Here is a 104,944-nt window from a genome sequence, read left to right as displayed (position 1 = left end):
TTTTTATGTATTTACATTTGGGAAAACAGAAATGTGCGCTGAATTGATAGCGCGTTAATAAAATTTCGTGCCATTTAAAATAATTTTAATTTTGACAGCCAAATATACATATACATACATACACACACACATACATACATACACCAGTGAATTAAACGTGCAATGACAGGAAATGGGTTGTTCGGCTGAAATCGGCGCGCAGTGAAAATAAAAAAATAACATTTCACCAAATCAATGGATTAAAACTAAAGTAACGAGTCTGTTTTGAAAATGTAAGAAGTAAAAAGTACAGATATTTGTGTAAAAATGTAATGAGTAAAAGTAAAAAGTTAATAAAATAAATAGTGGAGTAAAGTACTGATACCAGAAAAATCTACTTAAGTACAGTAACGAAGTATTTGTACTCCGTTACTTCCCACCTCTGGTTAAAGTGCTACTAAATGCTCTGTTATCTGTTAAGATTTCAAACAATGCATCGCATTGAATGTGCAACAAATTGTAGACGGTTTGCATGTGACAGAATGATTACATACAAATAAGAACTGTATTTGATTTTGAAAAAAAAAATGCATTTGAAATGCACATAGCAAACAATGCGAGCTGGACAGTTTGTGTGTATTTATTTTACAGTTTAAGATACTTTTAAGCAAAAGGTATATATAATTTTATTTCCCACTTATTTGAAACATGGTTATTCAATTATGCATAAATTAACAATCAAAAACAAATACATTCTTTCATTTGCATCACATCTACACAGTAATAACAGCATTTAAGACCCACATATTATATATATAAGTCCTGAAGGGGTAAAACAAATAATTTTGATAACGAAGTATAGATATTAAGTTATGGCATGATGTCCATCACTTCAGAAAGTGTCCTTTACCACAGCACTCTTTTTCATTGTGTGTTTAAGCTGACCTCTGCACTGGTAGGGTAGTGTTGGACTACATCCTCCACTTCAATCACTTCCACCACAAGGTCACGGATTTCCTTGATGCAATCTAAAGGTCTGGCTGCTTCGTTTCTGAGATCTGCAGAGTCGTCAGTTACATTCACACTAGCATCCAAGATAGCTTCACACTTCACTATGAAGATGTCCTCAGGGTTAGAGCTGGCTGTTGAGGTTTCCAGTGTTGGCTCATCATCCTCGTTGCTGTCTTGCTCCTTCGATGTGCTCCAAGATAAACAATCATAAAAGTCCTGTGTCATGTTGCTGACTCTGAGCTCATAAATTGGAGCTCCGATAGAAGTAAGATCATCTACCAATAATTTGGTATCTCCAGTGTCGTTGTTGGTTTGCTCATCTAAAATAAGGGGTTGTACATCTAAACAGCTTGGCAGAACCTGAGAGGTTTCGGCTTTACTCTCTGCTGAGATAAAATTGAGACTTGACAGAGTTTCATTTTGTAGGACTTGTCCCATAGGCCTTGTCTCTCTCTCGGGTGGACAAGCTTGGCATGGTGTCTCATTGGCTACAGTTTTTATTGGGTTTGGTACAAGTTCAAACAATGTATGAGATGCAGGCTTAAGTGCAGGTTCTGTATTTGAGATAGATGGGTTAAGTAAGGTCTCTGGGTTTATATCGAGTAACAAAGGAGGCCCTGAGTATGTTTTCTTCCCCAAACTCTGAGTGGTCTCATGTGCAGGAAATCTGGCTCGTATCTCAGTTGCTGCATTAAAAGGAAAATCTGACCCTTCATTATCCTCCAGTTTGCGCTCTTTAGTAGCTTCCAGAACCTCCTCCTGATGGGCCATGATTACCTTCTGCTCAATCATCTTCTCAGCCATAATTGTATTTTCACCAATAGGTACCTTAGTAAGCTCTGGTTGTACATGATCTTCTAACTGCTGGGCTACAATTACCTCTTGCTCCACCTTCTTCTCAGCCAGGACTGGGATTTTATTAGTAGTTACCATAATAATCACTGATTGTGCATTCATCTCAACCGCTTCCTCCTGGATCTTGATGACCTCCTGCTCCATTCTCTTCTCAGCCAGGACTGTTTTTTCATCAAAAGGTATCTTAATCAGCTCTGTTTGTGCATGTGCTGGAACCTCTTCCTGATGGGCCATGATTACCTTCTGCTCAATAATCTTCTTAGGACGTACCTCAGTGAGCTCTGGTTGTGCATGTTCTTGAACCTCTATTATTTGGGCCTTAATTCCTTTTAGCTCAACCTTCTTCTGAATCAGCACTAGGTCTTCATTAGTGCACTGGGTTTCCTTCAGCAATGGGGAGGGTGGTAGAACATTGCCCACTTTTGTGGATGTGCTGGTGTAGTCTGGGCTGCCAGGGGGAGTGAAGTACATGCTGGAAACACTGAAACGATACCTGGACTCCATGAATAAGTTGTACTTCTGCATACTTGCTGCTTCCTTCACCACTGTAAAGGAATAACGGTTAATCATTTAGTCAGAGTTTAGGATTATGATTCCTAATTTGAATAGAACATCAGCCATCATTTGCTTGCCTTTGCTAACGTCCTTCTCTAGCATTTGCTCCAGTATGTCCTCGTAGACATTCTCCACGTTGATGAAATCGACATAATCAGCAAATATGTACTGTTCAAAGTTCGGTAGTTCCTACAGAGAATAGGAAATATTTTAACTCTGCTACATCACACATCCAACCACACTGGAAGTGAGATACAGCATTAAAAACATACATCATTATTAAATGTTTCACATAAAACTGTAAATTTTAGCTCTACCTTTTTGAATGTAGGAGCCAGAAAAGCTTTGAGCCTAGGTAAAGTGATGCTGAGCAGAGCTTCTTGGAAAATCCTCTTTCTCTGTGTACTGCTGTCATAGTCATATTGCTGGTGGATACACAATATATATATATATATATATATATATATATATATATATATATATATATATATATATATATAGTTATACACAATGATTCGCTGATTTCATTTTCTTTTTTCAGTTGCATTGAAACGTTTCTCAGAAACGACTTGTTCAACCTCAACATCATGTCGTCACTTGTGTACATCATAAAAGCAAATTTTGGTTGCTTTGAACAATTTGCGAATGGTACATTCATTTAATTGATTGTGTACAATTGCCTACAACTATTTCAGTTGTTTATGTCATGCTGATAAAAATGTATTATTCTGATTAACCAATTATTATACAGATCAACCAATGATCAACCAATTCTCTAAAATATTGTAAGTCAAATGTAATGAACCTTTAATTGGCGAGAGTATAAAGACCGAATGATTTCAGTGCATTTTCAATCATTGTGATCCAAACCGTAGTTTACATCTGGAAACACTGACATTTTGACGATCTTGTTTGTTATCACTGACCAAATGACTTGTTATCCTGATGGCAATGAGATGTTAATTGACACAAACACATTTGTAGGTACTTTTGCAGCTAATCTATTGTGTGCTTCTGTTTGTACTAACTGTTTTGAGATGTGCACTTACTAGTTTGCAAATATTAAGAATGATAAATACAACAAAATAAAATGATACGATCGGCATAAAAACCAGCATGGTATTTTCTAAATATAATAATAAACGTGAAGCCACTGTGTTGTATTTTGTTTATTTTGCTAGTTTAGGGGTTTGAATTTAGCGCTAATGTATTATGTTTTAGCGGCCGGAGCCCCTTTAAGAAGGTAGTGGATGGAGGTAAGATGGAGGCATCATGACACACATCAAAAGTCATAGACGAATGTGGTGGAGAGAATCCGGTAATTTTCCAAAATAAAACATCGTTCAGAATCAGCTAATAAATAAAACGGAAATATTGTAAGTTATGTATTCTTTCTGTGCGGCCCGATACCAATTGACCCACGGACCGGTGCCGGTCCGCAGCCCGGGGGTCGGGGACCACTGCTGTATGCCACATGAAATACAGAGCATTGATCTTGGATATTGGTGTATGTGAGTGAGAGTGTACATGTCCGTGTGCTCACCTTTAACACCCTATTTTTGGCTTTTACCATGAGATCTAATAGGTTGTTGTTGTCTTGGGGAGACTTGTTCAGAAGTAGTCCAAAGGTGTATTCCACATTGTCTACCAGCTGAATTCACAAACATGAATGTTTTTTTTTTAAAGAGTTGGGGCATTTGTCATTTCAGCAAAAGTTGTAAACATCAGTTTTAAAAAAGGCTACAGGTAGTTACTGTATGTCTAAAAATTGGGGTCAAAAATGCTGTATGTACTGTACACATTTCTATATATATATATTTTTATGGTTTTAGATTTTTATATATACAGTATATTTTTTGAATTGACATACAAACAAATGTAAGGGTGTATTGTACTTATACCTGTTGTATATCAATCTGTGTGCTGTGCTCCAGGCCTCTGCAGTTAGAATAGCTGAACTCTTGTATATTATCCTTCAGTCCACTAACTTTCTCATAACAGCTCTGTAAGTCTGGTTTACTCATCGCTACCCAATTCTACGACAAGAATGTTCATTAAATAAGATTCTATTTAGCATAGGCTTATTGAAATATACAATTAATGGGCAAGCATATGGATTTGATCATTTTAGGTAAGTAAACATAAAAACAAAACAAAAAACTTCCACTCCCAATAAAATATGACATACTTGAATTAAAAAAAATTGTATAAATGGGGTATCACCTCACCTGTTGGAGATCTTCTCTGGTCATGCCCTCTTGATAAACCTGGCACAGGTGCTCCATCATGCTCTCGCTGACCTGCCGTGCTTCCCCAAAGCCCAGGCTGATGGGCCCCATTATCTCCTCCAGCACAGCACTGAGGCGAGGCTCTATGTGTTGTTTGCAGTACTGGGTAGCCAGCTCAGCTACCATGTCTGTTAGAGTGGGAGTCCAGAGGATTTATTTCTTGCTGATCTTGTTCGGTTATTAAGACAGATGTATGCTGAGATTTCACTAGTGATATTGGACGGCATTATCATTCGGTTCACTTGCGGCTGTTATGTGCGATTAGAGACAACAATAATAAGGTTCAGCAACGCATAATATACACAAACTTGAAAACAATAACAGTTACATTTGCCATTTCTGAGGCACACCACAATTAAGACGACCTTTATTCGATTTTGATGCGGATCATCCTAGTCTTTCTGATGGCAACATGCTGGTGCTGTCATTGGTGGCTGCTGAATGTGGAACAGGATGCTATCTGCAATTATCTGAGTAGATATGTAACACTGTATATAAAGTCCTTCTGTGAAATATATATATTTGAGGTGGTATCAAACATTTTCGAGACTAGTTTTGTAACATGCCAACAGATAGCAGCTCAAGGCTGCACACACAGTCACAGGGAGCACCAACCTTTGTAAGTCAGTGTGTCAAAAAAAGATCGTCATTTTCACACCCACCCTACTCGCCAGATTTGGGTCCTGTGGACTTCGCCCTCTTCCTGAAGATGAATATCCAGCTCAAAGGTCGCCGGTTTGACACTGCTGCTTAGATCCAGCGCTAATCATAGAAGGCGTTTGACACGCTTCGAAAAGAAGACTTTCAGAAGTGGCAGGAGCGCTTGCTGTGCAAGGTGACTATTTTGATTTTGATAGTGTGTAAACTTATGTAAATAAAGTACTTTCTTCCAAAACAGTGCTAGTCTCCAAACTTTTTAATACCACCTCGCATAAATCGAAAAATTGATGACTTCTGTGAAGATTTTATTTTAGATGCTATTGACTAAATGGGATTCTGACAGACATTAATAAATGCATTTTTAGTATGTACGTTTCATATCCCATAATAATAAAAACCATAGGTTATGACTATTAGAAACCATTAGAAACTATTAGAAATGAATTTATTAGAGGGACAGCGCATGTAGGACGTTTTGGAGACAAGGTGAGGGAGGCGAGATTGAGATGGACATGTGCAGAGGAGGGACATGAGGTACATGGGTAGGAGAATGCTGAGGATGGAACCACCAGGAAGAAGGAAAAGAGGAAGGCCAAGGAGGAGGTTTATGGATGTGGTGAGGGAAGACATGCAGGTAGTTGGTTTAAAAGAAGCAGATGTAGAGGACAGGGTGGATGGAGACGGATGATCCGCTGTGGCGACCCCTAATGGGAGAAGCCGAAGAAGAAGATAGGTCTCAAACAATACAGCGTACAAATTAGATACACTGACACCTTGCTACCATAAATGGCGTAATAAATTACAGTTGTTCAATATGTACTATATTATGAGTATATTGTGTGATCATACTGAGAGTATTGATTGGACACTTGCAATTACAGTTTTGCAAAAATGCATAATGCTGCAATAATGCATATTAACATTGTGGGATCCCCAGATAGAATGTTTACAATTAAAGTTCATAATTCATAAGCAGTGTACATTAAAAAGGGGGGTGTTACCTCTGAGCTTACTCTCCAGAAAGGCTCGGGAGCTCATGATCTGATCCATATTTGAGCACATAAGTGCTTTCTGCTGCATGGTTGCCTCCCTGCACTCGTTGTTCAGAGCAGCCATGCCCTCCATGAAAGTCTCCTGCACCACATTATATACTGCCTCAACTGTCTGTGGGTCAGAAACGAGGTGATGATTCACAAGCATGTAATGCATCTGTGGTATGTTAATGCTACACCCTAACCGTGCTTCTTCGGAATTCCCCAATTAGAATCAAGTCGTGTCAGGTTTTAATGCCATTCCAGCAACTTGTACAGTCAGACACAATGTAGTACATTGATGCAGAGGTTGCCAATTGTATTAGAATCACCATGCGATTCTTATCACATTCATCAGGTGAACCTTTTGTAGGTATACAACTGTTGACTGTGTGACTCTGTGCTGTCTATCACAGAATAGGACTGCCAAAGGAAAACTGCTGACCAGATAAAATATTTGGTGAGTCTTGGCAAGTAATCTGTAGCAAACACTCTGCTGACTACTATCTTTGTGGCCTGACTACAGGAGGTCACTTTACAATGCAGCAATAACATTCAGCTTGTTCTGTTTTAATCCCAGTAACATTAATGTGAATAAATCTTTTGCACCAATATCACACTACTACAATACTACTGTGAGTTATTACTGTGCTGACACTGTAATATTTACAATTTAATAGCATAGTCATCTTCAGCTTATACTGATGATTTCGTTGCTTCTATACCCTATTGAATCATCAACATCATGTGCAAAAAGAGTTAAGGAATTTACACAAGACTACGGGACAAAAACAATGTACAAAATTGTTGCAGTTGCAGAAATCAATTGATTGAACCATGCCACTAAAAATGTTGGTCCCCCCCTCCCCAGTTTGCAGCTTGTGCAGATGGTTACTAGCACAAGATCGACAAATTTTAAGTCTGAAATATCACTTAGTGAGAAGGAAATGTCTTTAAATACATTTGAATATTACAGTTAGGCTTGTTTGAGGTGATGAAAACAATATTGGCACTCACAGCAAACCACATTCTCTTCTTCTCCATCTTTTTGGCCTTCAGGCAAGAAAGCAAGTCTTTCTCTTGAGATGGCAATAAATCCGCCATGGTTAGATTAGTCAGCACCTAGCAGTACAGAGGAGTAGGTTTAGGGATTCGGAGTAATACAAGACACAGCATCCGAATACAAAATGACTGGAATGTTGTTTATAATACTAATTTATACATAACCTTGCTGTTCTTTTATATGAATCCTTGTAGATATATTTTCAAAGACATAAGTTCTTTGGTATAAGCTGTATATAAACTATAACCTATATCCTAGTCTCTAAACAGTCAGATTCAACATTGTTTTCACATTATTCATTATTGTAGAGATGATTTTGTTTGTGTTTAAGATGTTGGTTTCTGTAAGGCAGCTAAAACACAACATGTTTTTATTTCTCTTGCAAACTGACTTAAATTCTATAAAGAAAATGCATAAATTAAAAAAGCTTAGTTCAAATATTATTGATTATGATTGTACTTATTTAAACTGGTCTGGGAATGTACATTTGTCGTGTGTGCACGTATAATAGGCCAAAATTATAACATGGATTAAAAATGTGTTTCCTAAATCATACTATATACCTCTAATAGCTCGTACCTGCACATCGTTGCCTATCATCATATCCCATGATTCATAGTAGCCCTTATCCTGCCTGTAAAGCTGAACAGCTTTGATGAAGGCCTGCACTTCGAATGTCTCCTTTTTTAAGAAGTCTGTAAGGAGGCGAGTGAGATGAGTGAGAAAAAAGGGCACAATTTGGGCACATTTAGGAAAAAATTTAAAATAAATAAAATATTTGCATATTACAAATGCATTTTTAATTATAATATAATTATAATATTTATTATATTGTATTGTATTCAGGCCCCTGACCAATGAACTCATATTACTGAATTACAAAGGACACATTGAAATTTTTTTCTGTTCTATATTTTATTTTAAAACACTGGAACTCAAAGTTTATTACTGTTAAGGTGACGTTTTTGTTGGGAAAAATATTATGTGAAAAGAAATTGCCTTAATGTTGATACAAATACTTTTCCATTGGCATCTATTTGTGCATCATTATAAAGTTTTAACATTTTCTGGATAAAAATTTAAAACCCCATTGGTGGAAAATTCAGTGGTCAGGTGGTGAATCTGAACAATATTTCAGTTTTCACAAAATTATACGTTCCCAATAAGAATAACAATGTCACCTAGTAATAACTAATTTTGAGTTCCAGTGTTCAAAATAAAACATTGAACTGAATTAAATGTCAAAGCACCATTTCTAATTCAGTAATATGGGATCATTGGTCAGATGTCTGAATACTTTTAAAAGACATTGCATAATTAATTGAAATGAAAACAAATTAAATTAAAGATTTCCTTAAATAATTGTACAAGTATATAGCTACTGAAATGACTTTATATTAGTCATACATTTTAGAAAGTAGACTTTCTAAGGTAAGATGTTTTGTGATGTGATTCTTCCTATATGGTTAATACTTCCATATTGCAGCTATGATGTTACCTTGATTCTGGTGGCGAATGCAGTCAGATAAAACAGACATAAACTTGACATGTTTGGCCTCCTGGAAGAAGCAGAAGTAGTGGTCTCTTTGGTATGGCAGTCGGAGGTACACGGGAAACTGGCCTGGCATTCCCACCACTGGAGGAGCAAAGTCTTCTTTCACATCTTTAATACAAACCACAGTACTCAGAACAGAATCAGAATTAGTCTGGCTTTTATAGTATTGTAACATATAGTTTTTAATTATCTTTCTGTATGTGAAATATCCAGTATTTCTTTTAGTACATGTTCCTAAATTAAAGCATTAAAACTTCACCTTACAGTCAAGTTACATGCTCTGCATATACTGTGTGTGTGTGTGTATATATATATATATATATATATATATATATATATATATATATATATATATATATATATATATATATATATATATATATATATATATATATATATATATATATATATATATATATATATATATATATATATATATATATATATATATATATCAAAGTAGCCACCTTTGCTTTGATTACTGCTTTGCACACTCTTGGCATTCTCTTTGAAGAACCTACAATATGACATATTTTCAGTTCACTTTTTGTTATGTATATAATTCCACGTGTTAATTCATAGTTTTGATGCCTTCAGTGTGACTCTACAATTTTCATAGTCATGAAAATAAAGAAAACTCTTTGAATGAGAAGGTGTGTCCAAACTTTTGGTCTGTACTGTATATATAATATATAGAAACTTTTGGTCTGTACTGTATATATATATATATATATATATATATATATATATATATATATATATATATATATATATATATATATATATATATATTTGGCATAAAGAGCATGGTTTGAGGTAGCATCAATGATAAAAACCATAACCTGCACCGTCAATGGGCCCAATGTTTAGTCTTGATCACGAGAAAACAAAAATAAAAATATATATAATGCATGGTCGCTTAGAGTTCCGTACAAAAAAAAAATATTAATAAAACAAATATATAATTAAATAATAATAAAAATTTTTGATTTAATATAACTTTTTTTTTTTTTTTTTTTTCTACATTTTTGAGACTCAGATCCTGATTTTGCTCCACATACAACCTGAAGACATTACAATGGCAAAGCAACTCATCAGCCTCAATCTGAAACACATTAAATACACACAAATAGAACACTAATAATATATATAAAATGTAATTCTATGAGCCATGAATAACAGCGGATGTGTTATTAAAGGTGATATACGTATTTGTATAAGGCAATATTTGTTATAAATACTGCTGTCATATGATCATTAATTACTGGAAAGTTCTTGCATCATTCCTGACTCTATAGTGGTTTTGCTATGTCGCTGACTTGATACGAGTCTCTGACTTAATATGATTAGGGAACTGGGTATTGTCATTTGTTTACATACTTTTTTCCAGGTATCCAGGTGATCTGAGATGCTGCACGGTGGACTTCGGACCCATATTCAAGTGTGCATATTTGCACTGTCCTAATAGCTAAATAATCAAATATGGATAATAAAATACAACCCTGGTCTTACTTACTGTCAGTGTCAGTGAAGCATCTGTCTATCACTTCCATGTATTTCTCATCTGTGGTCAAAATAGTGCCTCCGGTAGTCAGCACCTTTAATAGTGGTGGAGTGCCTTTCGTAAAAGTCTGCACAAAAGAGATTAGTATATTAATGTGATCTAAAGTAACAAGGAATCTTTCATCCCTTGATTTTTAATTTTTAGAGGGGAAGAACTTGCCTCATAGCTCTCATGGTACTCCAGAGAGTAATTGGCTGAAACCACCACAAACCTCTCCTTCCATTTCCTGTTATCGCAAAAGTAGAGCACAGACTCCTGGTAAAGCACCTCTGTTTCGGGCGGTGGATCCTGGAGAAGAAATTGGGGGGAATTAATATTTGGAAAATTTTCTTCCATTTACACCCATTAAGCCTCAATGATGCATAAGCCAATGCTGTTTTACATTTCTAAAACGTTACCCGCTGTTTAAGGAGTTGAGTATGCTCCTGTTTGCGTTGAACCAACTCATCATGAACGTGGGAGAGAAAGGCCAGAGAGTATTGCTTCTTGTAGATAGGTGAAAAATTCCTCAGCTCCGTCTGCGCCCACTCTGAAAAACATACAAAACACACTACTAAACAGCTATTTAAAGCTTAAAAATAAATCTGCATTTCTGGAGGCACATCAAGAGACCATGCACGGACACTCACGTAGTTGCCCATCTTTATACTTGCAGATGATGCAAGTGGGTACATGTGAAAGTATAAATCAGCACTTGCTCACATTGTTCACACCATTGTTCATTTATTTATAGAGTCTGTTCCATACCCCCCCTGTCCTCTACATCTGCCTCTTTCACACCAACTACCTGCATGTCTTCCCTCACCACATTAATTAACCTCCTTAGTCTTTCTCTTTTCCTCCTTCCTGGTGGCTCCATCCTCAGCATTCTCCTACCGATATATATATATATATATATATATATATATATATATATATATATATATATATATATATATATATATATATATATATATATATATATATATATATATATATATATCAAAGTAGCCACCTTTGCTTTGATTACTGCTTTGCACACTCTTGGCATTCTCTTTGAAGAACCTACAATATGACATATTTTCAGTTCACTTTTTGTTATGTATATAATTCCACGTGTTAATTCATAGTTTTGATGCCTTCAGTGTGACTCTACAATTTTCATAGTCATGAAAATAAAGAAAACTCTTTGAATGAGAAGGTGTGTCCAAACTTTTGGTCTGTACTGTATATATAATATATAGAATCTTTTGGTCTGTACTGTATATATATATATATATATATATATATATATATATATATATATATATATATATATATATATATATATATATATATATATATTTGGCATAAAGAGCATGGTTTGGAGGTAGCATCAATGATAAAAACCATAACCTGCACCGTCAATGGGCCCAATGTTTAGTCTTGATCACGAGAAAACAAAAAATAAAAAATATATATAATGCATGGTCGCTTAGGAGTTCCGTACAAAAAAAAAAAATATTAATAAAAACAAATATATAATTAAATAATAATAAAAATTTTTGATTTAATATAACATTTTTTTTTTTTTTTTTTCTACATTTTTGAGACTCAGATCCTGATTTTGCTCCACATACAACCTGAAGACATTACAATGGCAAAGCAACTCATCAGCCTCAATCTGAAACACATTAAATACACACAAATAGAACACTAATAATATATATAAAATGTAATTCTATGAGCCATGAATAACAGCGGATGTGTTATTAAAGGTGATATACGTATTTGTATAAGGCAATATTTGTTATAAATACTGCTGTCATATGATCATTAATTACTGGAAAGTTCTTGCATCATTCCTGACTCTATAGTGGTTTTGCTATGTCGCTGACTTGATACGAGTCTCTGACTTAATATGATTAGGAACTGGGTATTGTCATTTGTTCACATACTTTTTTCCAGGTATCCAGGTGATCTGAGATGCTGCACGGTGGACTTCGGACCCATATTCAAGTGTGCATATTTGCACTGTCCTAATAGCTAAATAATCAAATATGGATAATAAAATACAACCCTGGTCTTACTTACTGTCAGTGTCAGTGAAGCATCTGTCTATCACTTCCATGTATTTCTCATCTGTGGTCAAAATAGTGCCTCCGTAGTCAGCACCTTTAATAGTGGTGGAGTGCCTTTCGTAAAAGTCTGCACAAAGAGATTAGTATATTAATGTGATCTAAAGTAACAAGGAATCTTTCATCCCTTGATTTTTAATTTTTAGAGGGGAAGAACTTGCCTCATAGCTCTCATGGTACTCCAGAGAGTAATTGGCTGAAACCACCACAAACCTCTCCTTCCATTTCCTGTTATCGCAAAAGTAGAGCACAGACTCCTGGTAAAGCACCTCTGTTTCGGCGGTGGATCCTGGAGAAGAAATTGGGGAATTAATATTTGGAAAATTTTCTTCCATTTACACCCATTAAGCCTCAATGATGCATAAGCCAATGCTGTTTTACATTTCTAAAACTTTACCCGCTGTTTAAGGAGTTGAGTATGCTCCTGTTTGCGTTGAACCAACTCATCATGAACGTGGAGAGAAAGGCCAGAGAGTATTGCTTCTTATAGATAGGTGAAAAATTCCTCAGCTCCGTCTGCGCCCACTCTGAAAAACATACAAAACACACTACTAAACAGCTATTTAAAGCTTAAAAATAAATCTGCATTTCTGGAGGCACATCAAGAGACCATGCACGGACACTCACGTAGTTGCCCATCTTTATACTTGCAGATGATGCAAGTGGGTACATGTGAAAGTATAAATCAGCACTTGCTCACACATTGTTCACACCATTGTTCATTTATTTATAGAGTCTGTTCCATACCCCCCCTGTCCTCTACATCTGCCTCTTTCACACCAACTACCTGCATGTCTTCCCTCACCACATTAATTAACCTCCTTAGTCTTTCTCTTTTCCTCCTTCCTGGTGGCTCCATCCTCAGCATTCTCCTACCGATATACCCCATGTCCCTGGTCTGCTCATGTCCAAACCATCTCAATCTTGCCTCCCTCACCTTGTCTCTAAAATGTCCTTCTAATAAACTCATTTCTAATCCTGTCCATCCTCATCACTTCCAACGAAAACCTTAACATCTTCATCTCTGCTACCTCCAGCTCCTCCTTCTGTCTTTTACTCAATGCCACTGTCTCTAAACCATACAACATTGCATGTCTCACCACAGTCCTATAAACTTTCCCTTTCACTCTTGCAGATACCCTTCTATCACAAATCACTCCTGCCACTCTTCTCCACCCACTCCACCCTGCCGGCACTCTTTTCTTCACTTCTCTAACACACTCTCTATTACTTTGCATTGTTGACCCCAGGTACCTGAACTCTTCCACCTTCTCCACGCAACTGCAGCACTCCACTGCCCTCCCTCTCATTCACACACATGTACTCTGTCTTACTCCTACTGACTTTCATTCCCCTTCACTCCAGTGTGTACCTCCACCTTTCCAGGCTCTTCTCAACCTGCTCCCTACTCTCACCACAAATCACAATATCATCCGCAAACATCATAGTCCAGGGAGACTCCTGTCTGACCTCGTTCGTCAACCTGTCCATCACAACTGCAAACAGGAAAGGGCTCGGAGCCGATCCTTGATGCAGTCCAACCTTAACCTTGAACCAGTCTGTCGTTCCTACTGCACACTTCACTGCTGTCACACTGTCCTCATACCTGTCCTGCACCACCCTCACATACTTCTCTGACACACCTGACTTCCTCATACAATACAACAACTCCTTTCATGGCACCCTGTCGTACGTTTTCTATAAATCCACAAACACACAATGCAACTTCTTCTGACCTTATCTATACTTCTCCATCAACATTCTCAAAGCAAATAAGGCATCTGTGGTGCTCTTCCTCGGCATGAAACCATACTGTTGCTCACAGATCGTCACCTTTTCTCTCAGCCTGAATTGCACTACTCTTTCCCATAACTTCATTGTGTGACTGATCAACTTAATTCCCCTGTAGTTACACATCTCCCTTATTGTTAATGATTGGTACCAGCACTCCATTCCTCAGGCATCCTCTCACCTTCAGAAGTGTTGTTAAACAATCTGGTTAAAAACTCCACTGCCATCTCTCCTAAACATCTCCATGCTTCTACCGGTATGTCATCTGGTCCTACCGACTTTCCACTCTTCATCCTCTTAATCGCTGCTCTCACTTCCTCTTTACTAATCCTATCCTCTTCCTGCTTCACCATCTCCACACCATCCAACCTCTCATTTTCCTCGTTCATCAGCTGCTCAAAATACTCCCTCCATCTTCTCAACACACTCTCCTCACTAGTCAACACATTTCCATCTCCATCCTTTATTGCTTTAACTTGCAGCACATCCTTCCCAGCTCAGTTCCTTCTAGCTGTCTCCCTTATCATTTCTGCAGTCATTGTCCAATCATCCAGCATCTCCTCACCACCACCGAGCCCTTGTCTGACCTCTTCCCTGAACCTCACACTGCAGTCTTCCTCCTTTAGTTTCCACCATCTTATTCTTCTTTCAGTCCTCACTCTTCTCCTCTTCTTCATTGCCTCCAAAACCATCCTACAGACCACCATCCGATGCTGTCGAGCTACACTGTCCCCCGCCAACACCTTACAGTCTCCAATCTCCTTCAGGTTGCATCTCCTACATAGAACATAGTCCACCTGTGTGCATCTTCCTCCACTCTTATATATCACCCTATAATCCTGCTTCTTCTTGAAATACGTATTTACCACTGCCATTTCCATCCTTTTAGCAAAATCGACCGCCATCTGCCCTTCCACATTCCTCACCTTAAAGCCATACCTACCCTTCACCTTCTCATCACCTCTGTTCCCTTCACCGACATGCCCATTAAAGTCTGCCCCAATGACCAATCATTCATTCCTAGGTACACCTACAATTTCTCCTTCTCCTCCATCTCACAGCCGACTTGTGGAGCATAGGCACTGATGATATTTATCACCACCCCTTCAACTTCCAGCTTCATGTTCATCACCCTATCAGAAACTCGATTTACCGCCACTACACTCTTACTGTACTCTTCCTTTAGAATTACCCCTACACCATTTCTCTTTCAGTAAACCTCAGTGTATATATTAAGTACATAATAAATAGAGACTAATGGTTGGGACATTGTTTAGATTGTAAATATACACAGAAGGCAAAACTTCTCATAAGCAAATCTCATAAACCCATATTCTATTCACAGTAAAACAAAAAAATATCAAATGTTTAAACAAAAATATATACAAATTTATGTCAAATAAATGGCATTTTAAATTTGATGGCTGCAACAGGTTTTTTTTTTTGACAGGGCCATGTCTTCTGTACGTATACATCTGGAATTGAGGAAACCAGTTGCTATATTTTTGTAAAAAAGTAATTTTGTCCCATATGTGTCTGATACAGGATTCTGGCTGCTCAAAAGTCCCGGGTGTTCTTTGTTGTATTTTTCATTTTACGATGTGCCGAATGTTTTTAAAAGGTGTGAAGTCTAGAGTGATGGCAGGTCAGTTCAGCACCTGGAATCTTCTACTATGAAGTCATGCTATTGTAATAGATGCAGTATGCATTGTCTTACTTAAATATGCAAGACCTTCCCTGAAAAAATACGTTTTCTAAATGGAAACATTTGTTGCACTAAAACCTGAATATACCGTTCAGCACTGATGCATCCTTTCCAAATGTGCAAGCTCTAATGCACTCCCATACCTTCAAAGATGCAGCTTTTTGGTGGGATGTGGTAGCTTAATGGGTAAGGCATTGCATTTTGGATTTGAATGTCATAAATTCACATCCAGCCACTCTTTCAGAGGTGTTTTGGTTGTGTTGAGTTTGGTTGTGTTGAGTTTTTGTTCAAGATGTCTGGCATTCTTGAGCAATGAAACCAGATGCAGATAGAAAATCTACATTAGGCATTCACGCCCAACTTGCAGGGCCAGTTCTGTGTTCACATACCTTACACGCATGGTTCACCTGTGTTTTAGAACCTCTACACACACCCACACAGAATTGCTCTTATACACAATATGATACACATATGATTGCTGTGTAATTGTTTTATATCCCATTCCACATTATTCCCAATATCCTGTTATAATAACCTCCACCCTTCTGGGAAGATGTTCCACTAGATTTTGTAGAGATTTGTGCTCATTCAGCCACATGGGTGTTAGTAAAGACAGGTACTGAGGTGAGGAGGTCTGGGGTGCAGTCAGCGTTCACATTCATCACAAAGGTGTTCACTAGGGTTTTTAGCTGTATAGCAGGAGATCTTCCCATCCCATGTAAAGCAAATCTTCATGAAGCTGGCATTGTTATGCTGGAATAGGTTTGGGTTCAAGTTCAAGTAAAGGAAAAAGTTCCTGCTACTGCATCCAAAGATATTTGTGTTCATCCAACTCTGTGGTAACAATTTGGGAAAGAACAAAAGTCAGGTGTCCCAATAATTTTGTCCCTATAGTGTATGTCAAGTAAGACTGGATAAAAAGCTCTCCATGTTTTTAACAATAAAATATCATGTGTATGTTCCTTTAAAGGGAACATTCTGATCATCCTCATGATTAAATGTTTTTCTTCTCATAGAAGTGCTCTCTCATTGTGGATCAAACAATGAGAGAGCACAAAACAAAGGTTTACTGAATTGTTTGGAAAAGGAAAATGTTGTGGCCCAATGTGTTAATATTCTCAACATGCCTGACTAAGAGAAAATCATCTTAAAGTAAAGATGTAACTTCCTGTAGAATGAAGAGATCTGTGTGAAGGTACCAAACCCCACTAAGACACTCTTAAGCATCATGGCGCTTATGTACCTATTTATATACTTAGTTTACAGTCATATAAATAAGATTATGTTTACAAGTGGAGGCTTAACATGACTTTTATTCATCTGTGGAATTATTTATTACAGTCTGTTTTCTCAGTATTCTGGTAAAAACATCTACCTCTTTCTGCAGGCATTTTTATAATTTTAATAACTCATCTAGAACACAATGGGCCCGTTTCGAAAAAAGGACTTCACTGCTGACTTGACCTTGAACGAAACAATGTGCAAATGTTGGCAAATGAAGCCTTACCTTTAATAAAGGTGTATTTATTGTCATCCAGAAGACTGGACGATGTTCCCATAATGGCGTATTAAGATATTCTTTCGCAAGGTTTTCTCAGGTTTGCTTCTCTTTAGCAAGCTTCATAACAGGCTCCTGTCACAATCTACTACAGCTGCACAGGTGAGCTTATCTGTAGTCCCATTTCTCAGCCTAGGTTACAGAGTGTTCGCATTCTGCCGCAGCCATGTGCCTGGGGGTGGAGTTACACCTAGTAGGCATCAACCCTGAGCTAGATTAAATATGGCATTTGGCTGCACAGACTGGAATCTCTGGTCCTCAAAAGTGCCACTGCATTACTTATATAATTAATAGAGCAATGATTTTCCACATTTCCATGATGCAAAACACTATACCCCAGTGTAGCTAGCTCTATGAAGATAAGGTTGGAGTGGAAGATCTACTGACTGCCAGAACCCCTCTAAACACCTTTAGGATAAACTGGAACACCAGACCCATCAGTATCTGATCACACTAATGCTTATGTAGCAGAATTATCACAAATTCCCACAGACACACACAAAATCTAGGAAGCAAGGAGAACATCTGATATGGGATATTAAACAAGCACGTATGTGAAGTCAGGTACTGATGTAGGTGAGATTAGAAGGCCTGACCTGTCAGTGTTTACATTCATCCCAAACTATTTGAGATTTGGAGCTCAATAGCAGGAGATCTTCCACTCCAACCCATGTAAAGCATGTCTTCATGGAGCTGGCTTTGTGCACAGGGGCATTGTCATGCAGGAATAGGTTTGGGTTTTCTAGTTCAATGGAAAAGATGTAATGCTACTACATTTTAAGACGTCCTATGCAACTGTGTGCCTCTAACATTGTGGTAACAGTTTGGAAAAGAACCAAATATGGCTGGAAAAGTCCCAGACAGGGGCCAGGGGAGCTCTTCGGGTGGCTGCTTAAAGGCTACACAAAAGATCTAAACTTAACTTAACTAACAAAGATATAAATCTTAATTTAACATACTTTATGCTGAGCACGAGTACATACTGAACATTGTCTGAGTATAAACAATGTAGAAAATCACCAAATCTAAAGTTATTCTAATGAACAATTAAATGCATCATAAACACTTTCAATGCAACTGAATAGAGCTAATGAAAATGTGACATTCAAATAATTCTTTTCCTCCTAAGATTGTTAGTCACTGTGACCCATTTGATTATATTATTGTTATATTGTTACTGTATTATTAATGTTTAACCTAGAATTGTTAATAAAATTAAATAAAAAACCCACCAATCTCTGTAAGTTTGTCCTGCCTTCATTATTAAAGTATGAAATTGTGGTTGAGTGTGGATTTTACTGATACCGATAGCTAGGTTGGATCGTACTTGTTAGCGTTTTTAAAATAGACCCTGGGTAAAAAAAAAATAACAACAAAAACCCAAATATAACACTCCATTTAAAATAGTACTGTATTCAAAAATTAAAAAAAATTAAAAAAATCTCTACTGCATCATGAAAATGTGCTATACTAAATAAATATAAATATATGAATTATATTATTAAATATTGATAAAAAAATTAAACACGCATTCAAAATTAAACAAAAAGTAACACTAAGTAAATCAAAACACTTACATCCAAAATAAATAATAAAGACAAGTCAAATAATCAGTACGTGGCGTGAGGGATTCACCTCTAGAGGCCGCCCTCGTACTGTATAACATAACCCGGAAAAACTAGGTATAGATTTTTGCCTATAGCTGATAGTTCCAGCAATGAAGCGCCAGTGCCGATTACTCTGCAAAATACAATGAATTGGTCGACCTCTAGTACAAAAGTAAAACTGCAAGTGATTCTGGCTTTTGTAGAATATAGTAGACCTGCTGTTCAGTTTTATTCTCACTGTCTAACCAAATCAATGTGTCCTGACCAGACTGGCCTCCTGAAACCTGGCAAATTGTAAAATTTAAATTAAAAAAGAAAGGGGAGGTTCAGGTTGTCCAAATATGTTCTGAATTTGCTGTAGGTGTGTTTTATAATAATAATCTCAATGATATAATTAACATTTTGAATACCTAGGTGGAAGATAGATGAACCCAGATGAACCCAGAATGCAAAGAGGGAAAAATACAAACATGAACGTTACAAATCAGTTCATTTGATGTTATAGCACCATTTTAATAAAAAAACAAAACAAAAACAAAACAACAACTATAATACAAAACTATATTGTGTTTGTGCAACTTGCACAAAGCATTACCTGCATCTGTGAAATGATTTGATTTGATAGAATTTGACACAGTTAATCTAGTTTGGCCACATTTCTCCTGAAAGAAAGTTTTTTTTTTTTTTAATCGCAGTCCTACGACAAACAGTTCTGAGTTTTGTTTCGTTTTGCGTAAGAGGAACGTACACCACGAGATACCATCTCTTCGAGTTAAAGTTTTCACCAAAGCCTGTCATTAGGAGGATCTTAGTTAGTGTCATCTAAGATGTTTTATTCAGCTATTAGGCTTACTGGAACCAAGGCACAAGAAATGCTGTGCATCTTAATATATTTTTTTATTATATAAATATTTATTATATAAATACTATAATAAAATATTATAATATTTAATAATATGTTTACCTATGACCAGAAAAAATACTAAAATCACTAAATCTGTATAAACCCACTCAGGTCTAAACACAATAAATAAATAACACTAAAACATTAAAACATTAAAATAGACAGAGTAATAGATTTGATCTACTAAACGTTCTTGGCTTTCAGAAGCCTGAGCAATTGCCAGGTGTAATTGGATCCGGCTCTCTGACAGACTTTGCCTTCATCCAGTGTTTTCCAGCCTCATGTTTTATTCCCAGGATCAAGAAATAATCAGAGAACATCTCTGAAAGATGAAAACGGTCAAGCCTGAACTGTCTGCATAAATGTGAATACAACGTGGCTTGACACTCATGTTTGCGGTACCTTCTGGCTCTCTCTTCCAGTTATACTGTCGTGTAGTCTAGCTGGAGTCAATGTACACTGTCCTTAACCATTGTCAATAAGAATACCTTATCATCTGTATATCCCTCCTCTCTCTGACCAACAACACATGCTCCTGAGGTACCAGTGATCCTGTCCTGTTCTTCTTTCCGGACCTACCTGATCCAATCTGATGCACTAAAATAAGTTCTCTCCATTTGATTACAACTGAGGTTCCACAGAGGAACCATATGGATGCTGCATAGGCTTGGGCTGCAATTGCATGAACAGTTGTGCATTCAGGTGTCCATCAGTGAACAGTTGATACCTTCAACAATGATAAATCGGCAATGAATCAACATTTGGGTGTTAAGTCATCTCAAGGTTTCTTCTTCATACCATCTAATGGAGGTGTTTCTTGCTATTGTCGCCACTAACTTAAACCTAAAGGGACTAATTATGAATTTAAAATGAATATTTGTAATTTACTCATCTCTGTAAAGCTGCTTTGGGACCAAAGTACTTTGTTAAAATTGCTATACGACTAAAACTGGATTGAAAAGTGAATTATTATTCATTGGAAACAGAGCAGACAAAAAGCCAATTCTTGATCATATTGGTTGGATTTAATATTGCACCACAGAAATAATAGGCATCTTGTATAAAACAGCAGTTTAAGACAATCCACGAGTAAAGCACATCAATCGAGTGTAAATTGACAATATATACATAAAAAATGAAAGCCATACAAAGTCTACGTACAAAAAGTTACATAAAAAAAACAAAAAACAATCCATAACATTAAAAACATAAAAAAATTTTTACAATTCAATAAATAAATTTAAGACCAATTCAAGCAAGTGTTAAATATTCTCCCAAGGTCCTACCTTGGAAAGTGTCTGAAATGCCTGAGTGTTTCAGTGTGTGTGAATGCCACAAGTGTAAATGTGTGAGCTCCATGATGAGCTCTCCGTGTGCAACTAAACTATGCTGTACATTCATGCGAAGAAATCCAGTAATAATACCTTTTCTATAGCTGCGAAATAACCAAACTGTGTGTTTAATACGTCATGCAAAAATAAAAATAAAAAAATGTTAAGAAAACTCTAGAAATCTGGGTACATGTAGTGCCTTTGAGTTGCTCAATACACAAGAGTATATCACTTATAACAAACACACTAAACCTGTACTATATACTGACAGCTGCGTGAAATCGTTCATGAAAGCGTAGCGAGTCCGAATCGTATTAGAGACTAATGGAAGAGTGGCTTTAAAATGGATAGAATAAATGGCATTAGTAGTGCTGAGTCAGCTTCAAAGACTGTATGAATAAAAGGACTAATTTAGGTTACTGTGTTCGTACTGCTCTAGCGTGATGTGGAGTAGCTGTAGTAGTGCTGCTCGTCGGGCCGGAAGCCATACGCCGTAGCAGGTCGCATTGGTCCCCCTGGACCTGGACCATATCTCTCTGCAACAGCACTGGAGAAAAAAAATTTGTATGAAGAGTGGAATTAGCTGATGGCACCATCAAATACTTATTTACTGACAAAGTATAGGAGTTACTACTATTGTTGAATAGTACGAGACGTCAAAATGGGAATTTTACAGGATTTTAAATGAATGCTAGCATGGTGGTGTTGCACATAGAAAGTGGCAAGTGTGTCTTATTACTGATAGGTGGCGCATGTCAAATCAATTTCTCTTCTCCTTCAGGCCTTAAAAAAAGTCTATTAATGTGTATTAGTGTATTAATGTATTAATGTGTGCAGAGCGCTGCAGATATGTTTTGCCAGTCCAACTTGTCTGTAACAGTTTCCCTTTGACCAACCAAACAGGAGACGGAAAAATGCTGACGCTATTCTGGGCCAGCTAGCTGCCCTGTGAGGCGAATTTAAAATGTGATTGGTTAAAGGAACAGAGCTAATTTTTAAGGAGACGATGGTAATTGGGCCTGCAGGACAGACTTTGCAGGCCCTGGGCAGATTGGATTGACATGTCAGCATATAGAGGCTGAAATCTGAAAAATTTAATCTCCATTTATACGTCCTGGAAGCAATGCAGCCAAGAGAAACGCTACGAAATAAAGAGAATAAACTGTTGGGAATAAATGTATACAATTTCATGGAACAAATATTAGAATTTAGGTTGTAAATGTATGTCAGCAAAGAAGGCTTTGCTGGTCCTGACAGCCCACCACTGGTAGATTGAATTAAACATTGCTTGGACCGATACAAATAGAATCCTTGCGTGTCGTTGAAGTGCTCGACCACTAGATGCCACTAAAGTACAGGTTTAAAAAGAATCCAAACGGCATGAACGGTAATGCCAAGAAAACTTCCGAAAAGAAAAACGTGCGCATAAATCAGACTGTGAAAACCTCCAACCTCCAAAACACTCTGTACTATTCCTGGGCCTTGACACTGAAACACTTTGATTTGATTTACATTAGAGAACACGTTAAACAAAAGAAAGCAAATATTATAAAGCATTTAAGGCAGATCCATAATACCGGCGTGTACTGTGACCTCTTGTCCGAGTGATTAATAACAATATTATAATAATAAATGAAGATCTAGAAAGGCAAAATGATCGACCAAGTACCCGAAAGCTTCAACGTTCACCTCTGCGTCCTCGCTCTTCACCCCCACTTCCTCGTAGCTCGGCACTTCTCTTAAAAAATATGAGCTGTTTGCTTTGCCCCTACCAGCTCCCATAATGCTGTGTTGTTCTTAGCACAAATCACTTCCGTGAGAGCACATACACGCATCAGGCGCTTTTCTTTGTAGTGACCACCTCCCGTTATTCTTCTCCCCCCTCTGTGAGAATCATAGGTATCTTGGGAAGAGTTTGATTAAGAGGCAGGTGGTGAGAATTCCAGAGAAGTGTATAGGTAAATAAACTTCACATCATTTTTGGAATCCGCCACCTTCTTTCTTCAGTCTCCTTTCCAGCTGTCTCAGGTTTCACAAGGATGTCTGGACATAGTACCTTTTCATTATGATTTACGGCGTCCGACTACTGTAAAACTCGCCTCGGCATATATGTGCAGTAAACTACTCGGGCGAGAGGATTTACTGTTGCTTTAGATCTTACGGCTGAGTACAGGAAAAAAAAGACAAAAAAACCCGGCACAAAAATCATGCCAATGTATGACCCAAACCATCATCCTGCACCGTCTCGCTCTGAGAGGACCCGGATACAAAAGGGGAACCCGTCTAATCAAGGTATGTCCTCCTGATTACAGTTCATCGTTGTTGAGGGCGATTAAATGCAACTTGTGGTCCTGAGTGCATTCTAGCAGACTGTTGACATTAAGAACAGTCCAAATCCAATATACAGTGTGGGGAAGCAGGTATTTCATTGGCTAAGGCAGTCATGAGCTTCGGGAGAAGTCAAGTGAGGAGACACAACCCGAAAGACATTACTCTAGATAGTCATGACGGATCGTGCCTCTAAAGACGTACCCACGAGCATCACGGGTCAATCATCGACGGGCCTTGTGTAATTCCAAACCAAGTGAAAAATGTGTCGAGTGCAAATTATGCCTTTGGGAAGATTCTCTCCACATTATGCGTTTCATCACTCGGCTCCTTCCCCCACGGACAGACAACAGGGGTGGAATCCGGAGCCGGACGGAAGCACACAAAAGGCTCCAGTGTTTGCAGGCAGGCCTGAGACGAAGCCCTCTTAACACGAGCCTGTTCCCTGTTCCTATCTGCTTCGCCGCTTTGATCTTGGGCCTGTCGCTACTCGGGGGTTTACTGCTCCTCTAAATCAGCACGCTATCCGCGTCGTTTCAAAATCGCTCTTGATTGGGTGACTGTAAAGTCTCTCTCCCGTGCTGCGCGGGTCTGGCCTTTTTTGTTTACAGCCCTCGCAAGAATTCGAAGGTAGCGTCATGGCCAGCCCAGGTGCAACTCGGATTACATATTGTCTAGATGACATTAAAAACCAGGCCTCTTTGCATTCTGCCGCCGGTTCGTGGGCCCGGTGTGAAACTTCTCTCGCTAGCTAGAAGTGCTTACGAATTTCCTTTTGCCTCGGGACTACCCGCTTGGGTCCTTTTCAGCCCCGTTCATCAGCTGCAACGTAGCGAGTGAAGAACCGCACTGCGATACGTGTGAACGAATAATAGCGAGCCGATTAAAGCCATTCCCGGTCTGGCGGTGCGCTCCCTGCAGGCTGGGTTTCATTATTGTGTTAACCTAGATCTCTCGGACCGCTCCGACCAAATGAAAACCAAACTCTCTGGCTGCCTAATTCCCAGTGCTCTTTCAGTGTGTTTTACAGCTATCGCTTACAAAGCGTGGTGTGGTGTGTGTGTGTGGGGGAACAAAAAAAAACAACACACTTAAGTCACTCTCCTCCTTTTTTTCTATCTGTGTGAGTCTCTTTCTCTCTCTTGCTCTCTCTCTCTCATACACATGCCCTGCCTGTCTTTAAACTCCTCCTGATTCAGTCAAGAGCTTGTTCTCTACACCTCAGCCAACAACAACAGATAAATAGCGAGCGCCTCGACGTGTCTCAGGAGCGTCAGCTAATCAAAATAACAGGCTTCTTCGTTATCCATCAAGTCGTTTGGATCGCAGTTTCTCAGGAATTGAAAGATCTTATTAGAGTGCCATCATACATACGGGGGCGTACAGTAAGTCCATAAATCAAATCGTCAGCGTGTGTTTTTTAAAGCGGGTCATGACGGCAGGAGTCGGCACGTGGGGGCTGATCTGTAAAGTGTTGGAACAGCGAACGGTTGTGTTTTTAATTTTGCCTCAACACTACAGCTATTGCTGTTGCAGGGAGTGGGGGGGCATTCAGGGAAGAAAAGGGAGAGGGGGGACGGGTGTGTGACCTGACACAGCGCTTTTGGGACGTGCTTCTAAAAACAACAGGGTGCGCTGAGGTTGGTATGAGCTTAGAAGTGAGTAATGTGCCTCAATTCAGTAATGAATGGTTTGGTGTTGAGGACGAGGTTCCCTTTTCAGTCTGGTTCCTCTTAATGTTTCTTCCTCAAGCCATCTCCGGGATTTTCTTCTCGCCACAGTCACCACTGGGTCACCCGTTAGGACAAACTTATTAATTCTTTTATCTCTGTGAAGCTTGTTTGAGACAACGTCCATTGTAAATGAATCGAACAAGTGATCGTGAAAGTATCGCTTAAAATATTAGTGTGTACCTGCCAGGGAAACCCTGTGATGCGACATAGTCTCCATTTTGAAAGTCTGTAAAGAAGTCCGGACTGATGGCGGCATTTGCAGAGATTAATCCATCTACAGAAAAAATAGGAGGCAGAACACTGTTTTCAATCATAAATCGGACCATAATTACACATTAGCGCAAGTAGATTTTAACGACACTAATTTGATTGAATTCACTAATGAAACAGTCCTTTCTTTACTCAGATATATAAAAAAAAGAATAAACTTCACCGAATTTTTTTTATATATTTAAAAATTTGCATTTGTTTTTCTGACGCACCAAGTCTCGAATTAAGCACCAAAATCCACCATGATGCACGCATCCGGCAATTAAATCTGTCCGTGTGGAAACACAGCTAAAATTTCGTCTGGTGTCCTGATGATTTGTGTAATTTGTCTTCATGCCCTATGCTGAGTCTGGTTTCAACAATAATAAAGCATCTATATATTTGTCCATGCCGATGTGGGCAATTAAGACTAAAATGTGCGATTAATTTGCAATTAACCGCGAATTAACTCATGGCAATCGTGCCGAACCGAACAATCATAACATTATAACATGAGCGGTGAAGTGAATTATGCTGATTATCTCTTCATAATGGCACCTGTTAGTGGGTGGATATATTTAATAGGCGGCAAGTGAACATTTTCTACTCAAAGTTGACGTGTTAAAAGCAGGAAAAATGGGCGAGCGTAAGGATTTAAGCGAGTTTGAAAAGGCCATAATGTTATGCCTGATCGGTGAATTACACCCATTTTGTTATGGTGCTAATAGGATTTGGGGAAGGCGGCATTATGACCTGCGCCATAGAAGAGGTCCGGCCGCTCCAGGATGTCCGCTCCTTGCAAAAAGGTCTCTCCCTCATCGCCGTACAAGAAAGGCTCCACTTCGTCCATCTGCCGATTCTCGACCATCTCCAGCCACTGAGAGTTGTGCCAGCGAAACTTTTCGTTTTGGATCTTCCTCCCCCATTCTTCATCGTACTCCTGTGCAGGAAACGAGAAAACAACCATCCTGCTTTAAATGTGGATCATAATACACAAGCTTAGGGCTATTAATGCTACTTTTAGTGTCCACATCTGCGTCGGCATGCTCAGTGCCAAACGTTTAACATGGCAGATGTTTGTGTAGGTTCTCAAAACATGGCCAAGATCCACCGAGCTCCATGCACCAAGCTCAGACGATTAATCATCCCAGCCCGAACGCCGAGGTTGGGCTCATGTGAACGGCCACCTGAGGCTCGGGGCTAAAAAAGACATATTATCACGAAACAGGCCAAACTAACATTTTTGGTCACGGTGCAAATAAATCAAGCGGGACACAGCAGGTCTGAGTTATGACAGGGAAAAGGTTTTATGGCTTGGATCATTAATTTTATTGCAGCGCGGCTCATGAGATTTCTGTCGTCCCGATAACGGTGGATATGAACCAGGATTCGGTGTGTTTTAGGACTATTTTTGTCAAACAAATTGCAATCTTGGGGTCGTAGTATGGGACTTGAAGATAAGGTCTTGCAAAAACTTTCAAACTGCCAAGCAAACCCTAGAAAACTGAACAAGAGCAGGGGCGAGTGTGTGTGGTATTGAGCAGACCTGAGTTCTGTCCTCTGTACCTATCTGAGTCTAACCAGACACCTCTGGCCTCTTTGATGTGGCTCCCAGCTTTAATAGCTCGGCCTGATCAGTTGTATAGAACACTTCCCCTGGCCTCAGAAAGAAACCTGGTATAATGGAGACCTAATTACATTAATCTGAGGCCTGGCTATAATCACTCGGCGGAGTAATGTCCACGGCAAATCCACGAGCCGACGCTGCCACAACGTAAAACTAACACGGTTGGGGATCAGGACAGGTCCGAGTTGGATAGGAACGGAAATCGAGTGATGCTAAGTCAATAAACACGTACGGCTATAATATCCAGCGTGTTGTCGCACACTTTGCAGATTTCGGCGTTCTTGTCGTGCATCAGGTCGATGAGGTAAGCAGGAGCTTCTGGGAAACGGAGTTAAGGTAAAGGAGGTAACTAAGTCTCTTGGTAGTGTGGTTTGGAAAAGAGGAAGAAAGGATACGGGTTTCCTTTATAATGACGTCCCGAGTGGCCTGGTGGAACACCATCTGGTAGAAGACGTATACGATTTGGCAAACAAATTCGTCATCCTCCTGTTGGGCTGCAAAAAAAAAAAAAAAAAAAAGAGAGATTACATTTACAGCATTTGGCAGAGACCATTAGTATCTCATTAATACAACTGAGCAGTTAAATGTTAAGGGCCTTGCTCAAGGGGCCCACTACTGGCAGCTTAGCGTTGATAGGAGTTTAACTCATGACCTTCTAAACATCTCAAAATGGATGAGTAAAATTCTAGTTAAAAAGGATCAAACAAGTTCTGAATCATGACTACAACCAACCGTTGAGTAGCTCTATAAGCGCAGGGATGATGCCCGACTTGGCTAACATGGCGGCGCAAGAGTCGTCCATCGAGACCGTGCCGATCATGATCACCACCTCCAGCATGAGGTCGTCTTCTGCCGAACCTGGAGGTCACAAAAAATGGAGAAAGCGCTTGTGTGAACTTTAATCATTTTTACATTGAAGGATCATTTCTTAAGTTCGTATCCCTGCTTGGGACCGCCTTCCCGTCTTACCGGGTTTGAGGTGGTCTTTAAGGAAGGGTACTAGGTTGTATTCTTTCAGCACCAGCTCCCAGTCCAGGTCAGGGATAGTGAGGTTCGCCAGTGTACCCAAACACTCGATCACAAATTCCTCGTCCTCGTTCTGACCGATCTGAGCGGCAAGGTCTCCTACATAATCCTGAACGAAAGAAAAAAACACTCATGTACTGTAAACAATAAAACAATGAACATCCATGTCCGTGTTGACGCTCACGATGAATAAGCTCTTGGAAGGTCCGTCGTGCTGGGAGATGTTCCGAATCATTTTCATCGTCAGCGGATCCTTCAGCTTGAACGCCCTCTTCATCAGCATCTTCAATCCGTTACCTAGAGACATTCGGAAAACAATGTGTATATACAGCTATTGGGACTAGCTATATATTGAGAAATATGCACTTTATGTCAAATGTACATGTCCTAACCTTCACAAATTAGCTGTGCATTTCTCTTATTGGCTGCCAGATTAATGCAGAATGAGATGAGTTCCGGGTCGACGCCCTCTTCCCCGCACTCAAACAGCATCTTCATGACCTGTCAGTTATATCCATATAATATCGTATCAATATTCAAGAGTTATATCGAAGCGCCTGAGATATACCTTAAAGCTCTGGCAGGACAAATTGAACGCACTCTTCGTTGACTATCTGGGCCCGAGCTCAAACTGAGCAGACATCCAGAGAGCGGCGCTAATTAGCCCCGGCCTAGACGGGCAGGAGCTTAGGATTTCCCCCCAAACAGTTCCCGATTTTAGAAGCGTATCCCGCGTGTCAGTCCTTATTAGTGCCGATGGAAAGTACATGCCCAGAACTGAACAGGAGCCCAGGGTGTGCGATGTGAAGTGAGTTTGTGTATGCGTGACGTTAACATTAAGCAGGACGGCAGGCAGTCCTGACCAAGGCTAGTCAGCTCTGAGGAGGCCATGCTGTGCAATCACCCAGCTCCGGAGGATCACATAGCAGCAGCCCCGGAGCCGTAATCACACAGCGGCTAGACTTACTGGCACCTGCCCTGCTCTTGCTTCCTCGCCACCCCAAAGTGCCTTTGTACATCCTAAAGGCAAAGCATGCATAATTTGACTACAAATCCCATGCTCCCATATCCGGACCTCGACGTCTCGCCGCGTAGCGTTTCCCTGAATGAGCTGAAATAAAACCCAGTTGTCCGCCATTCCGTAATATTCGCACATGTGGTCTCACATTTTTCTCTTTGATTTTATACTCTTACCTGAGGAATGCAGTCCGTGTAGGCGAACATGGACTTGAAGCGGTCGTCCACGCTAAGATGGTAGAGTATGCGCATGGCCAAATGCTTTTGCGCTTCATCTCCTGAAACAAGCAAAATGGATGGCATTTATTTATTTACTATGGTATTCCATTTAAAACTAGAGCCTACTGATTCATTTCAGAACCACATACTACATACATTTTAGTCGAGGAATAAAAAAGGAAGGAAGAGAAGTGAAATACAAGAGTAGAAGAAAGGAAACTAGGAACTTGCTCCTGCAAGTGTTTCTTGTACACACTTGAATCGATATACATAAAAAAAAGGGAACAGATTTGCATATTTCTAGTGGTCACACACACACACACACACACACACACACACACACACACACACACACACACACACACACACACACAGAGACAAAGTGCAGAAGGTCAGAAGTGAGGTCTCCGGCTTAATCAGAGAAAGTGAGTGTGCGCGAGAGACAGAAAGAAAGGGTGGGGGGGGTCTGGGGTGGAAAGAGGGGACCAGTCGGAGCCGGTCGCAGACCCTTCAGGCTAGGTTATCTCAGCCAATTGAAGCCAGATGTTCTTTCCGAAACCCAAAAAGAAAAGGACTCCTCCATTTAATTGGCAAAAAAAGAAGGAAGCATAAATTTTACTGCCATTAATAACTTCAAGCCATGCTGCTCCGCTACGCCAGTGAGGCCGATTGGCCTGAACATGTGCTTCTCATTAGCGAAGAGACACGCACATACACACGCACAGTAGTGCTCCGCTCGGCAGGTAGGGAGAACACAACGGCGGATCCTTTACGAGGGCTGTGGAGATCGGCCCCTATAAAAATGTTCAAAACCCTACTGGAGCCCTAGAAAAAGGAGAGGGCTGCAGGGGGGGAAAAAGCATTGTTAGAAACTAATTACGCCGTTCAGGGGCAGTTAGTGGGAGAGCCAGCAGGCTGCGCTTCAATTACAAACCACCCAGGCCTCCAAGACAGTACAGAGGGGAGGCTCGCAGGCGTCAGCCTTTTGTCCCTTCGACTTGGCCTTTTCGACAGTAAACCAGCTGCAGAGAACACGACTTTAAAGAGGGCACTCTTTCACAAGGTGGTGTGACAAAAAAAAAAAATGATGCTGTCTGGTGGAGGGACAAAGAAAAGCTGTGACCTTACATCAGTTACATCAGCAGGTCCGAAGGAGCAAAACAGAGCGGCGTATTTACTCAGGAATGAAGATCACAACGGCGATCGACAGCCCGCTCCATAACAGCAGCCGGTGCCTTCGTTTATTTCCTATAGAGGCCCTGGTCCACTTTAACACAAAGCGAAATGACGCCTTTTCGCCATGTTCTTTTTCAGTTTTCTATTCGAACACAGTTTGCTATACCAGCCCAACCTTTCTGTTTCATTCGTTTGTCCAACACAAGCTCGGCCATTACACAAGGTGGTATCAGTAAGTTTACAAGAAAGTACTTTATTTATCTACACACTATAAACACACTATCGCCTTCAAAATAGTCCCCTTTGCGCAGCAATACAGCGCTCCCACTTCTGGAACGTGTCCTGGGAGTCTTCTTTTGATCTCGGCACTGGTGTCAAAATGCGCACTTTGAGCCGGATAGGAATTTTTTGGGCAAAGGGGGAATCTGGCGAGTAGGGCGGGGGCGGAAGTCAGATCATGTGGATTGTTCTCTGACGCTTTTCATGATCTCTCGTCGTCTTCAAGTGATCTTCTCCTGCTCTCGAAGGGCCTCTTAAATACGCCTCGAACGCCTCGTTGCAGAGTCGCCGTATGTCAAATGTCCAACTGCCCAGTTTTAGCAGAATTTCACATTTAGTCCATTAGTCTCTAAACCTTTTAATGCCACCTTGTAAAAACCCAGACTCATTTGCTGGGAGGAACCTGGATGCAGGAGTTCAGTTGACATAAATGCAAAAGTGTCCAGAAACAAGTGGGCACAAAATCTTAGTCTGTGGTATTTCAACCTGATGTGTTCCTTCTTGATTGTGATCCCGTTTTCCCTTGAATCAGCTGAATGCTTCTGAAAGGTGCTGCATTGATAAACACCGCGGAGTAGAAAATATGTTCGGATCCTCGGATCACTGTTACCTCCTCCATGCGGCTCGGAGATAACCCAAGAGAGGCGGTGATGAGAGGAGGCCGAACGCTGCTTTTTATCTTATCGCCAGGGTTGTGACCTCTGCTGTGGGCTGCTGGGATTTGTGGCCTTCTCGCTCGACCAGATAAGAGATAAGAGATGAGAAGTTCATTCTATTAATCAGCCTGAGTGCCAGATGTGAGTTCAGGACGGCGCGTGTGCATTCCCCTGTACATGGCCTGGTTGGATGAATAGCCCTTTACTACGGTAAGTGCCTCTGAGTGCGAGCGATCACGTGTTCTCACGGATCTCCATAGGTAGCCAACGCTGGAACCCCCTATCCTGGAAGAACAATATTTACTCTAGGAGCGAGCTTGTTATTACAAAAAAAAAAAATTATATTACTTATGTGGGAACCATGACACCCCCCCAGGACCGTTAAAAAGACACATCAGTGGTGCCAAAGGCAACCACGCCTGGGCGCATGGATCACGCACCAATCACACGCTATATTCCTTCTCAGGAAGTGGTCAAATTAATAGCCGGACACAGACCCTAGTCGGTCAGCTTAAACACTCAACTCACGGAGGTGTTCAATGTATGCTAATGTAGTACTTTTGCTAGCTATTCTGCTCGCTATTACATTATTCAGTTCGGGGCTAAAATAGCAGGGTTGAGAAAACAATACGAGGTCATTAGAGATTTATAATGTCCTGTGCTGTAGTACTTGCAGCTGTTTCTCACGCAGTACATTCAGAGCCCCTTCCTTGACCTGACTCATAAAAATTGTACTGTAATACAAGGACTAATCAACCACAGTGTGATGGAATTGGGGGGGAGGAGGGGCGTCAAAAGTTACACGGCATTGAAACGTTTCATAGCCCCTCACCTGGAGTTGGGAGGAACGCATAGAAGCATTAATTACACAACTCATTCATGTACACGTTATTCTGTTGTCTGGGCGTGTTGATTGTAGATAAATCTGGAATGCGATGCTCAACAAGAACGTATGGGCGTGATGATCGGGTGTCCACATACATTTGGCCATATACTGTTGCTATTTTCACGCAATTCAAATTCTAACTGATTGCATGTAAAGAATTAAAACGTTTAATCATACAGTATATGACCAAAAGTTTTGGGACACCTGCCTTTTCCAGTCCAGCACAAATCTAGCTCCATAAACATATACGTGGAAGTTCTTGAGTGGGCCTCCTACACGGCGATCAACCCTACTGAACACCTTTGGGTTGAATGTAAACGCTGAATCTAAACGAGGTATTCACAAACGTTAATGATATGGACACTATATGGACAATCAATTAAGGGTATGAATATTCATGTCATGCTGATGATTCGTTTGACACACGGCGACGCTGGAGGGATTCGTTCCTGGTGTTTCGAGCGGAAGAGCATCGCCGGGAGACGTTCAGTGGACTCAACCCACGGAAATGGCAAAACCATTCGCCAACTTGTTTGCGATGATCGTCGAAGACAAATTATCTCACTTCCGCACCCATCCTGCCCGGCAGATCCGGCTCGAAGTTCGTCTTTTTGACACAGGAGGAGATACGGCTGCTTGACACGCTTCGAAAAAGAGACTCCCAGGACGCGTTCCAGAAGTAGATAAATAAAGTACTTTTTTTGTAAACAGAGCGCGTCTCAAAAACTTTTTTGATAGCACCTCGAATGTAGCTGTTAGCCACAGTGATCTATCAGCATATAATGCAATAAAAGCCGAATACATATCATGTGTCCATGTTAGAGGCATACCTAGCAGGGCGGTGAGTTTGGGCAGCAAGCCCACCTGCACCATCTTGCTGCGGAGGCCAGTGTCAAAGGAGAGGTTGAGGAGGAGACGCAGAGTGACGTTCAGCAGATCCTCGTGATCGCAAGGGACCAGCTTCGCCAATTTCTCCACCGTGTCCGTTTCAGCCTGGAATACGCACAAAAGCCAGAAAGGCAGAGGATGCAAAGTAAGTGGGTGGTGAGAATAAAAGAGAAAGAAATAGTGAAAGAGAGAGAGAATAGAAGCTAAAAATCTAAAATTCCACCTCTTTACTGCTCTGTGGAATCAGCAGCAGGCCGCCTATTTCACACTTCTACGCGTGTGCGCTAAGGTCTCGTGGTGTCGCCTTGTTAACGTGTCTGCGGGCTACTGCAGCCTCCGCCGCAGCCGCACAGGCTTGTGGAAACGTGAGAGCTATTACAGCCCTCTCGAACACTCTTCCAAACCAGCTTTCAATGCTAATGACCGTTACGCCAATGATTTATCGCTGCCAGGGTGCACGCGGAAACCATTAACAACAAAAAGAAATTGGGTCGAATTGCTAAAGCTTACATGCAAAGTCCATCAATGGGACAATGCGAGAATATTTATTCTACAGAAGAAGACTATTCTTTCAGGCAAACAGGAAATGAGATTTTCTTTTTTTTTTTTTTTTTCGTGATTTAAAAAAAAATTGGGGCGAAATGTTAAAAAACAGATTTGGGTTCAAACTTTTGATGTTCTTACAGAATAAAAGAGCATGAATCGATTCCATTGTCTATTTATTAAATCCATAACTGATCTTTATGAGAACAATTCGGTTTGAAAACTTATATAACGAACAAAAGAAAAAAAAAAGGATACAGCTCATATGGGACGGGATGATTTAAAACCACGAAACAAAAGTGTTTGTGTCTCACCATATCGTTCTTGTTCTCCAGAAAGATGCTGAGTTTCTTGAGAAAGGACACAACCAGAACAAGGAGCTCCTCGCTTTCTCGGTCCAGGGTTTTCACTAGCAGGTGCACTATATTTTTGTTCCTCATCTTCAGCTCTATGCGCCTGTCCTCAGACAGGTTCAGGAGTAGATACAGCGCCACTTTTGGAGAAAATTTTTAAATGTATATTATATGCATAAAATACGCTTGTCTTTTTTATTAAACACATCTGTACATTCAGTCCATATTGGTGTGATCGATTACCTCTTAGCAGCTGTTCCTGTTTGACCAGCAGACCGTGGTACTTCTTCAGTGCTTTCTCATACTCTTTCTTCAGGTTCTGGTTCTCGGGGTCTTCCTCCTGTTCAAGCAGTCAAGGATCTCAACATTTCAGACATAATTTCATTTGGTTTATTGAAAATTTGGAGGAGGTTCAGGGCAAAAACATAGTTTATATATCCCAGGTATACAGAGGCCATTTTTTGAACAACATGTAAACATACTGTATATACTGCCCTGCTGATAGTGATGTATACAGGGCTTTTACATGTACAGGTACTAATGTATTAGTAAAATCACTTTCAGATGATATTCACTATCAGATCTAAAATATCCAAAAAAATGAATAAAATACAGCCACAATTTTAGAAATAGTTGGGACGCTGTGGTGTAAACTGTTAATAAAAACAGAATGCGATGAAGTGCAAATCTCATAAATTCATGTTCTATTCAAAATAAAACATTAAATGTTTAAACTGAGACTATACACCACTTTAACAAAAAAGGTCATTTTGAATTTGATGACTGCCACAGGGTCACGTTTCCCACTGTGTAGCATCACATCTTCTGTCTGTAATACATCTGAGAACTGAGGAGACCGGTTGTTTTGGGAGAGGACTGTTGCCCTGTGTGTGTATGATACAGGATTCTAATTGCTCAACAGTTCCTGGTGTCCTTTGTTGTGTTTTTTGTTTTATGATGCACCAAATGGTCTAGACTGCAGTCATGCTATTATAATAGATGCATTATGCAGTTATGCGATCTCTTGATTGTAGATTTAATTTTCAATGTAAAAAGCTTTCTGGCACTACAGAGGGGGTGACGCTGCTGATTGACAAAAAAAATAAAAAGTCAGAATTGGCAAAAATAAAGTTGACATTGTGAGAAGTAATGTCAGCATTGGAAAAAATAAGGTCAGAACTGTGGTAAAGTCGGAATTGCGAGAATAAAGTCGCAATTAGGCAAACCTTTTTTTAGGGGGTGGAAATGGGCTTCCATAGATATATTTTCTATGTTCTATTGTGAAAAAAAAATAAAGATTAATGAGATTTGCAAATCATTGTGTTCTGTTTTTATTTACATTGTACAACAATCCCAATTTGCTACACTGCATGTTGCAAAACTAACCTTTACAATGTAAAACACTGCAAAATCTTACAAATCTTACACACTGGCCCCATTTATTCATGAATACTGACTCCTATACGCTTTATATGCCTGCTGACTTATACTTAGTAGGTATAGTTTTATACCTACAACATATTTTTTGTATAGTTAATCTGTTATGTGCAAACAAACATTCTTTATTCTTCTGTGGCATATTGCGAGTTCTTTGGGAACTTATGACACCAAATATCCCTTCAGGGATTAATAAAGTACTATCCATGAACCATCACCTTTGATTTTAAGAATGTACGTCACATCGGTTCAAAATGAAACATTAAAGCACCTCTGACCGACTTAACCACTTGACCCCCTGTATGACTCCCGAACAGTTAAGGATATCAGCTCTCTTCTTCTTCTGCAGCTCCTCCTGCCACAGGTCGTACCTCTTCAACTCGTGCTCCATGATGTTCATGCACAGGGCACCGATCTTGTAGTGAGTGATCAGAGCATGGAACTGGATAAAACTGGGAAAAAGGAACATTCGCTTTGGTTTGACTCCGAGTACTGGACGGTGTTCGGACATGCCAAAATAAAGTTGCAGCTAGCACCCAAAACGGTCCCCGGTCAATTATGTATGTGAACCAGATCCATTTTTGCAGCGCAGTTGAGAAACAACGAAGTGCTCTGGAGCCAAGAACAACTCCGGGGTTTGCGCACTCATCTATTCAATCCTTAGAAAATCCCCAATCATCTAATTGCTTTTGACAGTAGGCAATATTATTATTATTATTATGCAGCAATTTAGCACTGTTATTAAAAAATAATGAAAACAAGCCCCTGTAATGATGGATCATGATAATGGCTCGAACATTCAGACTAAAAAGTGCTAGCGGAGATTTTTATATCCCGCTTGATACCTGGAGAAACAAAAGAAGACGTAGATGATGGTGGTTGCCAAGTCTACACTCTGCTTCCAGTCCTCCCTCAGAACTCGGGCCAGGGCTCCCAGAGCTGTCTCTGTAGAGCAACACACACACACACACACACACACACACACACACACACACACACACACACACACACACACACACACGTGATCCAAAACTCAGTGCATAATTAAACCGCTCATTACACTTTCGAGTACTATATCATTTGTATGAATAACAAAAAGAAACGGAATCACAGATATCGAAAGACATAGGATTAGTTATAACTAGGGCAGAACGATTAATTGTATTTGCGATAACGCAATATGAAAGAAAATAGATTTTTCAACACGATTACACTCGGTTACGTCTGAGTAAAGCAGTTGGCAGGCAACACTGCACCTTGATCTGTTGTACAATGACCTCAGGCTTGAACCTGATACTGCGGAAACTATAGTGTCAAAGAGGAATGGAACGTTGTGTAGGACTGTTTTGACTTAAAAGAAAAAAAAGAACCAGCGCAGCGTCGGGTAATGGCAAAAACCTGCCTTCTACAACTAACCCGATTCAGCACTTAAAACACCACAAAGACATAAAGGAAAGTTGCACTGCTTAAACCCCAAACTGAACCATGACCGACACGTTTGAAAGCACGTCATGTGAATGTACTTTAAATATGGAAATTACATAAGCAGTAACACAAAAGGTCCCCGCTCAGTACTGCGACCAAGCCTGGGTTTTGATTAATACACTGGATACGTGGTATTGTTATACCACGTATCCAGTGTATTAATCAAAACCCAGGCTTGGTCGCCGTACTGAGCGGGGACCTTTTGTGTATCTGCGTGACATCATTTCAATCACGCAGATATTTTAGACCGGTCGCCATACTGGAGCTACACAGGAAATTCTAACGGAGAGTTGTGCTGAAAACAGCAGGGTTTTTCGCAGCTATTTGTTCTCCTTTATTTTTCTGCACTTTGTGTGTTACTTTACTGACTGGAGATCAGTAAGATAATATATTACATCATCGTTTTATTTATTTGAAGTGTTAAAGAGTGCAATCCACATGTTTACATATCATTTTCATTACAGTGACTTTGAATGATCTAAATGTGGTAAACACATCGATTTGTTGTATTTCTGCAATTTAGATTATATTGTCATAATAATTATTACATGCTTACAAGACTCACAGTTTAAACAAATTATTCAATATATTGCTGTGACTAGTTAATAAAAACCTCTTTAATATCAATTTATGGACATACTACACAATGATTCATTGTTTGTCTTTGTTGAATAACATAGAAAATTAATTATGTAAAGGTACGAAGCTGGAGCGGACATGCATGACAAATTCAAAGTGCAAGAAATGTGGGTTTGATGTTTCAAAGTAATCTAAAATTAAATCTAATGGACTGCTAATTGTAACAATACAATATGGCGATGTAGCTAAATTCTGAAAAACGGAAAAAAAATTATTTCCGACCAGAACTGAGCTCCCGTGCCAATAATCTGACAACCGTGAGCATCTACACCTTATGATAACATCAAGGTAGTTCATGTGGAATTTAGACAACGTGAAAAGAGCTTCTTTCTAACCCAGCCTTAGATACGTGCCTGCAAAGATAGGGAAGCAGCATGGTAACAAAAGGTCCACGCAACAAAAGGTCCAACAAAAAGCTACCTAAAAAACTCCATCTCCATTCAACCAATTTGGAATTCTGAGGATATCAGAAGGTTGTGAGTTTAAATACCAGCACCAACAAGTTTGGGCATCTGCCAAATCAGAAATAAAGTAAGAATTGTGGGAAATAAAGTCGTAATTGGCAAGAAACTAAGTCGAAATTGGTGAGAAACGAAGTCGGAATTGCGAGAAACGAAGTCGGATTTGTGGGAAAACAATGTAACTGGTGCTGATCTGACTGCGTGTGTTACCGTTTCTGCACTTTTTATCACGGACAGCAAGTTAGAACAAAGAGCAAAACATAAAACTGGGCAAATCTGACACAGAGACGCTTACAGGACGTATGTTTGGCATACGACGTTGCTGCAACGAGTCGTCAAGGTGTTTTGAGAGGCACGCGCACTTCAAGAGTGGAAAAAGACCTTCAACGATGATCATCGGAGAACGATACACATGATCTCACCTGATTTGGCTCGTGCGGACTTTGCCCACTTCCCGAAGATGAGATCCGGCACGAATCTGGCGCGAAACCGCCGATGGTGTTTGACACGCTTAGAAAAGAACACTTCCAGGACACGTTCTATAAGTAGCAGGAACACTGGGAGCTCTGTATTGCTGTGCAAGGGGACTATTTTGAAGGTGATGTAAACGTAGATAAATAAAGTACTTTCTTGTAAACAGAGCGAGTTTTGAAACTTTTGATACCACCTCACATGCAGATGAATGCTGGGCAGTAGAAATGGAATTGGTTTTTCACTTCTAGGGAATTGCAGACTGGAAAACTTTGTGCAGATGTATATGAAATCTGGAGGCTGCAGAAGTGATCAGGAGGGTTTTCTAAGAAGGACACACTAATATGTGTCAATGCTGAACATGCATATGGAACATAAATACGCTGAGCTGAGCTGAGCTGAATTGGAGATTCCCTAAACACAAGGGAAACGATGGATGAGGGGTTAAAGCAACAGAAAGAAAGAGTGGGTGTGAGTTACAGAGAAGAGAAGAAGGGTCAGAGGACCCAGGAGCTACGGGACGGGAGAGAAGGAGAGGTCAGGTCTCACGTGGCATGAGAAATGAGACTTCCTCTGCGGGCGGACATATGTGTCATGCTGCCCCCCCCGGGCCCCTCTCGTTTCCGTTTGACCCCGGTGCGACTTGTTAGTGCTCCGACGCCATCTCCAGACACTGTGATGCTAACGAATGCTGACAGGTTTGTGCAGGATCTAATGCGTACTGACAGAAGAGATGGACACTGGACGTCGGCTGACCGGGAAACACAGCTGGGAAACATTCGGTGAAAAGGGATAGTCTGTGTACACGTATGTGAAAGTGCGACGTCTCGTAAATGCCGCGTCGCTTCCTGATTGGTGAATTATGGTTTCAGTAGAGCACCCTATAAAAATGCGCCGGAAAGGTTTTAAAACAAGGGACACTTACAAGAGAAAACAAGAGCCGTGTTTCATTTAACACACATTTCTAATAATTAAATTGTTTGTTGGATAATAACATAATCACAGCTCCATATATAACTCTTTGCAAGACTCATCATTCAATTCTTAACCTCAATACAACTATTTACATTATTGGGTTTTAATATAATGGTTTATTCCTGAGCGCTCAATACGTTTTTTGTAACCGCCAACATTTCAACTAGAGGTCGACCGATAGTGGATTTTACAGATACCGATAGATCAGTTGGATCGTACTCGCCAATAATCGATTAATCATCCGATAGTTTTTTTTAAATGGATGAAAAAAAAACCTATAAAAAACAAATGTAAACAACACCATGTAAAATATTTATGAACTTTTTTTACAAAAATAAAACATGAAAAAAACAGTACTAAAAAAAATAATAATACAAACATGCTAATTAACATATATAATATAGCCCTCTCCTTGCAGCACGCAGTCTCACGTGTAAAAACAAAAAGCATGTGGTGTCAGTGTGGTCTCTAGATCTAAAAAGGCTAATTGATGGAGAATTGTTCGCTTGTAAATTCCACCAAAAAAAAAAAAAAAAAAACAGGAAACCACCTGCTAATGCTTTGCGTATTAGTATTGTGTATAGTGCATTTCATACAGCATGAAAAGTGCTGTAATTTCCTGCTCAAAATGTCCTGTATTTAATGCTTAGCCCTGAGAATGTAACCCTAATGTAACTATTTCCAGAAAAATATAACTGACAATTGCACCATTTCATGTGTCTGCAATCTGATGTCACGGCGTACCGTTCTGAAGCAGCTCCTCCAGGTTGTCGGGATTACGGGCCAGCTGCAGAATAAGCGTGGCTCCTCTGATCTTCTCTGGAACGTCCTCGTACAGCAGCTCCACGTAATAGTCGATGCTGTTAATATTGGCCTCCTCGTCCAGCTGCGAGATCACAAGAGAGCGCAGGTCAGAAAATCCACTAGAAATACTAGAACTAGAAATTCACTGTCAGAGGTTAGAAATGAGAAACTGTGATGCTCTTGAGAGTTCAGAGGTTTTGGTCATTCGTTTAATATGTCCATTTAGTGAACTTCATGAGCAAAATAAAGCTTTCATACTCAATTAAAGTCATATACAATTACGATGTTATTTTTAATCTATTTTCTATTCGAAGTGTGCCAGAAAAACCCCTGCACAATGTGACACTATGCCACCACCCCTATGCTTCACAGTCGGGATGTTGTTCTGGTCAAAAGCCTGTCTTTTTCCGTTTCATTACAGTCAGACAGTTATATTTTCGTTTCATCTGACAGAGAATGCTCCTCCGAAAGACTGGCGATGACATGTAAACTTCAGCCTGGGATTTTATTTTTCATTCAGCCATGGTGAAGGAGAACTTTCTACACAGATGCTTTTACCAGGTCCATTGTTCTTCTTTGGGAGTTCATTTAAAACAAAAGTCCCCAACCACCAGGCTGCAGATGGGTACCAGACTATGGCCTTATTTAGTACGTACGAGGCCTATGTATTTAGATTTTATCGACTTTCGTGGTCTGCAGGGTATTTTAATTTTAAAAACGACCCCTTCTGCCTATGCCAACGTCCTGCTCTTGTTTCAATCAGAGTTTACAGTATGAATCAATAATATTAACTGTGCGGAAAAATGACTGGTCTGTGGGGCAAAAAAAAGATTAAGAAACCCTTAATTGAAACATGCAGATCCTCATTTGTTCATAACTAGAATTGAATTTATGTCTGTGTGGTTTTAAGAATTTATAGTTACTTATAGATAATTTTTTTTAACAAAGTCCACCCAGGGAAGTGGCTCTGGGTTACTAATCAGAAGGTCGGAGGTTCAAGCCTTAGTATCGCTAAGCTTCCGCTAATGGGCCTTGAGCACTTCCCTTAACCCTCTGTGCATAATGGCTAATTCTGCACTCTGACCCCCTATTATCGTTAGGATATGCCAAGAAAGATTTTCACTGTGCTGTAATGTTTATGTATAATGTATATAATGTACATTCTTCTGAAAAATCACAAATTCTTTGTCTGAGCTAAGGTCAGTTTTAGCTGGGGTATTAAAGGCAAAAAAAAGGCTAAATAAAGGTCCTTTTATAGCCACAGGTGATTCTGACAATATCTGAGCAATTCTGAATGAATGGCGAATGAGAGGCTTCTAAGATCATACAATTACTGAAATCTTCCAGACGGTTTAAAGTGTTGATGCACTGCGATTCTGATATATTACATTAAAAGCTGAAATACATTTGTCTCAAATTAAAAGGAAATGCCCTTCTGGACAAACTGTACAAAAAAATAATGAAAGCAAATATAGAAAACTCCATACGCATTTAAACATAACTGCTATACCTCCATGCCTTCGAACGGAGCAGGATCTCTTGGCTTTATCTGCTTCTTCTCGGTTTTTCCTAGAGATTAGAAACCACAAACATTCAGTTTATTGTAATCAAACCAAACGCCAACGCTCACATTAGCTAGTCTTCTGGATATAACGGGAATATACTCTAACCGCACGCGTTCCTTCCTACCTGTAGGTGACTTGCGGTTTTGAAGGTAGAAGAGCAGACGCTCCACTTCTGGGAGCTTGGATGGTGAAATGAGCCTGCATTCCTCCACCACCTTTCGTGCTAACAACCCAATATCCGTGCTGGCATTAAGGCTTTTTAGACGAACACTGAGAAGAGGAACGTTTGCGTTTATTTAATACGGTGGAGCAAAAAAGACAGACTGCAGGAATGGAGTCGTGTCAAATCAACCAAAGCACTTTTCCAACACTGGTGTCCCAGATTTTGTCCCCATTTGTAAAACAATTTGCCCTCAAACAACTTTTACGTAATAAAGAGGGAGCAGAAGATGAAAAAGGAATATGAAGGTTTTATGGAGAAAATGTACCGTAATTTCCGGACTATAAAGCGCACCCAAATATAAGCCACACCCTCTGAATTTTACAAAGATTTTTATTTTGAACATAAATAAGCCGCACCTGTCTACACTGAAACTAATGAACTTTACACAGGCTTTAACGAAAGACAGGGTCTGTTACACGGCTTGTATCTAAACAGTAGCCTACCAAGAAAGTCAGGGTTCAGTTTTTTATTTTGAAGCTTGTGAAACCGGGAAAAACCCCGGAAAAATCCACATATTAGCGGCTTCGTTGTTTAAGCCGCAGGGTTCAAAGCGTTGCAAAAAGTAGCGGCTTATAGTCCGGAAAATACGGTACATGCCTTTATGGCCCCCTGATAACTTCATCTCTGTCGGTGTTGCCATGTAGAATTGAAATTATTACAGACATGCCAAGTTTGAGAACATATTCAGACTCTACATCAAAAAGTTTAAAACTCTACCAAATGTCATGTTCATAACATTAATATTTTCTGGGTTATCAAAAAAAGAAAAGAAAATTACAGCGCATCCGGAAAGTATTCACAGCGTTTCACTTTTTCCTCATTTTGTTATGTTACAGTCTTATTCCAAAATGGATTCAATTCATTATTGTGCTCAAAATTCTACAAACAAAACCCCATAATGACAACATGAAGGTGGTGTGTTTTATCAATTGCAAATTGCTAAAAGAAATAATAATAAAAAGATCACATGTACATAAATATTCACAGTCTTTGCTCAATACTTTGTTGAAGCACCTTTGTCACCAATTACAGCTAAAGTCTTTTTGTGTTTGATGCTACAAGTATGACACCTATTTTTGGGCAGTTCCTCCCATTCCTCTTTGCAGAATCTCTCAAGCTCCATCAGGTTGGATAGGGATGTCTGTGCACAGCCCTTTTCAGATCTCCCCAGAGATGTTCAATCGGGTTCAAGTCTGGGCTTTGACTGGGTCACTCGAGGACATTCACAGAGTCGTCCCGTAGCCACTCCTTTGTTGTCTTGGCTGTGTGCTTAGGGTCGTTGTACTGTTGGAAGATGAACCGTCACCCCAGTCTGAGGTCCAGAGCGCTCTGGAGCAGGTTTTCATCAAGGAGGTCTCTGTACATTGCTGCATTGATCTTTCTATTGATCATGACTAGTCCCCCAGTTCCTGCTGCTGAAAGACATCCCCACAGCATGATGCTGCCATCACCATGCTTTACTGAAGAGATGGTATTGGCCAGGTGATATGCGATGCCTGGTTTCCTCCAGACATGACGCTTGGCATTGAAAAATGTTTCTTCTAATGGTCTGAGAGTCCTTCAGGTGCCTTCTGGCAAACTCCACACAGAGTCGTGCCTTTTACTGAGGAGTGGCTTCCTTCTGACCACTCGACCATACAGACCTGATTGGTGGAGTGCTGCAGAGATGGTTGTTCTTCTGGAAGGTTCTCCTCTCTCCACAAAGAAACGCTGGGGCCCTTTCAGAGTGACCATTGGGTTCTTGATCACCTACCTGACTAAGGCTAATCTTTCCCGATCACTCAGTTTGGCTGGGCAGCTTCGCTGTAGGAAGAGTCCTGGTGTTTCGAAACTTCTTCCATTTACAGATGATGAAGGCCACTGTGCTGATTGGGACCTTCAATGCAACAGAAATTCTTCTGTACCCTTCCCCAGATCTGTGCCTCGATACAATCCTGCCTCGGAGGTCTACATACAATTGCTTGACTTCTTGCTTTGTGCTCTGACAATTATGGGACCTTGTACAGACACGTGTGTGAATTTCCAAATCATGTCCAATCAACTGAATTTACTACAGGTGGACTCTATTCGAGTTGTCGAAACATGATCAGTGGAATCAGGATGCATCCGAGTTCAATTTTGAGTGTCATGGCAAAGGCTGTAAATATTTATGTACATGTGATTTTTTTATTTGTAATACCACCAAGATGGCGGCGCGTGCACAATGCGAGGCCCAGCGTCTCTCCAGATTTTGCGATTTAGCAGCAATTTCTCCATCAACAGCAAGTTTATTCACGCAGAACAGGCTTGCACACATCTCATACAGCCGAGAAGCATTACTAGACATCGGCAATACTCACAGACACGGACTTTCAACGGACTTTGAACTCCCTCGGGAAATTGTCCGAACACCGCGGACCGCTGATCCAGCTCGGCCGACAGCGAGACCACAGCGCCGGCGGCTAGACCGTAAACAAAGGAGGGGGAAGCGAGGCGGCATCAGGGCTAAGCTAAGGCTAAACCCGCATCAACCATCGATTCCAAGCGTCTTCCTTGCCAATGTACGGTCTCTTGCTAATAAAATGGATGAGCTGCTGCTCCGGATATCATCACACAAACGGATTAAGGAATGTAATGTCATGATTTTCACGGAAACATGGCTCAACAACAACATTCCCAGCAGCGCCATTGAGCTCGGGGGTCGCAGTGTTTTTCGGGCGGACAGGACGGCAGAGGACTCTGGTAAACGCAGAGGTGGAGGTCTGTGCATTTATGTTAACAACTCATGGTGCACGGACTCTACTGTTACTGAAAGTCATTGCTCTGTTCATTTAGAGTATTTGATGATTAAGTGCAGACCCTTTTATTTACCGAGAGAATTCTCAGCCATTGTTGTGACTGCTGTGTACATTCCACGGATGCTAATGCTAAGCTAGCTATGGAGGAACTGCATGCAGCTATCAGCAAACAGCAGTCTGCACATCCTGAAGGAGCTATCATTGTCACTGGAGATTTCAACCACTCCAACCTGAAATCTGTTTTACCAAAATTTCACCGCAATGTCTCCTGCTCTACTAGAGGACAAAACACTGGACCAGGTATACACAAACATACCTGGGGCATACAGCCATTCCCTCCCCACCTGGGTCAGTCTGATCACCTCTCTTTGTTCATGCTACCCAAATACACACCACTGATCAAACGTGTGAAACCAGCTGTGAGGACAGTAAAGGTATGGCCAGAGGGGGCCATTTCTTCTCTACAACAACAGTTTCAGGATACTGACTGGAACATGTTCGCTTCACAGGCCACACTGGACTCTCACACAGACATGGACAGTTACACATCATCTGTTTTGGACCATATTAACACGTGCATTGACAATGTCACTACTGTCAAACACGTGAAATGCTTTCCTAACCAGAAGCCGTGGATGAACTCTGAAGTCCGTCTCCTGTTGAAAGCAAGAGATGCTGCCTTTAAATCTGGCAGTGCGGAGGACTACAACAGAGCCAGGTCCAACCTGAAAAGGGGCATCAGGAAAGCAAAGCTCACATTTAAACGCCACATAAAAGAGCACTTCCACAACTCTGACCCCAGACGCATGTGGAAAGGCATCCAGTCAATCACGGACTACAAACCCACAGCTCAACCAACCAGTAGTGCCTTCCAACCGAACAAACTTAATCACTTTTTTGCTCGTTTTGACCAAAGCACAGGACATTTTACACCAACCACGGACTCTGCTACTGCTTACAGCCCACTTTCAATCTCAACAACGGACGTCTATTCAGTGTTCAGCAGAGTGGATGCACGAAGGCAGCTGGCCCGGACAGCATACCGACGTGTTCTCAGAGCATGCGCTGGACAACTGGCACAGGTTTTTACTGACATTTTCAACCTGTCACTGGCCCAAGCCATGGTACCTACATGCCTGAAGACCACTACTATCATACCAGTGCCTAAGCACTCAGCTGCTAAATGCCTGAATGACTTTCGCCCGGTTGCACTCACCCCATTGCTATGAAGTGCTTTGAGAAACTGGTCCTGAATCACCTCACTGCGGGCCTACCACCTACACTGGACCCATACCAGTTTGCCTATCGCCCGAACAGGTCAACAGAGGATGCAGTTTCCACAGCTCTTCATTCTGCTCTCACCCACCTGGATAAAAGCAACACGTACATCAGAATGCTGTTCATTGACTTTAGCTCTGCGTTCAATACAGTCCTCCCCACTGTACTGATCACTAAGCTCAGTGAACTGGGTATCTGCACCTCCACTTGCAGATGGATTCTGGACTTTCTCACCAACAGACCTCAATCTGTCAGGTTGGGAAACCAGGTATCCTCAACCCTAATTCTGAACACTGGCATACCGCAGGGCTGTGTTCTGAGCCCACTGCTCTACTCCCTGTTCACCCACGATTGTGCTCCTCTGTATAACTCCAACATCTTCATCAAGTATGCAGATGACACCACCGTGGTCGGCCAGATCGACAACAACGAATCGGCCTACAGGAAGAGATCCGTAATCTGGCAGCATGGTGTGCCACCAACAACCTGACTCTCAACGCCACAAAGACCAAAGAGCTCATTGTGGACTTCCGAAATCCAACAGCAGGAGACATCTACCAGTCAACATCAATGGAACCGAGGTAGAGCGAGTCTCCAGCTTTAAGTTCCTGGGAGTTCACATCTCTGAGGATCTGTCCTGGCAGCAGAACACGTCAGCTCTGGTAAAAAAAGCACAACAACGCCTGTACTTCTTGAGAAGTCTCAAGAAATCTCATCTGTCCTCGGGATTTTAACGAGCTTCTACCGCTGCATCATTGAGAGCATCCTGACCAACTCCATCACTGTATGGTACGGAGGCTCCACTGTGTGTGAACGTAAAGCACTGCAAAGGGTGGTCAAAACCGCCCAACGCATCACTGGCACCCAACTACCTGCCATTGAACACCTTCACCACAGCAGATGTCTGCGCAGAGCTCACAGCATCATCAAGGACTCTTCACATCCCAGTCATAAACTGTTTAACCTCCTTCCATCACGAAGGAGATACAGAAACTTATGCACCAGAACCAGCAGGTTCAGGGACAGCTTTTTCCATCCACCATCACACTACTGAACTCAACACTACACCGCTAAATCACTACAAAACAAACATAAACAAAAGACTGTATATAACCTCTGTACAATACATGTACATACTTCATATTATATCTTTTCACTCCTCATTACATCTGCACTTTTATATCTGTATGTATATTTATCATTACTGTACATTCTGCCCAACATTTCACATTAATCTGTGTATATAATGTATGTGTATATATTTATATATATATATTTTTATATATAGTAGACTGTTTATTCAGCTTGCTACTCCTTAATGCCATAATCTTGTGATCTGTAACCTTTCATTTCTGCACATTTTCTTAATTACTGTACACCTTTATATTTATTCACTGTACTTCTGAATGTCCACACATCTCTGCACTGAAATAGCCTTTATATTTATTCACTGTATATACTTCATATATATACCACTGCTGTAAATATGCCAGATAGTTATCTGCACTGTAAATATGCTAGATATTTATCTGCACTTTTGCACGACTGCTACATTTTGCACTTCTGGTAGATGCCAAACTGCATTTCGTTGCTGTGTACCTGTACAATGCAATGACAATAAAGTTGTATCTATCTATCTATCTATCTATCTATCTATCTATCTATCTATCTATCTATCTATCTATCTATCTATCTATCTATCTATCTGCAAAGATTTGAAACAAACTTCTTTCACGTTGTCATTATGGGGTTTTGTTTGTAGAATTTTGAGGAAAATAATAAATTGAATCCATTTTGGAACAAAACTGAAAAAACGAAGAGCTGTTAATGCCTTCCGGATGCGCTGTAAGGGCAAATGTCTCAATGTGTGTCGGTTAAATTTTTAAATGGCTGAGTGACAGTAGACTCCAAGACTATGGGTTTTTGTTCTTATGTCTTTATTCTAACATGTTTAAAAAAGTATTTTTTGTGATGGTCTGGTCCATTTGACATGGAATCACCCTACTGAAAACTCATCCATAGACGTGTCTTACATTTTCTGACACGCCTTGCGTTCTCCGAGCATCGGGCCTCCCATTTCCCCCACGATAGTCGCTTCCACTTCATACTGGACAATAAGGGCTTTCTCTGTAGGATGGACATCCAGACTGCCTCCTTTGACTTTCCTGAGAACCATGAACACAGTGTTAAAGAAAATGCTAAAAAACTAAGCATTTTAGGAAATTTTTTTAACTTGGAAACTCGTTCATTTAATGGATCAGGCCAGTTACACATTAAGCATTATCAGAAAGCTGAATAACAGAATATCAATGCCAAATGTTTTTTTTATTTAGCAACAATATCCCTAATGATTTTTCAACAGTACCTACATTCATTATTCATAACATTCAAACAATTACTGACTGTGACAGACTTAATGAGTAAGTCTGTGGGTTATCACATTTTGGAGTGCGTGTGTGTCTATTAGTTTATTTAGACAGTAATACAGCTCACTTCTTGCTGTCCTGAATGTTCACAACCACAGTCACCCTAAAGATGCCCATGTTTTTGAATAATCTCACCTAAATATTGTACATAACCACTGTAATGCCCCATCCTTACACACTACAGCCATGTAAAAGTATCATGATTTAAAGCCTGGTTTTCCCACAAGCGTTCTGCTTCAATGCATCAGTCACTATACAAGTATCTGCTCAGCTGGCTGTGTGTGTATGTGTCGTGGCCTCATTATTGCACTTAGAAGGAAGCAGATCAAATGTCTTAATGCATTTGGAATATATGTGAGCTCTCAATATGAAACCCTCAAAGCGGTCAATGCCTGTGGAAGACCCTAAAACACTGTGCCTGGTGAAAAATATTCCCTTTATAACAGATCAAAAACATCTCCAACAGGTAGAGCTTTATCCGTGTCAACAATTAAAAGAAAAAAAATCGCAAGAGTAAGAACAAGAAATGTATTAAAAGATGTAAACATATACTGTTTTCATCAGATGCCTTTTATCCAGAGTGATGTATAAAAGAAAAATAGATTAAGTGTTTGATTAAGTGTTTTAGGAAGAGGTGGGTCTTTTGATTAAATATCAAACATCTAGAGGAAGTTCATTCCATCACAAATAAATTTACCAGGTAAGCTTCAAAATGACAAAACAGATTAAATCAGTTCTTGAAAAATGGACATACGAGGCAAAGATCTTGCAGCAGAATGATGCAAAAAGAAGAGTAAGGAGATGGAAAAGAACTGCTCATGATCTCTGCACAACCATTTATGGTGATGCAACTGTTGATAAAAGGAGGAGGATTTAACCTGAAGTGTATCAGGACAAACACCCGAAGCAATTTTCGCAAAATGTCAAATTCAGAGGATAAACAGGCATCTGATGTAGTTTGGGTTCGATTTCAGGCAGTGAAATCCTACATATAGGATCAATTATTTATAATTTTTAATGGAAACAAACAATTGTATGTATAAAAAACCGTTCAATTAATGTCCAAAATATGTAGAGCTGCTGTACATGCACCATATCATATAAAATAATAAATAAATATAATCATCTAATGAACCCCTTGCTCTATTTGTTTGTATTTATTTATTTATTTTGACAAAATTGGCTCTTTGGGTCCAAATCAAAATATAATTAGGATCCGAGAAGACAACACACCACCACATCAATGTATTTTTTGGTTTTATTCTTGTAAATTTGACATCTTTATATATAAGTTATAGATATCAAGCAGATGAACCTCCAAATCAAAACCCATCCATTAGCTTGCCATGCTAATCGAGCTAACCAAAATAAAATAAAGACCCTCCGCAAGCAAACTCACCTTTTTAAATATCGGACATCATCCGCCTGCATTGTGCGTGTGTGTTTTATATATCTATATATGAATTTATCTATAAAACAGAGGTTGCATAGGTCTTTACAGTAACACTTGTTTATCTGTGTGTGTTGCTAGGGTGTGTAACCCTATCATTTCCCATCATGCACCCCGTGCTGGTTTGTCTCACCGTTTTATCGCCATCTGCAGGCAGGGAGTCTGCGCCATGTTGCAGGCAGTTGTAATTTAGATGGTTATTCATTTGTTTACGTCACAGAACTTCGGCTGGTGTTTGAGTGTATATGCTTCCGAATAACTTTTGCATAAAAACGACATCTTGCTGGTAAAAAACAAAACAAAAAAACAAGCATGGCTGGTAGATTATAGTTTTACAAAACGTTTGAGACCACAAAATAAAAAAATAAAAAAGTAAAATTGGCAGAATCTTTGGTTGAGTCTCTACTATAGGCAGGTGCCATGACGTTTTTATTCTGCACCACCTCTCACTTCAAACATTTTATTTCCAGTCAGTAGCATTATGGAAACTAACTAATTGATAGAAATGTAGCCAATAAGTGCAGGATTCTAACGATATATGAGAGGATTATATTCCCCACGTGTGTGAGTCTTAGTTTTATTACTCTTTATAAACTCATACTGGTCGAAGCAGCACGGGTTAGTGACAAACCAGGAAGTGATGCAGCTCTCAGTTCGGCACAAACAGCTGTTTATATCATGTGTCAATCAAAAAAGTTGTTTTATTTATTTGATTTGCAAAAAAAAAAAGAGTAACAACAGAGACTTGGAGATCTGCATGAAGATGATGCGTGTGTGTGTGTGAGCCAGACATCAATATGAATGGCTATGACTGTAAAACAATAGCTTGTCTGCCTACCTGGCCATCAATATGAATGCCAACTCAATATCAATAGCAAAACATGTAAAACAAACCCTTTAATAGTCAGCCATTAATTTCTATGCAGACTATATGATAGAGTATGAATGGCCACCTGAGTTTAGCAGGTGGCTCTCAAACAGGGGGAGGGAGAAAAGGATCGGACATAGTCTCGGATAAATGTTTGTGGGAATCTTATTTGTCATGACCAGTTTTGGGCAGTAACGCATTACTTTTTGGTGTAAGTAATCAACAAAGTAATTGAGTTACTTTTTGAATAAAGTAACGAGTAACTGTAACTAGTTACTATTTTTTAGTGACGAGCACAACATTGGTCATGACAATCTTCATAACATTTGAAATATAAACTCATTAGCCATTACTTTTCTGGATTGCTCCAGGACTGATTTCATGTATTTACATAAGACGAAATGAAAATTTATTTCAGGATTTTATTTTTCCTTACTTTATCATCTATAACTTAATTTCTTTTGAGCAATATCAACTTTGATGATTGACAGTAAAGCTTAAAGTGTCTTCTTTCCAAAGATATCTAAATTGTGTATGTAGCACATTTTTATCAGGAACTGCATTTCAGCTGTGAGTCCCAAAATTTGGTCTGGGTGGGGCGGAGAGGGGCAAACCAGACATAGTCTCAGATAAATGTTTGTAGTAATGGCATTTTTCATGATATCTTTATTCAATTACAAATATAAACTCATTAGCCATTACTTTTCTGGATTGCTCCAGGACTGATTTCATGTATTATATATAAAATAAAAATAATGTTCAATGCAGGAAATGTATATCCATGGCACTTCATCATCTATAACTTAATTTCTTTTTGAGCAATATCAACTTTGATGATTGACAGTAAAGCTTAAAGTGTCTTCTTTCCAAAGATATCTAAATTGTGTATGTAGCACATTTTTATCAGGAACTGCATTTCAGCTGTGAGTCCCAAAATTTGGTCTGGGTGGGGCGGAGAGGGGCAAACCAGACATAGTCTCAGATAAATGTTTGTAGTAATGGCATTTTTCATGATATCTTTATTCAATTACAAATATAAACTCATTAGCCATTACTTTTCTGGATTGCATCATCACTGATTTCATGTATTTACATAAGACGAAATGAAAATTTATTTCAGGATTTTATTTTTCCTTACTTTATCATCTATAACTTTCTATAATTTATTATAATTATAATTATTAACAGTACCATCATTATGACATGACAGCTACAGAAAGCTTAAAAATGATAGAGAAATACAGTATAATAGTGATGCATCACAGACAGGAATCTCATGCAGCCAGAATGAATGTCATTACTAAAGCAAGAAAAACAATTAACACTATTCATCATGTCTCCTTTTACTGTAGCCACAGCTGCAACACACCCAAATATCATCACTAGAAGAAGAAGCGATATTAACCTGGGTTTTCCATGGGTTTTCTCAGTGCATTACAGTTTTCCTAGGGAGTTGAAGTTAAGGCAAATTGTGTTTTTGTGCAAATTCTACAGAAAAATCACACACTTCATGAAAAAGCTTAACAATTGTTTTTAACTGTTTTGCCCGACCTTTTCTCACGATGTCAGCGTATTTTGGGGGGTGTGTGAGACGGTTGGTGTGTGTACGCGCATGAGCCAGAAGACGTACTGCCTGAGACACCAAAACAGACACGAAAACCGAAAATAAAAGTGGCTGTGAAGCCTTTACACCTGACCTGTTGTGGCGTTCCTTCTTCCCGCATTTATACGCTCTCCCACAATATCAAATGTTGAAAGTTAGACATTTTAAAATGTCATGCCAAATATTGGCTCATTTTGGATTTCATGAGTGCTACACATTCCAAAAAAGCTGGGACAGGTAGCAATAAGAGGCCGGAAAAGTTAAATGTACATATAAGGAACAGCTGGAGAACCAGTTTGCAACTTATTAGGTCAATTGGCAACATAATTGGGTATAAAAAGAGCCTCTCAGAGTGGCAGTGTCTCTCAGAAGTCAAGATGGGCAGAGGATTACCAATTCCCCCAATGCTGCGGTGAAAAATATTAGAGCAATATCAGAAAGGAGTTTCTCAGAGAAAAATTGCAAAGAGTTTGAAGTTATCATCATTTACAGTCCATAATATCATCCAAAGATTCATAGAATCTAGAACAATCTCTGTGCGTAAGGGTCAAGGCCGGAAAACCATACTGGATGCCCGTGATCTTCGGGCCCTTAGACGGCACTGCATCACATACAGGAATGCTACTGTAATGGAAATCACAACATGGGCTCAGGAATACTTCCAGAAAATATTGTCGGTAAACACAATCCACCGTGCCATTCGCGGTTGCTGGCTAAAACTCTATAGGTCGAAAAATAAGCCATATCTTAACATGATTCAGAAGCGTGGGCGTTTTCTCTGGGCCAAGGCTCATTTATAATAGACTGTGGCAAAGTGGAGAACTGTTCTGTGGTCAGACAAATCAAAATTAGAAGTTTTTTTGGAAAAATGGGACGCCATGTCATCTGGACTAAAGAGGATAAGGACAACCCAAGTTGTTGGTCTCTGATTGTATGGGGTTGCATGAGTGCATGTGGCATGGGCAGCTTACACATCTGGAAAGGCACCATCAATGCTGAAACGTATATCCAAGTTCTAAAACAACATATGCTCCCATCCAGATGTCCTCTCTTTCAGGGAAGACCTTGCATTTCACAACATTTCACAACATGACAATGCCAGACCACATACTGCATCAATTACAACATCATGGCTGCGTAGAACAAGGATCCGGGTACTGAATCATAAAGAGGAAGATGCGACAAAGAAGACCTAAGACAGTTGAGCAACTAGAAGCCTGTATTAGACAAGAATGGGACAACATTCCTATTCCTAAACTTGAGCAACTTGTCTCCTCAGTCCCCAGATGTTTGCACAGTGGTAAACATGGCCTTTTCCCAACTTTTTTGAGATGTGTTAATGCCAAGAAATCAACTTATTTTTCCCTTAAAATTATAAATTTTCTTAGTTTAAACATTTGATATGTCATCTATGTTGTATTCTGAATAAAATATTGAAATTTGAAACTTCCACATCATTGCATTCTTTTTTTATTCACAATTTGTACAGTGTCCCAACTAAAAAAAAATATTAAAACATATGCCAGTGATTCTGATAGAGCTTTGGCAAACAAAGAAGGCTCTATTTCTACTGTAGATAAATGTGACCCACCCAAACACTTCTGAGAAATTGCAGGATCTAGGTCTGGTTAGCTATCCACCAGTTCAGACTGGTCTATCTGGTAGATCATTGTTCCTATAACTGACCAAATGTAGCTTTAGTATTATTAATTCAAGAATTTTTGTTTCTCAGCAAGTCTACATCTACTGACATGACTGTGAACACTTTCAAAAATGTATATTCACTATAAAGAATGTGGACAACTGAACACCCCCATCTTCCCCAAAATGATACCCAAAGCGTTCCTGCGTAAAGATGCCCCTGTACCCAAAGCCATCTCCATGAAGACACGGTGTGTTAGAATTGGATTAGAAAAACTTTACTTTCCTGAACCTCAATCCAACTGAACACCCCAGACCTCCTAACCAAAATCACTACCTGATCTCTTGTAGCTGAATGATCACAAATTCTCTATGCTCTTCTGGAAAGCCTTCCCAGAAAAGTGGCGCTTAATATAGCAGGCAAGGGGGAATAAATCTGGAATGGCGTGTTTAAAAAGCACATGATTACGGCGGTTAGATGTCCACGTATTTTCGGCTATACAGCGTAAACTTCTTTAAGCCTAAAATTATTGGTGAACATGATCGTGGCTTCTCTGTAACAGATCCAAATCTTAGGAAGTCTGTAATTTGTTATATTGGACATCCAACATTGCTGAGGGATTCCTCCTCCAGACAATTATCCTAAGTGATTCACCAAAATTGTGGTATGCAGCTCAACAAGAGGAGAACAAGGGTTGTCTATGTAGTCCTACGGTCACAATGGTGTTTGCAATGCTCTAATCATCTCCCTGAACGGGTGTAGATGTGTCAAATGGTTTACTGAAACAGAACAGCTTGGTTACACTGTGTGTGTTCATACTGTCTCTGTACCAGCATGCCAGAAGCCACTGACATCTGACACTAGGTATATACACACACACACACACACACACACACACACACATATACACACACACACACACACACACACACACACACACACACACACACACAAACACACAAACACACACAACAAGAAGGAGATACTAAAAATGGCCACTACACATCTGCAGAGAGCTTTCAGCTGTCGTGTTTGACTTCAACAGGCAGTTTTGTCTTTCTTTTTGGACGATCTTTCCCACTCCTACATGTTACTTAGAAACCTAGACATGAAGCATGTGACCTGTTGATCTCCAGAACCCTCGGGAGAAAAAAGAAGATCTGTCTGATCAGATATGAGCTACAGAGACACAAATAGCAGCACCAAGACATCTTCAACATCTTAGAAGAAAATCCATCAAGAGGTGTTTTTTTCAACTCACAGACTCTCTATTCTAAGTATTGTACTCTGATTTGATGTCCATCATGGACTTCAGTAGGACACATCAAGCGTTCCGAGAACGATGGGAGAAGACCGATGACGAACTGTGCAAAAACAGCATGTCGCTTCACCTGCACAATACGCTCAGGCATGAGTTCTTCGCCAGCTACCTTTACCTGCTGGAGCAGATACCTCTGGGTAGGTGCCAAACATCTTAGATGAACTTTGCATTAAAAGATTGAACAAAAATTATGATTTTATCATTTCGAAATCCTTTCTGAATTTTATTTGTTGGTCATCTTGACCTTTGCTAACTGGAAACGACACAAATATATAAGTAAAGTGATACGAACGAAACATATGTCTCCATGTAAAAGCGTAAAAAGTATTCAAGCTCAAACTTTTTTCTCAGTGCCACGGGTCACTGTTACTATTTCTGTACTCCACACCACTTTCCTCAAATTTCAGCATTCATTCCCATTGCCAGTCGTGTGACCCGCATCTCAAATTTCTCCTCGATGACAGACATGCTCATCTAATTTCTGACGAGAAGCGTTTTGATGCATATCACTTGACGATACTTCTTTAAGACTTCAATACAACCAATCCATTCAGTGTCTTTCTGTCATGTGGTCAATATCTCTGTACCACAGCAGTAATGAGAAGGTGGGAAGGCATTTTCCATCGCAGTGCAACACTGATTAGCTTAGATTAATGTAGACATTTAAATGCATTATCTTTTCTATTGTTCCAATCGAGAGATGGATTTGTATGGCAGATGTGCTGCATAATTGATTTAAAACTGCGTTTACTGTAAAAAATACATTTAACCTGCATTTTTTTGGGGAAGGAGTCTCCCGTGTCAGTTTACTGTAAAGCAATACATTTTAATTTACAGCACAAGTAAGTTTTTAAGACAGAAGCATTTGTACTTTATGGTCAAGAAAGAGAAAAAATAATGGCTGATGAAGTGATTATAAAGAATTAAACTGTTTCAAATAGGATTCAGAACAATAAACATAAATGTAAATGAAAATAAAATGCATGGTTTTCAATAAATACTGTGTAAATTATGTTTGCTGGGAAATCAATGTGGTATAAGAGGAGAAAATAACTTTGAGGCGGTAACGCTGTTGCGGTTTGTTTCTTAATAAATGCTTGTTCTGGTTGTAATTGTCTGTCTATATACTTAGCTTTTTGGATTATTATATTACTCTGTGTGTGCTCAGTGAGACTTGATAATATTGTGGCCTAATTTTACCTGTACATTCGTCCCTCTCCAGTGAAACTATACACCGTGACCTGCGAGTACATCAAGGGAGAGAAGCAATTCTACTACAGGGCCCAGAATTTTTACAAAGATGTACCGGCGTCAGAGGAGGGTATGATGGGAGGTTTTGTGGAGATCTCAGAGGTGGACCTTGAGGGTTCCAGACAGTTCCTGAAGAAGTTTGTGGTATGACATTTTAAGCATCACTTACAATAATACAGCAACCATGTTAATGTTAATATAGCACCTGAACATAGATTCATATGTGTTTTTTTGTACGTCCCATTCCACAATTAATCACCATGTTCGGTTTTTATAGTTTATAGAGTGTACTTCTGGAGAGTTGTGGAAATTTTTTCAGCCACATGGGTGTTAGTAAAGTCAGAAGTAGGTGTAGTTGTAGGTGAGGAGGCAGCGTTCACAATATGAAATACAAATGTAATTAATTACGCGACCATACACAGTACAATGTGCAGTAAAATGCTTGAAATGATATGAATTAAGGAGAAGAATAAAAATAATAATAAATTAGAAATTAAAATTAAATAAAGAAGAATTTTGTAATGTTTAAAAAAAATTAACATTTAATTTCTATTAAAAATAAAAGGTCAGTGTAGTCAGGGTTGTGCAATATGTTCAATAACCTGCCTGTAATAATTTGATTGTACTATAAGTGTGTGTACTGTTTAATAATGGGGCATGTGAAGTGCAGTAAATAAACCCATCCCATTCAAACTCATGTTCAAAAGAACTGCACACTTGGCATGCGGTTATTCTTATTTACCACAAATAAAATTTAGGCTAAACGAAAATAGAATCTTCTTGACTTTTCCGGGTTTTGCTTAAATGCTGGTTTAATTGCTAGTTTACCGAGCATGTACAGGATTTGATTGTAGAAAGGTGTTGATCAGGAGAGAGATGTCTCATGAGAACAACAGAAAAACACATTAATCTAAGAGGAAAGTGAAAAACTTATATGACTGGCTGCTAATCTTAAGGGTGCTGACCAGCCACTTTGAGAGGAATAAATATGTGCCTGCTGATTCATGCAGTTTTCCAATCAGCAGCACAATCAATTAATTTGAACAGTTAAAGACCTGAAATAGACCAGGTGACATTTATCCAGTTTTCATCTGCACCGGTTTGAGTGACCCTCTGCCTGGATGGGAGTGGACGTGAAGGTTTTTTTGGTGTTATGGGATGCTGGGATACATAATTGTGAATGTAAAGTATGGCTCATTCTATGCTAGTAAAAATGCAATTCAATTGATGTTTTTTGTTTTCGACACCATGCTGTGAGACTGCTGTGGGTGAAAATCTCAGTTCCTGTGATACTCAAACCTGCAATCTGGAAACAAACAAACATGCCATGCACACTGAGATCACATGTTCCCAAACATTCACTTACCTGAACTTGCATGATTTTATGCATTCCAACGCCACCACATGGTTGGTTGATTTAATATGAGTCAATGTATCAAGGTCAAATTAGACTTATTTGATTTCTTTTAGCTATATCAGGATGATTTTAAAGCAGAATTGTGTGTACATTTATTTTTGAACACCGGTCTACTGTACAGATTATATTGCCAATGATTTGCGGACATCTGGTAATAAATGTGGTATGTGCTTTTTAAACTTCGTGTTCCACACATAGTCCCAATTTTCCTTTAGAATTCCCTCCACTCTTCTGGGAAGATGTTCCACTAGATTTTTTTCCACTGGCTTTGTGCACAGGGGAATTTTCATGCTCAGGTTTGTATTTCCAAGTTCAAGTGAAAGCAAAATTTTGTTATACTATGTTTAAAGACATCCTACAGAATTTTGTGCCTCCAGGTTGGTGGTAACAGAGAGGAACCACAGGTGGTAGGAACCTGCAATTATAGGCAATTATAATGTATATTAAATATCCTGACAATTTGATTAAACTAGAATAAAGACTTAATCAATTTCTAGTATGTTATGGGAAATGGCGTATAGTTTTTGCTAACACAAGTCAGCATGTCTATACAAACAACTTTGAGTTTCCCTGTTTCTTCTGTGTCATTGTGTTAGGGACCAGGGAAAGCTGATACCAGGCGGGCCCTTGATTGTGGCTGTGGGATTGGCCGGGTGTCCAAAGGGGTTCTGTTTCCTGTATTTGAAAGCATGGAGATGCTGGACATGAGTGAGGACTTCATTCTCCATGCCCACGAATACTACTTGGGTGACTACGCTGACCGCGTGGAGACCTACTACCTCGACAACCTGCAAGATTTCACTCCTTCACTCGATAGATATGACGTCATCTGGATGCAGTGGGTAGCTTGTGAGTGAGTGCATGTCTAATTTACACTGCATTTTGTAAATGGTGTTGCATGGCTTTATGGTTCACTATTGAATGCAGGTTTGGTGGATGTCATTGTCAGTGACTCATGAATCTTGAAGCAGCTGAAACAGGTTAAAGATGATTAAACTAATGTTGAATTACATTCGAAAAAAACGTTTTGCAACTGTTGGTACAAAACAGAGATTTATTCAATGATATCTAAGAATTAAGATATTAATAGTAAAAAACTAAGTTTCATTAGTGTGCTTTGCCCTTCTTAAATATTTTATAATAACTTTTAAGACTCAGGTTGAGTCCAGGTTTACTCCACATGTTTATGTGGGTTAAATTTAGGTTCACCAGGTTCCTCCATCCATATGCAGTCATTTGCAGGGTCTATTTCAACAACACACCTGGGATTGGAACCGGATCTATCGGAACCAAGACCAGGATAAAGCACTTATTGAGAATTACTATATGAATGAATGAAACTATATGAATAAATAAAACTACAGTTAACCCCCGATAATTCGCGGTTCGGAACTTGCGGCTTGGAAAATTCACGGGTTCTCATTTGGAACCTAACTAACAGCAAGTTGCGAATTATTTTAAAATTTGCGGGAATCTGCAGCGGGACCAAATGTTCAGGAAAGTTAGGAATAACATTTTAAACTATGTTTTTATTAACAACTTTCATATTTAAAAAAAAACACATTATTGTGGTAAAGTGACATAATGTCTAGATGAATTCACTAAGGTACTATAGGGGGGTGTCCAAAATTCGCAGATTTTCTGAACTCTTAGAACGTAAACCCCACAATTTCCGGGGACCAGTGTATATGAATGAGTTTGGTGGTTTGCTGCTTGCTGCGCTGCCTGCGTGTGTGTTTGACCAGTAAAATTTTTATCCACTCATAAATATAAAGGAAAGACTGATATCACAAAATGTATTTTAGATCAAAGATATTTGACTTTGAAATGTAGTGAAGTTAAAGTAAAAGTCTCCCCGAAATGGAAACCCATCAGTAAGGTACAAATACTTAAGCTAATTAAGTACAGTAATGAATTACATTTACTTTGTTACTGTTCACCATTGTTAATAATAACATGTGACTTATTAGCACAGGAGCACGAGAAGGATATGAACATTTTTTCTCTCCAGATTTACAGGATTTTTATGAATACTAAATTTCACTTGTAATAATGAATTGCTAATAATTCACTTGCTAATAATGGAAAATCTGAATACAAGCTGCCTGATAAATGAGGCCACACTTGGATGCACAAGTGTCGCAATGTGTCGCTTGTCTGGGAGCAGAGCATGCTAGGTCCGGTCTCGAGGGAGATTGAGCTAACACAACAATGCGAGGATTGAGGAGGGTGCTCCTGCTCTTTGTGGTTCGGCAAGGCAAAGCGGCGTTCAAGAACCTTGGGCTCCCAAGTGGACCTCACAGAGAGGTTGGAGACAGGCTTGTCCCTTTTGCCTCCCTCAACCCAGGTGGTTTCTTCCATTTTGCAAGGAGAGTGCTGAGCTCTACCCCTCTACCTCTGAGGAGGGGGGATGGAGGTCTATGAGCCCCCTGAGACTACCCCTCAGTCAGTCCTTATCGAGGAGCTCCAAAAGGTAGTGAACCGTGCCATTGCCAAGCTAGAGATCGACTGGCTAGGCCTTATCCTTCCCGCCTCTTTAGTCCTCGGATGTCAATGTATTCAATTATAGTTGGACTGAGAGTTTGGTTATGTTGGCGATGCCCTGGATTGAAGAGACGTTGGCTAGCTATCTCTTCCCTTGTGATGCGTCCTCTCTTAAAGCCCCAGCCCTGCCCACCAAGCCCCTGAGAACCACCTTGGTGCTGGTGGGCATAGCTGTCTGCACACCAAGACTGTGCTGCAGGCCTATTAGTCCGATCTGCTGCAGGAGCTAGATATGGGAAATGTTTCTGGTGGTCAGGAAGTCTGTGAGCTTAGCTGTGCTACAAACCTAGCCCTTAGGGCTACCATAGAGACCGGTTCTTGTCCACCCTCGTCTCAACTGAGAGACACATTTGGTTCACCCTGTCGGATCTTTCCGATAGGGATAGAGCTGTGCTCCTGGATGGCCCGCTGGTGCCGACTGGCCTGTTCTGCGACCCTGTTAATGTGGCTGTCAAACTGTTTAAAGAGGGCACCCCCCGGGAGATGGTGGATCTGAGGTCCGTAATGGTTACGTATTTAACGAGACGCTGCGTCTCTATGTCACATTGCCTGCATCTTCCTTGCCTTTTCAGAAGCTAGCGCTGGTTTCACTCCATGCTCCACTGCTTTTTCACGCCTCGATTTCCATTGGACTGATTATACACGTGATTCAGAGCGTAAACAATGCGGAAGCGTTCCCAAAGCATATTTGTTTTTCCATTCCTGTATACAGGAACTTAATGGCAAACATGTAAAGCTTTTCATTTCTATTATGGCCAGGTCACCTGACTGATAAAGATCTGCTGGAGTTCTTGATTCGCGCAAAGCAAAGCCTAAGGCCCAATGGGGTCATCATTCTAAAGGATAACATGGCACGGCAAGACTGCAGACTAGACCCTGTTGACAGCAGCCTCATCCGCCACCTGGACATCATGAAGAGCATTATCCAGAAAGCCGGCCTCACCATCCTCGACACGCAGAAACAGGAAGGCTTCCCTGAGATCATTGTGCCCGTGTGGATGATTGCCATGCAGTGAGCTGGCATTATGTTTCTATTTTAGGGGAAAGCATTAGAAACTATATCTGCATACTATATCAATAAATTATACTTGGGCTTTTACAGTGAATGTATTGTTTTACATTGAAAATAGCATATTTGTACTCATAGCTAGCTTTCCAGAATTAGCATATCTTTATTTATTCTAGTAGTATGTTTTATGTATGTAGAAATAACATGTCTGCATAGCACCTGTATGTGACTGATTATAGAACGGTACCAGTGTCTTATGCATACATTCTAATATTTGATTATCTAAAGGCCTGGGGTGATTTAATTCTATTTATTCTGAGTATAAACACTGTCGGTTGAATTACATTATTGAAATTTAATTTAGCAAAACTAATAAGATGATTAATTTTCTTATTATGGGAAAAAAAAATGAACATTCCTATTTTTAATTAGAAAATATATAGACATAAACAACTTTCATATATATATATATATATACACACATCTCATCATTGCAAATTTCCTTTATTTTATAATTTTTATCAGTTACATCTGCAGAATGTCAGCAATGATATAAGCTTTGTATTCATTATTTAACAGTTCATACTGAGTAAAAATGTTTGTTTTATTGTTCATTTGAATTGTTATTGTGTTTCTAGTCCTTAAACAAAAGCTGTGATTTTTGTAATTACTTCTTTACAAATCTTATTCCAAAAAAATTGTGACACTGTTTAAAATGTAAATGAAAACAGAATGCAATGATTAGCATTTGTGGACGACATGGCAAACTGTGTTCACAGACAATGAGTTCTGGAGGTGTTAATTAGTCCAAGCAGTGATTTTCATTAAAACATGATGTTTTAAATGCAGTGCCACCTAAGGGCCCGAAAATTACAGGCATCCAAATCTAAGATTTCGAGATTCTCAGAATCGTTTGATGATATTATGTACTGCAGATGATGATAAATTCAAAGTCATCATAATTTGATGTTGAGGAACAAATATATTTATTAATGTTTTGCAGATTGGTGAAGCTCTTCCCATTTTTATTTCTGAGAGACGCTGCCTCTCTTCGATTCCCTTTTTATACCCAATCATCCTACTGACCTGTTGTCTATTAGAATCAAAATCAGAATCGGGTTTATTGGCCAAGTGTTTCAGCTGTTGGTTCCAGCTGTTGGTACAGCCATAAATAACACTATACATTTAGCTTAAACTATACAAGACAAAACAGACAATATAAGACAATACACACAATTAACAATTATTAAATAGAACTAGAACACAATATACAGAGTATACAACAGATCCGTAATAATAATAATAAGTGTGAGTGCATGTTTTTAAGTATTGTAAGTAAGTATTGTGCTTCAAGTAGGATAAAGTAGTTACTTTAGAACTTTTGTACGCTATACAGCAGTAACAGTGTGTGTAACATATACAGTTCTGATAATGCAGTACTTATAGATATGAAGCAGGGAATATAATTAAGGTTATTAATTAAGGTGATTGCCTGAGAAAAAAACTGTTCTTGTGTCTATTAGTTTTGGTGAACAAAGTTCTATTGCGCCTGCCAGAAGGGAGGAGATGAAAGAGGTTGTGTCCATGGAGCGAAAAGACAATGGTGATTTTTCCTGCCCAGTTTCTTGTTCTTGTATGGTAGTGGGCAGTCCTGGAGAGTGGGCAGGGGAGCACCAATGATTTTTCTGCTGTTGTAACTGTGTGTTGCAGTCTGTTCCTGTCCTGTTTTGTTGCTGCTCCAAAACAGATGGTGATGAATAGATTTAATGACTGCAGTGTAGAACTGCATCAACAGCTACTGTGGCAGACCATACTTCCTTAATAGGCATAGAAAGTACATCCTCTGCTGGGCCTTTTTTAAATAGAGTTTATGTTGGACTCCTATTTCAGGTCTTGGGAAATGGTAGTTCCCAGAAACTTGAAGGTCTCCACAGATGACACGGATGCTGGATATTGTGTAGGGAAGTATTGATGAGTGTTTCCTAAAGTCCACTACCATCTCCACAGTTTTGAGTGTGTTTAGGTCTTGCTTGTGTTTAGGTCTCGCTTGTTCTGACTGCACCGTAGCATCTGCAAATTTAAGGAGTTTAACAGTTGGGTCACTGGATGTGCAGTCGTTATTAAAGATGGAGAATAGCAGTGGGGACAGGACACATCCCTGAGGAGCACCAGTGCTGACTGGAAAGATCTTTTAGGAAAGATTGAAGTGGAGAATTTTCAGAATTATTGTATTAAAAGCTGAACCGAATTTGACAAACAGAATCCGAGCATATGTTCCTGTGCAGTCAAGGTGTTGCAGAATGTAGTGCAGCCCCATGTTGTGTCATCCACCGATCTGTTTGCTCGGTAGGCAAACTGTAGGGGTTCTGTTCTGTTACATTCTTTAGGTGGGCCAATACCAGCTGTTTAAAGGTCTACATGATGACAGTATCAGCACGACAGGCCTGTAATCTTTCAGTCCTGTGATGGGTGGGTTTCTTGTTGGACCGGGATGATGGTGGAGAGTATAAAGCAGGAGTGGACTTCACACAGCTCAGTGATCTGCTAAAGATATGGGTGAAGATAGGAGCTAGTTGGTCAGCCAGAAGATAGGAGCCAGTTGGTCAATAACCTTATTAGTTGCTAAATGTTTTTCCAGATGTTGCATTTGAATAACATTTACTTTTACAAACTTTGGTTGCCCCATCCCAAATTTTTGAGATGTGTTGCAGCCATCAAGTTAACAATTCCCCTGTATTTTCCTTAAAATTATACATTTCAGTTTTAACATTTGATATGTTTTCTGTGTTCAGTTGTGAATTAAAAATCATAGAATTCTGTTCTTATTTTCATTTTACACAACTTCTTAATTTTTTGCAATTATGGCTGTAGATTAGTATCTCAGTTATTTGGCAGTAGTTTAAGGTTTCAAATCAATAATAATAATAATAATAATAATAATAATAATAATAATAATAATAATAATAATAATAATAATAAAGGGTTAGTAAGTCATACATAATTTGATATTATAAAAGGTCAAATAGGACTTAAAGTAAAATTATTTACAGCAATTAGAAATAAATAAAAATGTGTGATATAGATGAGTGTTAATGCTAATAAATTTAGCACTGATGAAATATTATTCATCTCGTTTTGATATAATTTTGTTTTATTTAGGCAGATAATATATATATATATATATATATATATATATATATATATATATATATATATATATATATATATATATATATTTACTTCTGCTAATAATCATTAAAATATATTTATTAATATCTATGATATAATAATAATAATATATTGGTTATTTATAAATAACATCAATATATTATTATTATTATTATCATCATCATTATTATTTTAAAGACTGTCCTTTTTGACAAAAAAAATAAAAATAAATAAATACATCACAAATAATTTATTTGTGAGTTTGTCTTTTCTTGATCCTAATAAAAATAAGAATCTACCAAAAAAATGACAGTTATGCCCAGAAAAATATTTTGTTTTTGTTTCTCAAGACATGGCAAAGACCACAGTGTTTAGGTAAATGACTCTCAGATGGCTTCTTTAATGTGGAGCATTCATGTGGAATTGTTCATGCACTCGACAGAGAGGCTCCTTTGTGTATCTGCTTTGGAGCTTGTCCAGTCCTGTCAGTTCTCATCCGCATAAAGAGCATCATGGCGTCGCCTCTAATGTTTTGGCGCAAGTCAAAAATCTCCAAAGGTTCCTCTTTGCCATGAATGGATAGTCTGTGGAGAACTTTTTTCTGTCAAAGCTGAGCCTTCACGGCATGACATGTAGTCGGATGTCTAGATGCTGTTCAGTTCCGCTGTGCGTGAACGAAGCTGTTTCTCTTCTAATTCCTCTCGTTTGCTCGCACACACATACACACAATATACACACATACATACAGACCAACTTTTCTGAGGAAAAAAAAAACTTTTTCATCTTCTATGATCAGGCCTAAAGCCAGGTTCGTCCTGGATAATATATGAACAAACAACGACCACATATTCAGAAAAGTTTAGCCTGCCTGGCAATCTGCACTATCAGCTCTAATCTAGCTCAATTTTTAAAGCTGCCAGTCTGGCAGCTATTAAGAGGAGGACCATTAATAAATCCAGTCATATTAGCAGTGAATTGGGCTTGAGTCCAGGCAAAGAGTGAGGTTTAATACCAACAGCACCTGCTTTTCTAAAAACTCCAATAAAAAGACATGGTTATGCTGAGAGATGAGAGACAAGGTTATAATGTATGTAATGTAATTTTTTTAATACTGATAAATATATATACCGTATTTTTCGGACTATAAGTCGCTACTTTTTTCCTACGTTTTGAACCCCGCGGCTTAAACAACGAAGCGGCTAATTTATTAATTTTTCCTGGGGTTTTCCCGGTTTCACAAACTTCAAGCCAAAAAACTGAGCGACATAACATTTGGTAGGCATGTGTACCGAATGCAATCCTATTTTATGTGCAGAACAAAATTTAAATCTTAACTTAGGAACTTATTAAGTGGTCACCGCCTCGCACTTTCAGTGCATTTTTCATTATTATTATTATTAACTTGAAAACATGCCAGGGGTATAAAAAAAGAAACTAGAGTTAGTGCAAAATTAGCAAAATTATATTGAAATAGAGTACTTTCATTTAACAAATAGTAGTAGTAAAAAAAAAAAAATCTAGGTTTTACTATCTTATATTCGTTCTATCTCATCATAGGAAACACTAGATTCTCTGATTCTGACAATATATTCGAACAAGAGCATTTCCTTTGCTGAGATGTCATGTACTTTATGTAAACTGAGTTCATGTGAAATCCATAGAAATACGATCGAATTTTGTTCGCAGAATTTCACTCTGCTTTCTACAAACCATGCATGACGTCAGACTGTTTGGGTACAGTATGTAATATTTAAATTGTACCAATACTGATGCTATAGTTAAGGTACAAATTATACAATTATCAACACACATTCTCAAAACATACCAAATCTGTTATATTTCTTGAGACCATTAGTTCTTAGTGTATTTGTTTTAGATAGATAGATAGATAGATAGATAGATAGATAGATAGATAGATAGATAGATAGATAGATAGATAGATAGATAGTCCTAACAGTACATAAAAAAATATATAATAAAGTATTAATAGATATCTGTTAAAATATTAACTTATTGTATTCAGTCATTAACACATTCAAATTAGAAACCAAAATTTATACTTAAATTTAATGGCAAAAGAGCACTACCATCAATTTCCTTAGTTTTGAATGGGGCATTGAAAAATAACTTGCATTACCTAACTGGTAAAAAAATAAAAACAGTTTGTTTTCACCTCACTAATTCCTTGCTAAGACCTCTCATTCCTCTAGAACTACCATAATGTTTCTTTTGGTTAAATGTATGTATATTAGAATGAGATTTTGAACTGACCCTCTGCAGGGATTCAATCAAGTATTTAAATGTCTTCAGATTCCTTAAAAAAAAAAAAGAGTCTAAAAACTGTTTAGTCTGAATTGATTTGCCGTGTCAAATCGTGAGGCTTCCCAAAGTCAGAGTTGTTTATTGAACAAGCAGACGACTGGGTAAAGGAGGAATAAAATTTAACACAGGTGTACCCCATTTACAATGTTTAATGTTTAAGTGCTTGAGAAAATTAAACACTGATTCTCATTCCCCCCCCACACCTTAGAAATCTAAATGAGGATTAGTGTTTAAATGCTAAATACTCTAAATGGGCTACACTTGTGTCAATTCCAAAATCCACCTGTGTCCAATTGTCTGCTTGCTCAATAAACCTCTCTGACTTTGGGAAGCCTCACGATTAAAACGCCAGATCAGATCAGACCTGGGAGCTGCCTGTAAAGCTTCAAGATGAAGTTGTTAGAAGGGGAAAAAAAGCTGGAGAAGGTTCTTAAAACATGCTCATGCTTTGAAGGTTCTTAGGAGCATTGTGAAGTCCAAATTATAACAAAGTGGGAAAAAAACATGGCACAAACCAGACACTACCAAAAATCAGACCAGACTAAACATTGGGGAAAGAAGAGCAATTGTCCAAAAGAATGACCAACAGTCCCATTACAACTCATTTGCTAAAAAATGTGTGCATACTTCAAAATCTTCACAAAGCAGCCAGAAGGAAGCCACCTCTGAGGAAGGCGATGTTAAGCCAGATGCACACTATGAGATTTTGGCCACGTTTTGGTTGTCTGACGTAAATCTTGAAAATAGTAAAAGATTCCTATAATCCGAGGCTAAAATCTGTAGTCTTTGATCGCGAGTTTGACATGTTCACTGACAGACGATTAATTGGCTCCTGTGATAATTTTGAAATTCTGGCAGTGTCACAAGATTTCGAACACTCTTTCCTGCAGTGTGACATCTCCTACGATGACCCTCAAACCAACAACCGATAGGAGCGTCAAACCTGATGATGCAATTGCCGTGGCGACTTTAAACCACCTCAGGGAAGAAATATCTAAGTGAGTCAGGTGGACAGTACAGCAAGAAAAATTACAAGTCTTTTTCTTGTCTTACAGTCTGACATTATGACAACTAAGATGCTGCAGTGTGATATGGGGATCACGTTTGTACAGTCTGACAAGCAGCAATCGTAAAGGACTACATAAATCGCATGGTGTGGTCCCAAAATAAGAAAGAAAACATCATAGATGTTGTGTTCGGATTAAACTAAAGTTTAATCCATTTGATCAAAATGTTTGGCACAAACCAAAATACAGCCCAACACCAAAAACACTATGCGTACAATGCAGCATGGTGATAATAGCATCATTGTAGGAGGATTTGGAGAGTCTGTTAGCATTACAGGCAATTTGAAGGGTAGCGCCAAATTCCATCTGCATTAAAGGAAGAAATATATGTTCCAACAGCACAGTGAGACAAAGCACAGACCCAAAAGAACAAAGAAGTGGCTTAGGAAGAAGGTTTGTGTTCTGGAAAGGCTGAGTCAAAATCTGTAGTATGACCATAAAATTAATGCTCACTAACACTCTCTATTTCATTTGGCACAGTTAAAGGAAATGCGCATCAACGAAGAAAAGAAAATGGGAAAAATCTAAATGTGGAAAGCTCAAAGAGATATATATGTAAATCTGAGATCATTGAAATCTTGCAAAAATGATTTGGAGCTGAATTTAAACTGATAGGGTGGTTTTATTTCTTTTTCATTTATTATTACGAGGATATCTGAACTAAGGATAACGAGGATATCAAACTAAGATGGTGTTTATATTTAATAAAAGTTTGCTTTTTAAAAAACGCTCTTCGAAGTGAATAAATGCAGAGAAACACAGATTTCAGAGATAGATTTGGATTGTACTTAATGTTCAGTCTGCTACAATGCGCTCAGGACCACAAGTTGCATTTAGTCACCATCACTGCACACCTCAACAACGATGAACTGTAATCAATAGACATTCGCTGGCACTTAAATGAGGATGGGTTCCCTCTTGAGTCTGGTTCCTCTTGAGGTTTCTTCCTCTCGCCATCTCAGGGAGTTTTTCCTCACCACAGTCATCACCTTCTCAATCATTAGGGACAAACTTACAAATATAAAGAACAAACTTATACATTCTTCATTACCACGTTATCAGTGTAAAGCTGCTTTAAGACAATGTTCATTGTTAAAAGTGTTATAGACATAAAAATGATTTGAAATGAATTGTATTAAATGTAAATACGCCCGTGTAATATTACATGTTTTCACAGTCCTACGAAAACATGTCATGTGACGGTGCCTGTCCTCGACATTGTCGCAAAGTTTCAAGGAGCCGTAAAGTAAATAAACGGCAGGCATTCGCAGTACAGGGAAGTTTTAATATGTTTCAGTGTGGATGAGCAACATTTGGGAAACGATTAAAAACTATAGTGTGGGCATTTTTTGACGTAAACGCTGTTTTAAAATGTATCCGTATTAGTGAAGCTGTAGTGAGATTTGATCCATTCTATAGGACGTTCGTGGGGTTTATGGTGATGATATGTACCGTTGGTAAATGGTGCTTGGAAAAACTCTATCTACTGACACTCTTCAATGTATGATGGATAACTCAGCAAACAGTGCTAAACCCTGATCCCTGATGAGATCATCCTGATGACAAGTCCCAAACTGAGAAGAAAAAAAATTCATTTCAGCGGAACGTCTTCAAAGATTCTAGTTCTCTTTTGAACATGAAGATATCCTGTGGGTTTTTAAACAATTGAATATGACGCAGCTGTTTTTATTCATATGTTGGAGAAAAACTTGGGCAATACACTCATATAGCTGGAGGCTCTTGGAACTCAATCCCTTCCTTCCACAGGGACACCCCTGAGCTGTTTCCAGGGATGTTAAGTCATGGACACTGCGCTATAAATGAGAACGAGGTATCGTCTGTGGTGATTTGGAGTTGACTACTGCGGTCATAAACGCTCGCTGCATGATGCCTATGGAAAGCATTTAACCTTGTGCTCTTTCTTGCAGCAGATGCTTCATTTCGGCGTCTTCTTTACTAAATCAGGTTCTTTGGTGGAACAGTCATTTAGATAAAAGAGACTGGAAGTCATTACAACACAATATAACATGGAACTACTCTATAAATGGCTGTACTGGAGTACTGACATGCATTCACACTCTAAAACAATTGAATAGTAAATAAATAATAAACATAATTTAAGAAATTGTATTAATAATAATATTAACTGTATAAAAAAAAATGTGGTTATTTTGGAGCATTGCTATACAGGTTTTAAACATTATTTTGGACATGAATCTCTCACGATTTATTTATTATTTATTTTGATCATTACGGCATGGCCAATAATTGTCGAAGGCACATTAATCCAACACATCTTTACACCATAAGCTCTCGGACTTTCCGAGTGTGAAATTAATTCCGCTGACTCTCCCAGTACAGATTTAAGCCACATTTACTACAATTTGTAATTTCTGACATTCACCCATTAAAACAAATTGAAGGTACTCCTTCCACTTGGAAAGAACCTTCACTAAATGCTCACAGCATCCCTGCTAATTACAGATGCACCTCTTACCTTACTTTTGTAAATACAAGTATTTACTTCAGACCAATCAACCATACAAACCCGGTCAAAGCTATAACAATATAGTTCACTGTTTTGAGAAGGAAAATACACATCACTCATTACAGTCAGCTGGCTAGAAAGTGGAAGAAAAAAAAAGCACGGAGGCATAAATGTTTAGTTTTTTTCCCCCTACATTGCTAGTGCTGACTTCTGCAGTATTATTTAAAGCAGATTATACACATTTTGTATAATTTTTTGTAATTATTTACAGGATCTATGCATGGTAATATTCTGGTATTTTTCCTATCTATAAAGTTTTTTTATTACTATCTATCTATCTATCTATCTATCTATCTATCTATCTATCTATCTATCTATCTATCTATCTATCTATCTATCTATCTAATAATTATTATTCATTAATTAGGACTTTTCTTATTCATATATTTATTTATATTTATTAATAAATCAATTAATTAGTGGCGCTGACGTCATTGTATGGAGATCCCAAGGTCCATTGTGAATTTCCACTCGGTAAGTAGAACAGTTCATTAATATAAACGGGAACAATCTTTAAATTTACGAAACAAAAACTGTTCAATCAGGTGAAGAAGTTGTGTTTAGAAGCTGTAGAAGTGAAAGGTAGCAGTTTGGTGATGCAGTAAATCACAGCAGACATTATAAAAATATAACTTGCTGCACCAAATGTGTAGTAGGCATCTATCTATCTATCTATCTATCTATCTATCTATCTATCTATCTATCTATCTATCTATCTATCTATCTATCTATCTATCTATCTATCTATCTATCTATCTATCTGTTTCTATGCTGACTTGCTTTTGAATGATCATATTTTGTTTGGCATATAAATTTAAATATCCTGTCACAGAGTTATAACTTTGAGGCATCAGTAACAATTAGAGTGACTTTTATAAGACTGAATTGTAATTTGTTCAAATTAATTGTAATGGTAAAAAAATAATCATGTATCGTGGTTATTTAGAATGTGTTTCAGATTCACTGTGTGTGTGTGTGTGTGTGTGTGTGTGTGTGTAGGAAGAAGTTGAGATGGCATAATGTTCAGACGACATGATGATGTTAAACAGCTGATTATCCTAAGGGAGGTATACAATATGGGCTGAGAGCTCTATTCCAGACACAGCAAAAGCTTTCCGGCAGTCCTAGTCAACTAATAAAGAGCTTCTGTACTGTCCTGATTTTGCACCTTATGCCTTTTATTTAATTTAATTTAATATGTTTTTATTTGTAGAGCACTTTTAACAATGGACATTATATAAAAAGCAGCTTTACATTGATATAGAGGTTATAAAGGTGCTTGAAAACATGTATAAGTTAGTCACTGTAAGTTTGTTCCTCATAAAAGTTTATCCCTAATTAGCAAACCAGTGGCTACTGTGGCAAGGAAAAAGTCCCTGAGATGGTATGAAGAAACCTTGAGAGGAACCAAATTTAAACGGTGATATTTGGTATTTGTATTTGGAGTTCATCAGACATAAATTATGCCCATCTGGGGATATGGCTTTGCACAAAGAAAAGGGAGGAAAAAAGTTCTTCGCATTGGCTATAAAGCCAAGTTTGTGCAATAATTTCAGTGCAATAATAATAATAATAATGTGCAGTAACTTGTTTTATTGAATCATTGTAGTCTTTTTCTGCCATCTGTTTCACTGCTGCTATTCATTTCATACAGCATATTATAATAAGATTGGAAATTCATTGATTGTACAGCAATACATATGAATATATAACTTAATATGTTTATTTTATTTTTAATTTCTAATATTTTATTTGACTTTAATCTTTACACTAATTAATCTTTTAATCTTTACCCCCCGCCCCCAAAAAACAAAACAAAACAAAACATAAAACCTTTGAGCAGGATCTTCAATAGAAAGACTGTGATCATATTTCTATATTATTTATAGAGACTTCTCAATGCGAGCATCCTATATGCTCAATTGTCCCTTCAATCATACTCGTGTTTATTTCGTTTGCTCACAGCACCTTTAATAGTCATTGCAACTGGTTTGTTATACCTCATTAAATTTCATACTACCATCCTAATATACGTGCACTATTTTTTTAAATACCACTTTATCATTAACTAATGTATTTTCTCATATTTTCTCTTATTTTCTGTTTTTAGTTTATATGCACTAATTTTCCGAGCGACCACATTTACATCAGATTTACATTTTATTGCAAGTTGTGTTCTGCATATATCTATGTATTTGACAAATAAAAATCTTGGCTCTTGAATCTGTGTAGATTTGCTGGACCTCTGAAGTTGAACAAATCAGTTGGAATTAAGCAGCAAATGTACTACAAGTCTATCTGAGCTTTACCACTGTGGTCAGTGGAGAGGGGAGGAGAGCGAAAAAAAAAAAAAAAAAAAAAAAACAGTATAAAGTGGTTAGTTTTAAATGGCCGCTATAAACCGTGGCTGCTCCAGCAGTGGATCTGTCTGACTCAGCCTGATGTGGTCAGACGTCTGTCTGTCTGTCTGATTTGAGCAGCTTTTTTTTATGTTATAGGGATTAACCGGCGCCCGCAGAGGTGCACAAGCTGTAAACCAAGTATCCTGCATGCTAACTTCTGTTTCTTAATCTGCTCAAATATAACCAACCTAATACACAACCACAGAGATCTGTGTGTGTGTGTGTGTGTGTGTGTGTGTGTGTGTGTGTGTGTGTGTGTGTGTGTAAAATGTAGACTTTATCAGCTTTAGTGTGCCTAATATGGTGGCAGTTTGAATGCGAAGCATTCATCTGCACATGCGTGCAACCTAAATTTCGCTTCATTTTGGTACACACTTTATTTAAACGTCAGCGTGTGAGGTTTAGCAGCAGAGCTATCCAATTAGATTCCGAAGAGAGGGGTGGAAATAAAGCAGAAACCTCCCCTGTTTTTCATATTTCGGTTCTGTTGTCTACTAAAACCATGTGCAGCCACCTTCTCGCTTCTCTTTCAGGCTCATGAATGCGCCCTCCGTGCTGGTTTCAATTCCTTGACATTTAAAATGATACCATAATGAGGGCGAAATGAATCTCACATGCACTTTATGCCCACTTCAATCATTTTTCCAGCGAAGCCATTTAGGGCCTTTGTATTCCAAAGCAAGTAATTCAAGAAGGATAGTGGTGTTTGTTTTATTTTATTCAATTTTTTTATTACACTTGATTGTGGGACTTTTTGATTGTAACTACCACAATCAAGTATAATAAGTATTTGACAGGAAACACTCAGGCAGCCTCAGCTGTTTCATTAAACCCATTAAATTGCTGCCAATACAGCAGGTATTTTCAGTTTTTTTTTAAATATGGCTTTTTCAAGTCGACCTCTTTTTTTTCTTTCTTTCTTTTTAATAAATAGTTTTGAATAGAATAGAATTTGCTCTGGAATGCATTATTCCTGCAGTACTGAGCTATTTTTTTTTCCAGTTTAAGCCTCTCTCTGTCTTCTGTCCATCGATCGCATTCGACCTGTCCTCGTTCCAGACATCCATTTTCATTCTCCTAAACTTTTATTTATGCTTATTCAGCTCTTGGCTCTTGTGTGAGCACAGTGGAAGCTTTGAGGAGGAGACAAGCAACATTTAACTTGTTTGTCCTCCATCTTTGGGTGCCAGTATTGCCCCAAGTGATGACTTTGTCTTAAGTTGACATGGATAAAACTTTGTATAAATATCTAAGGTATTGACAAACATGCTTGGAACAAAGGGTGTTACACAACGATGAGAGGTAGGATTAATGTTACTTCACTTTTGCGTACTCAAGTCGACTACTAGGACTACAACATTTGCAGAAAGCTGAAATTAACCGTCTTCGACAAACAACAGCTCCATAGTGGCAGCAAAGGGCACAGGGAGTGAAGGCCAGCTCATTTTGAGCAAAGTATTCAAGCCAAGCTGAGAAATGTGACTTCCATAATGATTACAAATGGATCAGAGTGTGGTACTGACACTGCTGCCTTGAGAAGGAAATAACTGTTCATAGGCCAAACGGTCTTGGCGAGCTCAATGTAAAATGGCTTGCGGCGTGACAGATACTGGCAATGATGAAAACCGGCTCCAGGAGCTCCATAAACTCATGATTAAACCGCTGTCTCTGTGGTTTTACCGCAATTTGGTAAAAGAAGTGGTGGAGGTAGGCTGTTTTCGAGGTAGTCACAGCTGCGGCTACGTGGAGGTGAGTAGACTTAAGATGGCACGACCACGTCTGACGAGCTACAGACAGATTTGTGAGGCATTCCGACTCTTTACAGGATTGCTTTTCACACTTTGCCCTTAAGGAGTAGGTGGTTTTAGGTCAGAAAATAAACCAAAAGGTGTACAATAGCTGGCTTAAATGTAGATTAGTCCACCCTTTGTGGATTGTGTGGGAAAAAAGACCAAAGATACAATATACTGCTGTGAATATAATATATTTAACTCCAGCAGTGAAATTCATTGTTTGTGGCTAAGCTTGAAAGCACATATCTTTTGTATTTTTCAAAGAGAAATAAAACTGTAAAGGTACACCAATGTCAGTATTATTGTACACTCTTTATTTTATTAACTGTACATACCTCCTTTACGTTTATCAGTAGTCTCCAATATGGCGCCACACTGATCGCCAAAATTCTAATTATTTTCAATCGTTAATTCTTATTAATGGTTTTGACATTTTATACAACATTTATATAGCAGGGATTAAACAATATGGCACCAAATGTAGCAGATGTCTCTGTGTACTCCTTTTGCAGCCATTGTTTTTTGTGTGTTAGGAAATATATATAATGAACTCATTTATATAATATACTGTATAATGAATTAATAATTGAACTAATTTCAGTAAACAATTTACTAAAACAGAGCAATTAACATAACTGTAATGTATGAACTATACAGTATATATGTATGTGGCATCGGGCGCTTGGACGAGCGACGGTTCGCGTGTGAAAGGCGCAGCGTACGCTGCTACATTTAATTTTTTTTGCAATTTTATTAAACCGCTATCGTGATTGTAACTTTTAAAAAGTCGACCCACCAGACCTCAGGGACCATCTGTGATTATATAGATGTTTCACCATGTACTAAACCAACTATGTATATTTAAATTAACAATAAAGTCACTTGACCTGACTTGATTTGACTTGACAAGTCACTTGTATTATTTTATTGGATCAAGGATAAAGAAAAAAGGGTCCATATTATCTGAAATTCTCATATATTTAATAATCCCACAGTATACTATACAAATGCTTCTCTAACCGATAAAACGCGAGGAAATTTGTCACATGACATTGAAAAACACTGATAAGTCCTCCCATCCCTGAAATCCCCACCCCACCTTACCACCACCCTCAAACTCCCTCAGTGCTCCACATCCCCCACAAACACACATCTTGCCAACAGATGTGGCAAGACTCTGGAGTCACACTTCAAAGCCGCCGCTCCCCGACCTGCTGCACACACTGACGCCGGCTTTAAAGAAAAAAGGCCCCGGATGTACAGCGTGGAAAATATCAAACTGTTGCAAATAAGAGCCGAGCAGCTGCCTTAAAAGATGAACAAAGAAAATATGTCTTAATTTCTCATCGTGCCGTTGCCATCGCGGGCTGAGGTGTGGCTTTACATCCCGTCACACTGTGTTAAATTAATATTAGTTGCCGGCTGAAATTCAAATTCACCCTGAAATTTTTTCCACTCACTTCATAAGCAGGGTTTTGCTGTCAAAGGTTTTGCTCGACACAAAGCTATGTGTAGCATAACTACCTATTTATGAGCAGCCATTTCAAAGCAAACTGCATGCCAAAATATCACATTCTCCAATCAGACATTTTAGTCTTATTTCAGCCTACAGTTACTGTTAAATATTATAGTGGAAATAAGTTTAAATTTTAAGTTTATTAATGCAAATTGATCTAGGTTTTGGATGCTAGCTTTATGTCCAGGGTCCCAGTGACAGGCTGAAGATCCACTAGGCCTCTGATCAGGATAAATCAATTACAGACGATGGAGGAATAAATGAAGATGGATGAGATTATAAAACCTTGTTTTTGGGTTTCATCGAAAGGTATTGAGCAAATACCTGCAAAAAATGCCAGATTTGAAAATCAGACAAAAGCATATCAGATATCAGATACTGTAACAAATGGGACAAATTGGAAATTTGGAAAACTTCTTTTGTTAGGATTGAGTTTTACTTTTTATACTATTTTTATTTTTAGAATAATTTCTAAACGTTTTTAGGAAAATATATAGGTTTTTCAGTTTTTGCAAAATAAAAAATCACAACTTCCTGCTCAATGGTTTTGATAGTTATAAAGGGAATTATATTAGTTTTAATGTAAACTGTAAGGGTCCCTGGGGGTCGCTAATTGTAAATTGATACCTTCTACTGGTGGCTTATTTTGTCTGATACCATTATGGACCAAATAAACACCTCTTGTAGATCACATGTTGATATCTACTGGACAATTAGAACATTATTGAACTATCGAGAGTCCAATAAGTTTCTCTGCTGAGTCTCTTTGGTTTTGATCGTAATGATTTAATGATGGACACAAACACAGTAGTAAATGAAAACCATTTGGGGACAGTTAACAGTAATGGTTTCTAACCCAGCCATTAGGGTTGCACAAGCCAGTGCACTCTAAGCCTGGATAAATAAAGGGTAGCCTTAGGAAGGAGTAATGGCTTCTAATGTTGTTTGTAGTGTAAACCATTAGGATGTTTACATTAATTGAATTAAAATTTAGGAGAATATAAGAGAATGAGAATAAACCCAATTTAGAATTTCTTTTTTCTCCAAGTCACTAGTTTCATTTCTGTCATTGGAGGTCACTGATATTACAAGCATATGGCTGTAATGCTTTATAGCCAGAATAGCTGTATTAGACATGAAACTCTACTGTGCTTTATATGGGATTGTTTACAAGTTTATATTGCTCTATTTTTTTAAGTTTCATTGAGCTAGAAAACATTAAAAGCAAAACCGCATTAGCAGATAACAGTGTAATGTTTTCTATGTATTTATTTCTAAATATTATGTCATTTTAATTGGGGGCATGGCAACTTAAAATTTAATGTAATACAGTTTGGTATAATGTAGTTTTTTGATAATACAGTTTTGTATAACATTTACTTTTGGACCAAGTTCTAAATCATGTCTAATGTTTTTATGCCCCTTCATAGAAAAAGGTTTGGGCACCGCTGATATAAAAGAAACCAGATACGTTGTGTAATTTTGGCTTGTGACCTAACCTGCAGGCATGAATATGTGTGTGTGTGTGTGTGTGTGTGAGTGTGTGTGTGTGTGTGTATTTTGTCTAACAAGGTAGTGAGATAATACATTACTGCTGTGGCAGGGATTCATTGTGAAAGAGGTGGGCTGTTGCAGATGAGCTATAGTCCTATGGGTCTTTATTCTCTTTCAGTGTTTTCCCATGAACATGAAATACATTCCCTGCTGCCCAGAGAGAATTGCATGCGAGTGATGATGTATATGTTGGTGTGTGTGTGTGTGTGTGTGTGTGTGTGTGTGTGTGTGTGTGTGTTTGTGTGTGTGTTTGTGTGTGTGTGGGGAGGGGGTTAGGAGGCGTAATATGGAGACTGTCCCAATTTGCTATCTCAAGAGACCAAGAATTTAAAGTTTGGAGTTTAAAAAGAGAATCTGCCACGAAGCCCATTAGTAACTGTGGCTTTTTGTTCGACTCTGGCTTCCAGATGGGGAGCATGGGAAAGCCTCTCCTCCTCCTCTCATCTCTCTAACTATGCAGTTTGCCCGCTCTGGTTCGCAGCATCTGCACTGGGACTTTTCTTTTGTTAGCACAAACAAGCACTTCCGACCTTTAACTCTGACGATTCGCTCTCATACATCGCTCCAGTGCCTGTATTAATCTGTACAGTATAGTCAGAATAGGATTTAGTATGAAATCACAAATAGCTGAAATTACATAGTAATATTGCACTATTCATAATAAATCTATATAAACATGAAAGAAAGAAAGAAAGAAAGAAAGAAAGAAAGAAAGAAAGAAAGAAAGAAAGAAAGAAAGAAAGGCAAACAACAATACAGTAATCCCCCAATTTACTGCAGTTCAAAAACCAAAGACCAAAAAACTAATAGGACAAAGTTTTATGTTGAAACAATATAATTTATTAACACAAATATAATTATTAATTATAAAATGAAGTAAAATGTTAATACAGTACAGTACAGACCTGTATCTTTAACTCAACCAATAAACAAGCAGAGAAATTACGCATAGGCTGCTACAGAACTGTACACTGTACAGTACATGTACTCACTATTAATGTGATACAGTGCACTGTATTTCTACCAATTTACACAAAATTATCCTCGCTATATTCTTGCTAATGTTTTCTGTGTGTGCTTAAAATGTGTGGGAGGATGATTTATGGCTTAAACAATAAAAAAAAAGTATTTTTGGGATGCGTCCGTTTATGGAACGTAGCCACCGTGATAAACGGGGTGTAGTTACTGTAGTGGCGAGAACATCACAATCACTTCACACAAATAAATAGTTCCTAGATAAAGCAACTAAAATGGATTAAATATGTCCTAGTCATCACAAAAAAATCTGTATTTAATAATTAACTTACACTAAAATAAAGAAATCATCCGCCTATATTTTTCTCACCTTGCTCCAATCTAACCACACTAACCAGACCCATATTTACAATATCTCCCATCTACCAAATACTCTATATAAAATACCCTACTTAATGATATCTACTGGTCCCTAATACGTAAAGAGAATGGAAGATGACTGGAATTAGTTTCTCCACACTGCAGGCTTTTAAGCTGCTGAATGTTTTATATACCTGATCAGTATGTATATGAGTCAGGCATAACATTATGTCCACCTGCCTAATATTGTGTTGGTTCCCCAAAACAGTCGTGACCCATCAAGCATTAAAAGCATAAACTTCATCAATTAAATCTACAGGAGCTCGTCTGTTGGATTGGACCACACGGGCCAACCTTCATTCCCCACATGCATCCCTGAGCCTCAGCCACCCATGCCCCTGTCATTCCCTGGATCACTTTTGATATTTATCATACTCTTAATAAACATTTGTTTCAAATTGTTTGGAAGGTGCAGTGTTCTGAATATTAAAAGCACAGGTGATTCTGTTCAGTTTATTCGGTGTTCTAAATGAATGTTCTGCCTTATAAATACGGTATATAATCATCCTTAAATACATTTACAGTTGCAAACAGCTATTGCCTAAAAGCCTTACTGAGGTAAATGCATGATTTTTGTGCGTCATTTAACTCATATGCTGAGTATAATGATTGTAATAAATGGGTCAAGGCACAAGATGAATTTCATGAATCTGAGTAAAAAGAGAGAAATACAAAGAAAAACAGCACAAGAGATTAACACCAAAAACTTGATTAATATTATAGACGTGGCACCATTGCATGCAATTCATTCTCTCTCTTATTTTAATTGCAAATGTCCCCGAAAGATTTAACTTGTCAATGCTGGTAAGTGACCATGGTAATACACCATCTTAATGCGCTAGGCTCCACATTGGGTTGTTATTAATCTCTGCACCGGGTATAAACATGATGTAACACACACACCTACAGTAGTTGTGGACTATCACTTACCTATACCCTTACTTTGCTCCTGGTGGCACCTAAGGGTTAATACAATGCGCTGGTGAAAAGATAAAAAAGAAAAAAAGAAACAACAACAGGCAGTAGTTAACACATACTTTTTGCTACCCAACACCCCCTCTTTGTGTTCCTGACACATCACGGAAACCCTGTGGCCTCTCATAAAAAAGCCAACAACATCTCTCATGCTTGCAGTAAACCATCCACAAAACACACAAGCTGCACTTTTTTTTCGACAGCCAAAAAAAAAAAATTGCACATCTTTAATTACCGTCATAAAATAAATGGAAACAGTAACAGTAAATACACCCAGGGTGTGTGATTGTGTACTGTACGTGTGCTTTGTGTGTTCTGGTGCTTTAAACAACACATATGCAAGTCATGGCAGTCTAAACACAATGCAATTCAGTCAGATGTGATGTCTGGCAGGGCTACGAGCCCATAACAATGAGCGCGCTGGTGCGGCTTGTGGTGGAGATGATTGTGCCGGTTTCTTTTTTGTTGCAATAAATGCATTAAACAGTCCCATATAAACTATTTTAAGCCCTTGAGGGATGGTGCTTGTGTAGATCTGGGGTTTGGAGAGAGAGAGACAAAGAAACATGAGAAAGAAAGTTGCTAACTGGGTTTGAGAGCTGGCTAGATCCAGCCTGCTGATGGTTACACTTTGATAATTAGGACCACATGTTCATTAATGGGCTTTTAGTAGACACTTGTGCAAGTAAATACAGAAAAATTGTTGTGATCGTATGCTTCTCTGCTCCTGTAACAATTAGTGCCAACTAAGGGTCTGCAGTGCCAGGCGTATGTAGCAACACCTCTGTTTACCTGTATATCATGCCAACAGCTGGAGGAGAGGGATGTGTAGGTGGACTTCAGATCGTTTAAACTAACACACAACCTGACAGCAAACTGCACAAAGCTGCACACAAGGCACACTGTAAATAACAACAGTGCAACACAGCAACCCGGATAGTGAGTGAGTAAAATACATTATATGGGTAGTTGGACTTTTACAGAATGAAAAGGACAACGGCTATGCAACAGCTATAAGACGTTGACACAACTCCTTTAAAATGACATTTTATGGGATGTAAAAAGTGAAAACAAAAAAATAGTCATTAATTCCTTTCTTGTTTTCTTGTGATCACAATTAATTTTCTCATGATCTGGACATATATAACAAAAGTTTTGTCTACTCGCCGCTGCCACAAATGGCTATGGTTATTATCCATGATGCTGCCTCTAGAACATGCTCTTATGCCAACTACACAGAAAAATGTATTACTGATCATGATGAAACTTGTTATGGCAATCATGATTACATGATCATGACAAAACAACTTGTTATGAAAAAAATATATATATTAAAATGCATGGCCTCTTAAGACTTCCGTATTATTCAACCTTTAAAGGGAAGCAATTATAATTCAATTCAATTCGATTTTATTTTTCATAGCACGTTGAACAGTAGACATTGTGAATGAAGTAAATAGATTTAAAGTACATATTTAAAATATATCAATTAGTCCCTTTAAGTTTGTCCCTTATTAAAGTCCTTTACACATATGTACATTTCAGCACAGTGAAATTCTTTCTTATCCCATATCCCAGGGATGTAAGAAAACTGGGGTCAGAGTGCAGGGTCAACTATGATACAGCACCCCTGGATCACAAAGCATTAAGAGCCTTTCTCAAGGGCCCCAAGAGTGGCAGCTTGGCAAGACATGAGCTTGAAATCCCTGCCCTTCGATCAGCAACCCAGACCCTTAACCAGTGAGCTACCACTTTCTTAATGAGAGAGCCAGTGGTGATGATGACAAGAAAAAACTCCCTGAGAATGGCTGAAGAAAGAAAGAAAAATAGGAATAAAACAGGAATCCATCCTCATCTGGGTTGGTTCAGTGTTAAGGTTATTAAATGTTCAATTATTCGCAGTCGAATGTGAAACCTTTTGTAGCAATTGTAGTCCTAAGCCATTATAGCAGGCTGTTTATATTAATTACAGTTCAAATCGATCTTCATGGTTTCTAAATAAAACCTTCCACAGTAACCTCATGTGTCTTTAGGCTGTTCATGTAAAACCATCCTCAGCTGAAGCAAATGGTTTCCATTTAAAATGAACTCTATCCAGAGGGAGGGCATCAGGATAAATCAGGCAGGTGCAGAGAACAGAAAGTGAAACAAGAAGTGTGAGTAGTGACTCTGACAAGACTAGCAATGACAGTGGAACTTGAAGTGAGCCATGAGGGAGCCCTGAGACATAAAGCGTCCTGCCACTCCACCATCAACAAACCTGTGTGAGTGCAAGAGATTTGGGTGATGACAGCTTTGAAACACCTCAGTTCACTGAAACACTCTATAACCATGATCCCTCCAGATCTGCTCCTTTGCATAAAAAACCTATGCAAATAAAAAGGCTTGACTAAACATACATACATTCAAATGTAAACACAGAGACTGTGTCTGAATCACAAACACTAATCATAATTCTGTTTCATAATGTGGGACTCCCATAGAGAAAGCTGTAATCTTCTTTATTTAAGGTACCAACAAATAGCCTGCACCTTCTGATCATTGTAGGCATGGCAACTTATAAGAGGCCATTGAATGATGACTATTTTTTTCCATGTAAAAATTAAAGTTAAAAAACAATCAAAAACTTTTTAGGGAAAAATAAAGTTACATATAACCTTGCTACATATGTTTGCACACCCTTTAAAAAAATGTTGATGTGACTGTGTTCAGAATGAACCAATCCCATTTAATCTAATGTTCAAAGGTAATAATTATTCACCAATCATCAAGCTAATAATTCTGATGAATTCCAAATAATAAGAGATTCAGTAAGGTTCTCCTCGGTTTCATCTGAATGCTTAATCCACAGTCCGGAAACATCTTACAAAACGCTATTTCTCATATGTTGAAGGGTTTTAAAATAAAAAAAAAAGATTGATGTATCATGGAACAATGTAAAGGCCATCAACAAAGCAGAGAAAAGAAGCACTGTGGTGACATCAATAAAAATGGAACATCCCTCGGAAAAAAAAAGAAGAAAACATGTAAGATCAAAATACCCAGGATCAGCTTTCTTCCATGTGAAATGTGAAAACACAACCTCAAAATGTTTGAGGCGTAGCCCAATCTTGGTTCCCAACATTGTTTTTTTTTGTTTTTTCTTTTTCTTCATGTTATGATTATGAGTCTTCTGGTTTTGGAATGAAGTCAGCTATGCATGTCTCCTGAGTTTAAGGAGGCACTGAATCTTTTCACCCTACAGTCTAGAATTTACAAGGATTACAAGGATTTACAAAAACTGCAGTCTTCCCCATAAACAAATTTACTGTGCTGTAGTTCATAAGCCTACAATCGCCGAATTAAAAAAATAATAAAACACTTACTTAAATGTCACACTGCTGTTTTTCAGTAGTCCAGCTACAACATATGGTTCAAATAAAAGATTTGTACCGAAAAGCTGACATAATGAAGTGTGTACGCCAGAAAAAATACAGACTATTGACGTGAAAGATTTGCGCCGATTTCAAATTACATTCGTTCTCCCTCGTAGCAGATTTAGCAAGAAAATGTTATTATATGTGAGAGCCGTGTGTGAGAGTTAAGCCTCCATTCCATTTTTTTTCCTACGGCTTTTCAGGATGTTTGCTTTATTAGTCCTCCAGACAGACAGTGAATCACACAATCCTCAATGTCTAATTGAAACAAACACTAAGTCCTCTGATGACCTCCTCGTTTGAGGTTATTCTGAAGAATTGTTTTTTTTTTCCATATTCAATTTTCTCACTGTCTCACTGCAGTTTCGAAATAGAAAACAATCATAGTATTTAAGAAACAAGCTAAATACTTTATATACTTTTATAATGAGTTTATTATGAATTATTTATTATTATTTTTCATTTAATTATTATTTAAGAAGTATGACAGTGGTATACCATAACACAAAAAAAATGAGATCTGTAAATTTTAACTTTGTGTCAGATTTTTATGTTGATCTTGAATCATTTCCCTTTATGTCTTTGCTGGTCGCAACTATAATGTCAGCAATTGCAACAAAGAATGGAATTCATTTCTCCTGTACAGATTATGTCCAGATGCGTGCACACACACACACACACACACACACACACACACACACACACACACACACACACACACACACACTGATGAAAGACATAAGCCAATCAGAAAGTAACTTCACCAAAGTGGTGGATCAAAAAGGTGAAAAAGCCTCTGTGCATCTGTCTAAGATCTCTAATGACACATCCTATCCTGTATCCTAATGGTGCTTAGATCATCCTTCTTTCACTATTAGTGAAAAACAATATGGATGTTCAATTTTCTCACATGTTGGATAGTCTTCAACAAGGCAATCCATCTTTACAGACAGCTAGGAAGACTGGGAAGTGGATGCATACTGTACTGTAAGTATATAATTGATCATAATGATAAATTTATTCTTCAACTGCAATTTTTCACTTTACATGGACCAACAAAAAAAACCTGACAGTTTAACTATTATTTCTTTTAGTTACTATTAAGAAAAAAATACAAAAGAATAACTATTGTATTAAAACCTTTTACTTTTTTTTTTTTACACTATTGCTATATGTCTATTATGGTTTTTAGATTTTTAAATATATAAAAAAAGAAACACTGCAAACAATATAAGATACAATTTCTTCAATAGACCACCAAGTAAAGATCACAATAAACCAAACATTAGCTATGAAAACTTATTTCTAGATATGTTAAACCTCCTTTAAGTATTTATGTTCTTCACACAGATAGTGAGACATAGACACAGGGAGACAGACATAGATAGAGAGATAGTGAGACTCAGAACATGTACAGAAATAGAGACATATCTTGTGAGATATCATTAGACAGGGGCAGATGGAAGATGGGCAGAAAGAAAAAAATTGGTTTCATACTCTATATATATATATATATATATATATATATATATATATATAATATTTTGACAGAAAACAATATATTTGACACATTATTAAACACATCACTAGACATTAGTCATTTATGAGTTTCATTTGACAGGCTGATGAGAAAGCTTCAGCATTTTTTCTCTAGAATAACCCAAAACATTTTGCTAAACTTCAAGAATTTAGTTACACACAGTAGAATTGGAACAAAAAAGACAAACAGTGGATATAAGGGAACTGGAAATCTGGGTGCCATCTTCCACACTGTATATTTGCCATACTTATTGCCAGAGAATATAATTCATGTCTAATAAGACAGATATGGGCTTTAGTTATATAGTTTTGAGATTTACTTTGTATCTGCTATTAGAACAGTATGGAATGGGTAAAATGTCTAGAAACAGGGATATAGTTGTTTGCTATTTGGTGAAACCAAACAACGTTCCTTTAGGACCAAGGTGGTCCATGAAACACTATCAATTAACACAAGATAATGCAAAATGAACTAAGAAACTACATAAAGCCCATGAGTAAAAACAACATTTTGTGCAAACATCACAAGTCAATAAACAGTAACAGTGCAGGACCGACCAGTAAAGTAGATGTGCGTTAGTGCAAATAAATTGTTCATATAATTATAAATCAAAAGTATAGGTTGTTTGGTTGGTTAGCAGCACTGGGGAGGTGGTAGCTCAGTGGTTAAGGCTCTGGGTTACTGTACAAAAGTGGGGGGTTGAAGCCCCAGTGTCACCAAGTGGACAAGTAGTAAGCACCAATCTTGGGCCCTTGAGCAAGGCTCTTAACCCTCTGTGCTCCAGGGATGATGGATCACCCTGTGCTCTGACCCCCAGCATCCTAACAGAATTTCATTGCAAATCTTGAATTTGTTCACTTATGTGTGTATATCATCTAAGCGGGATACATTCCCTTTATAAAATATGTTTTTCAGGTGGTCCTCCAGAGGAATACCTATGTAGTGTTCAACGAGTTCACTTGAAGTATAAGAGTAATGAGCTTGGCTAGGTTTTCTTTGTGAGTCAAGACACCGGAAATGAGAAGAATGTGATTTTGGAAGAAGTGTGTTAATGCTGAGAGTGTTAGTAGACGCAGAGCTAGATAACTGTAGGGAGGAGTGAGTATTCTGAGTGATGAGATTAGAGGAATATCTGCAGGATGAGGCATATTGGCTTGGGTTACCGAGCCGCAGTGTGTGTATGAGTGTAAAGAAAAACAGAATGTAAAGAAAAAGACAAGAATTGAAATTAAAACCAAAACTGTCTATTCAGCATTGAACTTCAAAGGCAGTGACAGTGTAGAGGTACAACCATATTTCAAAATAGACAAATTGCATTTACTGAGTGCATGATATCATACAGACTTTGTCTGGGCAGTATAAACTCATTTCAGATGGCAGCTCAGGGGTCACAGATGGAGCCCTGAGCACAAAAGCATGGTGGAGTCATCAGATGTGTGGGGGAAGTCTGATCATCACAACTGACTTGAACAAGCCATTAGATTTGCCCCCAGTTCAACCTGAGCGCAGTGACATCTCTGACCCCTAATCATCCCTAACTTGCCATCCCCCTTCACCTCCCCACCTTCCATTCCTTAAGGTCGGCTCCTCATGTTGGATGTTTATCTTTGAAATGTTTCCTGCCTGATTACACAAAGTGTGCTTTTTATTGATAGCATCAAGTCATAGAAAGGGCACCATGTGCACTTGCTAAGCCTTGGCTGACTACTCCTTAATTACCCCCTGAGTTATACCTGGTCCTGTTTGGTTGACATGGGCTGCTTGGCCTGCAAATATATCTGACTAAAACCTGTACAGTAGAGCTTCCTCGTTCTTTTTTTTTCTTTACATAAATTCAAAACTTCAAGACATTTTACATGGGAATTCATCTTAGTAATAAATAGTTCTGGGTATTGGAGTCTGCAGCTGGTGTTTGAGAAAATATGTTGCTTTTGGCTCGAGGAGTGTCCTTTGGCAGAATCGCACATAATGCATCATGTTTTCCTATCGGCCTCGCTTTGAGGAAATCACCTCAAGACTACAGTACGTTATGTTTGTGAGTGCTATTTCTTACTGAGGCTGAAACCGGCGCTGTCTCAGACGTGTCGGGAGATCTTGCGGCTTTGTTCTCGTCCATTTCGTAAATAGGACTATCATTTTAATAAAAAGATTGCGACTGGCCTCGAGCATGTTATTTCAGTCAGTGGCAAAGCAAACGGTAATGTTAATACACATGCCCCTGCTAGAAGAATCATGCTTGTCTTGCATAAATATATATATATCTATAGGGGGCAATCCATCCAGAGATGCCTTCAGTCTGCATTGAAACACATTTCAACTTTTTCTTTTTTCTAAAAAGAAGGATTTATTCCATTCCTGGTCCATGTATGGGATATGAACACTTCAGCCTCATGTTGCAACTTGAAACATAGTTTGGGTCAATTTACCTCAGAAGGTGAATATTGCCAATTTGAGTTTGGTTCAATCCAGTCCTTTGGGTCGACATTAACAAAATTGCCACGTAAACTATAACAGTCAGTTTGTAAAGTCACCTGTCTTTGTCCATTGGATCAGAGAGCAAATCCACTGCAGTCCATGTGTCTGATGCCCCTGATCAGGTTTTGCTGAAGTTTTTTTTCCCTTTAAGTTGACAAATAATTGGCCACCAGATGGACAGTCTTGGACAGACACTTTTTTTTTCAGTTCTTGTATTATCAGAGTTTGTTAAATGCTTCTGTGAGGATACAGGCATAACTGGCATCTGTATAATTTCTCTTCAACCTGGGTGCATTAGAATCAAGTGCATTCAGGCTAAATGGGCGTCAGTTTGACATACAGCCTGTGTCTGAGAACAAGAACAAGAGAGAAGAGAGAGATTGAGAGAGAGTGCGTCCATCACTTAGGTAGTTTTTCATCTTACTTACGGTTCCCTGTCTGGATGAAGTTTGCTGTCATGACAACCTTCCACCTTTTGGGGTGAAAGGGCTAGTACATCAAATGGGAGCTGTCAAAGTGGTTGCCAATATGTCTGAATTAATAGGTGATCATTATGAGGCAAGGATTTAGGAAAACAGCCACGTTTTATGCAAAACATTTAAGACAGCATACAGTGTTTCTATTGGCAGGTGGCACCAAAAAACTTCAAAAAAGGTGGCACTGTTTCAAAGGCTTCGTCATGTCACAAGGGTTCGGGGGAGTAAGAGAGGGCTAGGCCATCATCTAAAGTTGGAAACTTTGAGTTTGTTTGGACAAAAAAACACACACAAATGCCACCCAGTAGTTCAAAACATACTTGAACCTACGCTGTGTCGCCTTCGCATGTACTGTATAAGTTTGTCCTTTGGTGGTCTGAATGAGTGTCAACCGCAGTCTTCAAATTACATTTAAATGGTTGCTTAAAAGCGAAAGTGTTAGTCTACTGTCTTACTTTCTTGACATTTTCATATTTTCATGCAGTGCATCTGCCAGAAAAAACCCCACTAAAAACGCTCACAGAAAACGTGCTACTTAATGGCACGTTGCTTTTCTAAAGGAATTAGGTGCGCTTGATATTTAGTCTCAGAAATGTTGGACAAAGAACATTTCCATTGTGGCTTGAATGCAAGTGTTCAAGACAGTTCTCTGAGGTAAATTTCTTTCCCTCTAAGTCCTAACCATATACTGACCTATTTACAAATGAACTCGTCTGGCAAATTATTTTTTGCAACGTGATAATAACCGACTACTGAAGTGGAACTAAACAAATAACCAATAAGCATTAACCCTGAACAGCTCCTAAGACCTCACAGAGTCTGTCAGCCATCTGCATTTACTTCTGTCCCAATCACAGAGCTTTTCCCTGAAACTGAAATGTGACATTTGATAGGGCTGTTTGACATTTCTATGTCATTGGCAGGCTTTACACTGTTTAGACTGAGCTTGTTCTTTGACTGACCTTCAACCTCTCTGACCACAAGTCGAATAAAAGGACTGGCTAAAGTGAAGGGAGCAATAGAAAGAAAACAGATGAACAAAATTAGCAACACAAACATACATTTAGATATATAAGCACACACACACACTTCACTCACACACAAACATTTCACACAGAGGGGTAAATCACAGTAGTCAATCCAAAGTGAGAGATACGACTATAAAATCCAAGATGTCTATAAACTCAAGCAAATGATTTAATGAAGGCAAATATGTGGGATATAAAATGAATAGCTAATAACAAATAAGTATTACATACAATGACTCCTATTGTTAATTTCTTAGAAATAGAGGACAGAAAATGGCAGAAAGAAAGAGAAAAATTGTTCAGAATACTTTCCAAAATTGTTACCTCTTTTCTGTCACTGCCTTCTGAGTTTAGATTCAGTCCTGTGATAAGAGCTGGAATTTCTAATCAGTGTACTGAAGCTCTTTCCATCCCCCGGGATCCCCCCCAGAATAATAAAACACCAACTCTTCCAGTCTCAAGTGAATGGCCAAACATATAACTGTTTATACATATTTTCATGCAACAAAGATGCATCTTCACTAGCCATCCAGTATCTTCAGTTCCCAAATTTGCTAAAAGGATCTAATCAAATATGTCTCTGTGTGTTTTTGACAGTGTTAGCATTGCTATCCATGAAAAGTGACCTCTCCATACCACATACACTTTACCAACTAAAACCAACGATGCAAAACACTCACTGCTGGTTTATTAGAAACACCATACAAAATATTCGGACCACCACATGCCTGATGGTGTAGATTTTACAAATCTATGGATGGAGTTATATGTCCATCCATCCATCATCACTAACTATGTTTTAATATGTTTTTTTTTTTCAATGGATATGTATTAAATTACTAAATAATTAATTATCTTAATTTTATAGCTTTTCTCTTGGTTTTGCTGTTTCAAGTACAGTAAGTTTCTGTTTGAGTTTTTACCTAATCAGATTTCAGCCATCACACCACGTGATCAGGCACCTGTAGCTTACAGTACATGTTGCTTGAAGCTGTTGCTTTAACCTTTCTGGAAGAACGTTGTCTTGTTTTTATTGTGTACTGTACACCACTGTGTATAGTAGAAATGACAAAATCCTCTAGACTCTTGATTCAGGTAGGATGCCACCAAAGACCCACCACTGACCAAAAGACAATATATATTTAAAAATCCTATAAAAAAACAAAAAAAACCTTAAAAACAGCACACGAAAACAAATCTAATAGAATATGATTTTTTTCCTCTTCATTAAAAACAAAAAAAAAAAAAACAGGCAAGTTTTAAAGACACCTATTTTGGGTCCTTTTGCGGGTCCTAAACGTGGCATCCGCTGTACACAAAGATGGCGGCGGAAAGGAACGTTCGCAAACTGGTGTTGTAGCTCCGGTCGCAATGCAGAAAAACACTTATAGTTAATGTAAATTCATATAGTATGTATATTTAGAGGTGTTGTGTTTATGAAAATGGCTGCGTGGGCCGGGTTTTCTGAAGAGGAACTGCGGAGGATACAGCAGAAAGGCGAGCCGAGTGAGTCAAATTTCATTGACTTGGGGAAAGTTGTAAATAAACGCGTTTCAGTTGCATGATTTTTGTTCAGGATTTTCGAAGTAAACTATACGTTCTTTGTTGGTCAGATGAGAATGTTATGGCTTCACTGGGCCGCGGCAGGAGATCCGCTCCTACTAACCGGAGCAGGCAGCAGCTGCAGCGGGAGAAAGCGCTACAGATGGCCGCCAAACAGAAAGCGACTCTTGTCGACTCTCCGCTGCCTCCTGAGCAGCAGCTACAACCAGCTCCTCCACCTCCACCCACACCACCAGCTTCATGCCCAACTAATCCGGACATATTACCAAAGCAAGATATAAAACAGGCGGAACCCGACTCTGTGACACCCAACCCTGAAGATCCTGCAGCAGTGAAGGAACTGGACAAACAGGAAGTGGAATTGTTAGTAAGTCTAATGCAGGGGTGGTTTCTGGTGAACACATCAGATTTAGGCAAATTGAAGTTAGACACTACTGTTGAAGAGGGTTATTTAAAACACACAAACAAAAAAAATCTCTTTCAATTGTGAAATCGCTTTCTGATTCCTGATCATCATCTTTGAAAGCTTTCCAGAAACCTAGATGCAGAGGCATCCTTGAATAAATGTGCATAATTCTCAAATCAAATCAAACTCAAATTTTATTCATCACATTCACATACATACAGGGTACGACATGCAGTGAAATGCTTTATACGACGGTCCGGCAAGAGGGGAATAGGGTGGGGAGAAAGAAAAGAAGCAGATAAATAAAGTATAAAAACTATATAAAATAAAATATAAGATATAAAGGATATATAAAGATATGTATGTAAACAAAGAGAAAAATGTATATACAAAGAAAATCCTTATGGCAGTAGACAGTAAAACAGTAAACAATGTGTACCAAAGTGTAAACAATAGACAATTCTGCATACATAGTCATTTTCATTATTTGAAAGACACATTTTATGTGTGGTTCTATCCCCCAAAAATAAGCTCTCATTCCCAGAAGAGTGGAGATTATTATAAGAGCAAACGTGGAACGGGATGTCCAGTAAGCACATATAGGTGTGATGGTCAGGTGTCCATTAACTTTTGAGCTTATATAATAAACTTTCTTTCGGCTTCTCCCATTAGGGGTCGCCACAGCGGACCATCCGCATGTTTGATTTGGCACAGGTTTTTACACTGGATGCCCTTCCTAATGCAACCCTCCCCATTTATCCGGGCTTGGGACTGGCACTAAGGCTTGTGCAACCCTAATGGCTGGGGTTGGTTCCCTGACCGGGGATTGAACCCGGGCCGCATCGGTGAGAGCGCCGCATCCTAACCACTAGACCACCAGGGATTTGAGCTAATAGAGTATTTCGTGTTATTTACACTTATGCATGCAAATATGTAATAAATGAATGAATTATCCACCAATAATAAGGTGATTTCTTACTAATGTTAAAACCACATACTTTTTAATGTGTTAATAAGCGTATATTTTATATGGTTAATATGAAAATAATAAATAGTGACGTCCTTTTCGGGGGAAAACCCTCATAAATGATATAAGGTTATAAATGAGATGTAAATTGCTCTGAAAGGGGCATCTAACAAATGTCATTAATGTTAGCACCTGATAACTCGCTACCTTCCATTTCATTTTTATTCGCTCTAGACGAGAGAAGACCCGTCTGCAGCACCTCCAATGGGAGCAGCGAATCATGGAAGAGAAGAATAAAAGAACCAAAGCCCTCCTCGCTAAGACCATTGCTGAAAAGTACGGTTAACCCCTCGAAGGTCTTCCTTTCATTCAAGTTCTACCGTGTCGTAGTTGCGCTGTTAAAACCGGAACCGCGTGTTTCTACAGGTCGAAGCAGACGCAAGCCGAAGTGTTGAAACTGAAGAAAATTCAAAAGGAGCTTCAGGTTCTGGATGATGCCGTGTCTACCGATATCGGTGTCCTGAGGAGTCTGATCGAGCAGGCCAGTCTGGAGTATTCTATCGCATGGTATCGCATCCTATTTTTGTTCAACCTGTGAAGTGGGTTCAGGACGTGTGCTTTTAACATGTGATTCAAGTTTAAGTGGAAGAGGATTCGATTAGTGTGATTGCAGCTGGTTGATTCCAGTGCTTGATACTAGTGTCCACGTACACACTGTCTCAGTTATACTTTTATTACTGACACGTAAGTGTACGTGCACTTTGGGGGTTATTTGGATAATGCAGGGAAGCGGGAACTTGTGGAACTAGGAGAGTGTCCCCGGGTTGTGGGTTATTGTTTAGAAGCAGTGCGACCTGGTTTAGGACCCTTTTCTAGAAGTTAATATGGAGCAGTGGAGTGGTGCGCAGCGAGCGTTCACCTCAAAGCCTTTTACAAGAATCTAGATAGTGTGAGTGCTGCTCGAAGGTATTTCAACATCGTTACCGAGTTCCTCATGACAGCAATATTATAAAAGGCGTTCACAGTGAATCCCGTTGTCACCGCTCCACTGCTCCGTTATAACTAATGGCAAAGGGGTTCAAAACGAGGTCGTTCCAAAATGTCCCATTTCCCTCCTCCACCCTGTATATCTATACGTTTGTGTATTTGCCTGCAAGTTTTACATTATAGTTGATTGTCGAAAATGAAAAGCAACAAATATGAATTGAAATGATACTATTTGTTGCCTTTTGTTTCAAACAGCACAAGTAAGACTTATCTTTTTAAATATCATTTAATCTCAGTCAAACCGAGCACCCGAATCCGTTTAGTCCATCAAGGCCAACAATCTATTGAAAGGCCTTCACTTGTCTATTTATTCAGATCAGCTTTATATTGTTTATCATATACATACAGCTAAGAGAGAAAGTGAGGTCGTTTCGGTCCATCAGTCACCGTACGCCCGAATCTATTATTAGACACTTTTTGATCAATTTTGAATCTGAACACTAATTACAAATTCATTCCATTGCCTCCTTTGTATTACTACATTCCTTGAAGTTCTAATGTTGTTAACTGTTCAGGAAGCGGTTGGAAAAGGCCGAGGCCGAGTACGTGGCAGCCAAGCTCGACCTGCACAAGAAGACCGAGTCTAAGGAGCAGCTGACCGAGCACCTCTGTGCCATCATCCAGCAGAACGAGCTGCGCAAGGCATGTAAACTGGAGGAGCTAATGCTGCAGCTGGAGCTTAACACGGAGCAGGAGCCGGCGCAGTCCAAGGCGGACCTGGAGGAGGGGTGTGGCCAGAGAGAAAACCCCGCCCACACCATGCCGGTCAGCAAGACTGAAATCCAAAGTGACAGTCCGATTCAAACAGACTGCACAAATATTAATACAGGGAACGCAGTGAGCGTGACAAGCGAAGGGCAGAAGAAGGAAATGCTCCGAGCGACGGCGAGTGCTGAGGGCTAAACTCATTCTTTATTACACACACACACACACACACACACACACACACACACACACACACACACACACACACTACATCGATAATATGGAAGTACAATTGAACTATTAGTAATGATCGTAGTAGTATTTATTCTGGTGGAGGGGAAAAGAAGAAATTGGGTGCCGGATAAAGGTTTTATCGATATAATAATAAAAAAATGTATATACTCTACAGCATATGCCATCAATTGTAATTTTGCATAACACCATGAGCGATTATCAAACTTTTTTGTTTGACCGATTTCATCAACGCTGTGCTGAAATGCAGTATTTTTTTAAAGTCTCAAGAAGCTCTGACACTACACAATAATTAGGCAGCTCTGTGGGGTGCTTATGCAGCATGCATAGCTGTGACAATTCTGTTAAACAGAGAGAACAACCGTTGTATCCATGTGCAGTTTTCCCCCCATTTCCCTTATGAATTATTTAGCATAGAGAACAGACCCAGGCAGAGTATTTACCCTGCGGTAATGCGATACGCAATAATTTATGGAGATTATTCGCTCCAGGTTCCACAAGAGTGACTTTGAGCCTTGTCGTCTTTTCACCCCCAGTTTGACACAAGGTTCTCCGGTCCAAATTTCACACTCGTTTTTTATCACGATGGAATGTGTAGAGCAGCTGATTGTATAACTTTCGGGGGGGAAACATCAAGGTTTTGTTTTCTGTTTATTAATTAATGATGCAATGGTTCACGTGTTTTCAAAGATTTACTACGTATTTATTTTTATATATATATATATATATATATATATATATATATAAATAATATCAATCACATTTCTACTATTTTTTACGTTTGATACATGTATATAAAATCTTTTTCTTATTATTTGTTGCCTTTTTTTTGTTTTTCTTTTTCTTTAAGCTGCTTAACAGCAGTATTTGTTTTGTGGTGGCAGAAAAATTGCTGTTTAAAGATTTTGATGGTCATTTCTACTCTTTATCCACTACATTTTTTTGTTGTTGTCTATACAGGGTAGACAATTGAGTTTTTTTTTTTTTAATGAGTCTGTCAGCAAGCATATATAGAGCTTGATGATTGTCTTTAGTTGAAACGCAGAGTGAACAGCAGCTTCTTTAGCGATGACCTTTTGTGTCTTACCCTCCATGTGCAGGGTGTCATTGATCGTCTTCTGGACAACTGTCAAGTCAGCAGTCTTCCTCCATGATTGTGTAGCCTGAACCAGACTGAGACACCATTTAAAGGCTCAGAAAACCTTTGCAGGTGTTTGAATTTAATCAGTTGATTAGAGTGTGACACAACGAGTCTCCAATATTGAACTTTTTCACAATATTCTCATTTTCTGATATACTCAATTTTGGGTTTTCATTAGATGTAAGCCATAATCATCAAAATTAAAAAAAATAAACTCTTGAATTATATCAGTCTGTATGATGAATTTATATAATATACAAGTTTTACTTTTTTGTATTGAATTATTGAGGTGTGTGTGTGTGTGTGTGTGTGTGTGTGTGTGTGTGTGTGAGAGAGAGAGAGCGAGCGAGAGAGAGAGAACTATATAATTGCTGTGCTAAGTTGCACTTTTCTGAAAAAAAACAACTACTATACAGTAGATCATCATCTGGTTAAAAGTATGGAAACACCTAGACTTTTGTTGGTTTTTTAAAATCACATGATTGTTCCTTTTGTTTCTATGTAACAAACTCAGTAATTTTAATAGTGTGAAGATCTACTTTGACCAAACAAATGTATATAAATGTGCAGATGTGAATAAAACATGCCAATGGTGTTCTTCACTAATTGGAGATTTTGTTCTGATTTTGTGATACAGTTCATCCCAGATCAGTTACAGCTGTTGTATGGTGAAGTCGGTTTCAATAAGTCGCCTCCAGATTGGTTCGTGTTGGTTCAGCTTTTCTTTCAATCAGAATAAGTCTAACGTTCCCTCTAAAACAACCTCAAATCATTAAGCTTCCATCTTCATGTTTGACTGTGGGGGTATATAAAATGACGCTGCATTCACCAAGGAATGATCCAAACCCATCATCCTGCCAATGTATAATTTGTAATAGATTTCCTTAAAGTTCTTGTGTCAGCAAACTAGGAAATTAAGTGTATTGCAGGTAATATTGTTATTAAATGTAAAAGAAAAACTGACAATGTGAAACATTTTAACTGAATAAAAGCCTCCAGTGTTTTCCCTATGACAGTATAGGCATTGTTCAATGTTTGTGTGTTTTTCTATTGGTCTCACAAGGGATGCCTGTGTTTCTAAAATATTGTGAACTTACATTATATGAGCTGTTTCTTCTGTACATCTGCCTGTACTTCTTTTTCCCTGATGGGTTTGTGTTGTCTTTTGGTTAAGGGACATTTTAAGATCTGTTCTATGGATCTGTTTCTTCTTCTAAGCAGAAATTGTTGTTACAACAGATTGTGAGCATTTCACACCATATTGTGTGTGTTCTTAGAGGGTTCTTTGCCACACATTTTTGTATGAAAGAAAAGTCTCAGTTTCTACATTCTGGAGTGTTTTACAATCTGATATCACTACGAATGAGGCTCAACTGATACATACAGATAACACATCGGTGGTCTCTTACATCAACCAATAGGGGGTTATGTACTTTCGCCTCCTTTACAAGCTGGCACAACAGATCCTCCTGTGGGCCCAAAGAAGGCTGCTCTCGCTGAGGGTAGTATACATCCCAGGGTGTTTGAATCAAGGAGCAGACACCCATTCGAGGCAAAGGCCAAGGCCCAGGGAATGAAGGCTCCATCCAAAAGTGAAGCACATATGGAAAAGACTTTACAGAGAACAAATAGACCTGTTTGTGACTCAAGAGACGTCGCACTGTTCCCTCTGGTTCTCCCTTACTCAACCAGCCCCTCTTGGGCTGGACGCCATGGTATAAACATGGCCAAGGCTCTACGCTTTTCCCTCTGTAGTGCACCAGTTAGGTCACCAATTAGACCCAGTTAACAGGCCGGTTGGCACAGTGCTGGGACTCTCTGCGAACAAGCAGACCCTCAGCAGGTGGATTGTGGATGCTATGTCATCCTCTTATGTGTCCTCTGGTCTCCCTGCACCTTTTGGGCTCAGAGCTCACTCCACTTGGAGTTTGGTAGCCACTGAAGCCTTGTCTTCTGGATTGTCCCTCAAGATATCTGCAATGCCTACCCTTGTAGACCAGCCCATGTAGACGGAACCGGGGTTACATAGGTAACCTAGAGACTTTCCTGCCCAGAGGTGATGCCACAAACCACACTTTTTGGTGTTGCCTAAAATGTGGTGTAGTGACCCACAATTGTACTGTACTGTATCCCACATTAAGACACAATGGTATACTTAAGGTGATGACTGCTCTCACTATTTGATGGAACATCCTGGAACACTTTTCCCAAGCCGTCACAAATGTGCAAAACAGTGTGATACCATTCTAGTTATATATATATAACTATATGTCCATGGGTTTATCCACCTGCAGAGTGTTCCATACCATGTCCAGAACATATCTTGCAGTTATATGGTCTTGTATACCGAAATTGTCCTCACCCACTTTAAAGCCTGTCTGCCACCAACTCTGAACCCATACCAATTTGCCTATCGCCCAAATAGGTCAATCGAGGATGCCATTTCCACGGTACTTTATTCGGCAATCACACTCACGTTCCCATTCACATCAATGCTGCTGCTGTTGAGGCTGTACCCAGCTTTAAGTTCCTTGGAGTCCACATCTCTGAGGATCTCACCTGGTCTCTGAACTCTTCTATCCTGATCAGGAAGGCACAACAGAACCTGTTTTTTTTAAGAAGACTTAAAAAGTGCCCATCCATAACATTTGCACTACTGTACATTCCACCCATATTTACACTTTATATACTGTATCATACATACATTAATACTTATACATAACTATATTATGTTAGTTAAGTATATTCAATCAGATTCATATCTTCTGACATGTCTGCCTATGCATAATCTTTGCACACTATATTGTATATTACTATATATACACATATATTATTACCTACTGCACCTTCTGTACAATAATCACCCTAATCCCTGTATATATGGACCTCATACACTATCTTACTCTTACTCACACAATATCTTACTCTTATTTATTGTAAATAGGACACTTATGCACTTCTGGTTAGATGCTAACTACATTTCATTGGCTCTGTAAATGTACCTTGCACAAGGACAATAAAGTTTAATCTAATCTAATCATCTTGAAAGCTACAGGACATGGAAGATAATATGTTTAGATGCTCACAGCAAAGAGGTCAATTTAAATAATTATCAACGATTGTTTAAACAGCTTGACTAAAAACCATCTTGTCCCAGTCCATATAGACCTCTACATAGAGATCTTTGAAAATTGAAATTGAAATTGAAGAGACAATATTCTTATAGAATAAAGACAGTCAGGTTTTAAGTCAAGGATCTTGGAGCTCTCTCAATGTTCATTAGGAATGCAACATATAATATGCCCCACTTTTGCTATTTCACTCGATTTATCTGCTGTCAAGTGAAAATGAAAAAAGAATCACGCTGAGAATCTTCCACACAATTTTTCGAACATCGGCCTGCGTATGTCTAAATACAAAGCCGACATCTCTCCGTCTGTAGACCATAACACAAGTAGTGTAGCTCTTTAAAATATCATATGAACAAACGTATGTTTACACCTGACCTTCATATCTATAGATGAGCATTCCCCAACCTTTCACCACAATGTTGTTAGCAATGATTTGCTTATAATGTCTCAGATTTCCCGTTTTTGAAAGGGCTAAGCCTGTTCAAGGATCATTCTGGGCACAAAGCGAACCCATGAATATATAGCTTGCCAAGATTGGTGTGGAAGAACTTAAGTTCCTTCACAGAACCCTGACCTCAACCCTAATGATCGCTTTTGGAATGAATTGGAATGCTGATTGTATGCCAGACCTTCTTGCCCAGCATATGTTCCACCATCAGTTCCTGACTTCACTAATGTGCTTGTGGCTGAATGGGCAAATCCCTACAATCCCATTCCAAAATCTAGTGGAAATCCTTCCCAGAAGAACAGAGGTTATATAAAAAGGGGACAAAGTCTGGTATGGCATATTTAAAAAAACACATATAGGTGTGATCCACAAATGTTTAGCCATATACTATATGACAGCTAAACACTGTCCCTTTCACAACCTTCATTCCTTGAGAATATATTGTGGTTTTAGTAAAAATTACAGAAGTAAAGAAAGCATGCCTGAAAGAAATTAAAATATGTTTCTGTGCATCCATCATCTTCACATTGCTTACAATTTCATAGCCCACTAAAGCACATACTGTAAATATAACAGTGACAGGTATAGCATAGCCTTGGCTCACGTCCACAGGGTAGAGGAAGAGCACACTTCATTAAAGCCAGTAGTAAGTTTTCCATGCACTTTGGGCTATGGCAGAGTGAACTCCTTTATAAAAGTCTATGACCAATGCAACAGATCTTTCACCACGTGAGAGTCATTTTATTTACCTGCAGTCTATAATTGTAAATATAAGTTAGTGCTGGAGTTATGAACACTTCAGGCTGAAGAGCAGTGGGCTTACTGTCTGATTTGAGCAGTACTTGAGTATTTGACTCGTATTGAATGTATGCTCACAGATGCACTAGTCCTCAACACCAAGACATACTAGAGACAAGCCAAAAACAGTTGATCTGTGAGATTTTATTTCCTAAAATACAAATCAAATTGTACACCGAAACACTGCATTAACCATCAACACAACAACCTCTTTAACATGCCAGAATGAAACAAATATCCAACAATATGGTAAAAAAAAAGACATAGTAGTAAAGCAATCTTTCGAAAAAGGATCTTTAATTAACATTGACAGTATAATGTCACAAAGTAGAAGAGCTATTAGTATTCAATGGAGAAATAAAATTGACTCTTCTGCAGAACGAATAAGCTGCCGTGAAAAATGTAATTGGTAATGGTGGTTGTCATTTCAAATATAGTTGAGAAAAAAGTATATCTATTGAATCATTAATGTAGTTGAGTAGAGAGTGAACATTGCTTATATCTTTGATACTCAGTAAAACTAGACAGCAGACAAAAATGACAAGTACATTTACTCAAACACTTTACACCACCAATTTATGACCATTTAGGCTTTGAAATATTGTATTAAGGCTTGAATTTCTAATGCTAATTGAGTATAATTAAGTACTAGATTTAGAGCATTAAAACCTGGTATTTATGTCCTAATTCTTCTGGTTGGGTCATTTCAAAATTTCATCCAACGTGCATAGTTTGGGGTCAAGCAGATTCACGATTGGAAGACCATCATACCTCACTGCATACAAAAGCTAAAGGTAGGTGGCCTCATTCTTTTGAAAACCACAAGTGTGGTAAACAGATTGTGATCAACAGCCTCATGTTCGGGAGAACATCAGACAATTTCTATCAAAGATGAGGTCTTGATAGACATTTATGGATGAAAATTTGTCTGGCAGCTTTCAGACACCAAAGATCACCTGTTTCTAACCAAGCCTCGGTTGTTTTTAAATGGTTGGCACTGTTTGCAGAAGTGCTAGCAGGAGTCTTTCAAACTCTATTAGACATGCTAATACAAGAGTGAAACAAGTTCCTACAAGATCCTAGCTAGGACAGAGCAAAGACAGAACTATGTGTTATCTTAAAAGCTGTGCTATTTGCGTATTGTAGTATCTAGCAGCTGCAGCTAATGCAGCATATGGATTTTCGCTATCTGCATGTGTAGCAAATGTAAAAAATCTGATACTCATTGTCACAGGAATCCCACATATTTAAATGCTAACATATACTGGCATACGTCTCATATGTGGTCTTGTGCCACATGTGTCTAGAAAACAATGATATAAATCAGGATATATTACATTTAAGGCATTTGGCAGACACACTTATCCAGAGCAGCTAACAATTATCTTGTTTATCCAACAGAGCTGATGCAGGTTAAGGAGCTAGCTCGAGGGCTAAACTCACATATTTCCAATCAAATGTCCAACTACTGAGCTTGCACTTTCCTGTTCACCCTTGTCAACATGAAATACGTCTCATGTTAAAATGATAAACAAAATACTTTTATAACATTTTTATTTATAAGCATAACCTGTCAGCATGATTGACCAGCATGTGTCATCTTTCTAACAAAGTCATATGGACATTTCATAACAGCACTGAGTGTCCAAATGCATTAAACACCACCACTGAATGTACAGTAAGACCTGCTCTCAGGGTTTTGACCTGTACACTGTATAGAACAATACACAATACAAACACTGTTTGTTTCATATTTTCTAACAAATGAACACTAATATTTGAAGTAAATATAAAACATAAATATAAAAATAAATTTTTTTTATGTCAATATAAATTATTCGAGTTTGTCCTGTGGCATGCATAATGCACTCTCTCCACATGATGGTGGTTAAAGGACAAATCTGTGCTGAATTGCATTAAATATGTTTCTATTGAGGTATTTAGAAGGGGTTATGTGGTTCTGCAGTTCATTTGTTTGCTTGTGAAAAACTGCGGTTGTCTGCCATGTTGATTTCACTGGTGGACATTTCTAGGGCAATGTCACAATCATGTTTAATAGCATTAAAAAAAAGAATAAAACAAAGAGACAATGTTATGGTTCTGACTTTTTTCAGTGTCATATTAAAGAGAATAGAATAAAGGTGGAGACTGCAAAACATTTATCTTAACGTTACAGAGTTACGGCAAAGTTACTTGATACTTGACCTAGTTGTACATGAAATGACAAGCATGATGGTGAAAATGGTGATATCATGAGAGCTGTATGAACAGAGTCTACAGATCAATCACTTTCTTTAGCTTTAGCAAGCACATTTCCTCTGTCAGCAAGGAGTCACATAGCATTGTAGGTGATATAGAACTGATCAATCAGAATTTATTAAATAAACTTTGTATGTCACTGAGGATTGTCTTAATTACAAACAGTGATATGCATGTTGTTTAGGCTTTAGGTTTCTTATAATGCTCCATAGTGCTATACACCCACCATTCACATTAATTGGATCATCTGTACACCTGAATGCACAGGGCAGTTTTCTAATCAGCCAATCATATAGCCGTTAAGTTCATATGTCCTGATTTTGGGGTAATACATAATAATTAGGAGACATTAGTCATAACTATGACAAGATATTGTATATCTAAAGGTGTAATCATAGGATTGTTTTGAGGAAAAAAAAAAAGTCTTTTCATGTCAATTCTAAAATATAGTCCTATGATAAAAATATATGGAAGCTCATTAGTAGAAGTCATTTATTCTAAATACTGTCATACAATAATTGTCTAATACATTACATTTTCTATTACACTTTATGACTACATAAACAGTTCCACCCTTAGAACATATAACTCTTTTATATAATTACTGGTAAGAAAATAAGAAAAAAATCTAAGATATTGTATATCTAAAGGTTTACTCATACAAACTCAATACAAGCTCAATAAAAAAAAAAGTCATTGTTTCATGTCAATTATGAAATATAGTCTTATGATAAAACCATATGGAAGCTCATTAATAGAAGTCATTCATTCTAAATACTGTCATACAATAATTACAAGATTCAAAAACGGGCATAAGTCAAGATTCCACGCATTTTAGAATTATGGCAGGGCATTTATATTTATGGCATTTGGCAGATGCCTTCATCCAGAATGACTTGCAGAGGTGCTTTGAAGTCTCTATCAATAAATACATCCTGATACACGTTCACTAAAACATTAACTTAAAACACAATACCCAAAAATATATTTTATAACTGGGAGAAATGGGCTTTCATACTGTGGCAATTCTTTATAACATCTTTTTCCAGATGTTCAGCTCATTTTTTTATTGTGTTGTGTAGGTAAGGTTGATCCAATCTGTTGGAAACATAACTATCTTATGATAAAAGCATATGGAAGCTCATTACTAGAAGTCATTTATACTAAATACTGTATTACAATAATTACAAGATTAAGGATAAAGGACATAAGTATATATATATATATATATATATATATATATATATATATATATATATATATATATATATATATGATTCTCTCTATGGAAATTCCGAAGCCAGTTGTTGAGCATGAAAATTAGAACAAATTAACATTGAACTCATTACAGAGTTGAGCTCGTGCATGGTTTGTCTATAGGTGAAAGAACCATTGAATTGGTTCTGCATCTCTGATCTATTTAACTTTATGACTACATATGATTTATTTCATTAGATTGTAATTTACATAATTATTGTAACCCAATTATTTGTGATACATTTGCACTTTCTTTCACGGTCTTTTTCTATTCTATTCTATTCTATTTAGACATATATGTATTAATTTATATGTAGTCATTTGTTTTGTCAATAAACTACTTTAAAATTTAAATTCGAGACAGGGAAAGAGTGTGTGTGTGTGTGTGTGTGTGTGTGTGTGTGTGTGTGTGTGTGTGTGTGTGTGTGAGAGAGAGAGAGAGAGAGAGAGAGAGAGAGAGAGAGAGCTCTGCAGCACTGCAGCTGATTTATGTAGCCCTGCGTGACCCAGACAGGTTGAAAAAAGACTTGAAAGATGAGAAGTCTGAACAAAAATGTCTCGATCAACTTTTACGACAGTCCCATGTGAAGCCCCGAGTTCTGCACACTGCAACCTGCTTTAATTCAGACCTTGTCAAAATGTTGCAGCTTAGTCCAACTGAAGTGAGGTATCATGAAATGCATTAGAAATCATTTTCTGATAAACACAGCAGTAATCGCTCCTAGTCAAATGCTACTAATTTCCACCTAATGAATTCTTATTCTAATAGCTACACATTTTCACTCTATGCATTCTTATTTGAATTATTTTAATGTATGAATGACATCGATTTGTTTGATTTGAGTCAAAATATGAACGATCAAACAAATAGCAAAATATGAAGCTTTAAATGATTTTAACAAAAGAAAACTGGTCAGGAATTGAGCAGGAATTTACAAATAAATAGATCTGTTCCTGATCTAGTAATCCTGGTTCCAATTCTTAGCTTGTTATGAGCTGCATCAGGTGTGTGGCACAACAAAATAATGAGAAGACTTTGACTATACCTCTGTGTGCATGAAGACTTTTCGAAGTCAGTATTTTTTTAGTGCATGGTGTACATAAATGAAATGAGTA

General features: G+C 38.6%; 4 protein-coding genes across 5 annotated transcripts; 2 read left to right on the top strand and 2 right to left on the bottom strand.

The window, feature by feature from the left end:
- Positions 1-300: 300 nt before the first annotated feature.
- niban1a (niban apoptosis regulator 1a) lies at positions 301-17,850 on the bottom strand. The gene is made up of 14 exons (XM_046835902.1): positions 17,661-17,850; positions 10,960-11,090; positions 10,721-10,849; positions 10,514-10,628; positions 8,941-9,105; positions 8,022-8,137; positions 7,397-7,501; positions 6,350-6,512; positions 4,629-4,816; positions 4,302-4,436; positions 3,785-4,051; positions 2,718-2,825; positions 2,478-2,589; positions 301-2,390 (listed from the first exon to the last, which is right to left on the bottom strand). Exons 1-14 carry the CDS (start codon positions 17,710-17,712, stop codon positions 904-906), a joined length of 3,273 nt encoding a protein of 1,090 aa, XP_046691858.1. The 5' UTR covers positions 17,713-17,850; the 3' UTR covers positions 301-903.
- Positions 17,851-21,225: 3,375 nt separating this feature from the next.
- On the bottom strand, positions 21,226-50,645 carry kifap3a (kinesin-associated protein 3a). The gene is made up of 20 exons (XM_046836376.1): positions 50,474-50,645; positions 48,682-48,813; positions 42,495-42,640; positions 42,316-42,374; positions 40,746-40,887; positions 36,816-36,915; positions 36,298-36,422; positions 34,777-34,875; positions 34,495-34,673; positions 33,580-33,742; positions 29,711-29,811; positions 28,909-29,017; positions 28,701-28,813; positions 28,460-28,625; positions 28,223-28,348; positions 27,886-27,984; positions 27,723-27,808; positions 26,617-26,803; positions 25,795-25,888; positions 21,226-22,100 (listed from the first exon to the last, which is right to left on the bottom strand). Exons 1-20 carry the CDS (start codon positions 50,503-50,505, stop codon positions 21,989-21,991), a joined length of 2,370 nt encoding a protein of 789 aa, XP_046692332.1. The 5' UTR covers positions 50,506-50,645; the 3' UTR covers positions 21,226-21,988.
- A 5,180-nt stretch (positions 50,646-55,825) lies between these two features.
- On the top strand, positions 55,826-62,426 carry ntmt2 (N-terminal Xaa-Pro-Lys N-methyltransferase). The gene is made up of 4 exons (XM_046836701.1): positions 55,826-56,095; positions 57,181-57,353; positions 59,223-59,475; positions 61,930-62,426. The coding sequence occupies exons 1-4, from the start codon at positions 55,933-55,935 to the stop codon at positions 62,184-62,186; spliced, it is 846 nt and encodes a 281-aa protein (XP_046692657.1). The 5' UTR covers positions 55,826-55,932; the 3' UTR covers positions 62,187-62,426.
- Positions 62,427-91,148: 28,722 nt separating this feature from the next.
- Positions 91,149-94,948, top strand: gorab (golgin, rab6-interacting). Of its 2 annotated transcripts, XM_046836916.1 has the most exons (6): positions 91,149-91,360; positions 91,468-91,780; positions 93,025-93,126; positions 93,217-93,357; positions 94,353-94,754; positions 94,797-94,948. In XM_046836916.1, the coding sequence occupies exons 1-5, from the start codon at positions 91,291-91,293 to the stop codon at positions 94,738-94,740; spliced, it is 1,014 nt and encodes a 337-aa protein (XP_046692872.1). In that variant the 5' UTR covers positions 91,149-91,290; the 3' UTR covers positions 94,741-94,754; positions 94,797-94,948. The 2 variants fall into 2 exon arrangements, with proteins under 2 accessions (XP_046692872.1, XP_046692871.1); XM_046836915.1 differs by having other exon boundaries at positions 94,353-94,948.
- Positions 94,949-104,944: the final 9,996 nt, after the last annotated feature.

The sequence above is a fragment of the Silurus meridionalis genome, chromosome 23, assembly GCF_014805685.1.
Source record: "Silurus meridionalis isolate SWU-2019-XX chromosome 23, ASM1480568v1, whole genome shotgun sequence".
NCBI lineage: Eukaryota > Metazoa > Chordata > Actinopteri > Siluriformes > Siluridae > Silurus > Silurus meridionalis.
This window is presented reverse-complemented; position numbering and strand designations above follow the sequence as displayed.

Bases quoted from the DNA above. Each gene is read 5' to 3' on its own strand.
- ntmt2 (XM_046836701.1), top strand. From the start codon at position 55,933: ATGTCCATCATGGACTTCAGTAGGACACATCAAGCGTTCCGAGAACGA. The intron at 56,096-57,180 runs GTAGGTGCCAAA...GTCCCTCTCCAG, and splicing joins GCTGGAGCAGATACCTCTGG to TGAAACTATACACCGTGACC. The intron at 57,354-59,222 runs GTATGACATTTT...TCATTGTGTTAG, and splicing joins AGTTCCTGAAGAAGTTTGTG to GGACCAGGGAAAGCTGATAC.
- kifap3a (XM_046836376.1), bottom strand. From the start codon at position 50,505: ATGCAGGCGGATGATGTCCGATATTTAAAAAG. The intron at 29,018-29,710 runs GTAAGAGTATAA...TATAACTGACAG, and splicing joins ACACGGACTGCATTCCTCAG to GTCATGAAGATGCTGTTTGA. The intron at 26,804-27,722 runs GTACGTGTTTAT...TTTCCTGCACAG, and splicing joins ACACGCTGGATATTATAGCC to GAGTACGATGAAGAATGGGG.
- niban1a (XM_046835902.1), bottom strand. From the start codon at position 17,712: ATGGGAACATCGTCCAGTCTTCTGGATGACAATAAATACACCTTTATT. The intron at 10,629-10,720 runs GCAAGTTCTTCC...TCTTTTGTGCAG, and splicing joins AGTACCATGAGAGCTATGAG to ACTTTTACGAAAGGCACTCC. The intron at 6,513-7,396 runs GTGAGTGCCAAT...TCTGACCCACAG, and splicing joins AGAAGAGAATGTGGTTTGCT to ACAGTTGAGGCAGTATATAA.
- gorab (XM_046836916.1), top strand. From the start codon at position 91,291: ATGAAAATGGCTGCGTGGGCCGGGTTTTCTGAAGAGGAACTGCGGAGG. The intron at 91,361-91,467 runs GTGAGTCAAATT...TTTGTTGGTCAG, and splicing joins ACAGCAGAAAGGCGAGCCGA to ATGAGAATGTTATGGCTTCA. The intron at 93,127-93,216 runs GTACGGTTAACC...GTGTTTCTACAG, and splicing joins GCTAAGACCATTGCTGAAAA to GTCGAAGCAGACGCAAGCCG.